This window comes from Pongo abelii, chromosome 9, assembly GCF_028885655.2.
Source record: "Pongo abelii isolate AG06213 chromosome 9, NHGRI_mPonAbe1-v2.0_pri, whole genome shotgun sequence".
NCBI classification, from domain to species: Eukaryota; Metazoa; Chordata; class Mammalia; order Primates; family Hominidae; genus Pongo; species Pongo abelii.
This window is the reverse complement of record NC_071994.2, coordinates 34,053,280-34,197,458: the sequence shown is the minus strand read 5'-3', so window position 1 is coordinate 34,197,458 and position 144,179 is coordinate 34,053,280. Positions and strand designations below refer to the sequence as shown.

The 144,179-nt window shown below is 39.5% G+C and overlaps 3 protein-coding genes, 1 long non-coding RNA gene and 1 pseudogene across 12 annotated transcripts in view; 2 read left to right on the top strand and 3 right to left on the bottom strand.

The window, feature by feature from the left end:
• DEPDC7 (DEP domain containing 7) overlaps positions 1-6,868 on the top strand; it is a 17,700-nt gene extending 10,832 nt beyond the window's left edge. Inside the window, exons 3-9 of one of the 2 annotated variants that reach the window (XM_009246491.3) lie at positions 963-1,090; positions 1,880-2,069; positions 4,660-4,871; positions 5,616-5,758; positions 5,954-6,079; positions 6,175-6,253; positions 6,548-6,868. In XM_009246491.3, the coding sequence (XP_009244766.1) occupies positions 963-1,090; positions 1,880-2,069; positions 4,660-4,871; positions 5,616-5,758; positions 5,954-6,079; positions 6,175-6,253; positions 6,548-6,741 (1,072 nt within the window). In that variant the 3' untranslated portion in view covers positions 6,742-6,868. 2 annotated transcript variants of the gene reach the window in all.
• LOC129048644 (uncharacterized) lies at positions 2,259-22,153 on the bottom strand. The gene is made up of 4 exons (XR_008511161.1): positions 22,103-22,153; positions 16,369-16,491; positions 3,656-3,723; positions 2,259-2,380 (listed from the first exon to the last, which is right to left on the bottom strand). It is a non-coding gene; the product is annotated as an uncharacterized LOC129048644 (long non-coding RNA).
• TCP11L1 (t-complex 11 like 1) lies at positions 12,674-46,838 on the top strand. 8 transcript variants are annotated; one of them, XM_009246492.4, is made up of 10 exons: positions 12,674-13,040; positions 17,013-17,199; positions 27,860-27,992; positions 30,374-30,494; positions 31,175-31,395; positions 32,209-32,345; positions 34,795-34,991; positions 39,094-39,275; positions 41,950-42,122; positions 45,750-46,838. In XM_009246492.4, exons 2-10 carry the CDS (start codon positions 17,037-17,039, stop codon positions 45,950-45,952), a joined length of 1,530 nt encoding a protein of 509 aa, XP_009244767.3. In that variant the 5' UTR covers positions 12,674-13,040; positions 17,013-17,036; the 3' UTR covers positions 45,953-46,838. The 8 variants fall into 8 exon arrangements, with proteins under 8 accessions (XP_009244767.3, XP_063584561.1, XP_009244768.3 ...); XM_063728491.1 differs by having other exon boundaries at positions 12,893-13,040; positions 34,780-34,991; XM_009246493.4 differs by having other exon boundaries at positions 13,028-13,651.
• A 1,891-nt stretch (positions 46,839-48,729) lies between these two features.
• On the bottom strand, positions 48,730-52,369 carry LOC100434311 (phosphatidylinositol N-acetylglucosaminyltransferase subunit C-like; annotated as a pseudogene).
• Positions 52,370-58,193: 5,824 nt separating this feature from the next.
• On the bottom strand, positions 58,194-135,063 carry CSTF3 (cleavage stimulation factor subunit 3). Its single transcript, NM_001133756.1, is given in 21 exon segments — positions 58,194-58,898; positions 59,330-59,390; positions 59,511-59,605; positions 60,609-60,762; positions 64,176-64,371; positions 65,913-65,982; positions 69,631-69,733; positions 70,157-70,300; positions 72,027-72,101; positions 72,371-72,487; positions 72,936-73,045; positions 75,493-75,655; positions 76,422-76,499; positions 78,871-78,997; positions 79,190-79,224; positions 79,305-79,371; positions 81,215-81,312; positions 81,695-81,727; positions 115,138-115,233; positions 115,356-115,457; positions 134,894-135,063. Coding segments are annotated over 21 exon segments (2,154 nt in total). The 5' UTR covers positions 134,921-135,063; the 3' UTR covers positions 58,194-58,695.
• Positions 135,064-144,179: the final 9,116 nt, after the last annotated feature.

Sequence of the window (144,179 nt, the reverse complement as noted above, 5' to 3'; positions counted from 1 at the left end):
CCCAGTAGCTGGGACTACAGGCATGCACCACCATGCCTGGCTAAATTTTTTTATTTTATTTTATTTTATTTTATTTTTTTTCCTGTGGAGACGGAATCCCATTATGGTTCGAGACCAGGCTAGTCTGAAACTCCTGGGCTCAAGTGATCCTCTCGTCTTGGCCTCCTAAAGTGTTGGAATTAGAAGCATAAGCCACTGCACTTGGCCCATTTTTACATGTTTTGACCTAAACTAAAACATGATAAAATTTACCTCTTTGTGTAGAAAGGAAATATGAGGATAAAGTAAGGCACAGTCAAAACTTTCAGATGCAGGTCCACACACTTTATCTGAATGCTTGGGACCGGATGCATTTAGGAATTTGGAACTTTGGAGCATTTAGAAAAGTTATCTTGTACATATATGTGGTTCAACATCCCTGGAGGCATCTGGAACAGCATCTGGTAATCAAGCATAATGATATTTCTGTGGTAAACAAAAGAATATACTACCGGGATAAATTAAAGTTATCATAGTCTCGGGACAGGTTTTGTCATGGTATGAGCTCTAAATAAACCTTTGATTTTCAAAGCTTTTTGGGTTTCAGAATTGCAGGTAAAGAGCTGTAGATCTGTATTTAGAAAACGATAAGTACTGTCCACCAAAGAATGCCCCACAAAGATAACTGATAAACCCAGTACGCATAATGAAGTCCAGTTATGTTTGATCGCATTTTTAAACTGGTGACTAAGATTTTAGTCATTGAATTAGTTAAATCTAAGAAAATGTTCAAAGGAGAACAGAATATGTTTATGCTTGAGAAAGAAGGTAGGTGTTTTTATAATTTATTCTACTCTTAGAATTTGGATTTGTTGTGTTTTTGCTCTGAAATGCATAACTCTGTAGAAAACTCTTAGCTCTCAAATACTAAAATATTTCTGTGGGCTTAGTAAATGTTCATTTCTGAAATAAATTCATTTTAGGTATGCAGATGCATTATTTAAGTCATCCGATATCAAATCAGCCAGTTTAGAGGACCTGTGGGAAAATCTGAGTTTAAAGCCTGCCAACTCCCCTCATGTAAATATCTCTGCAACCTTGTCTCCACAAGGTAAGCTAAGGCTGAAGCAAAGTAAGAAGTAGAAGACTAACTTCAAAGTTATTTAAAATTTTTTAATCTTAATCTTTATTAGATTTTAAATATTCAAAGTACAGAGAAAGAGTGCACTATGTGTTAAAGCTGTGTATGTTCAATTTTAACAGAAGTCTATTATCTTTAACAAATAGATCAGTGTTAGAACTCTTGAACACTGACTTTTGTCCGATCAGCTGGCAAAGGTTCAGATCTGAGATGTTTTGCATGCAGATTTGTATTGAAAATATGCTCTCAGATATTTCTTTTCCCAAGATTTTATTAGGTCAAATAAAATTTGAAAATTACATTAAAACATTAACAGAATTCTTCGGTTCTTCCTTGTCTGTGGCAATGGAATATAGTTTAATGACTTTAATTTCCACCCTTTCCCCCATTCCAGTTGTGGAAACCCTGAGTGGAATAATCTGCAGCCAATAGTTTCAAACAAGTTTTTAGCTTGAATGAATCATTCTTTCTTCCAGAGTCCTTATTAACATGTTACATGACTTGATCTCTTATCTCTGACAGATTGCTTTTTACAGTACAAAGAATGAAAAGAATTCCTGTTGTCCAAAGCCTATTCTCCTACACTCTAAACAAATCTTGGATTGTTTTACTTTGTTATAAGAAAGCACTTCGTAAGGTTGACTTTTTCTTTCTTTTTGGCCACAAATTTACTAGCTTAGACCTGCTTAGAAAAATATTATGGTGAGCATATAGTAACTATTAATTGTTACTTTTCACCTTGTCATTTTTCCTGTGTAGTTATTAATGAAGTGTGGCAAGAAGAAACAATTGGGCGTCTACTACAACTTGTAGACCTTCCACTTCTTGACTCCTTACTGAAACAGCAAGAGGCTGTACCTAAAGTTCCTCAACCTAAGAGGCAGTCCACCATCGTCAACAGCAGTAACTATCTGGATCGAGGGATTCTCAAGGCTTATAGTGACTCTCAGTATGTGGAAATACATATAATAATTTGAGTGTGTTTGTAGGTAGATTGAGATAATGGTTTTAAGGTAATCTGTTCTATTCTTTTTTCTATAGGATCAGATATGCATTGTTAGTTGATATTATCAGTATTTGAGAATGTGAAGAACAAAATTACATTAGTCAAAATTAGAAAAAGATTTGTTTCATTTTTCATATTCATTTTTATTTCACATGTAACTTGCACATTAAGTAAAAAAAAATGATTATGCTTTAGCTTCTTATCTTTGTTAAAATGTAGAGCTGTCTGGACTCTCAGGATTTCCTCAAAGGGACCTGGAAGAATAGAAACAGATTTGACAGATTATTGAGATCCTTTGATTACATATCTAGAATGCCTTTTACATATGTATTTAATTAACTAGTTGTATTAAAGAAATACAGTAAGGCCAGGTGCGGTGGCCCATGCCTGTAATCCTAGCACTTTGGGAGGCCAAGGTGGGCGGATCACTTGAGGTCAGGAGTTCGAGGCCAGCCTGACCAACATGGTAAACCCCAACTCTACTAAAAATACAAAAATTAGCCAGGCATTGTGGCACGTAATCCCAGCTACTTGGGAGGCTGAGGCAGGAAAATCACTTGAACTTGGGAGGCAGAGGTTGCAGTGAGCCGAGATCATGCTGCTGCATTCCAGCCTAGGTGACAGAGTGAGACTCTGTCTCAAAAAAAAAAAAAAAATACAATGAAAGTAACTCTCTCATTCCAGTTACTCCTCTCTTGAATATAAATCCTAAGGTTTGAAGGCTTAACTTTAGGTGCTGAGGGAATTAAGATTTTTTTTTCCTTAAGGAAGAGTTCTGCATTACTCATAACTTTGAGGCTCTTCTATAAAAATTGACAGTTAAAATAAGTTATCAGATTTTTCTAGCTTAATTTTTTATTATTTTGCCTTAGCAGATAGTGTTCCAGTCTAGTTAAGGGGATGAAAATGTTTGAAAGGAATACAATTACATTTTCAGTACTTCACTAATTCTATGTACCAAAGAACTTTTAATACTATAAACAGTTGAGTGCCAAAAGGCAGCTTAAAGCCTTATATGAAAAAGTTAATCACAACATATGTGTTACTGAATTCTGCAGATATAACACATTTCTATAACCTAAAGGAACATGTGAAACATTGTGTAATTACTAAATTTTTTTTTTTCTGAGACGGAGTCTCTGTCGCCCAGGCTGGAGTGCGGTGGCATGATCTCAGCTCCCTGCAACCTCTGCCTCCCGGGTTCAAGCGATTCTTCTGCCTCAGCCTCCCAAGTAGCTGGAACTACAGGCGCGCGCCACCATGCCTGGCTGATTTTTGTATTTTTAGTAGAGATGGGGTTTCATCATATTGGCCAGGGTGGTCTTGAACTCCCGACCTTGTGATCTGCCCACCTTGGCCTCCCAAAGTGCTGGGATTACAGGTGTGAGCCTCTGCACCCAGCCTTGTAATTAGTAATTTTTATATACAAAATCAGAATTTGTGCTAGAAGTGACCTTAAAGATCATCTTATCATATAAAGTTGAAGCTGATGTCAAGAGAGGTGAAATGACCTGCCTGAGATACCTCACCTGACTGAATTAGTTGTCCTGAGTCCATGGCAGTATGGCAGTAGAGGACATGATTGATTGCTTTTTAACTGTAGATAGATAGACAGACAGATAGATAGATAGATATAAAAAATGGAATATTAAAAGTTTGCTACTTTATTTCTTGAAATGTAACATTTTTCTGAAGTTACCCAGCAGGATTTTACTGTAGATGATAATTGATATTTAATTATTTTGTTGGTTTGTTTTTTGAGATGAGGTGTCGCTCTTGCCCAGGCTGGAGTGCAGTGGCGCAATCTCGGCTCACTGCAGCCTCTGCCTCCTGGGTTCAAGCAATTCTCCCACCTCAGCCTCCCAGGTATCTTGGATTACGGGGGCACACCACCACACCCAGCTAATTTTTGCATTTTTAGTAGAGACGGGATTTCACCATGTTGGCCAGGCTGGTCTCGAACTCCTGACCTCATGTGATCCACCTGCCTCGGCCTCCCAAAGTGCTGGGATTACAGGCGTGAGCCACTGCGCCAGGCCTGATGTGTAATTATTTTGAAACGTTTCTTCCTCTATTCTGTCCTAGCTAAAGGGAGAGCTAATAGATCATAGACAGAGCTCTGAAGTAAGCAACATTGTGTTGGAGAAATACTGGCCCAGAACTCAGATCTGGGATCTAGTCCTGCCTGAGGCCTGAGCAAGTAACTTGGAGTTTCTGGGTCTCCATCGTAAATGTGAAGAGCAAAAGTAGAGTTTGAATTTGTATGCTCTTTTCACCTCTGTATTGTGGTGGAGAGTTTGTTTTCATGAAAAAGGAAAAAATAAAGGGAAAACATTAAGCTGAATTTGTAAATGTGATATGTGATCTAGCTATATATTAAAAAGAACTACACATATCTCTTAAGCTCATGTAGAAATTTATCCTGATGGCATGAAATAGCTACTGAATTAGGTACCATGTGTATATTTGTTACTCTTTGCCTTTTAAATAATCTTCCCTTGCCTTTTAAATAACCTTCCCCTCTCCCCTATAGGGAAGATGAGTGGCTCTCTGCAGCAATTGACTGTTTAGAATACCTTCCAGACCAGATGGTGGTGGAAATAAGCAGAAGCTTTCCTGAGCAACCAGACCGAACAGACTTAGTGAAAGAACTTCTGTTTGATGCCATTGGCAGATATTACAGTAGTAGGGAACCTCTGTTAAATCACTTATCTGATGTTCATAATGGAATTGCAGAACTCTTAGGTAAGTAAGATCTAACTGGATACTAGCGTTTATCTTTTGGAGGAAACAAGAAAAAGTTAGTTCTCAAACCGAACCAAAATAGTACTACTACAAGCTGGGAGTGGATCTGGATTAATTCATGGAAAGTATGTTTGTTCAAAAACTTCTAGGGGTCATTTGGAAAGAGGCTTTAACAAGCTCTAAAGTTATGCAGAAACTTCTGGTTACCCAGGAGCATAATGCTGCTCTCATTCACCGGAAGCTAAAGCATAAAGCAGTAATTCTCTTTTTTTAGAAGAGTTATCAGCACCACCATTACTCCCCTTTCAGTCTCTTCAAAATGGCAGACTCTGCTTTGTTTCTCTACCAATGAGCCACATAATTTGTTGGAAACAAATTGGAGGTTTCAGAAAATTTCTCCTATTTTTCTCAAGGAGAGTTGGATACATGAGTATTGTACACATGGTATACTCCCAAATATACTGAATTAATGAAAAGCAGAATGGGATTTTATCCACAAAGCTAAGAGTTAGATTTAATGCCAGAAGATATTATATGACAGGGACTTAGGGTGTTAGTTGCCAATTTGAGAACAAGCTGCCTTTATGGTATTCACCATTCATTGTTAATTCCTAGTCTTGCTTTTGCTTTTGGAAATAATTTTGAATAAGTGCACTTTTTAACTCAAACTGTAACTTGAGTTTTGTTCCCTTTAATATAGTCATATTTGGTCAATTAAAAGCAGTTTTTTTCTTTTGGCTAAAGTGAATGGGAAGACGGAAATAGCTTTAGAAGCTACCCAGCTCCTTCTAAAGCTTTTAGATTTCCAAAATAGAGAAGAATTTAGAAGACTACTGTATTTCATGGCTGTTGCAGCAAATCCTTCTGAGTTTAAATTACAGAAAGAAGTAAGTCTTTTGTTTAACTGTTAGTTGTATTTAATATCCTTAATACTTATAGGTTAAGTATTAGATTATTCCATCTTCAGCATCAAGTATGCTGAAATGTATAATAGCTATTAATATTTAATATTCCCTTTTATATTAAACTTGTCTCTTAAATATATACTATTGGATATATTTGTTTTTGTTTTATTTTTATAGAGTGACAACCGCATGATTGTGAAAAGGATATTCTCAAAAGCTATTGTTGACAATAAAAATTTATCCAAAGGCAAAACAGATCTTCTGGTACTCTTTTTAATGGATCATCAGAAAGATGTTTTTAAGGTAAAATTGTGAAAGTAGTTAAATTGCGCTTATGTAATAGATCACTAGATTAAAATGCATTTGAATAATGTCCCATGTCCCTTCTTTTTCTTAAGATTCCTGGAACTCTACATAAAATTGTAAGTGTTAAGCTTATGGCCATACAGAACGGAAGAGATCCAAATAGAGATGCAGGTAATCTGAGAAATATTATTTTCATGATCTTCCAAAGACAAATTTCAGGTGTTTTTTGAAAATGTTTTGCTATAAGTAGTTGGACTTTAATTTCAACCAAATTTAAAACATTCTCCTCAGAGTTATTCATACTAAGCAACTTTACAAGTGTTAGAAAGTCAGCAGTGCTTACCATCTTCAGTGCATATTACAAAATGGGGAAGAAAAACATAAAGACAAGAATATTGCTTGATTTTTCTGGTTAAATATGAGGAATTGAGTCATTAACTGAACTTTTTACTTTTAAACTTTAAGGATATATTTATTGCCAGAGAATTGAGCAACGTGACTATTCCAACAATACAGAGAAGACAACCAAAGATGAGCTGTTGAATTTACTAAAAACTATTGATGAGGATTCAAAACTTTCTGCCAAAGAGAAGAAAAAATTGCTAGGTCAGTTCTATAAGTGTCACCCAGACATCTTTATTGAGCATTTTGGAGACTGAGTTTTTAATATCTGTATATAAGTTGTGTATTTTAAGAATAAATTATGTATCCTAAATATCCAATCACATTTGTAAGCATTGAAGCTCTAAATTTGAAACTGTACTTAATAAAAATTTTTTTGTATAACTTCGTGTGTCAGAAGCTATTAGTCATATGGTGTATTGCTGTTAAGTACTTAAGTGAGTTGATTTATAATTACTGTGCTCAGTGCTTTATAGAACATAATAGAGATTTAGATGATATGACATTGCAGTATTTATATAAGAAAGCATTAAACAGTAAAGAAAACGATAATTACATGTTAATAGGAGTGGGGTTTGTGTTTTGAAAGGTACTCCTTAAAGATGCAAGATAGAAACTTAGGCTATGATAAAAAGAATTTGCTAATTACCTTAAGTTGTAGCAAATCAGACTGTCCTAATGCTTCCGAAAACAAAATTTTTTAAGCTTATTGTGGAAAATTTCAAACATACATAAAAGTGGAGACAATAGAGTAACGAACTCTTGCTTGTACCCATTAACTAATACTGCCAACTGCCAACTCATGGCCAATCTTGTTTAATCTGTACCCTCCCTCACTCCTCACTCATCCCAGCAAATTTCAGATATCATATCATTTCCTCTGTAAAATGTGGGTGTGTATGACAAAAAGGACGTTAAAAAAAGCAACCATGAAACCATTGTCATTCACATAAACCTACAACTCCTTAATATCAGGTTTGTAGTTAGTGTTGAAATCTTATGATGATCTCAAATGATTTTGACAGTTTATTCAAATAGAGATTCAAATAATGTCCATAAATCGCAATTGGTTAATGTGTTTAGTCTCTCTTTAAAAATCTGTAAGTTCTGTAATCCTAGCACTTTGGGAGGCCGAGGTGGGCAGATCACGAGGTCAGGAGATCGAGACCATACTGGCTAACATGGTGAAACCCCGTCTTTACAAAAAAAAATACAAAAAAATTAGCTGGGCGTGGTAGCAGGCACCTGTAGTCCCAGCTACTCGGGAGGCTGAGGCAGGAGAATGGCGTGAACCCCAGGAGGCAGAGCTTGCAGTGAGCTGAGATGCACCACTGCACTCCAGCCTGGGCGACAGAGTGAGACTCCGTCTCAAAAAAAAAAACTAAGTTTGGCCAGGCGCGGTGGCTCACGCCTGTAATCCCCGCACTTTGGGAGGCTGAGATGGGTGGATCACGAGGTCAAGAGATCAAGACCATCCTGGCCAACATGGTGAAATCCCGTCTCTACTAAAAATACAAAAATTAGTTGGGTGTGGGGGCATGTGCCTGTAGTCCCAGCTACTCAGGAGGCTGAGGCAGGAGAATCCCTTGAACCCAGGAGACAGAGGTTGCAGTGAGCCGAGATCGCACCACTGTACTCCAGCCTGGTGACAGAGCAAGACTCTGTCTCAAAAAAATAAATAAATAAATAAAAATGTAAGTACTCCTTTCTCCTTCCACCTTTCCCCTCTCTGTCTTTTTGTCTGTCTGTGTGTCTGTCTCTATTGTTAAATAAACTTGGTCAGTTGTTCTTGAGTTTTCCTCAGTCTGAATTTTTCTGATGACAAGTCTGGGCTGTCCTTTATCATGTTCCTTTGTATCCTATAGTTCTTGTAAATTGGGCATTAGAGCTAAAGTTTTTAATACCTTTTTAACCAAGTTAATCATTATTTGGAATGAGTGCACTGTGAAGATAGACAAGTGACCTTTAAACACCACAAGTTTGAACTGTGCAGGTCCACTTATACTTGGATTTTTAAAAACAAAAGTTATACAAAGTGTGCTTGCCTGTCCTGCCTCCCCTTCCACCTCCTCCACTTCTGTGATCCCTGAGACAGCAAGACCAGCCTTCCTCCTCCTCTACCTATTCAATGTGAAGATGACAAGGATGAAGACCTTTAGGATGATCCACTTTCACTTTGAATAGTCTATATTCTCTTCCTTGTGACTTTCTTAATAACATTTTCTTTTCTCTAGCTTACTTTAAGGTAGGAATACAGTATTTAGAGCAGACACGGTGGCTCATAACGGTAATCCCAGTACTTTGGGAAGCCGAGAGGATTGCTTGAGACCAGCCTGGGCAATGTAGAGAGACCCTGTCTCTAACACCCTACCCAAAAAAAGAAATTAGCTAGGCATGGTAGCATGCACCTGTGGGACAGCTCCTTGGGAGGTTGAGGTGGGAGGATCCATTTGAGCCTGGGAAGTTGAAACTGCACTGAACCATGATTATGCCACTGCACTTCAGCCTGGGTGAAAGAGAGACCGTGTCTCAAAAAAAAAAACAACACTATATATAATGTAACATACGAAATGTGTGTCAATTGACTGTTATTGGTAAGACTTCTGGCCAACAGTAGGCTAATAAGTTTTAGAGGAGTCCAAACTTATATGTAGAATTTTGATTGTGCAGGGGGATTGATGCCCATAACCCCCACATTGTTCAAGGGTCAACTGTATTTGATAAATAGACAAGCAATATAATACAGTTTGAAGTTGTTCATCGTTACAATAATAAAGCCAAAAGATTAAATACTGAATTTTGTTTTTTAACTGACTTTTAATGAGAGGTAGGGAAAACTGAAATGAGGCACCAATATGTTAGCATGTCAGTAATGTTTTTTTTTCTCCCCTTAGGTATAACTGATAGTGGCTAGTCTAAGTGGATAAAGGTTGAGGACTAATATCTATAAAATACCTATGATACCAGTTCTAATAACTCAGGGAATAACTCAGTTTTTTTGGATAGGTAAGAATGTAAGGGCGGGCGTGGTGGCTCACGCCTGTAATCCCAGCACTTTCAGAGGCCGAGGCAGGTGGATTATCTGAGGTCAGGAGTTTGAGACCAGCCTGACCAACATGGTGAAAACCCGTCTCTACCAAAAATACAAAAATTAGCTGGGCGTGGTAGCGGGTGCCTGTAATCTCAGCTACTCAGGAAGCTGAGGCAGGAGAATTGCTTGAACCTAGGAGGCGGAGGTTGCAGTGAGCTGAGATCGTGCCATTGCACTCCAGCCTGGGCGACAGAGCAAGACTCCCTCTCAAAAAAAAAAAAAAAAAAAAAAAAAAAAATGGAAGGCAGCTCTCTTTACAGTGAGGGGAAAGAGAAGGTAAGTTTATGATTTAAATGTGAGAGGAAGTTTTCAGAAACAAGCTACTAGAACTGTGGTAAGATCAGCATGGTGGGGCAGAGCAACTGTGTGCTATCTGATTTGCAAACTTTATTTTGCACATAATTGAATAGCATATTTATTTGACAACCACAACTAACCTTCAGGGGAAGGCAGAACTGCTTAGTTACATTCATGCTTCTAGAAGAAGCAACATTCTAGTAGAATGATAATTTCAGGGAAAATATACTAGTAAAACCAATTTACCTTAGGCCTTATAAAGAGGATAAAATAAAAAGAAAAATCAATCATGTTTACTGCAACCATAGTCAAGGTTTTAAACTACAGGTCCAGTGCTACCTTGAAAGCCTTGGGCAACCCTCCTCAGTCACTAGAACTGTTGATTATCTTTTGCTGTGTGCTCTCATTCATTCACCCATGACGCCTTCTTGGGGACCCATTCCCACATAGACGCCTAATGCCTAGCTGACCGTAAGTCTTGCCATCATCCTAGCAGAGTAGACCAAGGTTGAGCACCTGATCCAAGGGCAGCTTCCCTGGAGGCTAATGAGACTAACTTTGTTCAAAAATCAGTTTGGCCAATCAAATTCTATATAGGTAAATTTAAATTATGAGGAGCATCAATTAAGAAAGTACAGAAACCTGCCTGTAGCATAAAGAGTGGAATGGACTACAGCAAGCAGAGATGTGACAAGAGGGATCCTGTGTGTACAGGAGCAGTAGCCAATCTCTAGAGTGGCTGCCACCTTTCTTCCTCCAAGTCCTATGTCCTTGCAGTGAACTCCCTTTACCTTAATGTAATTTGAATTTCCAGTTCTTGCAGCCAAAGATCAAAATGGAATGTGTCTATATATATTTTTTGAATATTGAAACAGTACAAAACATTAAGAGATTACAAGTGAAATATCCCAAATTAAATCAGTGATTTTGGTATTGTTGCAGTATCCTCTCCAGGTGAAACTTGAGTATACTCATTCACTTGCTCCTAACCAAGTGAAAATTGGTTATATTAACTTTTTTTTTTTTTTGAGATGTAGTCTCGCTCTGTCTCCCAGGCTGGAGTGCAGGGGTGCAATCTCCGCTCACTGCAACCTCTGCCTCCTGGGTTCAAGGGATTCTCCTGCCTCAGCCTCTCCAGTAGCTGGGATTACAGGCGCCTGCCACCATGCCCAGCTAATTTTTGTATTTTTAGTAGAGACGAGGTTTTGCCATGTTGGCCAGGCTGGTCTTGAACTGCCAACCTCAGGTGATCCGCCCACCTCGACCTCCCAAAGTGCTAGGATTACAGGCGTGAGCCATTGCGCCCAGCCATATTAATCTTTTAAGGAAGGTAAGGGAGGTGGTTCTAGCCTGCTTCCCCAGAGAGCTTTTAAAACTTGTCTGGCATCACCCCCCAGAATTTTGGATAATAGTTTTCCAACCCCTGCCCCTGAGATTCCAAGTTGTAGTCAGGACTGAAAAACACTAGAGACTTTATGGTATGAGTTTAGACTCAGAAGAACTGCATGTTTTCTTTGCAGATCTTTTTTTTTAGACGGAATCTCGCTCTGTCATCCAGGCTGGAGTGCAGTGGCGCGATCCCGGCTCACTGCAAACCTCTGCTTCCCGGATTCAAGCAATTCTCCTGCCTCAGCCTCCCAAGTAGCTGGGATTACAGGCATGTGCCACCATGCCCGGCTAAGTTTTTTGTATTTTTAGTAGAGACGAGGTTTCACCATATTGGCCAGGCTGGTCTCGAACTCCTGACCTCGTGATCCACCCACCTCGACCTCCCAAAGTGCTGGGATTACAGGCGTGAGCCACCGTGCCCAGCCATTCTTTGTAGATCTTAACAGTTCCATTTAGTTGAGCATCTTAAGGGTTTTTGGTGTTTTTTCCTCCAAAAAGTGAATCTTCACCAGAGAACTTCTGTTTTTGTCTTTTTCTTTTTTAAAGCAAATACTTTAATACGCAAGTTAGTAAATGGTTTGAGGGTCTGGTATTGCACTCGGCCTTCAATACGTTAGCAATAACTACCCACATGTGATCTATTAAGAAGCAGTGTTTGAAAGCACCAATGTCACCCCATCTGCTTTGTTGTAGTTTTTTTTTTTTTTTTTTTTTTTTTGAGACGGAGTCTCAGTCTGTCTCCAGGCTGGAATGCAGTGGCGCGATCTCGGCTCACTGCAACCTCCGCCTCCCAGATTCAAGCGATTGTCCTGCCTCAGCCTCCCGAGTAGCTGGGACTACAGGCGCGCGCCACCACGCCCAGCTAATTTTCGTATTTTTAGTAAAGACGGGGTTTCACCATGTTGGCCAGGATGATCTCGATCTCTTGACCTCGTGATCCGCCCTCCTTGGCCTCTCAAAGTGCTGGGATTACAGGCGTGAGCCCCTGCGCCCGGACTAACTTTTTTTAAAGCTGAGAAAATGAGAGAAGGGGAATAAACTTTGTGTAGCTACAAAGAGGATGGCAAAATTAAATTTCAAAGAACGGGCGGGGAAGGTTTCAGATGCGGTTGCTTCTTATTCCTTCTTTTGACTGACCCGCGCCTTCTCCGCCTCCCTTTCTCCTCGCATCACCCCCACCACCGGCTGGGATGTGGCGGCGCCTTCCGCCTTTCCGTATGAAAACATGGCGCCTTAGGGGCGGGCCATCCCCAGCTTCGAGCCACCGGCCCCTGAGACTCATCGGCGGGCACTCGGCCGCGCCTCTCGCGTTTCCGTACGGAAACATGGCGCCTCACTGCGTGGGGCGGGCGACTCTTGGCTGGGAGCCACTGGCCACGGAGCCCCCTGAGCGGTCATCGGCCACGCTTTCCACCTCTCCCTGAGGAAACACGGCGCCGCCCAGCTGCAAGTCACCGCTTACTGAACCCCTTCGGCAAGCAGGGGAAAGACCCTCCCGCCTTTCCGTACGAAGATATGGCGCTGCCCTATATTGGGCTGGCGCCTCACGGCCAAGAGCAGTCTCCTCCTTCCTGATGCTGAGAAGCCGCCGCTGTGACCGCTGCCCACCCGAGTCGGGCTGGGAGGACCGCCCGCCGCGCGGCGAGGGATGCGGCCTCGGAGGGGCAGAGGCTGAACCGCCCCTGCCTGCCGCGCATCCCTCCGGCTTCCGCCGCGGCGCCAGCCCGCGCCTGATTCGCGGCGGGAGCGGCAGGACGGAGAACGCCGACTCCGTGGCAGGTGAGAGCGGGAGCTGGGGCGGAGGCCGGCTGGGCCCGTCTGGGAGGCGCGCGGTCCAAGTCGCAGGCATCTCTTCGCCTCTTCCCGTGGGATCCCATCCCGGGATGTCGGGGGCAGGCGAGGAAGAGGCGGGGTCCGCGGGCGGGTGGAACTCACCCCTGGAGGCTGCCCTCTCGGCGCGCCCGCGTCCTCCGCTACTCCCGGCCCTGCCACTCCCTCGCTGGCCTGAACAGCTGTTTACAACGGAATCCGGACGCCGGGCGCGAGTGGAGCTCAGTGCCAGAGGAAGGGATTCCCGGACCTGGGGGACAGAGCCCCCCCTTTTTTTTTTTTTCGTTTTTTTTTGCTGAAAGACCCTTTCTGCTGGGGAGCCTCTTCTGTCCAGCCTAGGCCCGCGTGCAGCCCCGACGGATGACCGTCTTCTTGGCAAGTGCGAGGATCCTCCTCCCCTCGGCTCTCTTTTTAGACACAGTGGGGGTTGAATGGATGCGCGCGATATAAGCAAATTAAATGGTTCCTGGCCGCATCCTAGAGCCCCTTAATTAGAGTTACCATTTGTAGAAGGCCTGCCGTGCACAATCCCTCGTTTCATCTCCCCACAAACCGAGCAGGTAGGTAGCTGTATTTTACAGAGGAGGAAACTGAAGTTACACAGCTAGTAAAGAGCCAGAATTGGGGCCCAGGTATGTCTGAAACCAACGCCCAGCCCTCCCACATACAGTGACATCACAGAGATGACGTAGGGATTCATCTCTATCAACAGATACTTGTGGGTGTCTATTTGGGGGATATACGAATGGAGCATAAGTGGGGAATATGACTGGTCCTGGCTCTTAAGAAGTTGGAAATCTAGGTGGAGAATTTTAAAATAAAAACTAGCACTTTTACCATCTGGCCCCAACGCATCTTTCCATCATCACTAGCCACTTCCTTTTCTCATTTTCTTATGCCTTGGCTTCTGCCCTCAGTGAAATGCCCTCCTTTTCACCTCCTCTCCCCCTCCAGACATGTTTTAACTAGGTGAAATCCTACTCCTTTTAAAGATCATTTCAAATGTCATCTTTTCTGGGAAGGTTTTCTCAATCTCCTCCCAGGCAGAGTTAGTTTCTTCCTCTGCTATATTCCCTGGGCAATTTCATAATGCCACTAAGACTTAAGTTTCATTATGGCTCCTTGTAAGCCTGTCTGCCTCCCCCTCTAGACTATGTATTTGCATCTTTCTATTTAAATAAGCACACTTTGAATTGAATTTAAGGCAGTGACAAATGCCAAATGTCGACTAGCCAGCCCTGCAGGAGTTGAGAAAGGTGCAATCACTGGTGAGGTCCGGGAAGTGTCCTGGGAAGAGACAGGACTTGAACTCAATCTTAAAAGGATGGGGTTAGTTTACTAAGCTGAGCATTAGAGACCTAGAAATCCGGCCTTTCCTCCTCACTGCACAGAATGAATTACTTCATCCCTCCTGGGCTCCTTCTCAGCATGTGAAGAGGATAAAATTAGAAGCGTTTTGTTTGTCCTTTCTCATAGAATATGCTGGTAATGTTATCCTTTGGATCTCGGAGCATTTCCTGACCCTAATAGGATTTAGGATACAGAGGAGATGGGTGTCTCCAGTGGGGTGTTGGAAGCTAAGATGGGTCTAGAAAGGGGAAATACATGAAAACAACTTTCATATTAATACAGGCCTGGGCCAGGCGCAGTGGCTCACGCCTATAATCCCACCACTTTGGGAGGCTGAGGCGGGCGGATCACTAGAGGTCAGGAGTTCAAGACGAGCCTGGCCAACATAGTGAAACCCCGTCTGTACTGAAAACACAAAAATTGGCGAGGCGTGGTGGTGGGCGCCTGTAATCCCAGCTACTGGGGAGGCTGAGGCAGAAGAATCCCTTGAACCTGGGAGGCAGAGGTTGCAGTGAGCTGAGCCGAGATGGTGCCACTGCACTTCAATCTGGGGAACAGTGCAAGAGTCTGTCTCAAAAAAAAAAAAAAACAGGCCTGAATATTTCAATTCCAGTAACTTCATTCTATTTAATGGAGTTCTCTGAAATTTCACATAATTCTATCAGGTGATTCTTCACCTCTCTCTAATATGCAGAACACAGTCTGCCAAACTCCCTAAATCAGTTGACATTTCTTTTGATCACTTGATTACCTTCCATGTGTGTAGGAAAGTCTAATTAGTGTTTATGAAAATGTTTTGTGATCTTCAAGTGCTGATGTTACAAATGTTAACTATTTTCAGCAAATGCAGAAACATTGTGTCTTCTCTCCCAGAAGCACCCTAGGAAAAGGGAGAGTGGAGGAATTGACTAAAACTTTTACTGTAATTAAAACAGGGTTTTTTTGTTTGTTTGTTTGTTTTTTTAGACACAGTCTCAGTCTGTCGCCCAGGCTGGAGTATAGTGGCGCGATCTCGGCTCACTGCAAGCTCCGCCTCCCGGGTTCATGCCATTCTCCTGCTTCAGCCTCCTGAGTTTCTGGGACTACAGGCGCCACCACCATGCCAGGCTAATTTTTTAATATTTTTAGTGGAGACGGGGTTTCAGCGTGTTAGCCAGGATGGTCTCGATCTCTTGACCTCATGATCCGCCTGTTTTAGGCCTGTTTTAGGCTGGGCACGGTGGCTCATGCCTGTAGTCCCAGCATTTTGGGAGGCCGAGGCAGACCTTTTATTAACTGGCCCAAAGCACAGTGTCAAGTGTTATTGCTATTCTGATCAGCAACTAATAAAAAGCCCACCCAACTGCATGCATTATGGTTGTTTGCAGCTTCTTACTCATGATCTTTTTCCTAATTACTGGCAAGAAGGTAATAAAAATATTCGCCCCACACATTCCTCTTAAACACTTAATAAGATTCTGTTTTCTGTAGGGCGCAGTGGCTCATGGCTGTAATCCCAGCACTTTGGGAGACCGAGGCAGGTGTATCACCTGAGGTCAGGAGTTCGAGACCAGCCTGACCAACATGGTGAAACCCCATCTCTACTAAAAATACAAAATTAGGCCAGGCGCGGTGGCTCACGCCTGTAATCCTAGCACTTTGGGAGGCCAAGGCAGGCGGATCACGAGGTCAGGAGTTCGAAACCAGCCTAGCCAACATGGTGAAGCCCCATCTCTCCTAAAAATACAAAAATTAACCAGGCATGGTGGTGGATGCCTGTAATCCCAGCTACTCAGAAGGCTGAGGCAGGAGAATCACTTGAAACCAGAAGGTGGAAGTTGCAGTAAACTGAGATCGCGCCACTGCATTCCAGCCTGGATGAAAGAGCGAAACTCTGTCTCAAAAAAACAAAACAAAACAAAAATTAGCTAGGCGTGGTGGCACCCACCTGTAATTTTAGCTACTTGGGAGGCTGAGGCAGGAGAATTGCTTAAACCTAGCAGATGGAGGCTGCAGTTAGCTGAGATTGCCCCATTGCACTCCAGCCTGGGCAACAAGAGCAAAACTCCGTCTGAAAAACAAAAAAAAAATTCTAGTTTCTATCATCTCTGGGTATCTTATTCACACGATAATATCAAGGAATCAACCCTTTAGCCCAGTGTATTCACTTGTAAGCCCAATTAAAAGCATTATTTCCAAGGAGTTTACCTATCTGCTGTTAGGAATGAAAGTAAAGAATTTAAGATTGAATCACTGATTAAAACTGTAGCAGCAGGCAGTTTAGAGTGTGTCTTCTAATAGTTTAAGGCCCTGTATTCTTGAAACATGCTACTCAGGAGTAGGACAAAAATATTCCAACTAACTACTAGTTGAGGTCCAGAAATCTGATAAATTACAAATGTCATTTTACAAGTATCTTTTTAGTCATTGAAGTAGAATATTATAGCTGGGTAAGATCTTAGCAAGCCCATTTATTCTACAAACGAGAAAACTGAAACCCAAAGAGATTAAATGATTTGCCCTGAGTCACATTGCTAGTTGGTGACAGAGCTAGAATACTTTTAGTTCTTTTTTTGTTTTTTTCTTTCGTAGGAAAGTAAACAAACTTAATTGAGAATGTCTGAAAACCTTGACAAGTCCAATGTGAATGAAGCAGGAAAATCAAAATCCAATGATTCTGAGGAAGGCCTCGAAGATGCTGTGGAAGGTGCTGATGAAGCCTTACAGAAAGCAATAAAGTCAGACTCCTCCAGCCCCCAAAGAGTGCAGAGACCTCACTGTAAGCAAATTTGACTTTGGTTAGATGCAATATTGTCATTGTTTTCAGGTGACGGTTTTATGAGACCTCCTTGTGCATGTGGCCGTGAGCTAGGTTCTAATAATATAACATTGCCAATGTAGCATTTAGGAATAATAGCAGTTCCTCAGCTGGCAGCCTAGCTACTTGTGGATTTTCAATTGCATGGGAGATTAACATTTTAGAATAATGTCCAGAATGTTCCTGTCTTTCTCCAGCCTCAGTGACACTCCAGTCTCTGAAGTGCTCTGAGAAATAGGAGGGTGGAGTATAAATTGCGGCTTTTATTGAAAGAGTGTTTGAAAAGTCTGAGGCTAATTCCAGCCAGGACTGTGCTTGTGCAGGTTAAAAAAAAATGTCAGTAAGTTCACCACACCCTAATTCTCTGCCTGGGGGCTTAGTTCCCACAAGCTTGAGGGGATTCAGTTTGCTAAATGTGTGTGGTGAAGTCATTTCAGATCCCTGGCAAGGAGCAAGCCTCTTAAATGAAAGGGTGGCAATATCTTCAGGCATTCCCAGCGGTTGCCTCAACTCACGTCTTTTGTGAAGAGTACCTTAAGCATTTTGAAGTGAGTCCAAAAATGCAAGTTTTTAAGAGGGAATGTCATAGTCTAAGAATGTCGGTATTGATGTTATCCCTTTAAATTGTAGATGATCAGTAGTTGTACATATTTGGAAAAAGTACAGACATTTTTGGGTTTTGGGGTGTGTTTCTTCTAAAATGATCAAAGCCCTTCCCAGGCAATTTATTAGTCAACATACTATTCTTCTAGCAAACATTAATGGACCCTATTTTATTCTGATTTATTATCACATAGATTTTAATAAATCAACTATTAGGTCAAATTGTGTCCAGGGAAACATGTTGTTACTAGCACAGTCTATCGTGGATTTGTTAGGCCTGACTCCAATATGTGTAGTTAGAAAGCTTCTGTTTTCCTGTCTTTAAAATGAGGAAAATACAATATTTCTTAGGGTAGCAGTAAAGATTAAATGAATTCCTATAAGGCACTTAGAACAGTGCTTCACAGGTAATAAATGCTTAATAAACATTAGTTGTTGTTACTACTGTTGCTACTAACATTATGTCATGTATTGCATTTAAAGATGCCAGGATTGGCCAGGCATGGTGGCTCATACCTGTAATACCAGCACTTTGGGCGGCTGAGACAGGAAGATCACTTGAGTCCAGGAGTTCAAGACCAGCCTGGGCAACATAATGAGACCCCATCTCTACAAAAATAAAAATTAGCCAGGCATGGTGGTGCATGCCTATAGTCCCAGCTACTTGTGGGGCTAAGGCAGGAGGCTTGTGGGGCTAAGGCAGGAGGATCGCTTGAGCCTGGGAGGTGTAGGCTGCAGTGAGCCGAGATCATGCCACTGCACTCCCATCTGGGTGACAAAGTGAGACCCTGTCTCAAAAAAAAAAAAAATTAGCTGAGCATGGTGGCACATGGTTGTAGTCCCAACTACTTGGGAGGCGGGGACAGGAGGATCACTTGAGCTGGGGAAGTCAAGGCTGCAGTGAGCTGTGATTGTGTCACCACACTCCAGCCTGGATGACAAAGTGAGACAAGCCTCTCTCAAAAAAATAAAAATAAAAAAAATAAAGAGGCCAGGATTGATTGCTGTAATGTAGATGTATATGGCTAACATGATAGCTTTACAACCTATAGTTTATGCTAAAGAAGAACTTTTGGTTTAGGTCTTCAGTCACTCTTTATTGGTTGGTTGGTTGTTGGGATGGCCAGGCCCAATGTGGAGGTGACAAAGTCCAGTGGAGTCAAAGGAATGAGAAAAGACAAGTTTAAGAGTGCATAAAGTGGGTCCGGGGGCCAATGCTAGTATGGAGGCTGCGAAGGCCCCGAGCTCTGGAAGCCCGCACTATTTATTGGTGATCAAACAAAGAAGCAGGTGGTGAGGATGTGGGGGTTGAAAGAAAGCAGTGTAGCAAGCGCGTGATCTACAGCTGTGATGGTTTAGCATTTTCTTTGAAGCATATGGAACATGTTCTGCTACTTGAGATAATGGGAAACATGTTCTAGTTTAAGATACAATAGATCTATGAGCCTAGGAGTGCTAGAAGCAAGGAGCCAGCAAGTCTAGACACATTCCAGAGGCCACGCCCTGAGCCCTGGATTCCATTCAAGCCATGAGGGGTTTTATGCCCTGGGCTTAGATTATGGTGCAGCAGGGCAGGCTTCTGCCCTTTAGCACAGAGCTTGGTGTTCCCAAGGCCATGAGGGGTTTTAGACCCTGGACCCTGGACATGTTCCAAGACTCTTTTACATTATGTCAGACATGCAAGCCCTGCTTCAGCTTCTCCCAACAGTTGGTTGATTGGTTTTAATTTTTTTAAACAATTTTAACTTTTATAGGTTCAGCCATTCTTTGGTTGATGGCTTCACCTTTGGCATCTTGTCAGTCTGATGGCATGATTCCAAATTAATGTCAAACCAGTACTAAGCTACATTATCTGAAATTGTGTGTAGTTATTCCCTTAAGGCAAGAATACTTATCCTGGGACCTATGATCAAGATTTAGGGGATCTAGTAATAACCAAAAAAGTATATCAACATTTGTTTGTAAATGCATGTTTTTAGGAATAAGGTCATGGAAGCTTTCATTAAGTTCTCTTAGTGGTCTGTACCAAAATAAGGTTTGAAATCAATGCCCTAAGGTATTCCTTTTGGCTGCCTTCCTATTTCTCCTGTAGTACTAGGTAGGTACAGGGCTATAAACCCAAAAGATAAAGCTAAGACCCCATTATTTGGGGATCAGGTAAGGAAGCATTATTGAACACATAGAGCATAAATAAGGATTTACAAAATATGGAATTAACAGTTTACAGACATTTCCCCCAAACTGTAAACTTGTAGGTACTGAGTTTAAAGTAACTCTAAAATCACATTTGGAATTCTACAAATTAAAATGTAAGTAGCAAAAAGAGAAAATTTATTGTTTTAAATTATAACACAGAGTAATACTTTAAGAGTGGAATTGCTAGGCCAGGTGCATTGGCTCATGCCTATAAGCACTTTGGGAGGCTGAGGCAGGTGAATCACCTGAGGTGAGGTCAGGAGTTCGAGACCAGCCTGGCCAACATGGCGAAACCCTGTTTCTACTAAAAATACAAAAATTAGCCGGGAGTGGTGGTGCGTGCCTGTAATGGGGAGGCTGAGGCAGGAGAATCACTTGAACCTGGGAAGCAGAGGTTGCAGTGAACTGAGATTGTGCCATTGCACTCCAGCCTGGGGGACAAGAGTGAAACTTCATCTCAAGAAAAAAAAAAAAAGAGTGGAATTCTGATGTAACTGATGCAGAATATTGAAAAAGGAAAAATGGCTGGCTTGTAAAAAATTGATTGGTACTGATTTAAGATGGTGATTTGATTGTAAAAGATTATCTGTTCTTTAAACGGAGATCCTTTAAACAGAGTAAGGATCAGTCAACTGTAACTTAACAATGTTTTCTCTAAAATCTTCTACTGCTTATACTTTAATGCTCATCTCACAAAATACCCTCTGTTCTAACGTTTAATCACCTAGTTGACCAGTAAAAGATGCTATATTCAGATGACAAACATCAATTGTTATTCCAGTTAATATCTCCCACTTAGGACCTTTGTTTATTGGATCAGGTCCTTGTGAATGTAATTAGTAGATCCCAGTCATCTTTAGATGAATAGATGACACGAGAACTTACATTTCTAAAGCTCATGACTAGACTTTGAATTATGGTGTCTCTGTATTCAATCAGTCAAATATTTATTGGGTGCATACTGTATGTCAGGGATCCAGCAATGAACCAGGCACATATTGTCACTGTCCTCATGGAACTTGCAGACTAGCGACCAGGAAGACAAATTAACAAGCAGTTTCCAACAACATAATAAGCACTATGGGTAACCTTTACCCTGGCTTTACTGTACTCATTCTATAGTAGCTGTTTGGGTGACAGTTGCAATCTTGCCCTCCATAAATGTATGTCCACTTATGTGACTAACAGCATCTTTTCAGAGTGTATAGACATCTCAGGACACCTTAGTAAAGATAGAGAGTACAACCATTCTAAATTAGAACTTCATTTTATTTTGGAATCTGTCTGCCAGCCTCTCAAAAGTCGTGTTTAACCTAATATGGTTTTCAGTTTCTATAACAGGGCATCAGTGCGCAAATGCTGTAACAAAATAACAAAATTTAGCAACAACTTTAGCGTTGTATCACATAAGATAAACTCCAGGGTAAGTTACATGTATCTTTACATTTTTTTTTTTTTAAAGACCGGATCACTCTGTTGCCCAGGCTCGCCTTGAACTCCTGGGCTCAAGTGATTCACCCACCTCAGCCTCCCTAGTAGCTGAGACTACAGGTGTGCACCACCATGTCTGAGTTGACCTTACCATTTTTCATGGCTCTTATTACAACCCAGGTTCTCTTCACAAATTGAGGTGAAGACGTGTTGTCCACCAAATTGCATCTTTATGCAATTTTATGCAATCTTTACCAAGTTTTCATTTATGAAATTGGTAAACTTGAGAACTCTCACAAAACAAAATCACCACAACCCTATAATTTGTATGCAATGAATAATTCCTCTATATGTACATCGGTAACATGTCCTGATCATATCTTAGAACTGTAGCTTTTCTCTATCATGATCAGATACCTGTCATTGATAAGTTTGATTTTAAGTAGTCTCTAACTTAGACAGTTCCTGAAAATTTTCTTCTTCCTGATGGTGAGGTTCTTAGTACTTGGTGCAAGCTGTTTTTTTCCAAGTATGCCCAAAACACTGAGAATGCACTTGTTTAAAACTTGGAGGATTCTTATATTTCATAGCACACCCTTAAGTCTCTTCTTTTTGCATATGGAGAAACACTGACCTTGCAAGATTGAAGTGACTTGTTCAAGGTCGTACTCAACAGAGTCCAGAGGAAGTGAAATTCCTTCCTGATTTGCTCCAGCCACTGTGTTTCATGACTAGGCAGCATAGTAACAATGCCTATTATTACCTAGATGACTAAAATTATTGGGAAATAACAAATCCGGCCAGGCTCGGTGGCTCATGCCTGTAATCCCAGCACATTGGGAGGCCAGGGCAGGTGGATCATGAGGTCAAGAGATCGAGACCATCCTGGCCAACGTGGTGAAACCCTGTCTCTACTAAGAATACAAAAATTAGTTGGGTGTGGTGGCACACACCTGTAGTCCCAGCTACTTGGGAGGCTGAGGCAGGAGAATCACTTGAACCCGGGAGGCGGAGGTTGCAGTGAGCCGAGATCACGCCACTGCACTCCAGCCTGGTGACAGAGCAAGACTCCGTCTCAAAAAAAAAAAATTCACCGAGAGGACTTGATGTGATGTGTTTCTGTTATTTTCATAAATTTCAGATGGTAAGACATTGATTATTTTTGAAGAGTTGGCCTGCGCCTCCACAACCTGTGGGTGTTTCTCGTCATGTGGGACGAGAGACTGAGAAAAGAAATAAGACATAGAGACAAAGTATAGAGAAAGAAAAGTGGGCCCAGGGGACCGGCATGCTCAGCATACGGAGGACCCGCACCCTGTCTCTGAGTTCCCTCAGTATTTATTGATCATTATCTCTACCGTCTGGGAGAGGGGGATGTGGCAGGACAATAGGGTAATAGTGGGGAGAGGGTCAACAGGAAACCTGTGAACAAAGGTCTCTGTGTCATAAATAAGTTTAAGGAAAGGTACTGTGCCTTGATGTGCACTTATACAAACATCTGGGTGCATTAAAGAGCAGTATTGCCGCTAGCACCTCACCTCCAGCCCTAAGGCAGTTTTCTCCTATCTCAGTAAATAGAATATACAATTGGGTTTTACACCGAGACATTCTATTGCCCAGGGATGAGCAGGAGACAGATGCCTTCCTCTTATCTCAACTGCAAAGAGGCCTTCTTCTTTTACTAATCCTCCTCAGCACAGACCCTTTAGGGGTGTTAGGCTGGGGGATGATCAGGTCTTTCCCTTCCCAGGAGGCCATATCTCAGGCTATCACATGGGGAGAAACCTTGGACAATACCTGGCTTTCCTAGGCAGAGGCCCCTGCTGGAGGGCCTTCCGCAGTGTATTGTGTCCCTGGGTACTTGAGATTAGAGAATGGTGATGACTTTTAACAAGCATACTGCCTTCAAGCACTTTTTTAACAGCACATCCTGCATAGCCCTAAATCCATTAAACCTTGAGTCAACACAGCACAAGTCTCTGCTGTGAGCACAGGGTTGGGACAAGGGTTACAGATTAACAACATCTCGAGGCAGAAGAATTTTTCTTACTACAGAACAAAATGGAGTCTCTTATGTCTACTTCTTTCTACATAGACACAGTAGCAGTCCGATCTCTCTTTTCCCCACAATTTTTTGCAAAAGCAAGGTTAAAAAACTTGGGAGCCCTAATAATCTCTGAGTTTCTTCTTAAGGGGTAAGAATTTGGTGGAGTTTAATAACACCTGATGCTTGATAATAACACCTGATGCTTGATATTGACGTACCCACAGTGGAAGTTTCATTTTCTGATAACTGGTAACAGAAATAATTTAAAAATAAGCATATATTTATACATATGTATATATACAGGAAATCCCTAATGAGCTGGGTGTACATCTATAGTCCCGGCTACTTGGGAGGTTGAGGCCACAGTGAGCTGTGATCACCAGTCTCCAGTTTGGGCAACAGAATAAGACCCTGTTTCAAAAAACAAATAACAAAAAAACCTTTTTATTTTCTTAATAGAGTCTATCATGGAGTGTACATTTTAAATTTTGATAAAATCCAAATTATCCATTTTTTATTTTGTAGTTTGAGCTTTTTGTATCCTATCTAAGAAATCTTTGCCTAATCCAAGATCACAAAGATTTCTGTGATTCTTTTTTTTTTTTTTTTTTAAGACAAGGTCTCTGTCTGTCACCTATGCTGGAGTGCTGCGGCGGGGTCATGGCTCACTGCAACTTCTGCCTCCTGGGCTTAAGCCATCTTCCCGCCTCTGCCTCCTGAGTAGCTGAGACTACAGGCGCATGCCACCACACCTGGCTAATTGTTGTATTTTTTGTAGAGATGGGGTTTCGCCATGTTGCCCAGGCTGTTCTCAAACTCCTGGCCTCAAGCAGTTTTTGCGCCTTGGCCTCCCAAAGGGCTGGGATTACAGGCATGAGCCACCATGCCCCGCTCTGCAATCCATTTTGAGTTCATTTTTGTTTATCATGTGAGAGAAGGATCTAGAGTAATTAATTAATTTTTTTTTGAGACGGAGTCTCACTTTGTCGCCCAGGCTGGAATGCAGTGGTGCGATCTCAGCTCACTGCAAGGTTGGCCTCCTGGGTTCACGCCATTCTCTTGCCTCAGCCTCCCAAGTAGCTGGGACTACAGGCGCCTGCCATCACTCCCGGCTAATTTTTTGTATTTTTAGTAGAGATGGGGTTTCACCGTGTTAGCCAGGATGGTCTTGATCTCCCGACCTTGTGATCCGCCCGCCTCAGCCTCCCAAAGTGCTGGGATTACAGGCATGATAGAGTAATTCTTTTACATATAGATACTTAATTGTTGTAGCACCATTTGATTTAAAACAAACAAAAAAAACTATCCTTACTTTTTTTTTTTTGAGACAGAGTATTGCTCTGTCGCCCAGACTGGAGGGCAGTGGCACAATCTCGGCTCACTGCAACCTCTGTCTCCTGGGCTTAAATGATTTTCAGTAGAGACAGGATTTCGCCGTGTTGTCCAAGCTGGTCTCGAACTCCTGGCCTCAAGCAATCCACCTGCTTCAGCCTCCCAAAGTACGTGAGCCACCGTGCCCGGCCTATCCTTGTCTGTTGACCACATATATACGTGTGTGTCTATTTCTGGATTTTCTACCCTGAATTTCTGTATATCCTTATGCTAAAAATACACTGTCTTGTTATAGCTTTATGTTAAGTCTTGAAATCAGTGTCAGTTCTCCAACTTTATTTTTCTTTTTCAAAATAGTTTTGGCTTTTCGAGTTCTTTTGTGTTTCCCTATAAATTTTAGAATTAGTTTGTCAGTTTCAACAAAAAAGCCTTCTGATTGAGATTGCATTTAACCAATAGATTGATTTGGGGAAAATTGACATCTTAATAATATACCCATAGAGGGGAACAAGAGACACTGGGGTCTTCTGGAGAGTGGGAGGAGGGAGAGAATCAAGAAAAATAATGAGTACTAGACTTAATAACTGGGTGACAAAATAATCTCTACAACAAGCCTCTGTGACACGAGATTACCTGTGTAACAAACCTGCACATGTACGCCTGAACTTAAAAGTTAAAAAAATTTTTTTTAATTGAAAAGATATATTGGGCTTTGATTTTGGATATTATATTTTAGCAATATCCACAAAGCCAGATTTATTTATTCTGTATTCTTATTCATATTCTTTGGAAATGCTGAGAATGTTATGAGGAAGAATTTTGAGTTTTCCCAACTTCCCCTTGTGACCAAATAAAGTTTTTTACCAGACAGGATATGACCAGCTCTTCGATTTGGTTCCTTTTTTTTTTTTTCTTTTTTTTGGTGAGCAAAAGAAAAAAGAAGGAAAATAACTTTTCACCAATGTAAGAAGATCTTTTAAACCTGGGCAAACCAATGACATTACTTATCTAATTTTAAGGCCAGATCTTATCACTATCACATACAATTAATATATTCATCTTCTAGGCCAGTACTTCTCAAACTGTGGTGTTTGGAGCCATCAGCATCAACTGGAGACTTGTTAGAAATACAGATTCTGGGCCGGCTGCTGTGGCTCACGATGTAATCCCAGCATTTTGGGAGGCCGAGGCAGGTGGATCACTTAATTAAGCTCAGGAGTTCGAGACCAGCCTGGGCAACATGGCGAAACTTGTCTTTAAAAAAATAGAAAAAATAACCAGATGTGGTGGCATGTGCCTGTAGTCCCGGCTACTCGGGAGGCTAAGGTGGGAAGATGACTTGAGCCTGAGAGGTTGAGGCTGGGGTGAGCCATGATTGTGCGACTGTACTCCTATTGGTGACAGAGTAAGACCCTATCTCAAAAAAAAAAAAAAGAAAAATAAAAAATGCAGATTCTTTGGCCCTGCTCCAGAGCTGCTAAATCAGAAACCCTGAGAGGTGGGCCCAGCAATCTGTTTTCACAAGTCCTCCCTCTGACTCCATGATAGGCTAAAGTTTGAGAATTGCTATCAGAGACTTTTTTTTTTGTTTTTGAGGCAATCTTGCTCTGTCGCCCAGGCTGGAGTGCAATGGTGTGATCTTCGCTCACTGCAACCTCCACCTCCCAGGTTCAAGCAATCCTTTCTCCTCAGCCTCCCAAGGAGCTGGGATTACAGGCGTGCACCACCACGCCCTGCTAATTTTTGTATTTTTAGTACAGACGAGGTTTCACCATGTTGGCCAGGTAGGTCTCCAACTCCTGACCTCAGGTGGTCCACCTGCCTCCATCTCCCAAAGTGCTGGGATTACAGGTGTGAGCCTGGCCTTATCATAGGCTTTTAAGAGAGAATTCCCCTTTGTTCCTTGGTTTAGAACCTTCTTTCTGAATGATCAGTCTCAAGCTTTATCAAAAGAGAAGTATGGACACAAATTTTGAGGCCGTTGCAGCAGTCAATACAGAAGTAAAATCTACAGGACTGGGATAACAGAGCAGGGGAAAGAGAGAAATCAGAGATGACTCTTTTTCAAAGTTTTTGATTCACTGGATCAGCATTCTAGAAAATTCTTGTGTCACACATCTTTTGATCTGTCCATTGACCACTGCAGAGCTATCATATTCTGTCACAGTATCCTGTACGAGATAGTGGTTTTAGGATTGTTTAAACAGCACCATCGGCACCCTAAAGGACTTGATGGTATTTTAATTTTTTACAACTTTTTATTTTGATTTTTTTGAGACAGAGTCTTGCTCTGTTACCCAGGCTTGAGTGCAGTGATATGATCATAGCTCACTGCAGGTTCAAGCGATCCTCCAGCCTCAACCTCCTGAGTAGCTGGGACTACAGGCATGCACCACCATGCCCGGTTAGTTTTTACATTTTTTTGTAGAGACAGGGTCTCACTATGGTGCCCAGGCTGGTCTCCAACTCCTGGCCTCAAATGATCCTCTCGCCTTGGCCTCCCAAAGTGCTAGAATTACAGGTGTGAACCACTATGCCTAGCCTTAATGCTATTTTAATTTGGGGAGATTCATTTGTGGCAGTGTTAGTGGTAGTGCAAAAGTAAACTGCTAATGGGAGCAAAAGAGAAGATCTTAAATCTGGTGTCTTCTTTTTTTTTTTTTTTTCTTTTAGGGTAGACAGGAGGCAGAAAGATTAGAAAATAAACCCTCAGCTTATGGGACAGATGATCATCTGTAACTTAAGTTTTAATTTACTGTAATTATTTTTCTTTGACCAGTCTTAGTAAAAACCAGATGTTTTGAGTATTAATAAATGATCTCTGCTTTTAGGATTCAAGGGTGAAAAATGAATATGAAGTAACATTCTGTTGCTGTTTGAAAATGCCAGAACAAACATTTTAATAGAGGCAATAACTGCAATTATTGTCTGGTACCAGAACCACTGTCTTCTTATTTTAATAGAAATTCGAATCCAGAGATGCAAATCTCTTACAGTGAGTTTCTGTTACAGCTAGTCCTCCTCGCTTTGTGACAGTAGAAGAACTTCTAGAGACAGCGAGAGGCGTCACCAACATGGCTCTAGCTCATGAAATTGTAGTAAATGGAGACTTTCAGATTAAACCAGTTGAATTACCAGAAAACAGGTAAGGTGGTTGCTAAATTATCTTGCTTAGTAGAACACTGCCATTTCCCAGTTTTGGAAATGTTTCCTTCAGTTGATACCAATATATTCAAACGTATTTTTCCTTTTGTACATTACTGCTAAAAAATATTTCTAAACAAGGAACACCAATTCTTCAAAAATCAAATAAAAGGTCTAAAAATCTTTTGTGAAAGTCTGCCTACTCAGTAGGATCTAGCTGCCTCATCTTGTGTTTTCATTGCCTTGTTTCATTCACTTCTTTGAAACTATCACACTGCACTATAGTCGTTGGTTTCATCGCAAAGGCGAAGACTGTGGGTTATTCTCTGTGTCCCTAGTGCCTGGCACTTAACCATTTTTTTATTGAATCAAAAACGCTATTGGTTGTAAGGTGCACCTTTTAAAAATGTGCTGTCATAAGAAAGAGGAAACACTGCCCATTATAATTGTAAAAATGCCACTGATTTTAAGAAAGATCCAAGTTTCTGAGAGATTAAAATATTGGGGGGGGGGTGGAGTTTGTTTTAGAATCAAGGAAATATGCGTGCAAGTGCCTTTCTGTCAGCAGCTCACCAAAGTCAGGATTCTGGATGGTGCCTGAGAGTCTCTTAGCCTGTCCTCATGGTTGCGGGATGAATGCGGCAGCTCCAAGCATCCCATAATACATCAGCCTTCCCAGCAAGAGCGAAAAGTTTGGGAGGACTAGGGTTCTCCTTTTGTTGGAGAGGAACATCTTCCCCTGGAGTCATGAAACAGACATCTGCTAATATTTTGTTAATCAGAATTTAGTCACATGCTACCCTTGCTGTAAGTGAGCCTGGAGAGCTTAAGTCAGTAAAAGGGAATGAACTGCTGTGATGGGCTTATTAGATTAGTCATGATTTATTGTCACAGGCAGAGTATATTGTTGCCCTGAAAAACACTGGGATTCTGTTAACAAGAGGAGGAGGAATGGCTGCTGTGCTGGCAAGTGTCTCCCATAGGAAGCTTCTAAATATGACTTCACAGAGATTTCTTATATCTGCAAAGATGGTACTTTTTTGCATTTAATAATGAAGAATTGCTTGTTTTGTGCTCAAGACAGAAAGACGTTGTTGTTGTTGTTTTTTGAGACGGAGTGTCGCTCTGTCACCCAGGCTGGAGTGCAGTGGCATGATCTTGGCTCACTGCAACCCCTGCCTCCCGGGTTCAAGCGATTCTCTTGTCTCAGCCTCCTGAGTAGCTGGGATTACAGGCATGCGCCACCATGCCCAGCTAATTTTTGTATTTGTAGTAGAGACAGGGTTTCACCTTGTTGGTCAGGCTGGTCTCAAACTCCTGACCTTGTTATCCATCCGCCTCAGCCTCCCAAAGTGCTGGGACTACAGGTGTGAGCTGCTGCACCAGCCATTGTTGTTGTTTTTTGAGACGGAATCTTGCTCAGTTGCCCAGGCTGGAGTGCAGTGCTGCAATCTCATCTCACTGCAGCCTCCGTCTCCTAGGTTCAAGCAATTCTCCTGCCTCAGCCTCCTGAGTAGCTGGGACTATAAAGCATGCGCCACCACACCCAGCTAATTTTTGTATTTTTGGTAGAGATAGTATTTCACCATGTTGGTCTTGAACTCCTGACCTCAGGTGATCCTCCCGCCTTGGCCTCCCAAAATGCTGGGATTACAGGCATGAGCCACCACACCTGGCCAATACTGGTTTTAATGAAATGTTATGTTGTATATATAAGTTGTTACAGTTTGGTACCTAGTTAAGCAGTTGTCCCATGTATCACATGGAAATATGATATTTTTAGGAAATAAAGTCCTTCAACCTACTACATACTGAATTGTTATCTTATTATTATTATTTTATTTTTTTGAGACAGAGTCTCGCTCTGTTGTCCAGGCTGGAGTGTAGTGGCACTATCTCAGCTCACTGCAACCTCTGGCCAGGCTGATCTCGAACTTCTCACCTCAGGTGATCTGCCTGCCTCGGCCTCCAAAAGTGCTGGGATTACAGGCGTAAGTCACAACGCCCAGCCTAAATTGTTATCTTAGGCTACCTAATTATAAACATCTTAGGAAACTTACTAGTAACAGGGAACTAAAATTAACAGCTTTGAACTTTCCAATATTCTTATTATATGGCACTGTCATATGCTGTTTCTTGGATTAATGTTGGCTATCCAGTTAGTTGAGAGTGATTCTTTCCAATGAGATGCTTATTGCAAAAAATCACTAACTTTTAAAATAAAGTATGCCATCAGTTGAAGTATGCCTGGGAAATCTTTCCTTGGTCCAAATCACTGGGATTGATCTTACCCTAAACCCATAGTATTTGTGCTTTTGAAAGTGATTAGAAACTCAAATATTTTGGTTTTTGCTCCCCTCCTTTTTTTTTCCACTGCCCCAGCTTGAAGAAGAGAGTAAAGGAGATTGTACATAAAGCGTTTTGGGATTGCTTGAGTGCGCAGCTAAGTGAAGACCCCCCAGCATATGACCATGCTATCAAACTTGTAGGAGAAATCAAAGAGGTGAGGCAAAGAGTGAATTGTGATGCTTTTCTGGTGTGTTAGGAGTGTTTATTCAACTTCTTGTGTCACCACCAGAAGTCTTTAAAGAAATTGAAGGATCAAGAAATTAAATTACTTGCCAGAAGGTGGATCAAGAGTGTTTTTGGCTTAATGCCCTTTTTAAAAAAAAAGTTTTAAGCAAACCATGATAACCTGAAGGCATTTAAGACAATAAAGTTATTTCACAAAGTCTAGTTTATTTATAAATTTTAATAGGTGTGGACACATTCCATTTATAATGGCCAAAAAGTGACTCAGCCTTTGGGACAGAGAAAGCTTTAGGTGGAGGGACAGTTTTTGCAGCGCCTTTAGCAGTAGCATCAAAGAAGAAATGTATGCATGGAAATTGTCATCTGTGGTTGGCTCACAGGCTCACATTAATAAACATGCTTTTCTTTTTTCACCATTAACAGTTTTTTCTTCTATCCATTTAATTGCTACCTAGGGCTTAAATGGAAGCTTAAGTAGCTATTGTAAATGATTTGTAAACATGTTTTTCTGTATGTTTGTTGAATAAGAAGTAAAATATGTGCAATATTACATAGCAATTGATAAGCCCTTATTTGGATAGTTATAAATTACATATAATTAGAAATGGCATCTAAGGAATTTTGATTAAACGTAGCTGTGTTCTCTTGTAGACTCTCTTATCTTTCTTGCTGCCTGGTCATACTAGACTGAGAAACCAGATAACAGAAGTTTTGGATCTGGATCTGATAAAGCAGGAAGCAGAGAATGGGGCCCTAGACATTTCCAAGCTGGCAGAGTTCATTATTGGCATGATGGGGACACTGTGTGCACCTGCTCGAGATGAGGAAGTTAAGAAACTAAAGGACATTAAGGAAATAGTGCCCCTTTTCAGGTATGGAAATATGTTAATCATACTCTGTGCAACTATAATTCAGAGGCATTTTCTTTTTTTTCTTTTTTTTTTTGAGACAGAGTCTCACTCTGTTGCCAAGGCTGGAGTGCAATGGCGTGATCTCAGCTCACTGCAACCCCCACCTCCTGGATTCAAGCAATTCTCGTGCCTCACCCTCCTGAGTAGCTGGGATTATAGGCATGCACCACCATGCCCAGCTAATTTTTGTATTTTTAGTAGAGATGGTGTTTCACTACGTTGGCCAGGCTGGTCTCGAACTCCTGACCTCAGGTGATTGGCTGCCTTGGCCTCCCAAAGTGCTGGGATTACAGGCGTGAGCCACTGTGCCCAGACCAGAACTATTTTCAATTTAAACTTCCTGAAGTCTTGGTACTCATGGATTAAAAAAAAAAAAAATTTTGTAAAATGCAGAAAAGTAAAAAGAAGACATTTACTCATAATTTTACCTCTCAGAGGCACAATCACTCTTATCATTTTGATACATAGATATATTTTTTAAACATTAATTTCCTTCAACATTTTAGTTTGAAAAATTCCAAACCTACAGAAAAGTTACAAAAACAGTACGATCAACACTCACCAGCCCTTCATGTGGATCCATCAGTTTTTATCATGTTATCACATTTGCTATGCTGCCCAGGCTGGTCTGGAACTCCTGGGCTCAAGCAGTCCTCCCGCCTTGGCCTCCCAAAGTGTTGGGATTACAGGTGTGAGCCATGCGTCTGGTCCTCTTTTCCTTTAATGCTATGTTTACTTTACAAGTGCTTGGTTCTAAATCCTTTTTTCTTTCAGAGAAATATTTTCTGTGTTGGACCTAATGAAAGTGGACATGGCCAACTTTGCTATCAGTAGCATCAGGCCTCATCTCATGCAGCAGTCAGTCGAGTACGAAAGGAAGAAGTTTCAAGAGATTTTGGAGAGGCAACCAAGTATGTTGAATATTTTGTGGTACTTTTTTTGTTGTCTGTGGTTTTTCATTTTAGCTGCCATAGCTGGTTGCGTAATATTATTTTCAGAACAAAACTAAAATTTAGTAGGAGGATAGTCTAATTTGAAGAAGGAAAAGCACAAAATGTTGGGACTACATCTAGAGTTGTTAAGCATTGAAAAGAAAACTTAATTGACAAGCAAAAGGAATGTGAGTAGGCTATGAGAATAGAAATTAAAAACAATGAATTCCTAAATTATAAATGGTTTTTTGATGAAAACACCAGTTTGAAGTAAAATACATTCTTGGTCTTGATTTTTGAAAACATGACAGACATCCTGTGAATGTTAATTCACTTTTCTTCTCCCTGTGTGGCATAGCAGGAAATTTAACTTTGCTTTTGTTCTGAATGCATAAATCTTCTTGTTTCATACCCAGGAAGAGTCTCATTTTTATGAACCTCTCTGATGACTGCAGAGAACAGACGACTCTCAGAATCTAAAACTACATTGTATTTCTAGGGTGCTTTTTATGGTCTCTGCATTGCTAATGGACATTCTGGGTAAATTTCAGTCTTCAGATTCAATGTATGATGAATTCCATTTGGCCTCTGACTTTGCTGACGAGGAGATGAAAACAGCAGTCTCTGGGTTGGTTGGGTTGCCTGACCAGATTAGTTAAGTGAATGCCCCATGCAGTTGATTCATCCAGCCCCAGGCAGAGGAGTCTGAGGTGGGGCTGGGGCCGGGGCAGGTTGGGAAGGGACAGGGTAGAGGTAGAAGTAGAAGAAGTTCAGTAATGTTTACTAAGTGCCAGGCTTGTGCCAGGCTTGTGCCAAGGGCTGGATGTACATGATCCTATGTAGTCCTCACACAGTAAGCTGATGAGCCAGGCACCTTTTTTTTAATCCCATTTTACAGATGTTGGAAACAGGTTTTGGGAGATTTTTGACCAGAATGGATTGACCACAAGCTCACACTCTCACCAGTGTTGTGAGAGTACTGGGAAGAGTTTGTTGTTGTTGTTGTTGTTGTTTTCTTTGAGATAGAGTCTCCTCGCTCTGTCACCCAGGCTGGAGTGCAGTGGCACGATCTCTGCTCACTGCAACCTCCGCTAGGCAGAGTTTTGTAGCCTGAAGAGCTGTAATATTAAGGCCTGGACCTGGAAGCTGGGGCATAATGGAGGACTCACTGGTAGGGTGGAAGCAGCTGCAGTGCCTGCATCTAGCACTTAAGTCACAACATGAAAGCCCGGGTTTCCCAAAGCTGGGGGGTTACGGAGAATACTATCAGCAGAAGAGAGGGTGAAGCCAGATGGCCCAGCAGTCATGACCGAGAGCTCAGGGTGAACTGGAGCTGCATCCCCCTGCCCCAGTGAAGAGCAAACCACAGCTGTGACCTTGGCCGCCCACTCGGTTTTAAGGAAGCAGGAAGCCTCCACTGACAGAGCTGCAACACCTCCTGGGACCTGACAGGCGCAGTTTTTATCAGATGATGTGTGAGATCCTCCAGCTCTCTCTCTGTATCCCTCAGAGTGCCCCCTGCATTACCGAGCTTAGAAAAGCAGGGGTGCAGGAGGGCTGCTGAAAGCCAGATGGGGCTTCCCCGACAGAGTTCACTTTCCCCCAGGTCGAAAGGAAGCCAGATTGATACAAGGTTAAGATCTAAACAAGGAAAAGCCTCATCATCAGTGTAGAGGATACTTTACACAGGGAAACTCTAGCCGGTGTCTCATCCTATCTGTCTCTAGAGCTGGAGTTGCCAGGGCTTTGGGGTCCATCTCATGCAGTAGTCAGGATGGGAGAGAAGGGAAGGAAGGTTTGTTAAATACCAGGTGGGTGGCAAGGCCTGGCTAGGTGTCATGTATTTGTTACTATTATTATTATTATTTTAGACAGGGTCTAGCTCTGTCCCCCAGGCTGGAATACAGTGGTGTGATCACCACTCACTGCAACTTCAACCTCCGGGACTCAAGTGATTCTCCTGCCTCAGCCTCCAAACTAGCTGGGGCTACAGGCATGTGCCACCATGCCCAGCTAATTTTTGTATCTTTTGTAGAGACAGAGCCTTGCCACATTGCCCAGGCTGGTCTCGAACTCCTGGGCTCAAGCAGTCTTCCCACCTCAGCCTCCCAAAGTGCTGGGATTACAGGCATGAGCCGCCATGCCTGGCTTATTCATTATCTTGTTTAATCCTCACAACAGCCTGTGAGGTGGGTGTTGTAAATTTCCCTACATCAGGCATCTGAAACTCAGACACATTATGACTTGCCTGAGATCCCTCAGTTAGTCAGTCATTGGCATTACTATGATTTGATCCAAGTTTTATTTGATTCCAAAGTTCATACTTTCTACTTTATCACTCCTCCAGGACATCGATTGTCCCTTAAGTAATTCCGAGAAGCATCCCGTCTTGGTGTCAAGGTAATGTGTGCAGCTTTGTTTTTCACAGATTCCCTGGACTTTGTCACCCAGTGGCTGGAAGAAGCCTCAGAAGACCTTATGACTCAGAAGTATAAACACGCCCTGCCAGTGGAGGGAACGGCTGCTGGCTCTGGGGACATGCCCAGGCTGAGCCCTGTTGCTGTCCAGAATTACGCTTACCTGAAGCTTCTGAAGTGGGACCACCTCCAGAGGCCGTTCCCCGAAGTAGGTCTCCTGAACCATCTCACTACTCATATTTGTTTTTGTGCTGCTGAACTTTTTAAAAAGAATAGCTTTGGCCAGGCACGGTGGCTCACTCCTGTAATCCCAGCACTTTGGGAGGCAGAGGCAGGCAGATTGCTCGAGGTCAGGAGTTCGAGACCTGCCTGGGCAACATGGCAAAACACCCTCTGTACTAAAAATACAAAAAATTAGCTGGGCGCGGTAGCAGGGGCCTGTAGCCCCAGCTACTTGGGAGGCTGAGGCAGAGAATTGCTTGAACCTGGGAGGCGGAGCTTGCAGTGAGCCGAGATTGCACCACTGCACTCCAGCCTGGGCGACAGAGCGAGACTCTGTCTCAAAAAATAAAAATAAATAAGTAAATAAAATAAAAAATAAAAAGAATAGCTTTATTCTGATATAATTCATGTACCAGAAGATTCTCCCTTTTAAAGTGTACAACTCAGTGTTTTCTAGTATAGTCACAGAGTTATGCATCCATTGCCACGGTTTAATTGAGAACATTTTCATCACCTCCAGTAGAAACGCTGCACCCATCAGCGGTCACTGCCCTTTCCCCCTCCCTCCAACCCCTGAAGCCACAAATCTGCTTTCTGTCTCTTGGATTTGCCTATCCTGGACATTTTATTTAAATGAAATCATACACTACCAGCCTTTTGTGCCTGGCTTCTTTCACCAGTGTTTTTTCATGTTGTAGCATATATAGCAGTGGTTTAGTCCTCTTTTCCACTGTGTTTTTTGTTGTTGTTGTGGTAAAATACACATAACATAAAATTTACCATTTTAACCATTTCTAGTTGTCCAGTTCAGTGGCATTAAGTGCATCCACATTGTTGTGCAACCATTGCCACCAGCCACCTCCAAAACATTTTCATTTTTCCTTCTGTGAAACTGTCTTCCCACCAAACACACCAAACAGTAATTCCCATCGCCCCCGCCCTCTGGCCCCTGACAGCCACCATTCTACTTTGAGTCTCTATGAATTGGACTAATCCGGATACTTAATATGAGTGGAATTATACAATCTTTGTCCTTTTGGGTCTGGCTTATTTTACTTAGCATAATGTCTTCAAGGTTCATTTATGTTGTAGTATGTGTCAGTGTTCCCTTTCTGGGTTTTTTGTTAATTTTTTTAAATTTTAGAGACAGAGTCTCATTGAATTGCTCAGGCTAGGTGGTACAACAGCTCACTGTAACTTTGAACTTCAGGGCCCAAGTGATCCTCCTGCCTCAGCCTCCTGGGTAGCTAGGACTACAAGAGTGTACCACCACACCCAGCTAATTTTTAAGTGTGTTTTTTGTGGAGACAGGGGTCTCTCTATGTTACTCAGGCTAATCTTAAACTCCTGGCCTCAAGTGATCCTCCCTCCTTGGCCTCCCAGTGTTGGAATTACAGGCATGAGCTACCACGCCCAGCCCTCCTTTCTTTTTTAGGCTGAATAATATATTTTACTGTATGCGTCTACCACATTTTGTTTATTCATTCATCAGTTGACAAACATTTGGGTTGTTATTATAAATTATGCTTCTGTGAATATTCCAGTACAAGTTTTTGCATGGACATATGTTTTTACCTCTCTTGGTTACGTACCTAGGATTAGAATTGCTGGGTTACATGGTGACTCTTAAGTTTAACATTTTGAGGAACTGCCAAACTTGATTTCCAAAGCAGCTGCATCATTTTACAATCCCACCAGCAATGTACGAGGCTCCAGTCTGTGCTGCTGAATTTTTCTCCTGTTTTTACTCATCTTGATGGAAACCACAACAGAGGTGTGGTTGTTCACAGCTTTATCTAAAGAAACTTCTTCCCCTTCCATGCTGAGCAATATTTTTTCTTTTTATGTTTTTCACAATACATACTTCTAACTGCAAGACCTCTTTAAGAAGATGACTAAGAAGGGATTCCCCCAGTGTTTCTCTAAATAGCTGTTTTGTTATGTAGACTCCCCCCCTCTTTTTGGGGGGTACGTGAGCTTCTTATCACTAGCCTCAGATCCAGATACTTCTCTAAATATCTTTCTTATAAGTTCCTTGTTTTTCCTTTCAAGAAGTTGTGAGCTTAAGGTTTCACCTCTTGCCTCTGAGTTCCCCGTTTTGTGCTGGAGGAAGCTCTAAAGAGAATGTCAAATTGGAGATGGGAAAATGTTCCCTTTGAACTGTGGCATGTTCTCTTCTGGAGGGAAGTTCTCAGCCTGACATTTCTATTTAAAAATAGCTGTGGGAGACCATCCAATACCTCCCTTTTCCCCACCGCTGATCATCTTCCCCAGGCCTTAGATACCCCTGCTTCTTCATCCCATAAATATCCCTAAGCCCTCTCTATGGAGAGGGGGATGTGAGACCTGTTCTCCAGCCTCCTCACTTGGCAGTCTTATGAATAAATCCTCTCTTGTAAAAAAAATAAATAAAAAAAGAAAAGAAACGCTGTAGGGAAGATGGTGATGGTCCCTGGGGACAGCTGTCTACTCCAGGAATTGATCCTTGGCAATCTGCATCCTAAAGTCACGTCCTGCTGTTGGGAAGCCACAAAGCCATGTGAAGTCAGAAAACAGGCCGACGATGAGTCCTTGGGATTGTATTTGTATCAGCAGAGGGTTCTCAGTCCTCAAGGTTTTTACTTCTTGGCTGTGACCCCACATTGTTCATGTCTTGATTTGGCAAATCTCAGTTTCTGACAGCAAGAAAGGTCCTTAGAGTCCATTCGATGAGCCTGTAAACTCTCAGATCAGATGCCCATCTGTGCTGCCTTTCCCTTCTCCTTCCCTCACCCACACGGGTGGGGGTGCTGGCATGGTAGGACCCAGGACTGTCTTTAACATGGGGGAGGCAGTCATGGGAATGTGCTTGCTTTCTGGGAGGCTTTAGGTTGTTCTCTGTCACTTCTGCTCTCTGTGCTTCCTGTTTCTTTCTCTTCCTCTTTATTTACTCGCCAGTTCTTACGAGCTTCCTTTGTGCTGGGTACTGAGCGGGTACCAAGATGATAAGTGTAGGCTCTGCCTGTAAGGCAGTCCTCCCTTCCACTGCTCTGGGATTTTTGTTGTTGTTGTTTTAAGATGGAGGCTCACTATGTTGTCCAAGCTGCAGTGTAGTGGCTATTCACAGGCATAATCATAGTGCACTGCAGCCTCGAACTTCTGGCCTCAGTGATCCTCCTGCCTGAGCCTCCCAGTAGCTGGGACTGCAGGCACCCACCATCGCACCTGGCCTTCCATTGCTCTGTACAGGGTGACTGGCTGTCCTAGTTTGCTAGGGACTGAGTGAGGGTTCACAGGACTTGGGAATTTCCATTTGAAAACTGGGACAGTCCCAGACAAACTGGGAGGAGTTGGTGACCCTAGGTCTGTGCCTCATTATACTTTTCTTCCTAACAATAGGTATAACTTTTATTTATCGAGTGCTGGCTGTGCCAGCCACTTTATATGTAGCATCTTTCTTCAGCTTTAAAACAGCCCTGTGATGTGGGAGTCCCCATTCTGCAGAGGTCTGACAAAGTTGGGGATGCTTGCCATGAGGTCATGCAATTTTTTTCTTTTTTGAGAAGGAGTTTCACTCTTGTTACCCAGGCTGAAGTACAAAGGTGCAGTCTCAGCTCACTGCAACCTCTGCTTCCTGGGTTCAAGAGATTCTCCTGCCTCATCCTCCCGAGTAGCTGGGATTATAGGCATGCGCCACCACACCCGGCTAGTTTTGTATTTTTAGTAGAGATGGGGTTTCACCATGTTGGTCAGGCTGGTCTTGAACTCCTGACCTCAGGTGATCTGCCCGCCTCGGCCTCCCAAAGCGCTGGGATTACAGGCATGAGCCACCGTGGCCAGCCGGGGAGGTCATGGTATTAAGCACAGAGCCTGGCTTTACACCCAAGCCTGTCTGTGTTCTTAGTGAGGGCGCTATACTGCATCCTTGCTCAGGAGGAGTGGCTCTGAGATAGAGGGGTTATTTCACACCAGACTCCCTCAAAGCTCTGAGACACCAGCGCAAACCCTGAGGGAAGCTGCAGAGGCAGGTGTAGGGGCTGTGGCGCTCCCGCCCTCTGCTGGCCAGCCTGGACCTGCAGCTCAGCGATGGCCTCTTCTGTTCATTACAGACAGTTTTAATGGACCAGTCTCGCTTCCATGAGCTCCAGTTGCAGCTGGAACAACTGACCATCCTGGGGGCTGTGTTGCTGGTCACCTTCAGCATGGCAGCCCCAGGAATTTCCAGCCAGGCCGACTTTGCTGAGAAACTCAAGATGATTGTGAAGATTTTGCTAACAGATATGCACCTGCCGTAAGTGGAACTTTCATGCGTGGATGGGAGGCAGTGGATGTCAGAGAGCCGACTGGAGTCTCCCAGAGGGGTCTCCCACTGTAAGGCAGAACCCAGGGCCACTCGCTAGGAACTGAGAAGAAACCTTGCTGTCTCAGTTGGTTCACTTGGCGAAGACCCCAGCAGAGTTTATTTAGGGTCATAGGGTCAAAGTTAGAATCTGCTGCAGGGTTAGCAAAGCTCTAGAATAGTGGCTTTAAAATGTGTGTGACTAGCCAAGTAGCCTATCGGGCCTTAGAGGCCACACCGGGGAGTTGGGTTATTGTCCTAAGAGCAGTAGGGAGCCATTGAAGGGTTTGAAGCGAGAGGAGGAGCGTAATTAGATTTATGCCCTTAAGTTTAAATTTTGGCATGGGGCACATAGTAGATGTGCGGGAGCATTTAGGAGGTGAGAGAAGAAGTGGCTCGGGCTGGGGGGTAAGCCATGGGCAGGGTGGGGAGTGCTGGTATCAATGGTTGCTTGCCTTGAGGAATTGGAGATCCTGGGCTTTTAGAGATCCCGCGGCCCTCCATTCCCTGTTAGCATGCTCCTCCCGGGGCCTGGCTCGGTGTTGAGTGCCATCAACTCATTTATTCTCCCTATGCAGGGAGCAGAATGCTGTCTGACCCCTTCCTTCTTTAATGGGGTTGTCTTTGTCTCCTGACCTCCAAGTTTCTTGTGTTTGATGTTTGTTGAGTGCTTTATTCCTCTCCCAAAGCCATTCACATGTATTAAACTCTTACTGGAGCTTATGAAGAAACTGAAACCCAGAGACATTAATTGGGACAAAAATGTTTGTGACTAGGACCCGCAGTAAGAAATGCATTTTCCATTGTGACCTAGTACACACTTAACACAGAAACGAAAACCTCTTACAATGGAACTGACCCTGTGTTTAATGCGGCCTGATACTTTCTACTCTATTCTTATTCCATTAAAAAAAATATTGGTTGCTACCCACTGAATTGCTTTCATAACCAACTAACAGTGAAAAGCAGAGCCCTAGAGGAAGGTCATGAGAGAAACCAACTATATTCCTGCAGAGCTGCATGTATGCGGTTGAAGTGTTCTGCCCTTGCATGTTCCCTGTAGGCGTTCTATGCTCAGTGTAATGCATCATTTTCTTACCCAGCACGAGTCTGCATCTGCACGCCTGCAGGCTTCAGTGACCGCTCCTACCATGGAGTCATGTTGGGTGACTTCTATGGTTTCCAGCCTATAGAACATCTTTTGAGTGGTTCTAAGTAAATGCTCTATCTGACAAGGTCCAATTCAGAGACTCCTTCAAGGGAAGTACCCCCTAAACATTCTTATCCTTACAAAATGGAGGAACTTTACTGCTGAATTTTCACAAAGCAAGGGTGTGTTCAGTGCAGTGTGGGGCGTGTCCATAAGTTGTGACTAGGGGCTCAACAGTTTTGACAGTCAAACTAGTTTGGTGAGAGGCCAGGAAACTGTTTGCTCAGCTGAGGGCCTAGCCTGAGGCCTTTGCACAGGTGCAGCTCTGGGCTGTCACCTAGGTCCCCTGCCTGGAGAACTACTCGGTCAAAGCTCCCGCTGAGGGGGGTACCCAGGTCAGCACTTTCTTGGGAGCCCAGCCTTGCACTCCCATATCTTCCCTGGCCCTCCAGGGGTGGGCACAGAGCTGGTGCCAATGGTGAGTGCCAGGGCTTGCTCCCGTGCCCCCCAGTAATTCTACATACAAAGGATCTAGACCCAGAACAGAGGCAGTTACCTTCTCACAGCATGCCTGCCAGCATGGGGGCTCCCCACAGGCACCCTGGGAGAGCCTGGGGCACCCAGAGTATCCAGGTACTTTTTTTTTAACTTTAGGATTTCACTTTTCGTTATTCTTTTATTTTTAAAAAAATTTTTAATTTTCAAATTTTTTTTTATTTTTTTGAGATGGAGTTTCACTCTTGTTGCCCAGGCTGGAGTGCAGTGACGTGATCTCGGCTCACTGCAACCTCCGTTTCCTGCGTTCAAGTGATTCTCCTACCACAGTCTCCCGAGTAGCTGGGATTACAGGCACCTGCCACCATGCCCAGCTAATCTTTTTGTAGTTTTAGTAGAGATGGGGTTTCACCATGTTGGCCAGGCTGGTCTTGAACTCCTGACCTCGAACTCCTGATCCATCTGCCTTGGCCTCCCAAAGTTCTGGGATTATAGGCGTGAGCCACCGAGCCCGGCCTCTTTATTCTTTATTAGTTAATACATGTGCATGTTTCAAAAATCAAAAGGTACAAAAGGGCATCCAGTGAAGAGTTTCTCTCTCCCTCTTGTCCCACAGCTACCAAATGCCTGCTTTCTTGTGTATTCCTCCAGAGGTATATCGAGATATTCTGAGGTCATTCCAGGCTGATTTTATCACACAGAGGCTAGCAGGAAGTTGTGCTTTGGGTCGTTGGTCCTGGTATATATACTCTGAGCCCCTGCCCTTCCCACTGTCCTTTCTAGCAGAGGGAGAGAAAGAAAGTCCCCCTGGTCAGGTATGCACAGCCTGAGAGGTAAAGTGGCAGGGAAAAGTGTCTCAAATTGTCCCTTGAACACACAAATCCAGTTATTGGTGCTGTCATTCTCACCCGGGTGTGGGCGGTTGGAGCCGGTTAGAGGTGTGTTTTACTTATAGGCCCTTTCTCCCCTCCTCTGCCCCAGCTCCTTCCATCTGAAGGACGTCCTCACTACCATCGGGGAGAAGGTGTGCCTGGAGGTGAGCAGCTGCCTGTCCCTGTGTGGGTCCTCCCCCTTCACCATGGACAAGGAGACCGTGCTCAAGGGCCAGATCCAGGCCGTGGCCAGCCCTGATGACCCCATTCGCAGGATCATGGGTACGTTTGGGGAAGGCAGGCAGCAGGGATGTGCCCTCCGAGGGGCTGGAGGACGGGTCCCTCTGAAGAAACCTGAGGGCTTAGCTGGAGTTAAGGTGCTGATGGGTGAGGAGATGGTGTAATGAAGCACCACAGAGAGACCAGGGCCACCCAACAGACGGGTACAGGACCAGGCAGCCATCATTGTTCTAAGGGCTGCGACCTTGGAATCACTCTCCTGGGTTCACAAGCAGTGTCCCAGGGCTTCCGTGCAGCTTGGGCGTGTAACTTGACACTCGAGTTTCCTCATTTCTAAAGCAGGAATAAGGGCAGCAACCTCACAAGGTCACTGCAGGGACTCCCTGGGATGAGAAGGTGAAGCACTTTCTGTAGTGCCTGGCAGCGCATAGTAAGTGCTCAGTAAATAGGAGCTGTTACGAAAAGAGCTGAATAGTAAAATGAAGATGTTATTTAAAAATACTATTAAAATATTATTAAATATTAGTATGTAATGCTATTAACATGTCAAATATAATAAAACTGTTAAAATGGTAATATTAATATATTGCTATTTAAAATTTATAATAAACTTGTATTAAAATATTTTAATGCATATTGTATAAAGTATTTAAAATATTCTACAATATTAGCTATTAGTTATCACAGCAATGGCTTTATGAAAAATTCTGTTAATTAGCTTGATTTAATCATTTTGTAGTATATACATATATTTGAAACATCATGCTGTATACTGTGAATACATAGTTTTGTTTGTTTGTTTGTTTTTGAGACAGGGTTTCACTCTGTCTTCCAGACTGGAGTGCAATGGTGCGATCTCGGCTCACTGTACTCCACCTCTGCGCTCCACCTCCCAGGCTCAAGCAGTCCTCTCACCTCAGACTCCCAAGTAGCTGGGACTACAGGCATGCACCACCACACTCAGCTAATTTTTTGTATATTTTGTAAAGATGGGGTTTTGCCAGGTTGGCCAGGCTGGTCTCAAATTCCTGGACTTAAGTGATCCACCTGCCTCAGCCTCCCAAATTGCGGGGGTTAACAGGCACGAACCACTGCACCCAGCCAAGATTTATACTCACAACCTTGGTAGGGAGGCAGGAAAGTGCCTGTAAGTAGACCTGTGGCCATGAAGTTGCTACTCATCCTGCTGCCTGGGTTGTTTCGTAATAGCCAGTTATCGACAGATTGAAAACCAGCCCTTAAGGGGAGGATCACTTAAAACCAGGAGTTCGAGACTATCTGGGCAGCATAGTGAGACCCCATCTCTACAAAAAATTAAAAAAAAAAATAAAGTTAGCCAGGTTAGTGACATGCATCTGTAGTCCTTGCTACTCGGGAGGCTGAGGCAGGAGGATCACTTGAGCCCAGGAGTTTGAGGCTGCAGTGAGCTATGATTTCACCACTGCACTCTAGCCTGGGTTACAGAGCAAGACCCTGTTTCTAAAAGAAAGAAAGAAAAGAAAAACCAGTCTTTGGGTAGGAACAATACAAAGATTTCTACTTCGGTGAGGCTGCCAGCCCTGGGAACCTTAGAGAACCAAACTAAAGAATAAGGGTGCTGAGCACAGTGGCTCATGCCTATAATTCCAACATTTTGGAAGGGCGAGCCGGGCAGATCACCTGAGATTGGGAGTTCGAGACCAGCCTGACCAACATGTAGAAACTCTGCCTTTTCTAAAAATACAAAATTAGCCAGGCATGGTGGTGCATGCCTGTGATCCTAGCTACTTGGGAGGCTGAGGCAGGAGAATCGCTTGAACCTGAGAGGTGGAGATTGCGGTGAGCCGAGATTGCGCCATTGCACTCCAGCCTGGGCAATAAGAGCAAAAGTCTGTCTGAAAAAAAAAAAAAAAAAAGAATAAGAGTGACAGGGCCAGGTGTGATGACTCATGCCTGTAATCCCAGCATTTGGGAGGCCAAGGTGGGCAAATTACCTGAGGTCAGGAGTTTGAGACCAGCCTGGCCAACATGGTGAAACCCCATCTCTACGAAAAATACAAAAGTTTCCTGGGCATGGTGGCATGTGCCTGTAGTCCCAGCTACTTGGAAGGCTGAGGCAGGAGAATCACTTGAACCCGGGAGTTGGGGGTTGCAGTGAGCCTAGATCACGCCACTGCACTCCAGCCTGGGAGACAAGAGGGAGACTCCATCTCAAAAAAGAAAAAAAAAAAAAAAAAAAGAAGAAGGGTGATAGGGCCGGGTGCAGTGGCTCACGCCTGTAGTTCAGCACTTTGGGAGGCCGGGGTGGACAGATCATTTGAGGTCAGGAGTTCAAGACCAGCCTGGGCAACATGGTGAAACCCTGCATCTACTAATAATACAAAAATTAGCTGGGCATGGTAGCATGCACCTGTAATCCCAGCTACTCAGGAGGCAGAGGGAGGAGAATTGCTTGAACTTGGGAGGCAGAGGTTGTAGTGAGCTGAGATTGTGCCACTGCACTGCAGCGTGGGCGACAGAGTGAAACTGTGTCTCGAAAAAAAAAAAAAAAAAAAAGAGTAAGGGTGATAGGCCCTGTCCTGTCAGCAGTTCTGTCTGTGTTGTGAGGCTCAGAAGGGTATAAGTTATTTGCACCTGAGAGGATTCCCCAGGCAGGAGGCAAGGCATGTAGTTTGAAAAAGTCTATTCCATATAAATGTCTATTGTTTTTGTGATAAAATCTGCAAGAAGTGTGGCTTGATCAAATCTTTTTTCATGAGGATACACAGGAGTACAAAAGCATTGTGAAGGGGAATGGACTGGAAAAGCATCAACCTCAATTATTCCTCCAAGTAGGACAAGTTTACAAATGCCCATGACTTCCATGCAGGCATCAGAGAAGGAAGCACGAGCCACTTTCATGGAGGCTTAGTAGGAAAAAAGTCTTTTTTGAACCTGTAATTCCTGCTTTATTCTTCCACCTTTTTATGTGATCGTCAGCGATGGCTAACAATGGTCTCAGCATGTGTTGCTCCTCTGAGAGCAGAGCATGTCTCCAGTCTTCTTTCACTCACTCATGCATTCATTCGTTTTTTTTTTTTTTTTGAGACAGAGTCTGGCTCTGTCGCCCAGGCTGGAGTGCGATGGCATGATCTCAGCTCACTGTAACCTCCACCTCCTGGGTTCAAGTGATTCTCGTGCCTCAGGCTCCCAAGTAGCTGGGACAACAGGTGCGTGCCACCACACCTGGCTAATTTTTGTATTTTTAGTAGAGACAGGGCTTCACCACATTGGCCAGGCTGGTCTCGAACTCTTGACCTCAGGTGACCCGCCCACCTCAGCCTCCCAAAGTGCTGGGATTACAGGCGTGAGCCACCGCACCCGGCCACTCATGCATTCATTCTTGCATTCCAAGTGTGTTTGAGCTTCTGGGAGGTGGGTCTCATGCCAGGCACTGTGCTGAGTGCTGAGGAGACATGAACAAGATGAGCATGGCTCCTGCCTTCATGAAACTAACCATCTAGAGAGGAGAGAAAACATTATAAATGGGATGAATGTGCAGAAGTGCAAGGTGCTGTGGGTATCTGGTCTGGGAGTATTGATTGGGGACAACTTCCCCTAAGAGGTGATGGTTAAGCTAAGAACTGAGGCACAGTCAGATTTGTAAGGTGAAGGACAAGAAACAACTGACCACTTTCTTTTTTGTCACAGAATCTCGAATCCTGACCTTCTTAGAAACCTACCTTGCCTCGGGTCATCAGAAGCCATTGCCCACAGTCCCTGGGGGACTCAGTCCAGTTCAGAGAGAGCTGGAGGAAGTTGCTATTAAATTTGCTCGCCTGGTCAACTATAACAAGATGGTTTTCTGTCCCTACTACGATGCAATCCTCAGTAAGATCCTCGTCCGATCCTAACGTGTATGCACCCTACAGCAGCAGTATTACTCACTAGCCGCAGAATACCTGTTCTCAACTCTAATGTTGCATTGGAAAATGGCTATATAGTACATGTCTGTTTAACAGCACCGATTCCAAAGGGAAGAATATTGTGTATCACTGTTGAAAAGACTTGTTGAAAAATCCACTGAATTCTATTTTGAGAGATTGTATTTATGAGTGCAAGTTTACAAATCAAAGAAGCATTTTGTTCTCGAGTTTTACAGGTAACACTCAGCTGTGTCTCCACTCCTCCCCCATCATGTCCTTCCAAGGAGGCTGGGACCTGTCTCTTCTGCAATCTGGGTAGTTCTTTCAGATGCCCTGTGCTGAACTGACAGCCATCCAAGTGCAAAAGAGACCAAGCCATGGCCTCACCTCCTGCCCTCCCTCAGACAGCCTTGTCCCTCACCCCTCCCTTCCAATATTTTTGTTAGAAGGGCTATATAACGTCTTATTGCCATTTTCTTCCCCTATTTATTGCTTCCTCCCTGCCTGGCCTAGCCAGGCTCCCAAGCCCTTTTTTCTAGAAGAGGAGAGTTATTTGTCTCTCTCTCTTTTTTTTTTACTTTCTTTTTTATATTTGAACATTCTTTCTTTTAACCTTCCCCCAAAGATACAGTTATTGGACTTTAAGAAGATTGTTCTTTTATACAAAATTACTCCTGCATCTGGGTGAGAGCAGTTATGACTTATGAGATCTAGTGAAAGGAAAGTCTCTGACTTTCAAGCCTGGAAAGTCAAGGAGGAAATGTTTTGAAAAATAGTTTAATGTGAACGAAGAGAAATGTCTGGAATTCTTACTGAAAAATTGACTCTGAGACAATACACAGATGTGTTGATTGAATTAAATTCTGGAATTAGATTTAACTGTTTTCAGATAAAATAGTTTGAGTTCACGAATCTCCTAGATAAGGAAGTCATAGAAAATCCCTGGTGTTTGAGCATTATTTTTCAAGGAACCTCAGTGACCAGAATTCCTGACATGTCCTCTGAGTGTGAGTGATTTGGGTCTCATAGCCGATCTGTTCTGTTTTTTTTTAAGTGTACACGTGTATGTCTGCATTTTAGGGACATTATGTTAGAAGCAGAGCCATGAAGTTGGAATGACCAACTGCCACAACAGCAAGGGGTAAGACTCTATTACTGTGCGAGTAATGCAGTAATATCGGCACCTAAAGCCTTACGGACAGGAAGCTAAGAGAAACTTAGAAGCTGGCCGGGCGCGGTGGCTCACGCCTATAATCCCAGCACTTTGGGAGGCCGAGGCAGGTGTGGATCACCTGAGGTCAGGAGTTTGAGACCAGCCTGGGCAACATAGTGAAACCCCATCTCTACTAAAAATACAAAAATTAGCTGGGTGTGGTGGTACGCGCCTGTAATCCCAGCTACTTGGGAGGCTGAGGCAGGAGAAACGCTTGAACCTGGGAGGCAGAGGCTGCATTGAGCTGAGATAGCACCGCTGCATTCCAGCCTGGGCAACAGAGTGAGACTCTGTCTCAAAAAGAAAAGAAAAGAAAAGAAACTTGGAAGCCATTTCAGAAAGACTCCAGGAAGGCCAGCAGCTACTCCTGCACAACCAGGGGGAAGGGCTACATTTTACTGCAAGCAGCTGTTTTCTCTGATCCTTCTTTGTAAGGAAGTGCAGTGATTTTGTGTTTTCAAGGAAGACTTGAAGAAGCAGTTGGGTAGGTATTCCAATAGGACTGATGGGGAGGAAATCAGATACTCCATGAGAAGGATATCAGACCCGGTAGAGTCAGAAATACCTTCTGCTTTCAGGATTTTTGAGATTGCTGATGGTCCCAGGGTTTATACAAGGACTTGGATCTGGCTATAGAAACTCAGGTAGAAATTACATGTATGCAGATCAGCACTGATGTTGGTTCTAATCTATAATGATGTGATAAATTAAAAAAACAAAAGAAAACAAAAAACAGGGCTGGGCATGGTGGCTTACACTATAATCCTAGTACTTTGGGATGCCAAGGCGGGAGGATCATCTGAACCCAGGATTTCAAGTCCAGCCTGGGCAACATAGTGAGATCACGTCTCTACAAAAAAATACAAAAAAAATTAGCCTGTCGTGGTGGCACACAGTCGTACTCCCAGCTACAAGCTGAGGCTGAGGCAAAAGGATCACTTGCACCCAGGAGTTCAAGGCTGCAGTGAACTATGATCGTGCCACTGTGTTCCAGCCTGGGTGACAGAGCCAGACCCTGTCTCTCCTCAACAAAAAAAGTAGAGCCAGATGTATGTTTTTGGGTCCCAGGCAGGAGACTGGAGAATCTGGGTCACTGTAATCTGGCAGACTGGCCGCATTTTGTGAGGGTACTTTTATTCATATTTATTTATTTTTGTTTGTTTGAATGTATTATTATTTTTTAATAGAAACCACATCACTTCATTTGTTACAGCGAATAATTCAAGAGGGCCCCAGAAAGCTTTTTCATCCACAGAATTACAGAAAGGATAAGCACCCTCACCACCCAAGCCTTTGGTTCATTTTTTATTTTTTCAAGACGGAGTCTTGCTCTGTCACCCAGGCTGGAGTGCAGTGGCGCGATCTCAGCTTACTGCAACCTCCGTCTCCCGGGTTCAAGCGATTCTCCTGCCTCAGCCTCCTGAATAGCTGGGATTACAGGCACGCGCCACCACGCCTGGCTAATTTTTGGATTCTTAGTAGAGACGGGGTTTCACCATGTTGGCCAGGCTGGTCTCGAACTCTTGACCTCGTGATCCATCCGCCTCGGGCCTCCCAGAGTGCTGTGATTACAGTCGTGAGCCACCGCACCTGGCCTGTCTTTAAGTTTTATACTAGTCAGGAGGCTAGTGTATCAGAATGTCCCTAATTTAGCTGAGGAACCTGGATAAGTCTTCCTTGATTTCAGCTTCATCCCAAGGCCCGTAAATGTTTTCTTTAAAAAGCTGCAGGCGAATGAGGTAAAATGGACAGAGACATGAGATAGAAATCAACAGAAGGGCAAAGAGTACGGCTCCCACAGCACTAATAGGCAGTAGGCCTTCCAAGGCTGAAAAGGCAAAAAGCAGTGTGACCACCACATAGCCCTTGGGAGTCCATGCCTTTAGTTTCTTCTGTAGCATGAGCCACAGGACAAAAATCTGGATGGCAAGTGTTACCATGATGAAGACGTGCAGGGACTGGGGAAGGCGGAAGCCAAGCATCCAGAAGCAAAGATGGCCATGTTCAAGGATAGTGTGCTGGATACAATGGATACAAAGGCATCATTGGCACCATAGTTAAAAAAGATGAGGTGGCCTACCAGCATGAAGACTGACATGGCATAGATGGTGTCAGTGCTGACAGACTCTGTCAGGGTCTTAGCACTGGTGAAAAGCCATAAGTGAAAGTAATGAAGACTAGGGCACTCTTCAGGTCAGCCCACCGGGTCCACCCACTCTTCTGCCCTTCACCTCCATCAGTGAGATCAAACAAAACATACCCAATCAGTGAAGAAGCCAGGCCAGTCCCAAAAAGCCAATGGGGGGCCAGAAGACCCTCATCCATATACCACCAGATAACCAGAAATACACAAACACTGCACAGCTGCGGGATCACCACACTGGACTCAAATACCATAGCCCAATATTGGTATTTCCGAGCATTGATGTTTTTCCAGAGCTCTTCCAGGAACCGCTGATCCACATAGTTACCAGGAAAGGGCTGTTGCTCATACAAGACCCTCTGCCACTTGGCCGGGCGCAGTGGCTCACGCCTGTAATCCCAACACTTTGGGAGGCCGAGGCAGGCGGATCACGAGGTCAGGAGATCGAGACCATCCTGGCTAACACGGTGAAACCCCGTCTCTACTAAAAATACAAAAAATTAGCCGGGCGAGGTGGCGGGTGCCTGTAGTCCCAGCTACTCGGGAGGCTGAGGCAGGAGAATGGCGTGAACCCCGGGGGGCGGAGCCTGCAATGAGCCGAGATCGCGCCACCGCACTCCAGCCTGGGCAACAGCAAGACTCCGTCTCAAAAAAAAAAAAAAAAAAAAAGGACCCTCTGCCACTTTACCTCCTTGGTGTTAGTTACAGGTTGGGTACACATTATCCTTTCATTCAAACTCAGGCCAGTTTAATTATCCCTGTCACAGAGGTCCATATGGTTCTTGTTGATGACATTTTGAAATGAGACCTCCCTGGAAATTCCATGCCTTGGTTGATATTCTACCGACCTTTCCTTGTTTTCAAAGACAGCAATCCAGGCCAGGCCTACAATAGATGAGTTTGTCTCTGGGGCAGGATATAATACAGCCAAGTTCCTGTCTGAGAGTTCCTGGGGATGTGTGGCTGGGGGATGGTGGTTGCCTGCCTTTTTCCTTGTAAGGGAATTTTTTTTTTTTTTTTTTTTTTTTGAGATGGAGTCTCGCTCTGTCGCCCAGGCTGGAGTGCAGTGGCGCAATCTCGGCTCACTGCAACCTCTGCCTCCCAGGTCACGCCATTCTCCTGCCTCAGCCTCCCAAGTAGCTGGGACTGCAGGCACCCGCCACCATGCCTGGCTAATTTTTTTGTATTTTTAGTAGAGACGGGGTTTCACCGTGTTAGCCAGGATGGTCTCGATCTCCTGACCTCGTGATCCACCCGCCTTGGCCTCCCAAAGTGCTGGGATTGTAGGCGTGAGCCACTGTGCCCTGCCATGAGGGTACTTTTAAAGAAGGTAACATCTTCCATGGTGTATTCAATGAGGTCATGTCTGGAATTGTTCCCTTGAGGTGGAGGCTGCTTTGTGGCCACTGTGCCTGGCGGTTGTATGATCCTGGGTTCCTGGGCTGAGAAGCCACAGCCTCAGAGTGTTTGGGGCCTTTTCCTCCCGCTCCAAGGCTGAAGGAGAGGAGCTTACCTCCAACTGCACAGCGCTGATCACCACTTCCTGCAGTCATTCTTCTGAATCTCAAAAACTCTTCTTTTGTAAGAGTAGATTCTTGCAAGATATTTTTCCCCTCCTGAGTTCTTACATTGCCAGAGTTCCATTTGGACAGTTTGAAATCTTGATGCATGAATAACTGGCTTCACAGACCCTTGGCCCCCCACTACCTCGGTGTCCACTGGTGGAGTTCTGCAACTGGCAAAAGTCAAGAATGAAGGAAGCAAACTTCAGAACCACAATATTCATATTGAATCATTTTGTTGTTGCTCTATGAAGATAAGCTAATTTTCTTCCTGGAATCTCATAGGATTATTACTAAGGGCCAGGGAGATCCACTTCGTTCATTTAGTCACTCAGGAAGCATTGCTAAGCATCCCCCTGTACCTTCCCCTACAGTTCTCCTTCCAAAACGAAACATCCTTTGGAGTGTGTTGTCCTCCAGAGTCGAATGGATTCTATATGCTGCATTCAGTAACAGGTTGTGGAGACAAGTGTCTTTTCCTGAAATTGCTAAGTGTATTTGGCAGTACTTTACTACTTGTGGATAGAACTGAGAGTGAGGTCAGTATCACCAAGCCTTTTGGATTTCTTCAATAGTCTCATGGATGAGTGAATGTTTAGAGTAACTGCTACTTTGTTGGCTCTTGGTTGGGATTCTCAGTCCCGGTGTTTTTAAAAATCTCATTCCGGCCGGGCGCGGTGGCTCACGCCTGTAATCCCAGCACTTCGGGAGGCTGAGGCGGGCAGATCACCTGAGGTCAGGAGTTCGAAACCAGCCTGACCAACATGGCAAAACCCGTCTCTATTAAAAATACAAAAATTAGCCGGGTGTGGTGGCACATGCCTGTAATCCCAGCTACTCGGGAGGCTGAGGCAGGAGAATCACATGAACCCTGGAGGTGGAGGTTGCAATGAGCCAAGATCACACCATTGCACTCCAGCCTGGGTGACAGAGTGAGACTCCGTCTCAAAAAAAAAAAAAAAAAAAAAATCTCATTCCGTCTAAAGCAAGCTACAAAATGTGATTATTTATGTCACGATATGATCCAGCCATAAATGTACTTCAGGTAAGAAGGACACTGACATGATATCTTACTGATCAAATGCAGTCGGTAGGTATATATGAACATTTTTCTCTGTGAAGAAAAGCTATTAATAAGTTTGACTTCATAGGCCTGTAGTATGCACATACTGGCCAAGATTCTAAATGGATTATTCAGCAGTTCTGTTTTTGTGGAGGTGCTTATTCTCATTTCTCCAAAGCCTTAAGATTCCTGGGAATAGAGGAAATGTTGCTGCCACCAACTTTGCTGGTGAATTTCAAAGAGAATAGGTGTTTGCTGTTTGATTTCCAGTGACCTTTTGGCGAGCTCTGATTTATATGTAGAACATTTGTGTTTCTTTTCATTTTGAGGCCAGGTGGTAGAGTGGAAAGACTGGGAGCTGTCAGGAAACCAAGGCTTGGATCTCCACTCTGTTACGTACCAGCTGGGGCAAATCAGGGCCCATTCCCAACTCCTTTAAAATGAAAGGACTAGACTTGGTCTTTAAGCTCCCTTCCGATTCTAACATTTGGTGGTAGCAGGATTGTGCACAAAGCTCCTGATTTAGAGAAAGATCTGGGTTTTAGTCTTTTTTCCTCTATAGCCGCCTTACCGGTTGTACAACATTGGGCCAGCCATTCTCCCCAAGGCCTCGGTATTTTCATTGTTAAATGGGAACAATCCTAATTCACACTGTTGCTGTGAGGATTACATTTGGTAATGAATGATAGAATGCTTTGTACATGGAAAAGGACTATACCTTTCTTTTTTAACTACAAAGGCAAACATGTAACCCTCTACCTGTGGACGCACATTTGCTATGGTGTTACATTCCACTGGTAGCTCCCAACCTCCGTTCATTCAAGCACATTTTACAGGCCTACAGGGAAGGTTTTCTTCCTGTCCTCTCCTAAGACTTGTTCACGTTCGTCATCTCTTCTATACTAGAGCTGCAGTCTTACATTTGCTTACTTCTTGACATCCACCCCCACCCCGGTGATTTCTCCCCATCTCCACCTCTATATTATTTGAACTAAATGAATTCATGAATGAACAAATGAGTGGATGAATGAATGGTAATGGATCATGGGCTATGAAGTCATATTTAAAGGCACTATCTCATTTAAAAACAATCTAAATAAATAACTACAATGATATTTGCAAGTGTGTATTTATATTGGATTTTGCATTATATAATTATTTTAATGGAAAGCCTTTTTAGTCATAGTATTCAAAGCAACTTCAATGGGTGGGGAAGGGGATAACCTTTAAGCCCAGGTAAGCTCTGTTTATTAAACTATCAAGTGTTCACTGGTACTTTCAGAAATAGCCAGAGTTCTACAAAATATGTGTTAAAAGTCTAAACATATAATTCTACTTAAAACTGTCCCTCATGTGGGTTTCTGTCACACCTGACTTACATTTATTGCCTACCGAACTTAAGAACCAGAACTAAGCTATAGGCCTGGTTCGATGGAGTGTCACTTTTCTTGACTTAAAAGTAACCTTAAAACAAGAGGGGCTGGGCGAGGTGGCTCATGCCTGTAATCTCAGAACTTTGGGAGGCCGAGGCAGGCAGATCATTTGAGGCCAGGAACTCTAGACCAGCCTGGGCAACACGGTGAAACCTTGTCTCTACTAAAAGTACAAAAATTAGCCAGGCGTGGTGGCATAGGCCTGTGCTCCCATCTCAGCAGGCTGAAGTGGGAGGATTGCTTGAGCCCAGGAGGCGGAGGTTGCATTCAGCCAAGATCACGCCACTGCATTCCAGCCTGGGTGACAAAGTGAGACCCTATCTCAAAAAAAAAAAAAAAAAAAAAAGAAGGGCTTCACATGGTGGCTAATCCCAGCAGTTTGGGAGGCTGACATGGGAGGACTGCTTGAGCCCAGGAGGTCAAGACCAGGCTGGACAACACAGGGAGATCCTGTTTCTACATAAAATTTAAAAAATTAGCTGGGCATGGTGGATGGTGGTGCATGCCTGTGGTCCCAGCTACTTGGGAGGCTGAGGTGGGAGGATTATGCTGTGATCATGTCTCAAAACAAACAAAAAGACTTCTGAAAATTTTTGTTTTGTTTTGTTTGTTTGTTTTTGAGATGGAGTCTCACTCCTGTCCAGGCTGGAGTGCAGTGGCACAATCTTGGCTCCCAAGCTCAAGCAATTCTCCTGCTTCAGCCTCCCCAAGTGGCTGGGATTACAGGTGTGCGCCACCATGCCCGGCTAATTTTTGTATTTTTAGTAGAGATAGGATTTCACCATGCTGCCCAGGCTGGTCTTGAACTCCTGACCTCAGGTGATTTGCTCGCCTTGGCCTCCCAAAGTGCTGGGATTATATATGTGAGCCACCGTGCCTGGCTGAAATTTTTATTAAGTAAAACATAAGTTCACTTGCTCATTGTCACAGTCAAAGAACTACCATGTTAAAAAAAAAAAGCAGAATTTATGAACATGATGACTATGGTTTAATAAAATTGAACTCAACATTTATTTATTAACTATAGGCCAATACAGGGTTGTAATATCAAATAAATTCATAATTATTGACCAAGGTCAATATACTAACAGAAATGATGTGTTTTTCATTCTTTTTCATTGGTACAGTTTGGTTGTTCAGAAAGTTTACTAGTAGTTTCTATTAACCTTTTACTGTACTAGGTGTGGCCACATAGGTGCAACCTCTTGCTTGAAGTTTAGTGGTAAAGGCCAGAGTTTGACTAATTTTTGTTTAGGAAGGACATACATAGAGTCCTTGAAACTTTTGTCTAGTTCTAGAATCTTGAGGAGATGCTGTCATTGCTTTTATAAACAGGAAAAAGATGGATATCTTTTGGCAATTTCTTTGGGTCCAGCAATACTGATATGAGTCCTTGGAACTGTAGGACTGACTATACCGTGAGTCTGGCACATTAGATTTCCAAAGGTAAGTTCAGATGTCTAACATCATGCTGCTTGTTGAACTGTTTAACGAAAGGAATTATCAAATATCAGGCAGAATCACCTTAAAAACTAAAAATTCATACATATCTGTAGCAGTTAGAACATTCAAAAATGTTTTCTTCCAATGTTTTCTTCCTTTTTATGCTCAAAGAGCTGATCATTTCTAGGGGGAAAAAATCTTATAAATAAATGCAATAGGAACAATTATAATATACCATAGTAGCCTTAACAATAATTGATATGGTTTGAATCTGTGTCCCCACCAAATCTCATGTCAAATTGTAATCCCCAGTGTTGGAGGTAGGGCTTGGTGGGAGGTGATTGGTCCAGGGGGGTGAAGTTCCCATGAATGGGTTAGCACCATCCCCTCGGTGCTGTTCTTGTGACAGTGAGTTCTCATGAAATCTGGTTGTTTAAAAGTGTGTGGCACCTCCCACCTTTCTTCATCCTGCCCTGGCCATGTAAAACGTCCCTCTTCCCCTTCACCTTCTGCCATGATTATACATTTCCTGAAGCTTCTCCAGAAGCAAATGCCACTATTCTATCTGTACAGCCTACAGAACCATGAGCCAGTTAAGCCTCTTTTCTTTAAAAATTACCCAGTCACAAGTATTTCTTTATAGCATTGTGGGAATGGACTAATAAAGTGATTAAAGACACTTTTCACCAAGTGTGTATGTACGTGTGTGCACACGCGCACATGCTAAAAAATGGTTTTTCACACATGTTCGCATGGCTTTGTTTTATTGTCTATGGGAACACTTTTGCAGATCACTTACAGGTATTTGAAACTGTTTTGTCTTCTTTTTTTTTGAGACGGAGTTTCGCTCTTGATGCCCAGGCTGGAGTGCAATGGTGCGATCTCAGCTCACTGCAACATCTGCTTCCCAGGTTCAAGCAATTCTCCTGCCTCAGCCTCCCAAGTAGCTGGGATTGCAGGCATGTGCCACCACGCCCGGCTAATTTTGTATTTTTAGTAGAGACAGGGTTTCACCATGTTGGTCAGGCTGGTCTTGAACTCCTGACCTCAGGTGATCCGCCTACCTTGGCCTCCCAAAGTGCTGTGATTATAGGCGTGCGCCACCTTGCCTGGCCTGTTTGTCTTAAAACACTAACTGTGGAGTCCTAATTAGGGAAAGGGAGTCAGGCTGGTGGGAGCAGGGAAAAGCAGATAAATTATGAGTCTGCCTTTCTTCGTGGTCCAGGACATGTAGCCGTACTGCACTCAACTTATCACCAGACACCTGCAAGTTAGCTCACTGCAACATTGGCATTCTCAGTAGTACATAAAACCCTCTTCAGCACATAGCACCGTCCTATAAAATCCCCAGCAAGCCTTTGTCTCTTTGCAGACAAGCCCCTTCTCTGCCTGTTCCAACCTTGCAATGCATTTTCATACCTTCTCTAACCTACCTTTCTCTACCTACAATTGTCTTGGTAAATTCTTCTTATCCCCACACCACCAGCCCCAGATAGTCGCTGCTTACCTCCGACACTAACCACCAAAAATAGCACTTCAGGAACAAGTCTACACCTGTATATATTTTTTGAAGCAGGGTCTCACTCTTTCACCCAGGCTGGAGTACAGTGGTGCAATCATGGCTCACTGCAGCCTTGGCCTCCTGGGCTCAGGTGATCCTCCCACCACAGCCTCCAGAGTAGCTGGGGCTACAAGCTTGTGCTACCATGCCCAGCTAACTTTTTTTTTTTTTTTTTTTTTTTTTTTGGTATTTTTAGTAGAGATAGGGTTTCACTATGTTGGCCAGCTGGCCTCGAACTCCTGGCCTCAAGTAATCTTCAGCCTCTCAAAGTGCTGGGATTACAGGCAAGAGCCACCGCGCCCAGCCTACACCTCTGTATTTTAAAGTCTATGCCATATGGTATTACTTGTGTCTTTTTTTGGGAGAGAGTCTTGCTCTGTCACCCAGGCTGGAGTGCAGTGGTGCTACCTCGGCTCACTGAAACTTCTGCCTCACTGGTTCAAGCAATTCTTCTGCCTTCGCCTCCCAAGTAGCTGGGATTACAGGCTTGGGCTACCACGCCCAGCTAATTTTTTTGGTATTTTTAGTAGAGACGGGGTTTCACTTTGTTGGCCAGGCTGGTCTTGAACTCCTGGCCTCAAATAATCCGCCCACCTCGGCCTTCCAAAGTGTTGGAATTTACAGGAGTGAGCCACCGCACCTGGCCTACTTGAGTCTTAAGTTTTGATGGAAACTGTGATATTTTTAAAAAACTCACAACTTGAAAGTGATGCTTGAAAGGATAAGAAAGTCTGAATTAGAGGCAGCTGACTTTGTTTTGAGAGGCGATTTTAGCTTTAATGGGAAAATACTGGAAACTAAACACACTTTTGACCAATTTATATAATCTTGCTACATACAAATTTTTATGAGTAAATGATTCAGCATAACCTTTTTTTTACAAGTAAGACTTTTATGAGACATTTGAAGCTGATTTTAAATGTCAGATTATTTAATCACATCTGAATTCAAATTCTAAACTGTCTAAATTGTTTCTAATATGTAAGATCATTTCTTTATAATCATAATACTTGTCCTCCCCTCCTTTTTGTTTCCTTCCTGCTTTTAGTTTTTAACTAGTAATGAGAAGAGGAGGTAATGTTGTTACCAAAGAGCAAAGTCTAGTTCTTTGGACTTAATTTGCATGACAAGTTTTTGCTCACTGTAATTAGAATTTAGTTAAATAGATGTCATTTTCCTTAATGTTATCTATGTTTAGCTCATGGAAAAAAAAGTGTTCTTGAGCACTGGGCCCCTGTGAAAATATACAAGTTGAGTATCCCTAATCTGAAAATCTGAAATCCAATGTGTTCCAAAATCCAAAATCTTTTGGGTACCAACATGATGCACAAAAAAAATGCTTAGTGGAGTATTTTGGAATTTGTACTCTTGGATTAGGGATGGTGAACTGGTAAGTATGATGCAAATATTCTGAAATATGAACAAATCCAAAATCCTGAACACTTCTGGTCCCAAGTATTTTAGATAAGAGATACTCTATGTGAGAACAAGACAGCAGGTGGTTAAAGGAATTTCCATACTTAGGTTGCTTTCAAGAGAGACAGAGTATTAACAGGATCTCAATCTGCCTCAGATTTACTGGGGAGCAAATGCATTCATATTTGAGGATTTCTAAAATGTTTAATTTGCCTCTTAAAAATGTTTTTAGTTAGCACTAAAAAAGACCAGGGAAGAGTATGTGATTAATACATTTAGTAAATACAAGATGACTTTTCCTTGTACTGACATTTATTTTTAAATGGTATTGGATAAATAACATAAAATAAGTAGTTATTGTAAATAAAATCTGAAAGAAGCAGAGGAAGCATGATGTTTCTGAATCCTTTTATTTTTTAAAGGACTTTTAAAATTTGAAACTACAAAAACGGATTTCATACATTCTGCCATAAATAAAAACAAACAATAAGGCAGGACTCTACATAAGCAAACCAAGAACAATTGTTTTCAGAAAATGTGATAAAATGCTTTACAATCATAAGCCATCCAGTTTTTAAAATAAAACTGTTGAAAAACTCACAAATCTTCAAGCGGCACATACAAGACACCCTTGAAGAGGGAACAAAATGTGGTTCTGCCATTTTGTACTGTTCTCACATTTTTGAAAACCTAATTTTGCTTAGCTCATAGGTCTGTTCCATATTCTAAAATTCACACAGGTTGGTTTGTTTTTTCTCAAGAACCATGTGATAGAGGCACCAATGACAATACAACTTTGTTTCCAAGAACCTTGTAACAAAGCGTTGTCTCTTTTAAACATACGACTTGAGGCAAAAGGAATCCTGGACAGGAGTTTTCTGCAGAGGTGTTTAAGCCCTACCGAATCCGCTTCTGCTGCCGTGCTCTGTAAATGTCATGAACAGGAGGGACAACGGCTCCCTTTTCTTCATCTTCATCTGAATCCTCATTGGGCCTTTTGACGGCCTTGGTGAGTACTGCATTACTTTCCACGGGGCCGTTGCCTTCTACAGCTAGCTCTGGGGCCCCACCAGTAATGATCCTCACAGCTTCCTCAACAGCTGTTAAAACAAAAACAACAAAACGTAAAAACATATTCCACTATGAAAGGGTATGTATGTTCAACTGTGGATACTTTACAGTTCATTTCATAGCCTACTACTTTAGCAAAACATGGGATAGTACTACTGATACTAAATAATTAAAGAAAAAGACAAAAGCTGCTGTTAAAACTAATAATTTTCATAAGCCAAGCCTGATAGTGCATGTTCACATGAATAGAAAAGATAAACTTTTATGACATTTTACTTAGTGGAATTCAATGTGAATAAGCCTCTCTCTGCCAAAGAGGCTTTGGGTAACTGCTGGGTTTCACTGCACTTCAAATTGGCTGGCTGGTTTCGAAAACTTCAGTGGCAGAGAATAATAATCTCTACTGCCTATGAGACAACAATGTGGAATGACACTCTGAAATGGAGCTTCTGTTACTTACTATTTGGTATCTTGCATCTTCGGAAAATTTCCATCAGTTCATCCACTTGTACAAAAGGACCCTATTTTGACATGAATAAATTTTAATCCCAGTAATCTGACAAGTTAAAGTAGTAGTAACTTTATACACAATTACTATGACCCACAGAGCCAGTATCTACCATGAAAATAAGTGAACAAACCTGGAAACAGATAGGAGGAGGGAGAAGTTTCATTAAAACAACAGCTGCAGGAGGGACTGGGAACACTCCACCAGGTACAGGGTGTAAACCTGGAGCTGTGAGAAAAATAAAAGTATGAATCAAGTGGAATGGAAGAATTTCTACACAGAGCTAAAATCAAGTGACTTGCACATAAAGATCTTCCATGTCTGCTGCTTTGTTCTGGACACTGAAAATACTTCTAGGGCTTTACCAAACCAAAGTGGGTGAGACAGAGCAGTCTCAATGCCATGGCCACTGGGAGGCAGAGAAGTAGACAAGTGACTTTGCGTAAGACAACCAGGGACTGAACTAAAGTCAGTTTTTGTCAAAGAGCGTTTCTGAGTTACACAAGTCATTTGTTTAGCAATCCTGTTTCAAGTCAATTATTCAACAGCGTATTTAATCAGAAGGGCCTTGTTCAAAAAGAATCTAGAGAGGCTACTAACCATTAGTAAGTAAAGAAACCAAATCATATCAGTGAAGAAAGTTTCCACCAGCTGTTCAGGTAATCTGCACATAGCAGCATTCTTTTTTTTTTTTTTTGATACAGAGTGTCGCTCTTGTTGCCCAGGCTGTAGTGCAATGGCACGATCTTGGCTCACTGCAACCTCCGCCTCCCGGGTTCAAGTGATTCTCCTGCCTCAGCCTCCCAAGTAGCTGGGATTCCACGTGTGTGCCACCATGCCCAGAAATTTTTTTGTATTTTTAGTAAAGACAAGGTTTCACCATGTTAGTCAGGCTGGTCTCAAACTCCTGACCTTAGGTGATCCACCTGCCTTGGCCTCCCAAAATGCCAGGATTATAAGCGTAAACCACTGCGCCTGGCCATAGCAGCATTTCTGAAAACCAAGTATTACTGCCAAAATGGGTTCCTGGAATCTGGATCATTGAAGTTTTGTTTTTAGGACATTCTTAGTTAATCTGGTTCAAAGATTAAAGCTAAATCACTTGTCATAGTGATCCTAAGTCTAATAATTAACCCACAATTGAGAGGCCATGTCACTTTACCCCCACACTTTGGATTTAAATCAACAAACAAACCAACGTCTCAGTACTGGATCTAAAGTCATGGCTTACGTGCTAAATGTCGTGGCTGAAATGGAATCATCTGCTGAGTGTCTGGTTTAGGGTATTCTGGTTTTCTATCCACTTCGTCTTTCAGAACAGGCACTATAGAAGGAGCTACAACTGGGTCTGGAATTATAGCTGCTAGCTTAGCACGGGAGACATCCTGAAAATGCAGAACAGAAGAATCCTAAACCTGAAAAAGGGACTACTAGAGAATAATCATGCAATTCATAACCTTGAGGATACGGTGTGAATATCTGGGTTAAAACCACAGAAAGAAAATGGAGATGGATAAGCAAGGACTCTAATGATGGTAAAGATTGTTAACAAGGAAAGCTATTTGGTTCTAAGACTCAGTGTATTCTAGCTTTACCCCACACAAGTTAAAAGTCATTAAACTTAGTGTTGCCAGGTAGGACATCTGTGGGACAGATACAAGCTTTTCTGGATAGTCATAAGACTGGGAACCAAGTAGAGGCCAGGATAATTTGGAGGAAAATTCAAGATTTTAGATATTCTGACACCTCCCTTCCGTTAGAATTGAACAGCAGTTTCATTAAATGAAGAAGCTGGATTAAGTGACGTCCTGGTTTGTGAAGGCATCACACTGGTTAAGATTTTGCTAATGCAATGAAAAATTATTTCCAATGTACTATTTATTACAGGGGACAAGGAATATTTACTGAGCAGACACTATTCATCAAGCAATTTTAGCAATTCTGTTTTTAATGAGGGAAATAGTAACATCTCCATTTTATAGAAGGGACTGAAGCTCACAAAGGTTTTGATACTTCCCAGGTCACACAGCTAATAAGAAGTAGAGAGAGGAGGATTGGGAGGGCAGGCCTCTCTGACCTCAAATCCATCCACAGTCTTCTTTTCAGTACACTAGCATTGCCCTGCCAGGGCTGAGACAAGATATGCCAAAGGGAGCAATACAGTCACCTATGAACAGAGGCCCTATCTCAGAGGAGCTCCTCTGCTCCAGGCAACCCAGTGTTACTACTCTGTCTGTCTAGAAACAAAAGAACCCCTTTTTGCTGCCATCAAGGGATATAAAAGCATTCCACTTTCTCAAAATTTGTTGAAATGCAGTTGGCAACATCTGGTATTAATTATATAAGCAAATCTAAATGGTAGACACATTGGGTATCGCTTTTTAAAAATCTTTCTCACACAGATACATATATACCATACCACCTACCGTTACACACAGAAGCACATTAATCCTTCCCCAAAAAACAAAAGAGTAGAAATAGAAATATAAGATGGAAAACATCATATTCAGGAAGTAGTTCTACTCCTGAATACTTACTCTTTTTTTTTTTTTTTTGAGACAGAGTCTCACTCTTGTCACCCAGGCTGGAGTACAGTGGTGCTATCTTGGCTCACTACAACCTCCCGGGTTCAAGCAATTCTCCTGCCTCAGCCTCCTGAGTAGCTGGGATTACAGATGCCCGCCACCAAGCCCAGCTAATTTTTGTATTTTAGTAGAGACAGGGTTTCACCATGTTGGCCAGGCTGGTCTCAAACTCCTGACCTCAGATGATCCACCCGCCTTGGCCTCCCAAAGTGCTGGGATTACAGGTGTGAGCCACCACACCTGGCCACTATAAGATCTATCTTTCTGTTTATTTGTATTTTTTATTTTTTATTTTATTTTTTTAAGACAGGGTCTCACTGTGTCACCCAGTCAGGAGTGCAATGGCTTGATCACGGCTCACTAAAGTAGCCTCAGCTTCCCTCCTGGGCTCACCTTGGCCTCCAGAATAGCTGGGACCACAGGCAGGCACCACCACACCTGGCTAATTTTTGTATTTTTCTCTCTTTTTTTGGTAGAGATGGGATTTCATCATGTTTCCCAGGCTGGTCTTGAACTCCTGGGCTCAAGTGATCGCCTGCCTCAGCCTCCCAAAGTGCTGGGATTATAGGCGTGAGCCACTGTGCCTGGCAGATCTTTATTTCAATTAACTGCCTTCATTTTCATTTTCATCTTAGAAAAGTTGAAATAGCTTTTTCTAGCAATTGCACAAAGTACAGTAAGTCCCTCACTTAACATTGTATAGGTTCTAGGAAACTGCAACTTTTAGAGAAATGATGGGCTAGGCGTGTTGGCTGCTGCCTGTAATCCCAGCACTTTGGGAAGCCAAGGCAAGTGGATCCCTTGAGCCTAGGACTTTGAGGCCAGCCCGGGCAACATGGTGAAACCCCATCTCCACAAAAAAATACAAAAATTAGCCAGGTGTGGTAGCATTTGCCTGTAATCCCAACTACTTGGGAGGTTGAACAGGAGATCACCTGAGCCCAGGGAGATTGAGGCTGCAGTGAGCCATGATCTCACCATTGCACTCCAGCCTGGGCGACAGAGTGAGACCATCTCAAAAAAAAAAAAAAAAAAGAGAAACGATGTATAGCAAAACCAATTTTTTTCTTATCAAGGTTATAACAAAACCATGTTAAACACAAAAACGTTATTTGAGGACCAGCTGTGTATCATTTAGCTTAAAGTCAAAGTTTCAAAGTTTCTAAGAACCTATGATGTTAAATGAGGATTTACTGTAGTCTTAAAATATCTTTGACTTTTCATTGAGAAGTAGTTAAAACTAGAAGCAGAAACTACTTATCCCTGAGCAGTAATCCTATGGTTCATACCAGGAATCTGCATCTGGCACAGAAATGGGGCTTCCATTAACACAAATGTCTGAATATCAATTATGGGTAGTTTTTTCTCAAAATATTTTATCTGGATCAGACAGAGCAAGACCCAGGCTAAAAGAGGGCAGTGAGAAAAAGGAGAATGATGGTCAGGAACATCCTAATGGTGGCTGGCTTAAAGAGATCAACCAAGGACTTCTCTGTGAATTTCCATTTTAGTCTTTGTTCACATGTCACAGAAAGATTAAGAGATGATATAACAGTGGTTTTCTCAGCAAGGGCTGTTACTGGGGCTTTGTAAATATTAATCTCTCCCTGTGGCCTGAACAGGTTCAGGTGCCAGATTTGTTTTCTTATGAGTCAGTAGTCTCTATAGAAGAGTTCTATTCATAGATGAGCTAATTCCCCCAAAGGCCACTGAAGGAGCGCTGTTTTAAGAATACAAATCCCTCAAGGAACTTTATGGATTTCACAAGCTGTAATATTTCTTCATTATATCTTACAAAATATGCAACAGGAAGTACATTTGGTTTAAGATCTGTCAAAACATATTTATCAATTTGATAAGAACTATTAGGAAAAAAAAGTAATACCTAAGATGATATTCAGATTTTCTTTTGTTTTTCTTCCCTCCACACCCCCTCCATCTTGCCCACCAGATATAAGATATAAGGCACTGACAATTTCAGGGACAGAATGAAACTATTAAATCCCATTTCAATTCTCATTTTGTTCAGCTACTTTGACACTCAGCATTTCCTAAACCCAAGGAAAATCTCTGAAGTTTTTTCTTGCTTCCTGCAAATCTATTCTAAAACTAGATTAATTCACATTTCAGAATTTAGAGTGCAGGTTATCAATGAACTCTTCTAAAACACTGGAAAAGTGAGGACACTCCACATCTTGATCCTAAGTACATACCTTATAACCAAGTGCTTTTAATTCACTTGCAGAGCAAGGATATAAATCCATGAACTTGTATCTATCTACTAGTAAAGCCGTTTCTTTCCCTTCATACTCTTCTTTGAATGCTGTAAACCGTCTTTTCTCCACTTTGAGTATACTAGCTAGATCACCAATATTACTTTCAAATGCTAGAAATCGGGCCCAGATTTCTCTGCAAGAAAAGAAATACAATCAATACTTTAATTATTCTGGGTTTAGGGCAGGGAGTTCATTTACAAAAACACCTTAAGTTCTCTCTTTTTCCCTTAAGTTATAAAAAGTGACTTTTTATTATAAAGATTTTTAAACTATAGAAAAATAGAATAGCATAATGAATACCTATATACCACTACCTATATTGCTAATATTTTGCCATATTTCCTTCATCTTATTTTTGCTTAAGTATTTCAAAGTAAATTATAAACCTATCACTTCAGTATTTAAGCCCATTTTTGAGTTTTTACTTATTTAATATAGCTGCTGCTGCTTTGTGGTCAACATGAGAGACTTACCTTAGAGAGGATAAACTCTAGGTGGAGAAGTTGGAAAAGCAACCTAGACAGATTCCTAATTTCTCCTGAATAATGTGGCTTCATTTTAAGTGGCAGGAATTATAATGTAGAATACATTCTTCATCTAATATATGAATAGAAATACACTCCAAAATCTCATATGATTACTCTATTGTTTCCCATTAATGTGGATCACTGGGGAAAAACTGGTGCCTCATCATTGTTCTAACAGCTAAAATTAATGCTCTGAGACTACTTAAATGTCACTGTGCACCTTTGTACTAAAGTAATATATTAAGTGCTTCTTATATACCAGATATGTGGCTATCACAAAAAATCCTACACTGGTAGACATTATTGTTAGTAAGAAAGTGAAGATTGGTATAGCTATGAAATTTGCCATCTAGCTGGATATTGAACCCAAGACTCCAAAGCCTTACTATAATATTTCCACTGTACCACTTGACAGTGTTGTTCCTCTGTATGGTAAAACTAAGAGACAAAACCGTAAGTCAGAGACATAATATGTAAAACAAACTTTGAATTTACAAGAGTCTTTGCTTTTGAGTAAGGGAGGTGAAAATTTCAGAATGCCTCTCTTAACATGTTAATATCAATTTCTAGGGAGAGAGAGAGAGAGATTTTTTTGTTGTTGTTGAGACAGAGTCTCACTCTGTCACCCAGGCTGGAGTGCAGAGGTGTGATCACAGCTCACTGGAGCCTCAACCTCCTGGGCTCAAGTAGTCCTCCAGCTCCCACCTCCGCCTCCCAGTATCTGGGACTACCGGCATGCACCACCACACCCAGCTAATTTTTAACATTTTTTGTATAGATCGGGTCTCACTATGTTGCCCAGGCTGGTCTCAAACTCCTGGGCTAAAGTCATCTTTCCACCTTGGCCTCCCAAAATGCTGGGATTACAGGCATGAGCCACAGTTTCTGGTTAGGGATATATAGTAAACAGGAAAGATGATAATAAATTGCTATGGCATCTCTTAAAAACAATTCTAATCACTGTGCAGAAATTTAAAAATAATCTTAAACAGGTATAAAAGTACTGCTGATAGGTAAAATAAATCTTGAGAAGGAAAGGAAATTTCTCTTGAAACTCATACTCAAGCAAACATTCACCCCATAGACCACAATTCAGGTAAGAAAGCTGTCTTTAGAACCTGATCAACAAGTTTTCACAATGGCTTACCCAGACTTCTCAGGAGGAAGGCTTCCAGATGTTAAAACCCGTTCAAACAAAACTCGGGTATTATTGTCCTCTAGGATATTAAAAAAGATTTTAAATTTTTTTTTAATTCACTTTTACAATGCAACAATATTTTCATATGCATGATCTCACTTCATCCTTACAAAAATCCTATGCAGAAAGGTTTAACTATTACCACACTTGATTTTTATAGATGAGGAAACTTGAGCTTCAGAAAAATTAAGAGATTTGATCTGGCTCTTGGTGATTGAGTAGCAGAGCAGTAACTGCAAGCCATGTTTTTTTCCCTTCTAGTTCAGCCCTCCTCTGCTGTACTGCAGTTCTAATGCAAAACCATTTATAACAGTGCCGTCTGAACCAGGTATCCCATTTGCCTTTTAAAAATAATGACAAGTACATATCTGCTGACATTAGTCAGACTACTGCTATTTTTTAAATACATTGAACATGGAAGGATGGCAAACTCAAACTTAGAAATAATTGAGTGTCTTATTTTGAGGCACCAGGACTATGCTATATTTAGCTACTTTAACTCTTGCAGAGGTACAATATCTAGGTTGGCAGGTAAATATGGAAATGTAAATGAATTAAGAATTGTTGACAGAGGTGTATTAAATTTTAAGAGTCTCAGGAGGTCCTCTATATCTGGAAGTGGGAAAATGACACTTCTTGCTAAACTCTAAGTTATCTTTTAAAACTTAAGAATCTAACAGTAACAACCATTGAATCTACTACTAACAACCACTGAATTGTACACCTAATGGATGGACTTATAGTATACAAATTATACTTCAATAAAGCTGTTCAAAAGAAAAATTAACCCAGCAGAGGAGTTGTTTTTTATTGCCTGAGAGTAGTTATTCAGTTTATTACATGTCCATATGCAAAATAAAACCAAGAAATTAAATATATTAGACCAAAGAAGATGGCGCTATTTTTTTGGCTTCTATCCTCAATTTAACATATTATACTTTAAAAAATGTTAAACAAATCTTACATTTTATCTTTTTCTGTTTTATCCCAAGCTTTGCTCCAGACACACTTTTTACCATTCCACAGAACTTTCACACTGCCTACCTACGTGTTGTGCTCTCTGCCCGGAATAATGCATTTATCTTTCTTTACCTGGCTAACTACCACTCATCTCTCAAAATCCAACTCATGTGCCCTTCTCTATGACACCCTCTAGAACACTGCTGTCCATCAGCAATATAATACAAGCCACATATGGAATTTAATAAAATGGGTAAAAACAGGTGAAATTAATATATTTAATCAACCTAATATAGCCAAATCTTATTTCCACATGTAATCAATATGAAAAATTGTTAAGATAGTTTACATTTTTTTTTTTGTACTAAGTCTTTGAAATCTGGTATGTATTTACACACTTACACCACAACTCATTTTGGCCTAGCCACATTTCTTTTTTCTTTTTTGAGATGGAGTCTCGCTCTGTCACCCAGGCTGGAGTGCAGTGGTGCAATATCAGCTCACTGCAACGTCTGTCTCTCAGGTTTAAGCGATTCTTCTGCCTCAGCCTCCCAAGTAGCTGGGACTACAGGTGCACGCCACCATGCCCGGCTAGTTTTTATATGTTTAGTAGAGACGGGGTTTTACCATATTGTCTAGGCTGGTCTGGAACTCCTCACCTCGTGATCTGCCTGCCTCAGCCTCCCAAAGTGCTGGGATTACAGGTGTGAGCCACCACACCCAGTCCAGGCTAGGCACATTTAAAGTGCTCAATACCTAATAGTCTAGTGACTACCATAATTGTGCAGCATAGCTCTATAACTTAAAATATACCCTCTTCTCTGTGCTTCCACAGTACTTCATTCAGGAATCTATTACAGTATTTAGCAGATTTTTAATGATCACCACCCTCATCATAAATAGTTAACATTTATGGAATAATCACAACATTCTATATATAAGTGAAACACATGCAAAAACTCATTTACCCTCTCAACAGTCCTATGAAAGGTATACTTATTATGACCATTCTGCAGATGAGAAAACTGAAGTTTAAGATTATACAACTAACCTCAGAACTATGCTACAATGAAACATCAAATGATGATGCAATTATATTTACACATTGGATTCCCCCACAAAAACATTCTTCTGGATCCTATTCATCTTTGTATTCCCAGACCCTAGTAACCAGAAGGTAATGAATAAATGTTTCGTGGATGGATAGATGAATGAAAGAATCATCTAAGACACTGATTTTGAAAGACAATAATGCTAACACCAGATATCCTCCTTTTAAAAAAATAAAAGTACACATACTAGTAACTATTCTAAAAAAAATCAGGCAAAACAATTTTAAGATTTATGAGGAATATTAAATGCCCCACTATCTCATTTTTTGGAGTTAAGTCTTTTTCCCAGAACGTAGACTCATTAAGCTGAAATACAAAATCATATTTAAGTTTTATTCTTTTATATTATTTAGGTAAATAGAATGCTCTATTTTTCTGAAATATTAAAATTATTGATTTATACCTATGATATCTAATTCTATAATCATTTACATGACACATAATTGCATATTTCTTTCTTAAGCCAACTTTTAGTGATGTATTTATTTATTTTTATTTATTTATTTACTTTGTTATTATTATTTTTTTGAGGCAGAGTTTAGCTCTTGTTGCCCAGGCTGGAGTATAACAGCGCGATCTCGGCTCACTGCAGCCTCCGTCTCCAGGGTTCAAGCGATTCTCCTGCCTCAGCCTCCCCAGTAGCTGGGATTACAGGCGCCTGCCACCACGCCCAGCTAATTTTTTATATTTTTAGTAGAGACAGGGTTTCGCCATGTTGGCCAGGCTGGTCTCAAACTCCTGGCCTCAGGTTATCTGCCTGCCTCGGCTTCCCAAAGTGCTGGGATTACAGGCGTAAGCCACCACGCCCGGCCTATTCATTTATTTTTAAATGTTTTTTAGAGACAGGGTCTTGCTCTGTCATCCAGGCTAGATGGAGTACAGTGGCGTGATCACAGCTCACTATGACCTCCAATTCCTGGGCTCAAGTGATCCTTCCAAGTATCTGAGACTACAGGCATACGCCACCACACCTAGCTAAAAAACCAACTTTTATACTACATCTTTTTTTGTTAAGAAATTACATGTTGTGGACTGTTGTTAACTAGACTAAATGGTATACATATATGAATTATCTAGCACAGTGCCTGGTAGGAACTCAATAAAGGATGGCCAGTGTTATTCGTACAACAGAATAGGGAAATAAATACTAAAAACCAAAATGTTTCTTTTTGAATCTTTTCCCCAGTATCCTCAAAGTGTTTTACTTTACTATTTGGGCATCTTTTGAGTTTGAGTTTTGGTGGCTAGAGGGTTTTTTGTTTGTTTTCCTTCCAGGAAACAGGAGATGATTTGCCCAGAGTCATCAGAGATGAATACAAACAACTCTGTGTCTCCTGACTCTGACTTTGAAGCTTTATCCCACTACTGATGGTACTTTACTGAATAACTCTGACAGTTCTGCAGAGTCAAAAAACATCTACCATTGCTCAGTAAATATATTCATGGTTGATATGCCACAAGTATTTCTTGAGTGCCTAACAACCGCCTGTCTGCTATGTCAAAATTATAATACATTCAAGAAGGAAGAAATCTAGCAACATAATTTCACATGGTTTAATATTAAGTAACCATTATAGATTCTAGAATCAACCTACCATTGAGGTGAGAAAGATAGTCAATATAGGCCAGGACATACTCTGGAATGTCTCCATATTTTTTTAGCCCCAGCTCAAAAATCTTAAAGGCAACAGATTTGTCCTATAGGTAAGGAAAGTAAAGTACAGATTTCCATGAAATGTCAGATAAAACACTTAAAAGAATATTAAAATTATACCTAAATATGACAAAATACATAAGAATGAAAACAAATTAAAATCATGTTAAGTAAAAATTGCTGAGCTAGAAACTATTCAAAGGAGTTTAGTGATTAGAAATCACTAAATAGTGATTAATATAGTGATTAATAAAGCACAATTAGAAATACAGTGATTAATGAAGCATAAATTAGCAAGTAGTTGGGGATTTGGATGATGCTCCATATAATTTTACACAGATACACTTAGACTGCCTTTACAAAATGGAGCAATAAAAGCTTGATGACAGAAGCTAAAATCACCTTTCTTTTACGAACCTCAGATGAAGGAAGTTGTTTTACCTTTACACTTGTATTTCAGTATTTACCTTACTACAGTAATATTCCATGAGTGCTGCAGTAACATAGACATGGTGGCGGGTTCTGGTATCTTCTCTTGCTTTTTTAAATATCATTCTTCCAGATTTGATGCCTTCTGCTCTCCGTGCAAATTTCATATATTGGATATATACCTATGCAAAAGAAAGTATTTGTGTTCTACAAATTAGGCAGTATGTTTCCTGCATAAGAAAGCAATCCTCAATACCCAATAAATTAGAAAGTAGGAATTTAGATAATATTCTATTTAAATCCACAAGCTAATTTTTTTCTGGTATTACAGATGCATGCAAATTAATTTGTTTTTTATTGAGATATAATTCACATACCACAAAATTCACCCTTTACAATTCAGTGGTTTTAAATATATTCACAAGGTTGTGCAATCATCACCATAATCTAATTCTAGAATATGTAAATTAAAGTTTAAGAGTGAAAAGTGTGACACTACTAGGACATACTCCATTAATGAATGCCAATATCTAAAAAACTCAAGGGTTGGTTTAATACAAGCACGTTTTACAATACATGTTTTTTGTTTTTTGAGACGGAGTCTTGCTCCGTTGCCCAGGCTGGAGTGCAGTGGTGCGATCTTGGCTCACTGCAACCTCTGCCTCCCAGGGTCAAGCCATTCTCCTGCCTCAGGCTCCCGAGTAGCTGGGACTACAGGCACACGCCACTACACCCGGCTAATTTTTGTTTTTTAGTAGAGATGGGGTTTCACCATTTTAGCCAGGCTGGTCTCAATCTCCTGACCTCATGATCTGCCTGCCTCAGCCTCCCAAAGTGCTGGGATTACAGGTGTGAGCTACCGCGCCCAGCCTGCAATACATGTTTAACTTCACATTTTCTTGGTTTCTTTTTAAAAGCCCACTACTCTATTTTCCAAACAACATATAATAGAACTTCACGGATAAACTATGAGCCATTTTATACCCAGCACTTACAGAGTGTCCAGCACATCATGAGTATGCAGTTTTGTTTAGTGAACAAATGACTAATTAGTAGGGTCCTGGTTTGCCCAGTATTGATAATGTCTAGCTATATTACCCAGTTTTGATGGATGGATGGATGGACGGATGGATGGACTATGAGTTCCTCAAGAAAAGGAATTTTATCTAGTTTGTCATTAATGTTGCTGGAGTCTAGCACAATGCATAGACTCCAGCAATATATTTGCCAGATATGTTTGTGGAATGAATTATAAGATGATGAATAAATGCAGGAATTATAGCAGTGGAATCCCAATATAAATCATTAACAAGAAAAAGTAGTGTAGCTATAATTGACTTGAAGCAGAGGTTCTAGAGACACACCCACAAGCCTGTCCCCTTCCTCTCCCAATGGGAGAGCATCACTGCACTTTTGCACTTGGGGCTTTGAAAACCACTATGATAGAGCAGGATTTAGCATAAAGTGAGTTTCAGTCTAATTTCTTTCCAGGATGTCGGTTTCTCCTGCCTCATTTAAAAAGAAATATTTATTAAGCAACAATTCTGTGGCATAAAGTGGCTTCAAACCATGATCACAAAGAAAGTGTTAGAGAAAGTGCCTCTGTATCTATTTTATACTGCTGCATTAAAAAGAAAAAATTCTAGCAGAAAACAGATCAGTAATTGTCAGAGGTAAGGGCAGAGGGAAGGGTTATGTCTATAAAGGGGTCACATGGGGGAATTTTTGGAGGATGGTGGAGGTGTTTTCTATCTTAATTGTGGTGGGGATCCCATGAAGTCAATGTTATTTGTCAAGATTAATAGAACTATACAACAAAAACAGTGAATTTTATTGTATATAAATTTAAATTATTTTTTGTCAGATAAGACTGTAAAGGTGGAAAAAAAGATTTGTAAAGTCACTCACCAAGGTGGGGTCAATATCCTCAATTGCCAGAAGTCTGTTATATATACTGTGAACCTTTTCATACTTCATGCGACTCTAAGGTGGTACAGAAGAAGTGAATATCAACATATGGTCATAAATAAGCAGGATTTGAGCTCTAAGGAATCCAAAGGCTATAATCTCCCACCCCCAATGGCATCTCCATTGAGCATAAATATAGTATAAGCTGACAACTAATAACTGTTCATTTGGCAACATCTCTGTCTACCAAAAGCAATATGCCTGGCAAACAAGCAGCCAGAAAAAAAGTTCAGTCCTGCACTAAAAAATTGAATTATAAGAAGGCTCTAAACATTTTTACTTACCTCTTCGTAATCTGCATATGCAAAATAAAGAAGCATATTCTTCTTCAATAAAGTGCTTATGGCTCTTTCATATATATTAGCAGCTTCATCACTAAATAATTTGGCATTATTCATATCCTAGGAGAAAAAAAAGAAAGCTCATCTTCAATAATTTTAATATAGTTGTGAGAGAATAAAATTAATAAAGTTACATCTACTTTATGTGTCTAAGAAAGCATACATGTACGTACACACACATATATGTATCCACACACATACATACATAAACACATATGCATTTCTGGATTCTAAAAAAATTCCAAAAACTCCTTTCATTATTTTAACTTACAAAATAACCATGCAAGTTCTCTAAATGATTCATCACTTTGATACGTTAAAAAACTGCCAGTTTATTTTAATTCTAAGGAGGTCTAATTATATGAGTGTCACTAAGATTCATATGAACGTAAACTTAAATTTTCAATACTTATGCTTTATTACCAAAATTCAGTTATATTTTTCAGTAAATCATTGCTATATCAAAACCACAAAAATATCAAAGTGGGGATAGGGAAGGAACACTTACTCCCTTTTCTGCGAGCAGTTTACTTGACTGCTCAAGATACTGGGCAGCTTCATACCAAATATCAGGGTGATGGCCCAGCACAAGCAGGCACTGTTCATAAGCAAACATAACTAAGGGAAGAAATTAACAAACAACATTCAATTAAAATAATTATTATTTGTAAAACTATCAATATAAATATCATAACAAAATTAGGCTCCTCAAAAATTAATGATAATTAGAAATAAAAAGCTTTAGTGATTTCTGGCACCATCATTCATCCAAGTTCCCTCCATCTATCCATCACTTATTAATTTTTTTTATTTTTGGAAGCAGGGTCTCTGTCACGTAGGCTGGAGTGCAGTGGCACAAATATGGTTCACTGTAGCCTTGACCTCCTGGGCTCAAGTGGTTTTCCTGCCTCAGCCTCCCAAGTAGCTGAGACCAGGTGTGTGCCACCACACCTGGCTTATTTTTAAGAATCTTGTGGCCAGGTGCGGTGGCTCACATCTGTAATCCCAGCACTCTGGGAGGCCAAGGCGGGCGGATCATGAGGTCAGGAGATCGAGACCATCCTGGCTAACATGGTGAAACCCTGTCTCTACTGAAATACAAAAAATTAGCCGGGCGTGGTGGCAGGTGCCTGTAGTCCCAGCTACTCTGGAGGCTGAGGCAGGAGAATGGCATGAATCCGGGAGGCACAGCTTGCAGTGAGTGGAGATCGCGCCACTGCACTCCAGCCTGGGTGACAGAGCAAGACTCTGTCTCAAAAAAAAAAAAAAAAATCTTGTATAGAGATGGGGTTTCACCATGTTGCCAAGGCTTGTCTTGAACCCCTGGGCTCAAGCAATCTTCCCGCCTCAGCCTCCCAAAGTGCTGGGATTACAGATGTGAGCCACTGCACCCAGCCTAAGTTAATACTTATTGAGCACCAACTATATGCCAGGGAATGTGGAAGGCACGGTGAATATACCAGTGAATAAGACTTCCTATATTCAAGAAGTCTGCAGTATATGGGGAGGATAGACAGAAAGCAAAGATCAAAAGTATTATGATGATGAAAGTACAGTATACTCTGAAAACTTACAGCAGCAGGACTTAACATAGTTTAGGGACTCAAGAAAGGCTTCACTAAGGAACTGACATGTAACACAACACCTGAAGAAGGGATGAAGCTGGTCAGAGGCAAATAAGTGAAGTGGAGTAAGGATGGGGTAGATACAAAAATGGAGTGGGCAAAGGAAACAATATTTGCAAAGACCTGCAAGTAAGACAGCAAGGCAAGATTGAGGAATTCAATAAAGCTCCAAATTAAGAGTCTGGCACTGGCAGAGTAGTTTGTATCAGACCAACCCTCAGCAAGTAAAAATTATAAACAAACAAACACAAATACAAAAGCAACTATCTAAATGTACTGGAAATGACCAAAAGAAGCAGAAATCAGGAGATTGAGCCCTTAAAAAGACAGAACAACACTAGGTGAGATCCATATTTAAATATGGCTTTTCCCTTCAAACGCATGCCCATGTTGTGCACTTCTGGGATGGCTAGAACTCAAGTCAAATGCTGCAGTCTTACTGTCTTGAAGTAACATGCAGTTCTGGCCTATGAGAGCAGCTGGAAATTGAGGAGACATCCCCAAAAGGAGAAAGCCAGAGCCTGAAAATCTAGGCATAAATGTTCTCAAATCCTCAGCTGATCCCTAAAATGTACATACACAGGGAAGAATACAAACAGACCAGCAGAAAACAAAGCTGGAAGGCGGAAGGAGTTGAATAGATGCCTCAGCAACTAAGGGAGATGAAGTTTAGAATTTGAGTCCCATCCAGTTAGATGGTTGGGGTAAACACCTTAGACTTTTCATTGTCTTAGGAGTAAAGACTATGTCCCAAGAATAAGGTATTTAATCTGAGATTAACGGTAAAACTAAAACAGACCTGTCTTCCTAGTATAAAACCAAGCCTCCACAAAGTCCAAGTAATCTGACAGTAATATTTAACTTCCTGCTAAAATAAAACAACATTCTTCAGAGGAAGATGACAGAATCTACAGTCTTTACAATGTTTCATTTGTACATTTGTACAATATCTAAAAGAAAAAATTTAAACAGGAAACAGGAAAATGTAAACCACAGTCAAGAGAAAAAGCAATCAAAGAAAATAAACTCCATGGTGGTTGAAGGCCCAGATGTTGGAATTGGCAGATGAGGACTTTATAACTATTATAAATATGTTCAAAGAAACAAAGAAAAAGATGGTAATGAACACACAAGGAATCTCAACTAAGAAATGGACACCATAAAAAAGAAATATAAAAAATAAAAAATATCTAAAATGGAAATTTATAGAATTGAAAAATATAGTATCTGAAATAAAGCGTTCACTGGATGGGCTTAATTGCAGACTGCATATGATGAAAACAAAGGTTCAGTGAATATGGAGATAGATCTATAGGAATTATTGAATCTGAAGAACAAAAGAAAAAAAGATTAGGGGTAAAAAAATTTTAGTAACCTATGGGGATACCAAGTGGCCTAACATACATGTAACTGAAGTCCCATGAGGGTTAATCTTGTTACCTCTTTTTGTTATAAGGGTCTGATCCTCTGTACGAAGAGGGTTGCTCTTTTCCCACTGTATATATTTCTTCCACATATCTACTTGTTGAGCTTCTTGAGGAGTATTCTGAGGAGGCACCGAGGGAGCATTACGGTCCAAGCCTTTCATTACTGTCTCATATTCCTAGACAAGGATTTAGAATTCTTTGGTGAGCCAGGAACAACTCAGATATATGGGGGATGGGGTAGATCAGTTTGGAAGACTGTTCAAAATGCCTACTTTTTCCAAATACCACTTTGTTAATATAATCTAAAAACTATTTAAGAGTAGAAAGAAAGATAAGAGTATTACCCACTCAAGAACAGGTTCCCAGGAGTGGGTGAACAAAACACCCATGGGCCCTCTCTATAAGTGATCTAGGAGGTTACTTTCCAGGATGTAAGAGTTGACAGATCAATAGGATTGAAGATCTGGTGGCATTATTATTGCCATCTTTGGAGAAACTGTCTGTCTTTTAAAATTTCAATAGTTTGTATTAATAGGCTATTTTTCCTAACTTCCAAGAGTGTCAATGAATGGAAAGGTATGCACACAATCAAAATGTGTCCCTGAGAGCTATGTTATTAGACCACAGAGTAATACAATATTCAGATGAACCCAAATAACAGAGGGAAAAGAATTACTTCATCAATTCTAAGTAGAGCCTTGTCTCACTCTATGTCCTCTGTTTCCATATTTTAAAAAACAATTTCTTCTAAACCCAATTTATTATATTTTGTTCTTACAAAGAGATATTTCATTTCAAATATGTCATCTCCTCAGACTTTGCAATTAATTGCTGTTAAGATTGCTAATGATTGAAAATATCAAGAGTAATACCAGACAAGGAAAGCTCTGCTGTAAACAACACTCATAATAATCATTAAAATAGCCTGATGGAATTCCATACCTTTGCTACACGTCTAGCATTCATATAATCTCTACTCCGATCTTCAATCATTTTTTTAGCTAAATGAATATTGATACCCTAGAAAAAAACAAAAATATTTTAAAATTAAGAATAGTTTCTTAAAAATTAGCACAATACAGTTAATTTATTCATTTACTAAATAACTTCAAATTTTTATTTTAAAAGACTTCTTGTTTAATAAAGGTTCACACAGCTCATGAAAAGCAGGGAAAAAAGGTTCAATCACATTATACATTTCAAAGATCAAGGAGGATGTGCTTATGTCTTATGAGCTGGCAGTAAGTTTCCATTTATCAGGAACTTTTAAAGATAGAATCATTTGAAAAGGGTCAATAATTTCATATAAGATTCTACTGAAAAAAAAAATGACATGGCTCATGCCTGTAATCTTAGCACTTTGGGAGGCCGAGTTGGGTGGATCACTTGAGGTCAGGAGTTCATGACCAGCCTGGCCAACATGGTGAAACCCCGTTTCTACTAAAAATACAAAAAAATGAGCTGGGTGTGGTGGTGTGCGCCTGTAATCCCAGCTACTTGGGAGCCTGAGGCAGGAGAATTGCTTGAAATGGCGAGACAGAGGTTGCAGTGAGCTGAGATCGTGCTATTGCACTCCAGCCTGGGCGACAGAGTGAGACTCCGTCTCAAAGAAAAAAAAAAATGTACAGATTCATCTGGGTGAATAGCCATGGCTTCACTTTGATAGCCCTTTTCTTTTTCTTTTTTATAGATAGAGTCTTCCTCTGTCACACAGGCTAGAGTGCAGTGGTGCCATCCTAACTCACTGGAACCTTGAACTTCTGGGCTCAAGTAATCCTCCTGCCTCAGACATAGGACTACAGGTGTGCCCTGCCAGGTCTGGCTAATTAACAAATTTTTTTTTGTTGAGACGTTGTCTTGCTATGTTGCCTGGGCTGGCCTCAAACTCCTGGCCTCAGGCAATCCTCCCACTTCAGCCTCCCAAAGTGCTGGGATTACAGGCATTAGCCATCACACCTGGCTAATAGCCCTTTTCTAACTAGTTCTGTTGTATAACACTTTTTAAAAAGACAAACAGAAGTGGCAAGGAAAGATAAACATTACCACTCAGTGAGTACTCCAAGGATTCTAAGACCCTTTCAGGGAGTCCATGAGATCAAAATAGTTGTCATTATAATACTAAGACATTATTTGCCTCTCTCATAAAATACAGGAGTTTTACAGAGGCTACGTGACATTTAGTATTATAACACACTAAATGGAAGCAGATATGAAAATCCAGCTGTTTTCTATTAAACTAGATATGAAAGAGATTTGTGAAAATATAAAACAATGCCACTCTTCCCACTACATTTTTTGTTTTGGAAAATACAGTTTTTGGCCAGGCATGGTGGTTCGTGCCTGTAATCCCAACATTTTGGGAGGCCGAGGAGAATTGCTTGAGCTCAGGAGTTCAAGGCCAGCCTGAGCAACATGGAGAAACCCCATCTCTACAAAAAATTAGCTTGAGAGTGGTGGTGCATGCGTGTAGTCTTAGCTACCTGGGAGGCTGAGGTGGGAGAATCACCTGAGCCCAGGAAGTTGAGACTGCAATGAGCTGTGATTGTGCCACTGCATTCCAGCCTCAGTGACAGAGTAAGACCCTGTCTTAAAAAAATAAAAAGAAAAAATTCTTTTTGATCTTCAATAACTGTTAAAATCCAAAAACCATAAAGTTTGAAAGCCACAGCTGATGCCTGTGAGGGAACAATTTCACTACCCTATATAGTTCTTCCAAATCACAATATACATACGAAGAACTTTCTTTTTTCCTCTTTAGAGATGGGCTCTCACCATCTTGCCCAGGCTGGTCTCAAACTACTGGGCTCAGGCAATCCTTCCATCTCGGCCTCCCAAAGTGCTGGGATTACAAGTGTAAGCCACCATGCCCAGCCAAGGAACTTCCTTTTAATGCTAGAGCTTATTTAGCGTGTGTATTTATGTATTCAGATTGATTAGCTGAGTTATTAAAAGTAGATACCAATAACACAAAGATCTTGGATTGTAGCCACACACTTCACAAATTCAAACCAATAATCACATCACTGTAATCAGGTGAAAGAGGTACACAGCAACTAAAAATAATTCCCAAAAGGTACTATTGGAAACATAATTCCCAAAAGGTACTGTTTTATAGGTCAATGACAATGTGTATGTGTGTGTATGAATGTGTGGATATGGCTTAGCAAAGAATAAAAATAGTTTTATAAGAACTACTGTTCTTCAGAGTATCCTCTAAAAAATAACACTAATATGGAGACTCTCAAACCTTGCAAAAACATTATAGTGCTTTCATTACAATCAATAAAAAAAGTGTAACACTGATACAGAAAGGCTATAATCTACAAATCCACAACGCATAAAAATTAAAATGGCTTGGTTTATAATAAACAACTACTCTGACCTAATTTACCTCTTCATACTTGTTATAGTCTCTCCAGAGCTGTTCAATGTTGATCATCGGATTAACACAACCTCGTTGATAAACTCTTCGGACAGCTGTTATTCTTTGATTTTCTGCGTAAGATCCTACAGCTTCCCTGAGATTGGATAAGAAATGCCATCAATTATATTATAACTAAATCTCATTCAACCCAGCAATCTCACTACTGGATATCTACCCAAAGAACAATTCTATGGAAAACAGTATGGAGATTTCTCAAAGAACTAAAAATCATATTTTAGCTAAATCAACTGTTTATATATAAAAAAAAAACTATACAAATACTTACACGCCTTTTAGGAAATTGATGTAATCCACCCAAATCTAAGAAATAAAATAAAATGTTAATATCTTTCTTGGTATTTTTACATTTAAGTGCATATATTAAAAAGTTTTAACTCTACCTGATAGGACATAATTTCCATTCCAATTTTATCCAGTGCAAAGTCATATGCTTGAGCCATTTTTTCTCTGAAATGAACATGAAAGACGTGGTTTTTAAATTTTTTTGTTATTAAAATTTATCTACAATTAGGCCAGACATGGTGGCTCATGCCTATAATCCCATTGCTTTGGGAGGCCGAGGCAGAAGGATCACTTGAGACCAGGAATTCAAGACCTGCCTGTGCAACATAGCAAAACCCAGTCTCTAAAAAAATAAAAATTAAAAAAATTAGCTGGGCACGGTGGCGTGCACCTGTAATCCTAGCTACTCGGAAGGCTGAGGTGGGAGGAGTGCTTAAGCCCAGGATTTCAAGGTTACAGTGAGTTATGAATGCACCATTACACTTCAGCCTGGGTGACAGAGCAAGACCCTGTCTCTAAAAAAAATTAAAAATAAATTATTATTTGAAGATAGACATGGTGGTTCATTCCTGTAATCCCAATGCTTTCGGAGCCTGAGGCAGGAGGATCATCTGAGGCCAGGAGTCGGAGACAAGCCTGGGCAGCACAGTGAGACCTCGTCTCTATAAATAAATAAATAATAAATGTATATATAACTAAAACGTAGCTTCTGATCACAGGATCAGAACAACATTTGAACATTCTCTACAAACAAAAATTAAAGACATCTTTGTAAGTATATAAAGTCGTTCTTTGATGTTAAGCTTGTCAATATCATAAATTGTTTCCTTTACTGCTTGTGAGCTTATCAAAAATAAGGCTAATGTCTTACTTATCTTTATATCATTTAAGTTGCATAATTCTATACATAGCAGATTCAAATGTGGAAATTTGTGGTTCTCTCATTAATGAGACATTAAGATCTATTAGCTCTAAAGTAAAATGTAGAAATCTGGAAAGTATAGTTTTATTAAAATGCAACTTATGTTAAAATGTAAAGAGTACATTAGGGAAAAAGAACTTCCACTTCAATATAAGACAATAAAGTATAAACAGACCAGGTGTGGTGGTTTATGCCTGTAATTCCAGCATTTTGGGAGGCTGAGGCAGGAGAATTGCTTGAGCTCAGTAGTTAGAGACCAGCCTAGGGACATTAGCTTACGCCTGAGACCCTGCTATGTTTGGAGTCTCAAACATAAGGAGACTCCGTCTCTACAAAAAAATAGAAAAAAAATCAGACAGGTGTGGTGGCTCTTGCCTGTAGTCCCATCTACTTGGAAGGCTGAGGTGGGAGGATTGCTTGAGCCCAAGAGGTTGAGGCTACAGTGAACCCGTGATTGTGCCACTGCACTCCAGCCTGTACGACAGAGCTGAAACTCTGTCTCAAAACACAAAAATCATAACAAAAAGTATAATCAGGAAAAGACAATAAAGACAGAATTTTAGTAACAGATATAACTTGCCTGTTAGTTACATAGAAAAATGGCACCTCAGAAGAAGGTCCATTATTTAGATTTGGCAAAGATGGGGAGGTGGGTATAATTCGGAGTGGGGATGGCAACTTTACAATACAATTGTCAGAGATCCCTTATATCACTATAATTGTCAGAGACCCCTTAGATCACTTAAGTAGCACATTGCATTGTGACCTGACAAAAGTGGTACTACCACAAGTATGAAGATAGTTTTTGAAAAAATTTGACAAGTCTGTCAACAAAGTGGTTTGGTGTTGCAATTATACAGTGTTTCAGTATAGGAAGGGCTTGGGCGATTCAATTCTCCAGAGTAAGACTCATGCCAGTGACTTTCTTTGAAGCACTTTTTTCAAGGTTACTAATTCTTAGGAAATCCTGACTTTTCAAATCCTGATACTTCTTCCCACTTGGAGCTAACAGAAGGTGTGAGTTTATGTGGGATTAACTGTGTGCCTGGAGATGACTTGCATTCTTAAGATCCTGGTTTCACTTACTTGTAACTTGGTAGTTTACCCTTGGTTTCTCGGACATATGAAAGATAACACTTCCATAAATCAATGTGCAAAACCTTCATAAGGCATCTCTGAAATAGCTTTAAATACAAGAATATATTATCAGAATCCAGTTAAATAAATTTCACATGGACATAGATGAAATAGAACATTAAAAACACAAATTCAGCTCCCTTTATGAATTTATCTCTTGTAAATAAAAGGCAAATAATTTCCCCATTTTCAGTTTAGATAATTAAAATGCTTCTCATGATTTGTCAGGGGAGTATAATTATTTTCTTTTCCTTTTCCAAAATTTTTATGAACATTTTCAAGCATATAAAAAAGTTGAATAAGTACAATTAACTTGTAAAAAATCACTATCTAGATTCGATTATTATTAACATTTTACTATATCTGTCTTATACATACTAGGTTTTAAGTTAAACTTCAATATAAAATTCAAAGTATTTGAGGACTCACCTTTTCAACCTTGTCATAATTTTTAGCTTTAATCTGAAGAGAAACAGAAAAATATAGAATTAATACTATTTTTTAGAGCATCAATCTGAATTTTTGACCAATTTTTAACCAAGTTTGCGAATTCATCCCTATACTTTCTTATTAATTTTTCTGTTATTTTCAAAAATAACAGAAGTGTGAAGCAAACATGGATAAAATGCATTATAAATATACCTGTGTAAATTGAATCTATATGGATTTTCATACATTTACATAGAAATTTTGTGAATTTAATAAAATTCTGTAAAATAGTCATGAGATGAATACAGAAATATATACATACCCGATAGGTCTACCTGAATAAGATGTATCCACTGAAGAAAAACTTAAGGCTTTCCTTTCCCTGTATAGCTACCAGAACAATCTAAGCGGCAAAAAAGATTTGCAAATTTGGGCTACATATAATCATTCAGTCACACCATCAACCTACTATATTGCAGATATTGTGCTAGGCGTGGGGGCTACCACTGTGAACAAGACAGGTCTGCCCCTGCCCTCATAGAGCTTACAATCTTATGGGGAAAATAAGACAACGAAGTGGAAGGTCATTGTAAGATATTATGGTTAAGTGCTAAAATGAAGAAAGTACTGGGTGCTACAGCATTTTGGAAGAGCAAAAGATTTCCAGGAAAAAGATAACTTTTTCTAGGAGAATCTGAGCTATTTGGTGAAGAAAGGGAAGAGTTATTCCAGGCAGGAGAAATAGCATGTGCAAAGATCAAGATTAAATACTATTAGATTTCTCTTTTGAGTATTTTCATCACAGAGTGGGTGGGGTTAGGTGCCCAACTGTGTTAATCAGCAAATCTGTTTCACCCAGATAGGTAAATAAATATTTTGGCTGATTAGAGAAGTTTTGGTCCTTTTATCTCAAGTAGTACAGTAATAGAGTAGTATTCCCAGTTTTATGGCTTAAACTGCTGCAGGTGAGTATGCTGATGACAGTCTCTTTTGCTTTTGCTGATAACTTGTTCTCTTCTGGACTTTTTTATCTTGATCTTTAGAGTTCATAAATTTTAGCACACACTTAAACACAGGTCTTTGTACTTTGAAGCAGTTCAATCAAGGCTCTGGAGTCAGACCTCTTAGGTTCACAATCTGGCTATCTACTTAACCTCTTTTTCCCTCTGCTGATTAAGGGGGATAATAATATCTACTTTGTCAGGGCTATTCTGAGGACTCAATGAGTTAATAAATGTGAAGCCTTTAGAATACTGCCTAGCAGGTTGAGCACTGAGTAACTATCATTTACTTTTATTACCACAAAATCTGCTTAGAACTCAGCATGCCCTTTGAACCCATATACTCAGGGCTTTTTTTAGGTCAAAAATAAGTGTCTCTCTTCTATTTGTTCCTTTTTCTCCTTCTAGAACTATATACGTTACATCTCCTGGTTCCATCCTTGAAATCTGTTATCTTTACCCTTCCTTTGAATTTTTGCTCAAGGTGTTAAAATAATTTGTCCAGTAGATTCTCCAGGCAATTCATTTAGGGCTCCATGTGACTGTTCTCTTCCACTTAGCCTATTACTGTATTTGGTTCATACATAATGGTTTTTGACTCCAGAGTTTTTAATACAGCACTTTGAATCCTGTGTTCATATTACTTTGTTCCAGTTGTATTTCTCCTCTAGCAGCTCCATTTTGTTAAGGACCTGATAGTTTTAGTTTATATTCCTTTCTGGTTGGTGGATCCTTCAGATGTGCTATTACTTTTTCCTGCCTATTCACTGAAGCTGTGTTGGCAGTCCTAAAGTAATAGAAATTGACCCTTCTCTACCATGACAGCTGTGTAGCAGGTGTAGGCAGCAAACAAGCTGCTGCTAGCCCTCTGCCAAGAAACCAGAAAGAAATCTCTACTCAAGAGTAGGGAGGACTCAGCCAAGAGGCCAGGCTGATGTCAACATTCGTCTGGGGTAAAGACATTTGAGGGGTTCCAAATTTTCTATGGGTCAGCTTCTTAGTCCTTTCCCTAGGCCCTCTACTGGGCCTCTTCTTTGAGATTCCCATAGAACCTGAAGCTTCCTTGCATTTGGCTGCTTGGCTTAGTAGAGGTAAACAGAGTGGGAATAAAGTAGGATGAATTTAAATCACCAGCTTCCTAGGTGCAGTTGAGATTACATACAGTTCACACACCTGGTCAGGAAAACCAAAGCTACCTACTGGGAAAATAGGCATAGAATATTAATAGTTAATTCCCAGAAGAGAAAATGTAAATGGTTAAAAGCTATATGACAATGTGTAAACTTCCAATGTGGGAAAGACAAATTAAAATAATAGATATTACTTAAAAACCATTAGAATGGTAAAAACTTACAAAGGTATTAACACTACTGAAGCCATGTAATGAAAAGGCACTTCATACACATCTGGAGGAAATATGAATTGTTACAGCATTTTTGAAAAGCCATTAGTAACAGCTATTCTAATAAAAAATATTGTATCTTTTGATGCAGGAATTCCACTCCTAGGATCTATCCTATAAAAATAAAAGCAGGCCGGGCATGGTGGCTCACGCCTGTAATCCCAGCACTTTGGGAGGCCGAGGTGGGCAAGTCACAAGTTCAGGAGTTCGAGACCAGCCTGGCCAACATGGTGAAACCCCGTGTCTACTAAAAACACAAAAAATTAGCTGGACATAGCGGCCGGCGCCTGTAATCCCAGCTACTCAGGAGGCTGAGGCAGGAGAATCACTTGAACCCGGGAGGCGGAGGTGGCAGTGAGCTGATATCGTGCCACTGCACTCCAGCCCAGGCAAGAGACTCCATCTAAAAAAATAAAATAAAAATAAAAGCAACAGAATAGAGAGGTAATTGTACAAGGTTACTTATTGTAAACTTTGTAGTAGCAAAAACAGTTTAAACATCAAATGTCCACCAGTGGGGAAATAGTTTAATAAATTATGATGCATTCACATCATGGAATATTATGTATTCAGCTTTAACAGGTAATTGGGAGGGATTGCCACAAGATCTTATTGAATGAAAAGATAGTAAAATTTATATAATCTATCTTTATAAAATAAATAAAAATAAATCCTATATATGTTTATGTATATTAGCATAGAGAAAAATAAGGAATACCCACAAGGTTGTTAAACATAATTATGCTTGGCAGGGTGATAAGGGTGGATGCAAAAATAGAGACAAGAAAAAAGACTTTACTATCATCTATGCATTTCAGTAAAAATTATGTCTATTATGTGTATCTATGAAATAACCAAATTTTACATACCCCTCCCCAACAAAGTTGTCCTGTATCTTGGATTCATCAATTATTTCTTTAATTGGTAAATTGGTATCAGCCCAATTATGTAGAAAGACACTTTTGACTAATACAGAAAAACTCTCTGATCTCTAGTACGTGGCCACTGATTGTCATTCATTAATGCAACCAGTAAATATTATTTGAGAGACCTTCTACAGAGCTGGTACTGGTGGCCTTACCACAATAGCTATAATCTCATTATTTTTTTAAACATCATTCATTAAAAAAATACTTTTAAAAATCATTGGCCAGGCACAGTGGCTCTTGCCTGTAATCCCAGCACTTTGGCAGGCCGAGGTGGGCAGATCACCTGAAGTCAGGAATTCGAGACCAGCCTGGCCAATGTGATGAAACCCCGTCTCTACTAAAAATACAAAAATTAGCTGGGCATGGTGGCGCACACTTGTAATCCCAGCTACTCGGGAGGCTGAGGCAGGAGAATCATTTGAACCTAGGAGGCAGAGGTTGCAGTGAGCTGAGATTGTGCCATTTCACTGCAGCCTGGGTGACAAGAGCGAAACTCTGTGTGGGGAAAAAAAAAAAAAAATCATCAATGTGCTTTGGAGATTAAATCTGCAGTGTGACAAAATGAAAAGAATTTGATCACATTGCATTAATTACTTCCTCTCTTACAGTATCAGCTTTTCCACCTATAAAATGGGAATAATAACATCCACTTCAAAATGTTATCAAGAATTAAAAAGAATATAAAGCATCTAGATGTTCCAGGTGCCCATAAATCATACTAGTCAACAAAGCTATGAACTAAAGGAGTAATTATATCTTCTCTAAACAGAACTAGGTAAACCAAGTAGCCAGAAAGAGCAATGGTGTTACTATAATTGGCCCATTTGATGCAGAGGAAAAGTGCAGGCCATATTCAAATGGCATTATTGGTGAGACTAGCACAACAATACCCTGTCTTTAGCCATCCCACCACTAGTCCATTTTCCTTCTTTAAAAGATCATTATCCTATGTATTACTTACCAATATTTACATGAAAACATCTTAGCTATAAGTATTCTTAAATATATTTTTCATAGTTATGTGTATTTGTACAGGAATCCGTTCTACCTGATAATGAAAGCCTGGTTTAAATTCTAAAAATAAGAAAAAAAATTCTTGATACTTAAGATTACTTTGTTTTGACATCTGGGATTCTCAGAACTTCCTGCCATTAATCAATAGAAAATGTCTCCATTTAAAGACCATTATAGGCCAGGTGCTGTGGCTCACACCTATAATCCCAGCACTTTGGGAGGCCTCAGCAGGCGGACTGCTTGAGGCCAGGAATTCAAGACCAGCCTGGCCAACATAGTGAAACCCCGTCTCTACTAAAAATATAAAATTAGCTGGGCATGGTGGCGCATGCCTGTAGTCCCAGCTACTCGGGAGGCTGAGGCAGGAGAATCACTTGAACCCAGGAGGTGGATGCAGTGAGCAGAGATCGCACCACCGCACTCCAGCTTGGGCAGCAGAGTGAGACTTTGTCTCAAAATAAATAAATAAATAAATAAATAAATAAATAAATAAGACCATTATATGCATATAAATAATTTTGCAAAACTTACTAAGACTTGCTTATATTTAATCTATTAAAAGTAGTGTATCATTTTCAATGGCAGAGGCTCTTAATAAAATTAACTTTAAGCCAGGTGTGGTGGCATATGCCTGTAATCCCAGCTGCTTGGGAGGCTGAGGTGGGAGGATTGCCTGAGCCCAGAAGTTTAAGGCTGCAGTGTACTATGATCACACCATTACATTTTCAGCCTGGGTGACAGAGCAAGACCCTGTCTAAACAAACAAACAAACAAGCAAAAAACAAATAAATACTTATTTGGTACACATATTGTTTATCATAAAAATTTGTCATACAATTACATTACCTTTTAATGAATTATCCAAATTTTACAAAGATATGAAATGTCTATTGAGAAAAAATAATAAATTTTTTAAATTGCCAACTTCCTTTTTAATAGAAGAGTATGATAATTAGAATGGCAATATCAAGATCAATTAACCTTTAAGTTTAATTACATTCAAATCAGTGGTTATTGGCCAGGTGCAGTGGCTCATGCCTATAATCCCAGCACTTTGGAAGGCTGAGGTGAATGGATCTCTTGAGCCCAGGAGTTTGAGACCAGCCTGGGCAACATAGCAAGACCCCATCTCTGTTTAAAAAAAAAATCAGTGGTTATCTTAGGGAGAGTAAAACAAGTATAACATGATGAGGAAACACAGATCTTTTCCCAATACTTTTGAATACTTCATATTTCCAGGCCTTTGTTAACTTTCACAATTATTTCTCAAGCATTAATTGGTCATCACGTATCTTTTGGAACTAAAACTATCCTCAGATAAATTATTGGAACTAATGATCACCTATTACTTAATAGGTTAAAACAAAATTAATTACTTAATTTTGTAAAGTGTTAACTTTGCCAGAAAAGGGCTAATGACCCTTTGACTAACATCTATTTTTAACAGTTTAGACTAGCCATGTCCTTTCCCTGGAATATATTTATATTGAGATCTAAAGAAAGCATGATATTCAGTTGTTCAAAAATAAATGAGTTTTTCCTAATGTTAAGAACAGATTTCATGCTTCATTGGATGTTTTATGAAATGCTGATGTAAGTGCCGACAAAATTCACATTTTTCTGACCAGAGAAATAAAACTCTATGTCAACAGCATTTTGACAGGTTTCCTCAAATTCAATTTTTTCCCTTATCCCGTGGGGAAAAAAAAAATCCCATAACGTCAAAAGTTTTAAAAAGTATGCTGTTTTTAAAATCACCAGTTATAAGAATCATTATACAATTAACTTGAAATGGTTTAAAAACATATTTGAGGCTGGGTGCAGTGGCTTACACCTGTAATCCCAGCACTTTGGGAGGCCGAGGCGGGTGGATCACCTGAGGTCAGGAGTTCGAGACCAGCCTGGACAACATGGTGAAACCCCATCTCTACTAAAAATACAAAAATTAGCTGGGCGTGGTGGCAAGCGCCTGTAATCCCAGCTACTTGGGAGGCTGAGTAAGGAGAACTGCTTGAACCCGGGAGGTGGAGGTTGCAGTGAACTGAGACTGCACCATTGCACTCCAGCCTGGACGAATGCGACTCTCTCAAAAAAAAAAATTGATAAATAAATGAACCTGTAATAACTCTATAGAGGAACACCAAGAAGCTATATAATCTAAAGGAAAAAGTAAGTCTCTATATACTTTGTGTAGGTTTTCACACAATAACCATTTGGGACAAGTCAACACTTAGGTTTTCAGACAGTACTGGGCACATAGCAGAGGCAGGGCTAGGATCCATCTAAAGTGAGTTCTTATGGTAGTTGTTCACAATGTGATGAACAAACGAATAAATGAATTGCAGTCGCATTCCTAATTTGTTCCCTGCATCTTTTCTACTCTAAAGTATAGCACATAAACTTTTCTAGCACTTAAGACAATCATCTTAAACTGAATTTGAGATGCAGAGAAGCTGTCTGATTCTACTTGTATTAAGTATCCAAAAAGCTTAGCCCAAATCCTGAAATCTGAAAGCAAATGGAATCCTAAATATAAATTCATCTCCTGTTCATTTACTTTTTCACTACTCTTTTCAGCTATTCTCTAATCCCCTGCAACCTGAAAAATGTCTTGGAAGATTACAGAATACAAGTCGTTTTAAGGAATTTGGAAATATTGAAGAATGACATTTTAAGATCTACAAACAGGCTTTTAAGTTAGCTGCTGGAGTGGTTGCAGAATATTCTCCTTTCCACCACCCACTCCCAATTTTAAGGTAAAGAAATCAGGAAAGTAGTGTCTGCAAATAAATTCATTTTTATTTGACAAATAATTAAGTGCCTACTATGTGGCAGCCCCTTTTCTAGCACTGGAGATAAAGTGGTGGATTAAACTAAGTCATAACTCATGGAATTATATTTTGGTTTTATTTTGGGAGGCAGCCACTACCTAAAGAACAATTTTCTTTATCTGTACTTCCTAATTTTCCTGTGACAAATTGTATTGTTTCTGCAATTTGTATTTTCATATTAAATATAGATATAAATGCCAGGTGTAGTAGTTCACACCTATAATCTCAGCATTTTGGGAGGCCGAAGGGAGAGAGGCCAGGAATTTGAGACCAGTCTGGGCAACATGGTGAGATTCTGTCTATAAAATTAAAAATATAAATAAATATGTACATATAAATGTATACCTAGAATATATACTGATTTAGATATAACAGGTTGGCCACAACCTCTACATGTCCTATAAACTTTCAATTATCCAGGCCCTTAAATATATCACAGAACTACTTGTCAAAAATGAGTGTAAATTATAGACCACTGTGAAGTATAGTTTAATTATGATTAAAATTGAAATGTGCTAAACACAACTATGATTATCTTTGAGTCTAGATTAAATTTACTTTCATTTTAATTCCTTGTACTAACCATTAGGTATTAATTAGTCTTCCACTTTCCCAAGCCAACTAAAAAGTATTTGTCATGTGTCCCTTAGGATTTACCAAGTGGAAGTGGGGATGTGGACCTGAACTATTAAAGAGTTTATGACCCAGTTGAAAACATAAAACTAATGATGGAAACAATAAAGGACTAAATTTAAGTTTAAATTATTTTGTGTATGCTCTATGTCCTATAAGATTCAGAGGAAAAGTTGTTCCATGCAAACTAGAGTTAACAAGGAAAGCTTCACTGAGCAGATGGTATCCGGGCCATTAATGAAAAAAAGGAGTCTGTACAAGTCAATGAAACAACATGAGTTTCTTTAGTTTTCGGTGGAATAATGAGGACATCCATGCAAGAAAAAAAGAATATGCATAGGAAAAATAATTTGGCTGATTATGGTGAAGGTCCATTACAGAGGGCATAAAAAGGCAGAGTTAAATCTGACACACAGAAAACCTTACTGAATGCCACTGAGGTTTTCCTGACAGGTAAACAATGAGGAAAGTTGAAAAAAGATGGCTCATAAGTAGGTTAGGGAATACAGGTTGGGGAGAATACAGAGGTGGCTTTTAGTGCTGTGGGATGAGACAAGCAGGTACTAGCTACAATAGGTAAGATGCTATTGCTGTCATCCTTAAGTGGGGTAATACTGGCTTTGGCTCAGAGAAGGTAGAACAGGGAGAGAAAACCAGTAATGTAGAGGGAAGAACAGCAGACTTTTTTTTTTTTATGGGAACAAGAATGAAAAGTGTTATGAGAGTTGCTGTAAAGTTTACTTTTTATTAGGTTTATTATGAGGTGACATAACTCAGGTATAAATTGTCTGATTAAAGTTAGCAGATAGGGGGTTGGTTTCATCCCTAAGACAGTGGAATTAAAGATGCATATTTGTCATTTGTAAAAAAAACTTTTCTTATAAATATGTAGGGCATACAATACCTAAGGCATGAAGTATATTCTCTGAAGTAGAGAATATTCAGACAAGCAAAGACTCATTTCTCCAAACTATCCATTCCCAGGCAACAAAAAGGAAGAGAACCCCAGAGTACTTGACATAAGAAAAACAGGATAAAATAATATCTATGAAGTCAAAGATGAATATTATAAGAAAAAGGGATCTGGTGGAATATGCCACAGGTCAAAAATAAGGGTATACGAAGGATCTGGCAATAAGAAACTCATTGCTTATTACACACTTAAAAGTTGAAGCAATTCAGCTTCTTATAATTTAAAATGACTAAATACTGCTAATACTAGCAGCATTTATTAAATATTTAATGTTTGTAAGCACTACTCCAAGATTTTATATGTATTAACTCATTTAATCCATAAACAGCACTCAGGTGAAGTACTATTATTCTCTACTTAAAGATGAGAAAACTGAGGCACAAGGAGGAGATTTAATAACTTCCCCCAGATCACAAAACTGAGCTCCTAACCGCTATACTATACTGCTGTCAGCACTATATATATATTATATATATTATATATTATATATATTATATATATATTATATATTATATATATTATATATTAAATATATATTATATATATTATATATTATATATATTATATATTAAATATATAATATATATTATATATATATTTTATATATATTATATAATATATATCTTATATATATAATATATATAATATATATTATATATTATATATATTTTATATATATATATGAGGATGTTCGTTGAAAGAGTACACAGAAAATTTGAGAACCTATATTACCAAAAGGTAGAATGATTAAACTGTGCTTTGTCTAAGTAATTGTTTTGTCTGAACAATGGGATGAGATATAGATATATACACACACACAGGCACTTTAAAAGCAATGATGTATAATACTGAATGGAAATATATCCATAGTACATTTAAAAAGTGAAATCCAAAAAATATATACTGAGTAGGAAGAAATGCACACAATAACTGTTGACCAAAACTATTTTCACTGGAAGGGTTGAGACAATTTTTCTGTCTCAGTTACATTTTATTTTCATAACAATTTCACAAAGGAGAGAGTTGGGATTTTTAAAAAATAACTCAACATTTTCTTTTTTAACTCTAATCTCATGACAGATTAGGGATTTTTTTTTTTTTTTTTTTTTAATAAGAGAAAGAAAATTACAGCTGATTTTGAACAGTAAGTTTCTCTTCGGAGTAATTCATTGGTATTTTTCTCTGAACATAAACATCCCCACTTTAAAATCTACTTTTAAATGCTCTCAAATTCTCAGCCAGGCCTATGAGGATTTAAAAAGTTAAATAAATGCTAGATAAATTAGGCAATACTAATTTCAGTCAAGAATCTCAAAGATGAAACCTTGGCTCAGATTTGATTTTGTCCCAATATATAGGGCATCTATCAACAACCATCACTTAACATTTATAGACTCAGCCTACTTTACTTAATAAACATCTAAACTCTGTAAATAACTTGTCAACAGCATGCCAAACATTACCTTTCAAAGAATAATCTGTAATTTTTGAGTAAGAAAAACAGAGCAGGGTATTTGCTTTTTGAGAAAAGTGAGTAATTTGGTCAGAAGTATCAAAATCACTAGTCAACATTGATGGCTCAATTGGTTTTGCTACTCTACCTCCCACTAGGTCATCTCCCCTGTCACTCCTCAAAATTGCTGAGTGGCACAGATCTTCTTTCTAAAGGTTAATTAAAATTGAGATTAAGAAATGTGTACAATCATTTGAGATGTTCCAGCTATCAGGAAAGTCAAGAAATCAAGTAAGCCTCTGATCTAAACAAAACAAAACAAAAAATGACATTAATTCCATACTGCACAGCCAGAATGGTAATCAAGTAGATTGCTAATTTGCTTCCCTCAAATGTCTAATATTAGTTTATTGCACATCAACTTATAGTCTTTTCTACCTTAATTTACAGCTTTTATGAACTGTCATCTTAATAAAAGTCCTTCCAGGCAAACTTAAAATATTAAACAATATAACTTCTCTAGTATTACTACAGGAACTTTATATATTGCTTTAGAAAATATTATAATATCTAATCTCACTTTTGTTTGCTGAGTTAATCTTCCATTAGTCACATGACTTTTTTTTAATGTGCAGAGGGGAAATTGTTCAGAAAACCATTTACTTAAAACTGTTTATAATTCATTCATCTCTTACTATACTTCTCACCACATACAAATTGAAAACTGTTTAAAAATATTAGCAATTGTATTATCACTGGACAAAAGCCTTTAATCATTTCCTCTACTTGAGATATTCTAGTTCACTAATCAAGACAATCTTTCCTATTTTGATGGAGATTCCTATCAGAATACTATTTCTCTTACTTAATTTTCAGTGTCATCCAATGAGTTCACGTATTTTTTTCTATGTAACTTTCTTGTTGGCAATTTAATTCTAACTACACTTTTATTTATTCTATGAAATCAAGTATAACATTTATACTAGATATCCAGTATCATGAGTAATGCTTCATTTAACCTTTCTTAAAAATCACTTTCCAAAAACAGGATTAAGCTTCCACAATGAAGTAGATACAAATTCAATGGATTGCTTTTCTGTATTTTTTTAAGCAACTTGCCCACTCCTCTAGTTTTTACCTATCAGTAGAGAAGCATAATTCTAGAAATAGCCCATTTCCTCATTCTATAAAACTCACAGTATATTCCTCAGACTATTTTAGTTTTTATCAATACTGCTACTCCAATACTTTTAACTTTACATCAGAAATTATATTCTAATTCTATTCTGCAACTGTTTTTGATACCCTATCACTTTTTCCAAGAACATACAATCAACATTTGTATTATGACCCAATTCTAGCCTTCTCAATCCTATATGCATAGTTTATTTCTATTTTGTTGTTGAAGTGACCTAATTCCAAGTTCTTTTTTAGAAAATGCTTATCAAATAATCATCGTTTTCCCCAAAATTGTATATTTATTCAACCCTGTTTCTCTATTCTTGAACAAACTACACATTGGTCATATTTACTTAAATTCTGAAAGATTAAAAAACCATTACCCAGCTCAATTCAAAAGATCACACCAGCAACAGCAACCTTTGATAGTAAAATATGAATTCTAAAAGGTCAATCTAAAGAAACAATTATGACTATGTAAAAATATTGAAATAAAATTGTATTCATGCAAGAGATTCTTATAAAACAAAAACTGGAAACACTGTAAATGATAATTAGGACTGGTTAAACAGCATGTATCTAGGATGTACTACTGTGCCACCATTAAAAGCGATTTTATAGACTAAATAACACAAAAATATGCTACCATGTGGAAAAAACAAGCTACAAAAAGTTAAGGTTTTATAGACAGATCTGGAAAAGTTAACTGTGATTAAGTTATAGTTCAAAGGTAGTGGGAATATGGTTTTTTCCTCCATTAGAGTCTTTTTCTTATAATAAACACATATATTATCCTTTTAAATAAGAAAAATGTTTTCCTTTTTGTAACAATCTTGACAAACTCCACTTTCCCTCCCATCTCTCGGGTTTCAATCACTTGATATTACTTCATTATGCTTGCCTTTTAAAATTCAACCACTTAATTCCAAAAATATTATTTGTGCATGTATTTAGGTTAACTGTATTTTCTCAGTAGTCCATATAGGTATTATTCTGCTTACTCAGAAAAAAAGCGAGTCAACATAATTTTAAAAATTCCACAAAGGCATAATGTTTTTTATTTCACAGCACCTAGAACAAAGCCTAACATATAGCAGACATTCAATAATAATTGCTAAATAAATGTGGATAAAAATCTACCAGTTACTGTTTGCATATTCATTCAAAAATAGATTTTAGATTATACTGTCTTAAATATCAAGGGAAATGAAAAATGTAATTGTATAACTTTTACAGAAAAGTCTTTATGAGTCCTATAATCCTTGTTAAAATATTAACTTAAAACCTCACTTCAATAAAAAGGTAAAGAAAGGGTGCTAAGTATAATACTATCAGTAAATTCAGACTAAAATGGAGGAATAATTAAAGCTCTAATATGGATTTTGAAAGTTAGATTTTTCACAGGATTTCGATCTTTCCGTGAGCACACCCAAATCAATTCCATTTTCCATTACTTTTCTTGAATGAAAACATTTCCATTTGAAGCAAAAATGCTGCTTCAAATAGCCATGTAAAAGACGGGAAATTAGGAACTTTGGAGGTTTGAAAAGTAGACATAGCTAACCAATTAAGAAAAACAAAGAAAAAATTCAGGTAAATATTAAGTTCCAGGAGAATCAAAAAGATGTAGACGTGAATTTCTTTTTTCTAATGGGCATGTTCCAAAATTGAAATTTTGGCTCTATTTTAATGGCTTCAGTCTATGTACTTATCTCCAGAATATTTATAAAATTACTTCATAAAATCTACTAGATTTTAAAACTTTTTCCTAACTTTATGAATTCCTGAGTGCATTTCTCCAAACACGGCCACATTTAAAGAAAACATATCCTATTTTCTCTGGAATTTTATTTTATATAGTTTGAAATGTTTGTATTTCATTTTACCTCCTCTAAATATATTTGTGATATTTTCCAAAGTGATGCCACCAAAGGTAAAGTATTAAGTTCAAATACTATATGGAAAGCTGCCATGAAGGCTTTAGTAGGCAAGAATGAAATGAAGATTATATTGATATTCCTGCTCTAAGAACAGACCCTTATCGTGCTGTCATTAAAATGTAAAGACAGTTGAAGGGAAAAAAACCCGAATGGCAAGCTCTGGGTTAAGGTGGTGATACTTTCACCAGCAAATGAAGTCTGCAGTGGAAGGCTCCCCAAATCTAATAAACACATATGGCCATTCTTCCTAGTTGATTCTACTATACAGGTCTAATTTTGTCCATGACTACTGTAACAGGTCAGTAGAGATATCAGATTATCAAAAGCTGCGACATGTAAGAAATAAAAAAATTAAATTAAAACAACAACAACAACAAAAAGTTTCCTAATGCTGTTTCTCAAAGAAACTGAGCTCCTGGCAGCCCTTTCCCAATCAATACCTAAACCTGAGGAAGGAAAGGAGAACAGGCATAAAACCACTTTCTGTTCTCCCCATATCCCATCATCCTACTGCAAAATGCACAGAAACAAGATATAAAATAATCTATGGATTAGCTTTCAAATTACTACAATTGAGATACATTGTTGGATAGCAAAGTGTGCATGTTGAAAACCAAATTCTATAAAGTATTTAATTAGCTCACCAATGGGAAAGAAAACTGGTTTTGAAATGTTTACTGTTAATAGAATATAATCCTTATATATAAACTCACTTCAAAAGGATCTCTGATTGTTGAAAGATGCCTTCATGATTTTGATATCTCTATATACATAACCTTATTATTCTCTATATACATGACCTTACTGAAAATCTGTAATGTGAGCCAAGATTTTTCTTCATAACTATTTCATAAGCAAATCAGTTTCAGGAAAAAAATATATATGTACAAAACTATTTTCATTATATAACAGTATGTGAGTCTCCTCATGTCTAATGTTGAGATGCAACAAAAAAAGCTTAAAAAGCTGAAAAATATAATTTCCAAACATTAAGACTTAATTTAAATGGGAAATCAGAGGTTTGGCCAACAAAAGAAATACTTAAGCACAAAACATACATTTGAAAGAAAAATATAAGCCGAGCATGGTGGCTCAAGCCTGTAATCCTAGCACTTTGAGAGGCCAAGGCTGGTGGTTAGATTGAGTCCAGGAGTTCAAGACCAGCCTGAGCAACAGAGAAAGACCCTGTCTCTACAAAAAAATACAAAAATTAGCTGGGCATGGTGGTGTGCACCTGTAGTCTCAGCTACTTGAGGGGCTGAAGTGGGGGGATTGCTGGAGCCTAGGAGGTGGAGGCTGCACTGAGCCGTGATCACATCACTGCACTCCAGCCTTGGCAACATAGTGATATCCTGTCTCAAAAAAAAAAAAAAGAAAAGAAAAAAGAAAAGGAAAGAAAAGTATGTAAAACAGGTCAGTAAGAACATCAAAACAACAAAGGAAAGTATGTTCTTTTATCTCAGAACATATTTATCATTCCTTCCATTCTGACAATGAGAAAAACAGGTAAAGCAATAAATATAACACATTATTTAAATGTTTTATCAAAATTATTTCAACTTCTAAACAGGAAATTGTGCTAACATTAAAAGTTTCCCTTAACTTCCCTAATGTGCTCTTGTAAAGAAGAAAAAAAAAAAAAACAGAAAAACGGACTAGAGAGATTAGTTCTCAGAAAAAGAAATCCAAAGGGCTCTTAAAAATGAAAATATGCTCACTCAATCTCATTCATAAGGGAAATGCAAATGAAAACCACACTGAGATGACCATTTTTTACTTATAAGTACTGGTAAAAATTAAAAGTATAAAACATTGTATAAAGAGGATTTAGGAAAATGGGCCCTTTACAGGATTATCAATGGGATTTAAAACTATGACAACCTCTGTGGAAGAACATTAGGAAACAGAAAATTCAAATAAACCCCATATACTCTTTGATCCAGCAATTCCATTTCTAGGAATTTAATCTACAAGAATATTTACACAAATGGAAATGATATGTACACAATTACTGCAGTACCGTCTGTAATAATATATGACAGGGAAAAAACTTAAATGTCCTTCAGTAAGAGACAAGTTAAAAGAAATACAGAATATTATGTACTTGTAGAAAAAAAGATTTCCAAAACTTACTTTCTTAATAAAAAAAAAGGTGCAAAACAAAATGTAATAGATATTTATTAATGTAAAGGACAGAACACATGAATGTATGTGCATTAAAACATCTCTAGATTCTGAGATTGTCTCTGAGGGGAACTGGTGCCTCAAGAACAGGGGTAGGTGACTTTTCACTGTAGGTTCCTTTTGTTATCTTCTGATTTTTGAACCTTATTTTAATATATATACACATATACATATGTGTATACATATATGAATATAAACACACATATATATGGAATGTCTAGGTGACATATAACTTTTGAGTTCTTTTACATTTAAACACATATCTATATTTTCATTAATTCTCAAAACAGTATTCCAAAAACCCCCAAAATGTTAAAATTTGCAAAAAATGTACAAATAAAACATAATATGCATTATGCATACAGAAATTAGATGTATAATATTGTCAAAACTATTTAACATTTTTTAATGTAAAGGATTACCTTTGCAGCCTCTAAACACATAGTATAATTTAAGCATTTAAAAAAGAAAACTATCAACCTTAACACAAACTGATAAAGTCCAGAGGCACTACCATAAAAATTTAGTTCATTTAGTTTGATAATTTCCAAACCTAAAAAATGAATACTAATTAATGGAATTTGACACTGGCGTAACATTATTAAAAATACTCATTTCCAACCAAGTCAAAGGGTTATTATAAACATTTAACAATAAAATTGAAGTGATATATTTGGGTAAAAATTTAACTGAAATTCAGCATTTAAGAAACTACTTATTTAATGCCCAAACTATAAACTTGTGGCACTAAACCAATCAAGTGAGATTTATAATTCTACTTATAAGAAACATAAAAATAAAACTCATAAGCATTTTTCCCCTGAAAAAAGTGAAGCTAAAAACAGACCACCAATTCAAATTCCAATAAGAGTCCTTTCACTTATGAAAACTTTCATTGGAACAGTGACTTTAGGCTAGGAAGCAAATATGAAAAGAAACCTGGATACTTAATAAATGAGCTTTTAATTTAATATATATATTTAAGTTATACCTACAATTGGACATGTTCAAAAATGCATGTGTAACTTCCACAATGGTATTTTATTAACATGACTCTGGGTACAGCACTTTCAAGTTGACAGCTATTTTCTTTCAGCAAACTGAAGAGTCAATTCCACCGTCTTCTAGCTTCCCTTGTTGCTGTGAAGTTACCAACCTTACTGCCATTCCTTTGAAGGTCATTTATCTTGTTTCCAACCATTTATGTGATTTAAGAAAAAAATCTTTAGTTTTCTATAGTTTCATCCTCACGTGTCCAGTTGTGGATTTTTAAAATTACTGCTTGGGATTCAATGAGCATCTTCAATCTGTGGAAGCCTTCGATCATTCTGGAAAATTCTCAGTATTTCTCTCTTCAAATTGTGCTTCCGCCCCATGTCCTTCCTCTACTTCTAGAACTTCAAGTAGACACATTTTCACGCTATCAATTTGTGTCTCAGACATCCCTTTCATATTTTCCATCTAATTGGCTCTTTAAGCTCCATTCTGGATTCCTTCAGTTCTCCAATTCTCTCTTCACCTGTGTTATTAAGCTAATCTTACCTAAATTCTAGTTTCTGAAGTCTTTGGAGGTCTGTTTCTGATGTATGTGGTTTCCTTATATGCTTATTTTTAACAACTGATCTGTTCCTTTCCCTTCAAAGATTATTTGTGGAAACTCTTTGAGGCCTAGGAAGAAGGTGCACTCCTCCAGAAAGGGTATGAATAAGCTATTACCACCTATTAGGGATATAATTCAGGCTGAGTCTACTTTTTACATACATGGCTTCAGTTTTTCTGAATCATTCTCAGGTGATGTTTATTCACACAAATCCACATAAAGAACATCTCAGGATTCCCCCATTCTGCTCTACTCAGATGGATGCAACTTTTCTCAGTCCCTTACAGGTAGGCAGGTGGCATGGATTTACTTCTAGATCACTGTCATCCTGAGTGTAGCTTTTGGAGCACATAGTTTAAGGGGAAAGGATATCCCATTGGACACTGTACCTTGGGCAGGCCTTGGGTTTTGACTTTTGCTGCCTGAGGTCCTGAAGTGTTCAAAATTGAAGCTCAAGTCTTCCCAGTTTGGCAGTTGCTTTCAGGGCCAAAAGAGTTTAGGCATTCTGCTTATCTCCTCGCGTTCCTTTTTTCTCCCTCCCCAGTCCATTAGGCTTTGATCTGGTAATTCCTTAGTGCTGTAAGTTCAATGTTAATAAGACATTCTTAAAATTCTATCTAGCAGCCTTAGCTGTTTTCAGTGAGAGAGCTAATGTGAGTAACCTAACTCACCATATTACCTGCTAGTCTCCTTCATAGTATTTTATTAATATCAAGCTTTCAAAAAGATTAGAAAAAAAATGTGTGCAAACTACCTTGAAAAGTAACTAAAAACTCTAAAATCCAATGTTCACCGAGGCACTAAATTCCAAAAGTAATCTATTAAAGAAGCCAGATCTGGTAAAAATCTGGTCAGGCACAGTGGCTCATGCCTGTAATCTCAACACTTTGGGAGGTTGAGGCGGGAGGATTGCTTGAGCCCAAGAGTTCAAGACTAGGCTGGGCAACTTAAGACCTTGTCTCTACAATTAATCAGGCGTGGTGGCCTGCAACTGTGGTCTTGGCTACTCAGGAGGCTGAAGTGGGAGGAACACTTGAGTCTACGCAGTGTAGGTTACAGGTTACAGTGAGCTGAGTTCAAGCCACCGCACTCCAGCCTGGGTGACAGAGTAAGAACCTTACTCCAAAAAAAAAAAGTATAAATCTTTCTCTTATGTTATACATCAACATAATTCTAAATAATGTGAAAGCAGCTTACTCTGAAATACTTAAATATTTAGAGGTATTGGACAATTCAAAAGAACAGTTTCTTTTTAGTGTTCTAAAAATAAAGACATATTTTTTAACCTGTCACAGTAAAGGTATCAGCCGATCACAATTTTATATTCATGAAAATACATCTTGTTATAAACTGAAATAACTCATTTTACTTTTTTTGAAACCTTTGAATTTTTAGAAGTTCAACTTGTAAAATACAATTATTTCCCACTGTGGATTTTTAATTCAACAAGTATTCATAGTGCTATTACATGCCAAGCATTATTGTAGCTTCCTGGAATACAGCAACGTACAAAAGAGACAAACTATGAGTAAATTGTTCAGTACATTAGGTGATGAGTATTACAGGGGAAAAGGAGAACTTGGTAAAGGATAAGGAGTTCTGCAGGGGATAGAAGTGGCAATTTTAAATAGAGTGGTCACAGTAGATCTCAATGAGAAGTTAACATTTTTGTAGATTTGAAGAAAGCAAAGCAGCTAGCAAAGCAGCTAGCAAAGCAGCTATCTGGAAAAATATCTTTAGAACAGATAAAAGAGCTAATGTAGACAAAAGCCCTAAGGGAGGAATGTCTGGAATAAATTTAAGGAACATCAAGGAGGCCAGTGTGACTAGAGAAAAGACTTTACTATTAATATGTGGATTATCTATCATGCAGATATTACACACAAATTTTTATACTTTGGGTATCCTAGCATTCAATAATTTTCTACTAATTATTAAATCAGCCTACCTGAATGTACCAAAAAAAACCTGATTCTTAAACATACAAATGTTAGGCTTTTCACATAATTACTAAGAATACAGATATCAATTCATTTAAAATTCATCAACTTAAAAAATTGTATCAGAATTCTAATTCAGTGATCAAAGTTCCATTATAATCCTCATTTACTCTTAACACCCATAAAAACATTTTATTTCATGTAATACCACTGACTTTTAAAAAATGTTATTACTATTATATCAACACATTCTTATTAATATTTCTCTCCTCATATCACCTAGGTAGGCAATTCTCCCTAATTTTTGGATATTACAAATCAATAAAATTAGAAAAGAAAATTTAGAAACTGACATGATCTGCCAACGTTTTTGGGTTTTATTTTCTTTTTCTGAGACAGAGTCTTGCTCTGTCGCCCAGGCTAGAGTGCAATGGCGTTTTGGGTTTTGAGAGATGTTTGGAAACTACTATTCTTGTGCTTTCGCTTTTCTCAATTTTAACCAGTCTTTAGGTATTCCAAAAGTATCCAGAAGACATCAAAACATTTTACAGGGTTCTGTTTAAAACTAAGTTTCAAACTTTGATACCAGAATCAGTAAAATAAGTAGTATCTCTTAATGTTGGTTATTAAATATTTGTCCCTTTGGTAAAATTATTCCTTTTAGTAAACACATGCAAATTAACTTAAATATTTATCCAAAAGGGGGGAAAACTTTCAGTTTTTTTCATTTAAAAAATTCATATAAAATAAGCAATCTTTTTTCTGTACAAAATAATTTAGAAACTGTATGTCATTGGATAAGCTAGACACTGACAATGTGGTATCTTAGGATTCCCATTTAGTAAAAACAAATTTTACTCATGGTAAAAACACTTCTAGGAATCAAACTCATGCAACTTCTCAGGTTTTACCTGCTATGGAAAATAACCAATTTTTTATCTTAGGAAATGTTTTTCCCCCTCTCAAAAAGTGAAAACTCTGGCCAATTACTGTCATATTTTCCTCAATCGCTATGAAGACTATTAAAGGGAAAATTTTATGGCTTCTTAATTGTATTAGTTTCTCAATACTCAAATAGAAACTAAAAATAAAGAAAAAGAAACCAAAAGAGAATTTATAAATCAACATGTAATTTTTTTTTTTGAGAATTGAACAGGAAGCTTCCACAGTCATTTAATTTATAAATTTATACAGGCATTTGAGTAAAATAAGGGCCCAGAATTATAAATGATATCTCAACTTAAGCTCTTCCTAGAGCAAAATTACAGCCAACTTATTTACCTAGCAATTATTTCAGATGTTCATGCTTATTCTCCAATTATTCTCCCTCATTGCTTAGCTACAATTCTAGATGAGCTAATGACCATTAAGCTCATATTTCTATAATAAAGAAAACATTCATGTAAGCCACAAGTCATCTGCTTTAATATACTGTGAATGACTAGAAGCAAAATTCAGCTTAAAAATTAAAAAAACACACTATTCATCTATTTCTAAAATGTAAAAAATTATAAATCATCAAGCTAAAATTGTTTCAACTCATCAAATAAAGCATGTTTTCTCCCTTTCCTTTAAGGCCTCTGCACTGGCAGTCTCTTTGCCAGGTATTCTCTGCTTAACTCATACATGTACTTCAAGCCTCGGTTCACAAGTCCTGTTCTTCCAGAAGATTTCCTTGACTCACCATCCCCCATCTTCCCATGCAGTGTCTGGCATGCATTTACACAACAGATACTGGAAAAGTTAATAAATTTTAGAAGCAATTTAGGAAGATAATGTCCTCATCTTCCCTGAAAAATAACGTGGATGGAAGAACCTGAAAAAAGACATTTTCAAAGTCTAACTCTGTTGCCCAGGCTGGAGTGCAGTGGCATGATCTTGGCTCACTGCAACCTCCGCCTCCAGGGCTCAAGTAATTCTCCTGCCTCAGCTTCCCAAGCAGTTGGGATTACAGGTGCACGCCACCACACCTGGCTAATTTTTGTATTTTTAGTAGAGACGGGGTGCAACCAGGTTGGGCAGGCTGGTCTTGAAGTCCTGACCGAGTGATCCGCCCGCCTCAGCCTCCCAAAGTGCTGGGATTACAGGCATGAGCCACCAAGCCTGGCCTACTTTTTTTACCTATATCCACATAAAAACCTATAAAAATATACAGATGGTGGTGGGGGGGGGGTCTACAAAGTTACTACCAGATGCCTTTTTTTGAGAATCTCTAAATTCAACAGCCAGCTATACTACTGAAAAAAAGGTGTTAACACTTTGGACAATTTTACATGACTACAACCCAGGCAAATACGTCAGTAGGCATCAGTAAATTTCATTCTACTAAAAGGCCACAATTTTTGAGAACTTTTAAGGACTAGTCCTCCACATACAAAATTACTTTCCAAGGTTTGCTAACAATGCAATTCTGCATTTTTAGTTTGCGTAGTCTCCTAAAAATGACAAACTGCAGCTTGTAAAGTTTTCTTCTTATCCATAAAAGTATCTTACAAGCATAACTGAATACACTAAAGTAAAATTCCAAAACATTTCAATTGTGGGATGCTTAGAATTGCAAACTGTTTTATAGGTAAATAATACAAATTCTGATGCAACATCATAGTGGCTTACTTACAATCAACTGAGGAATATCAGGTAGCTACACGAAGATACTCGAGTTTTCAGTGGCATAGACTGGAGATGTGCTCAAAAAGTTTATCTTGAATCCCTAAGCCTGATGCACCACAAATTACAAATAACTGGAAATAAAGATTTAGTTTCAATAAATCAGATTTTCCCATTAACTAGAAAAGTCAAGATCCTTTTAATATTTTTAAATACAGAGCTAGATATTGTGCCCCTCTTTCATTTTTATTTTTGATAAAATTTCATCATCTCAATTAGTAAAAATCTCCTTTTAGATCAGGCTGGGCATGGTGGCTCATGCCTGTAATCCCAGCATTTTGGGAGGCCTAGGCGGGTGGATCACCTGAGGTCAGGAGTTCGAGACCAGCCTGGCCAACATGGTGAAAGCCTGTCTCTACTAAAGATACAAAAATTAGCCAGGTGTGGTGATGGGCGCCTGTAATCCCAGCTACTTGGGAGGCTGAGCCAGGAGAATCGCTTGAACGCGGGAGGCAGAGGCTGTGGTGAGCCAAGATTGCGCCACTGCACTCCAGCCTGGGCAAGAGTGAGACTCTGTCTCAAAACAATGATAAATAAATAACAGATCATAGGGAATATAGTTTATCCTATCAGAAAACTTATTTACAAAACTTCTACACATCTTTGAAAAGTATGAAAACCACTGTTTAATAAGCAGGTATTGAAAGGCTAATATACTCTACCTAAATCCTTAGTTTTGGCCTTGATTTAAGTAAACGCCATTTTAATAACACTCGTAATTCCTAACCCAGAAACAGATGTAAAAATTACTGCTCTCTCTATAATGTGGAATGTAAAAAAATATTCAAAGTGGTAAAGAATATATGTTCTTTGATTGAGTCCAGAAGTTCAAGACCAGCCTGGGCAACATGGCAAAACAAAAAAATACAAAATTTTGTATTTTTGTCTCTACCAAAAACAACAAACCAACCCGAAAACACCACAAAAATTAGCTGGGTGTGGTGGTGTGCACCTGTATTCCCAGCTACTCTGGAGGCTGAGGTGGGAGGATCACCTGAGCCTGTGCGGGTCAAGGCTGCAGTAGGCCATGATTACATTACTGCATTCCAGCCTGGGCAACAGAGTGAGACCCTGTCTCAAAAAGGTAAGAAAATACATGCTCTTATAAATTTCTTATAAATTACAAATATTTGCCCCTTTTGTGTACAGGATTCCTTTGTACTCTCTGAAATTAAGTCCAAGTATCTACAGCTAAAAATTAAAAACCTATGGAAGTATGGAGAATAGCAACTAGAATTTTAGAGATAAAATTTTATACAAAGGATAACCTGGCTACACAGAAGTTATTGTACCATAAAATCTTCTAAAAGGTTTGCTTAAATTCTCTGAAGCAATTTTATGTCGTTGTGAGTAGCTATACATAATCCATTTTTTCAAATGCCCACCAAAATACTGATAGACCTAATACTGAGATAGCTAATGAAGAATGCAAAAAACTCCTGAGCAAAGAAAAACAAGAGTCAGTTATAAACCTACTATATATTAATAGCTATTTCCACAACTATACTGTATTTTAGATTTCTTAGGTCAGTTCGTATAATGGCTAGTGACTAGAAGCCCATATGGAGGAAAAATCTAAGCATCAACTGAATATTAAATTAGATTTGAACAGGCCGGGCGCAGTGGTTCACGCCTGTAATCCCCGCACTTTGGGAGGCCGAGGCAGGCGGATCACGAGGTCAGATCGAGACCATCCTGGCTAACACGGTGAAACCCCGTCTCTACTAAAAATACAAAAAAAAAAAATTAGCCAGGCGTGGTGGTAGGTGCCTGTAGTCCCAGCTACTCGGGAGGCTGAGGCAGGAGAATGGTGTGAACCCGGGAGGTGGAGCCTGCAGTGAGCAGAGATCGTGCCACTGCACTCTAGCCTGGGCTACAGAGACTCCGTCTCAAAAAAAAAAAAAAAAAAAAGATTTGAACATTATTGTTCCTTTTAAGTGTGATAATGGTATTGTGGTTTTATAGGGTACTATTCTTTATATAAGGAGAGGAATATAAAGCATTTATTGAGCCTATGTAGAGGTGCACAGGTATTGACTATATATTATTCTTTCAAATTTGTTTGAAAATTTTTATAATAAAAAGTTGGAAAGAAAAAAGATTAAATTGTTTGGCTAAGGTCCTAGTAATAAGGAAGCTGCAAGCAGAATATCCTAGAGTCCCCAGATTTCAAATTCTTTCATTCCTATTTCTGCATATATCCTTTATAGAGTTATCTACAGATTCCTTGCACTGCATTTCTTTAAATAAATGAAGACATTTTTAAACATACCTTTTCCATACTACCAAATATGATCAGACCACTGTTACAGTAACCCAGTAAGAAAAATTCTGACCCTGCAGTTGAGGCACAGGACAGAGTAGTTCCCCTCCCCCATAATAAAAAATTGAACTTGAATAATAATTTTCTCTGTTGTTGAAGAAAAAAAAAAAAAGGTATTTTAGAGACGGGGTGATTACTACGTTGCCCAGGCTGGTCTCAACTCCTGGGGCTCAAGCAATCTGCCCACCTTGGCCTCCCAAATGCTAGGATTACAGGCATGAACAACTGCGCCCAGCCAGATAAAACACTTTTTTTTCAAAGTTATTTTGACTTGGAATACTTGTTATTTAAATGCGAATCTCCTAACTATTCTGTGAACTCAGGAAATTCAAATTTACAAAGGAATCTTTTTGGCAAATATTCCCATGGATAAGCAATCTGACATCTTTAATTGCTAATAGAAACTATTTCCTTTAAAGTGCTAAGAATTTCATCATTTGTGTTGCTCACACCCAAAAACTTTTAACAAGTTAAATAATGTAGCATTTGCAAATGATCAAGTATTTGTCTAGATGATCTTTTTGACTCACTAATTTGTTTACAAAGTGAAAGATGGCATTATTTTTAAAATATCTAAACTCTTATTTAAAATAATTTGCCATTTGGTCAAGTAAATCAATATAGATATCCATTTCCTATATCATACAGTTTATATATAATATATACGTAACATACAATATATATAACCTAATGCTTGAAGTAACAATTTTTAAGTTTTCTTCCCCATATGATTTATGACAGAATTGACAGGCATCATTTACAGTAAATGATTTTATATTTGACAAAACCCTGAAAATTATCTTTACTAACTATACTCACTAGTAAGCTTCTTAAATGAAAAAAATCATGGTAGGGAGGGGAAAGCTAGGACTTTCCAATAGTTTTCAAACACAATAAAGTTTGAGTCATGAACAGAATACCTGTTTCCACTCAATAAACATACTGAAAAACATCAGATAATTCCATGGAAAAGTATCACTGATTCAACCAAGAATCAATAGGGTTTAAATGGAGTGGACAGTTGTTAGATTAGAATACAATATTTAGCCTCAAATTATCTCCCCATTATTTTTTCTATTAATTATCAAAGGAATAATATTAACTACACAGTGGACAAGCTGGTCAATACCTGAACCACATCATGAAAACTGACATCACCAATATGGGACAAATGAACATTACTACGCCCCTGGATGAGATACACTAAAGACACATGACCATTTTGGTGGCTTTTCAGCTAAAACCTATAACCTAAATCTAATGATGAAGCATCAAACAAATTCAAATTAAGGCCGAGGGCTGGGTGCAGTGGCTTACGCCTGTAATCCAGCACTTTGGAAGGCTTGAGGTCAGGAGTTTGAGACCAGCCTGGCCAAAATGGTGAAACCCCATCTCTACTAAAAATACAAATATTAGTTGGGTGTGGTGGAGCACACTTGTCCCAGCTACTCAGGAGCCGAGATCACGCCACTGCACTCAAGGCTGGGTGACAGAGCAAGACTCAAAAACAAAACAAATTAAGGCTGAGGGGCTGTTCCACATTGAAGGGGACTAAGAGGAATGACAATTATATAATGGCCTTGGATTAGATAATGAATCAGAAGAAATTTAAGAGTTACCATGACAAAAGTAGAACACAGACTGCAGATGTCTACTAATGCTACATTTCCTGAACTGCATCACTCAACTGTGTGTATGTATAAGAATCTTTGTTATTAGGAAACACATCAAAGTATTAAAGTTCATAATATATGCAATGCAATCTCCTATAGTTCGGAAAAAAATAAAGATTCAGTAAAGCACTTATGTCAAGATGTTAAAAAGCAGTGCAAAATATATATGGGAGTTCTTTGCATTGTTCTTGCAACTTTTTTGTAAGTTCAAAGTAATTTCAAAATAAAATTACAAATGCATTACAAAAATTGCTTAAATGACTGTCAGTTTGTAATCCCTAAAAGCAATGCTCTTGTTATTCAACCAATACAAAGCAGATTAAACCATGTGATCTCCCATGATTGGATCTTCAACTCTGATAACCTAAATAATCTAAGTTTTAAGCATTTTTTCACCTAATACCCAATACCATACCCCGAATATGGGAAGCACAAAACCTTCAAAAATTCTCTTCATACACGATAGCCAAAACCAAAGGAAATGGTGGATGAGGGAACTAAAAGAAATGTACAAACACAGGAAACAGTTATTTTGCTGACAATCTTCCCTCCAATGACACTGCACTTCTGTAATACTGAGTAGTGTTGTCATTTTGGACATTTAAGTTTTATAAAATTTAGTCTAATGTAATTCTAAATATCATTAGTACTTAGATTCTTAATTACAGCTGAAAAGACCATTCTAAAATTACCACTGGTGGACTTTTTAGTCATCAAATTTGACTTTAAAACTGTCAAAAGCCATTAAGGAAGCATTTGAGTTTTCATTTTTTATAAGGATATGAGTTTAAAATGGTTGAGAAACACTACAGATCTTTCTAGTGAAAAGCTCAGAAATGGACTGAACCTGACTATAGTAAGTTAGAAATAACTGGTTATTTGTGAGAAAACATCCCATTCCCCACCACCCAGAAGAATGAGAAGTACCAGTACAACACTCAAGTTGCACTGAAAGAAAAGGATGTTAGCTAAACAAACCAAAAATAAATACCAAGATGTGGCACTCTTGTTCAAACTCTACACAGGGTACAAGTTAGCTGCAGTTAATTCTTTTAAGCCACATTCTTCAGCTTAGATGATTCTCCCATAACACTTGAAGTGTCCTTAATGGTTATCTGATTTAGTTTGGCACTCATGTGACTGTCTTTTTTAAAAAAGTTTATGCAACCAGAAAATCAGTTTTCAAACCCAGGAATAAATTCAGTTAGTAAAAAAACGGTTACAGTTAAAACGGCGTAACCCTAACCCTGACTGTGAATCTAACAGTCACAATATACTAAGCACATAGTAGATGCTTCAAAGATCACTTGATTATATACAAAAAGCAAGCCAGGAGACTAATCACTTTATTGTCCAGGCAAGTATAGGGAATATTCTGCAAACTATAAAATTTACTGACAGCAGTAAGATTCAATTACTGCCCTGCAAAGCCTCAATTCCCAAAACTAGCTGCCAGAAACACATACCATATGTCCATCCTCTAGAGATTGAGTCAGCAGTGCTGGTATGCTAACTGGGAAGCTTGTATGCTTTAAAAGCTTTCCAAGTGATTCTAAAGCAGTGAAGTTTGTAAACTTTGGCTCCAGGGATAACAATGTCTTGATTTATTTTGCTCACATATAAAATGAGGGGGCTAAACTAATTCATCTTCCAGCTCTAAAAATTTCTGACTTAAAACATTATGTCTACTTCAACTTTATGTAAAATGTACAGTAGTCATAGTCTGGTGAATGAAAAAATTTCCAAGGAAACCATCATCACAAAATGGCCAACCTTCTTTTTTCTTCAAATCCAGTATGAAAAGTTGCAGAATATGAATCTTAGGACAAAGGGGACTTAAAATGTCAACAGTACATGCTAGAGCTGAAATGTTGCATTTAAATAAAAGGTTGTAATTGAACATGTTCTGTCACATGAATAGAAGTATTTAGATTTCGTTTTACAAAGACTAAAAACAGCTCTGGGATCTTGTTATCTTTGACCCTTACTACCGTGCAATGTACTATTTCAAAACTACATTTGAATCCTATCACTGATGTCAACTTGTCTTTAGAACTATTGCTTAATTAACACTTGCACATAGAAAATTTTTCTTTGGAGGTCTAGCATACAAAATGGTAAAACTTACCCACATTATGCTTTCCTGAGTCTTAGAAAAGCAGCTGAGTTTCTCAAGAAGTTGTATTCAAAGCAAATATTCACAATTTTTTTTCAAACTGTTGTGGATTCTGGTATGTGGGAGAAAAAAATCTAGATGCAGACTTCAACCTATTATGCCATTATACAAACCAACTATTTGCTTTCTGCTACCAAGTTGCTAGGAGCAAACTAGTTTAATAATAAAATTTAAAGTTTAAAAATTCAGTAAAATTAAAGTAATAAAATTGAAAGTAATAAATTAGTTACAACTAATAAATGCATTGTCCACATTTATTTAGAGGTGCAGCTTTTTACAGATGTCACTGGTAATATTTTAGACATCTTCATTTCCTGGAAGTGCCTTGAACCAGACTCATTCCAAAGGAATAGCTGTTTTAAAGCTGATGTGTTAAAGAAAATACAAACAATCCATTAGAAAATATTTGAGCTTTTGACTTAAACTGGTCCTTTTGTTTTATAAAGGAAAGTCAATTGCCACCTGATTCCCCTGAGCTCAAGTTATAACCAAAAATGCTCAGCACTGTAAAAAGTCTCATGTGTTAGAATTAGTTTTATTTCCAAATATGGAGGTTTCTAGCTCTGTGATATTATGAAGGGCTTACATGTTTGTGTTGATTCATGGATGCTACGTTGCAGCGTATCTTTAATACCTTTTGGGATAGGGATAGAGTTCTGAACCAAAATTATCCCCTATGATCCTAATGACTATAATACCCAATATTTTTAACAACTAAGTATTAGGTATTATATATTATTATGTTATTCCATGAATGTCTAGGAAATTTAGGTAAAACATTACTACCTCCCCCAAAAACTTCAAATTGTATGATCCAATAGTCCTTTTTGTTTCACCATTAATTTTAGAATGTATATGCACTTTTTATCATAAACCTTTTTCCACAATTTCAGAATATATCATGACTCTTATTACACCAAAGAATAGAATATAAAGAAGCTGGGTTTAAAACGTAAGAGTCTTTGCAGGGTAAAGAAAATGACCATATATTTTCAATGTGTTTACTAATAACTGCAGAGATTAGTTTTGCTTTATAAAGCTGAGAAATATATAGGCAATCAGGTTGATTAGCACAAGATTTTGCTTGAAAATAAATGGCTACATTTCACATAGAAGAATTATCTAGAAATTATAAAGATTAGAAAACATACAGTTTTATTTAAAGAAATGTCGTTATCTAAGTGACTACATCCTTTTGCAAGTAGTTGCTTTGGCTGAGAAAAAAAGTCCCAAGGGAAAAAATGTATAGATCATGTTAGTAGAAGTGACAGCATCTAAACATCTCTGTTATAGTAATGGATAGGGAAAAGGGATGGAATCAGATAATTCAATAAAACCTAAAATAGTTTACTACTTATTAGTCAACATGCAAATATTTCCTTTGCTTATCAAACAGCACTTTATTCAAAGCACTTTCAGATTATCACTCAGTTCCGTGTTTACAAGTACTTTTTTCTTTTACATCTCTATTCTACATTTATATATGCATCTAAGCAACTAGATAAAAAAGCATATTGAGTTTTAAAGTAAAAATCTGAATAATCACACAGACATGGACCAACATTTATTACAAACAGGAAAAGTGTAGATCTATAAGAGTACAGATTTTTTTTGGTAAAAAGGCTGCAAGCTGAAGTATAGAAATCACCATAATCTATATAATGCAGTAATTGTATCTGCATTTTAAAATCACATTGCTCAACAGAAAGAAAACATTATAATACAGTAATTTAAATTGCTATGTAAAGGTATTAAAACAGTATCAACAGTGGAAAAGTTTATTTCGATTTAGGTCACTCATGTTGCATCCTGAGTTCACTTCCATTTTCCAAGAAGAAAGGTCATTTTGAAAAACTGAAATGTACGCTACACAACCCATTATTTATAAGGAAGGAAAAACCAAGTATAGAGAAAAGAATTCATCGTTTGTAAAAATTTTAAATAAAACAATCAATTCTCTATATGCTTTTATTAAAGAAATACAGCTTTCACAGACAGCAAGATACATTGTTGCTATTACCAGCAGCATTACCTTCTTCATTTCTCCTTCAGCCACCAATAAAAAACATGCTTCAGTAAAAAAATTCCTTATGAATGTGGCCCGATTCAAAACAAATTACTTCTCTAACAATAAGATATTGTAGCTTACATGTTGTCACTCATCACCTAATTACATGAAAAGCTACAGAAACCACAGGCTGGGTGGGGGAGAACAATTTAAAAGAATATGTCAAAATTCTGTAGGTTTTCTCAATTTTGTGATTATTCAGTGACCTTTTTGATCATTGTAAAAAGTAGTTCTTTGAAGAGCACTGAGGCTCTCTGACTGGGGCATTCCACTTAACTCAAGTGTTTAAAACCTGTCATTTATTAAATCCAAAAATATACTAAACTGCATTTAAAATATCCTTATCCGATTAAATAGCTGGAGACATATTTAAATGTTTCCTTTATTTGAAACTAAGAAGTCACAAAAGTACTTTCATATCATAGTGATATTTAAACTTTATACTTGATAACTATCACTTTAAGAACAGTCATATAATTAATGACTTGCTCATCTTATAATAATACTGTTAAATCATGTAACATAGCAGTTTTGGAACAAAGAGTAGAACAATATATTTCAGGGAGTGGAGGCAAAATGTTATCTCCTATGTATTATATATAACACCCAAGTAATTTGGCCTAGTTTTTGAAATTATATATTAAGAATACACAGAAGTTTGTTGTCCTAAATGCCATTCACAGAGCAAGATAATTTTACCTCCAACAATTTCCACGCTACAGCAAAAAAAATGAAAGCATGTGACAAATTAAGAATGACATTTTAAATCCAAATTTTACATAGCTAAATAGATACTGCTCAACTCTCAGTTATGAGCAAATCTGATGCACTGGCTCATATAGCAGCATCATTAACTTTGTTTTTAAGTAATTAATATGCTCTCATTTCCAACTGATGTTTCAAATTTTTTTAAAAAGTTTAATACTTTTTTCCTTTGACATTTTGTACTTAAAAATAGGATTTGCAAGGAGTTTCTCTGGGGAAGCAAATTATCTTCTGTTACTAAAGATGTATGTATTTTCTATTAAAAAAAGGTATTTGGAGTCACACAAGTTGGTTTAGCTGAATATAAAGAAACGAACATTACAATTTTCCCACCATGAAGTACTGAGTTACAACAAATGTATTAACAAAACTTTATTTTCTTGAGTGCATACAGAATGTTATGTAAACACTTAAGTATTACTTTCAACGTAAAAACATTCTTATTATCACTTCAGATTTTTAAAAAGTATTATAAATAGGTTATGTGTCTTCTCCAGAAATATTAATGGCCACATTGAGTGATATGATCAAAGAAAACTTTAGCCTCTCACAGGCTAAAAAATATAAAATGTGAAAATAAAAAATAAAGAGCAAACCAGGAAAGAGAAAAACACAGCTCAGGATATGCATTTCTAAAACCAGCATTCAATTTAAAACCTTAATTCCTAAACCAAAAATATAAATTTTAAAAAATATACATATATATTATTTACCATTTGTTCTTAATACATGTTAGATATACCTATTTGTGCACGTGTGTATGTTTGTGTGTGTGTGAAATAACTGCAAATATTACCAACTAAATAAATCAGGCAACTGCTAGCAGCTCTTCATTTCATTATATGAATTGAGCCTGTTATGTAGACAACTTTCAGCCCCTTGGAATAACATCTGGTCTTCCTGAAATTTTTTTTTAGGATGCAGTTTGTAACTTACAGCTAGGAAATTGGAGAAACAAACCCATTGTGTTCAGAGTTACAGAATGGAGTATCTAACTGCCTATTTCAGTTTAACTTACGCTAAAATAAAATGCATGAATAATGCCTGAATAATTGAGAAACAAGGAAATTTCAAAAACTCAGAAAGTTCTACTTCATTATACAAAAACAATTATATATCAATTATTTTCATTTCTGGTGTGTGTGAATTTAAGTCTAATGTGTTTCTAAAGCCAGACTAGAATGCAGATCAGGTGCAGGTGATCCAGGTTCCTTGTTTTAATGAGTTAATACAAAGCAGCACAGGCTTCAGCATATTTCAGACAGGCCTCACCTGTTTTGTGCCAAGCTACTTTGGTGATTTAAATATATTAAGGAAAGAAATGGTCCCAGAGGATAGGTGATGAAACTTTAAGGATATGGTCATGGGCCAAAACTATCAGACTCCACATAAGGCACAATCTCTCTCATACATACAAACACACAAACATACATACCACATACACAACCACACACACAAAAATAAAACACACACAATGTTCCTGCTATTATCCAGTAATTTCCCTCCCCACCAAGTAATACAATCTAAACTATAGCACAAATACAATGAGTACACTGTAGCCTCTATTTAAATCTGCTATTGGTTGGGTCCATTCTGAGGACACATCACAGATGACACTGTGTTGTGCTGAAGTATATTCAGTACTGCTGATAACCAAAGCCCTTTGAACAGGTCCAAAACAGACCTAAATATTATCAAATTTCAGGTACAGCAGAAAATGTTATGTTGAGGCTGCAGTGTACTTGATTATGCTGAAAATCTGTATCACAAAATTAATATTAAAAATAAGAGTACTGCGTAAGTTACAAAAAGAAATGCATATAATTTTCAGCTTAATGTGGATATCAGTTATTTACACCTTAGCCCTTCCGTATCATTAATTTATATTAATAACCTGAAAATGATTACTTGGTGCCAATTGTTATTGACACATTAAAACTTTTATTGTCATTTTTACTACTAATTCCAGTCTTCAAAAATTAACATTTTCCTCCTAACCATAATCATGAATGGGGTCCTTACTCTTTAAAATATACATGCCTGGGTTCAAATTTCAAGATATAAAAAGCAAGAAAAAAATATCAAAGTATCATTGGGTAAAATTAGGATTAAGTAGGATTAAATAGGTTTGAATCACATTAGCTTATTCTTGCATAATATAAACTATCTTACAGAAAAATCGTTAAATTATTGAAGTGCTTACATTGATAAACCATGCATTTTCACAAAATTAAAATGTGAAGTAATTCTTCTCTTAAAATGTTTCATTTCACCAGACACTCAAAATACTCTATGAAAAACTAAGTTAACATTTCTGTATTTTCATATACTCCCATTCATATTAGTTTGTAAGTAGGAATAAAAAGAAAAATGAGTTCTAAATAAATGACACAGGAGGCAATAAATTGACACATGACAAGTAAATAAAAGGCTAAAGCACTCCAATACCATTGAAACTGTTTTAATGTTGTTGCAACTCCAAAATGCAACAATCATCAGCTTGTAAAAGACCCAAATTTCAAAAATTCATTTTAATTACTCCTTTATACCTATTTTACAAAATAAAGGTAAGACACATTTAAATCCTCCTTGTCCTAACTGGCTATGTTCCTAACTTGTTTTCTATCACTACAGTGAATGCTGCAATTCCCATCAGATGCTGATATAAGAAAAAATAAAATAAAATAGTAACCTCTGCTTCAATGTACAGTTTCCAGAATCTGCCAGAACTGGGGAACTGGGCAACAAGGCGTTCATAAGTCTTCCGTGCTTTGTCTATAGGTTGATTCTAAAATTGAAAACCAATAAACAGCATTTACAATGTTAGGATTATGAAAATATTATTCACTGCAGAACCAAGTAGTGTGATTGGACCCATAGAGAAGGAAATGTAATCCTATATCACTAAACCTGTGCCTCTCGAATGAGAATGCTCCAAGCATCAAGGTCATATGGATTCTCTTCTAATTTCTTTTCCGCTTTCTTCACCTTCTCTGGGACATACTCAGCTGCCTGGGGAAAAAAAACAACAATGAACTAAAGTTACTGTTTTAAAAATCTCATGCCTAACTTAATTCATGAACAATAAAGTCCTCAGATGCAATGCCACATTACAAAGCATAAAAATATCCTCTTATAAAAGAGAAGTGTGTTTCCTAGAACCTATGTGTACAATCATCCTTCCTTATCTGTGGGCTCCGCATCCTTAGATTCAACCAAGGGTGGATTGAAAATACTCGGAGAAAAAAAAAAAAGACAGCAGTGTCTATACTAAACATGTACAGCCTTTTTATTTATCATTATTTCCTAAACAACACAGTATAACAACTATTTACATGACATTTGTATTATATGACGTTATTATAATCTAGATATGAGTTAAGTATTTGGGAGGACATATGTAAGCTATATGCAAATACATTATTTTATATAAGAGATACGAGCACACATGGACTCAGGTATCTAAGGGGGTGTACTGGCAACAATCCCCCACAGATACTGAGGGACGATTGTATTTGTAATCAGAAGTAACTTGCATAAAGATAATAAAACCAAGTGATCAAGTATTTTTTATTCAAATAAACTTATTTTTGTATTAAATACTATAAAACAGCAGTTCTCAAACTTTATGGTCTCAGGACCCCTCTACACTCTCAAAATTTAAGAACCACAAAGAGCTTTTATGTGGGTTTTATCAACATTTACCATATTAGAATTTAAAACAAATTTAAATATTGATTTACAAATAAAACTTTTTACATGTTTTTTCTTTATAAAAAATAACTTAAAATTCAGTAATGTCACTTTTTACATATTTATAAATCCATTCAATGTTTGACTTTTTAAAAGGCAGCTGAATTTTCACATCTGCTTCTGCATTCAATCTGCTGCCCTATCGGATCATAAAGATGCTGAAAAATTCCACTGTATGCCTGTGAGAGATTAGGAGTGAAAAAGGGCAAATAATGTCTTAGATTTATTATGAGACAGGTTGAACTCACAGATCCTCTGAAAGTCCTTAGGAACCCTTGGAGTTCCTGGACCAACTTTGAGAAACACTGCTGTTAAAGCACTCATCCTGCACCACAAAGAAAATGCATGAAATGACATGGAACTCTTATTTAGATGTAAAGAAATTTTAAAAACACAATTCACAATTGTATATACAATACAATGAAAACTATAAAATAAATCTGCAATTAAAGAGATTTTTAAAATATATTCAAATGCTTAGACTGGTCACGCTTGGAAGATAAGTAGTAGAATTAGAGGCTGATTTTTTTTTCCCCTTTTCTTTCAATATTCCCCAAATCCTTTAGTAAGATAGTTTTACTTTTATTATAGAAATTTAATCTTTAAAAAAAAATGCCTAAAATAGTAGCCAGCACTTGAAGCAAAAATAAAAGTATTAATTCTCAAATTGTTGTTCAGAATACTACTGTGTACCACAAAAAGGGATGGTCAAATAAGCCAGATAAATGTTAATTTATACAGGCCAGGTGTGGTGGCTCACATCTACAATCCCAGCACTTTGGGAGGCCGAGGCAGGCAGATTACTTGCGGCCAGGAGTTCAAGACCAGCCTGGCTAACATGGTGAAACCCAGTCTCTACTAAAAACAGAAAAATTAGCTGGGCGTGGTGGTGTGTGCCTGTAATCCCTGCTACCTGGAAGGCTGAGGCACAAGAATTGCTTGAATCCAGGAGGCAGAGGTTACTGTGAATGAGATTACGCCACTGCACTCCAGCCTGGGTGACAGAGCCACATAGCACTTTGGGAGGCCGAGATGGGTAGATTACGAGGTCAGGAGATTGGGACCATCCTGGGACCATCCTGGCTAACATGGTGAAACCCCATCTCTACTAAAAACACAAAAAATTAGCCGGGCATGGTGGCGGGAGCCTGTAGTCCCAGCTACTCGGGAGGCTGAGGCAGGAGAATGGCGTGAACCCAGGAGGCGGAGCTTACAGTTAGCCAAGATCGCACCACTGCACTTCAGCCTGGGTAACAGAGACTATGTCTCAAAAAAAAAAAAAAGTTAATTTATATGAAGTTTTGTTTTGCCTTTTTTCTAGGACATCCTGACATCTATAAATGGCAATACATATTGATGATATCCAAGCATAAAGAGGGAAGCACTGTCCCTATCACTTTTCTCCCCCACAACTCCCCCTTTTTTTTAGTGGAATTAGTATTTCATGGAACAATTCAGTCAAAACACCAGTTTGGAAAAGTTTAAAAAAAGCATCTGTTCAGATTTTTTTAACTACCTAGGAGAAATAAACTCTTTTCTTTGGAATAAATTAGCTTGCACCACTGGTAAGCATTTACTTATTTAGAAAAAAGACATGTTGACTACTGTAATTCAAAATTAAAATTACGATGTTTTCCTAACATATAAGAACTTTATCAATAGCTTGCTCAAGGAACTAAAGCTGGAAAGTTTATAAGGGACTATTGGCTCTACCCATATATGAAACTACAGGCCCAGAAAGAACAGCAAATGGAAAATCAGCAATTAATAAAGGTGGCATGTTCAAATCAGAATGGTGAATTATTCAATAAATGGTTTCAGAATAACTATATAATCATCTGTTAGAATAACTGTGAAGTCAATTTTATCAAAATAAAGTTGAATTCCTACTTTACTCTTTCTGCCCAAATAAACTTAAGAGAGATCAAAGATTTAAATGTTAAAAACAAAACACAAGACAGAACTAGAGCAGAATATGGCGAAATGTATTTCTGCATTGGAAAAGCTCTTCAGAAGCCTTTTGGGAGGCCGAGGCGGGAGGATTCCTTGAGCTCAGGAGTTCTTCAGGACCAGCCTGGGCAACACGGCAGAATCCCGTTTCTACCCAAATACAAAAATTAGCCAGGCATGTGCCACACACCTGTAGTCCCACGTACTTGAGAAGCTGCGGTGGGTGGATCGCTTGAGCCCGGGAGGGAGAAGTTGCAGTGAACTGAGATTGCCGCCACTGCACTCGGGCCTGGGTGACAGAGCCAGACCCTGTCTTAAAAAAAAAAAAAAAAAAAAAAAAAAAAAGCCTTTAAAGAGTAAACTTACATGGTAAGTTAAAATTTGCGCATGAGAAAAGTACCAAAATAAAAAAGACAAACGTAAAAAAAACCTCCAACACATGACAAAAATACTAAATTTATTAAAGTACAATCAATAAACCACCAGTGGTTCAAAAAGAAAACGCAGCCGGATGCAGCAGCTCACACCTGCAATCTCAGCACTTTGGGGTTCGGGGGAGGGCAGGAGGATTGCTTGAGCCCAGGAGTCTGAGACTAACCTCAGCAATATGGCGAAACCCCGTCTCTACAAAAAATACAAAGAATTAGTGGGGCATGGTGGCATGCACCTATGGTCCCACCTACTTGGGAGGCTGAGGTGGCAGGATCACCTGAGCCCAGGAGGTTGAGCCATGATGGCACCAGTGCACTCCAAACTGGGTGACAGGGCGAGACTCTGTGTCAAAAAAACATTTTTTAAATAAAAATTTAAAAATAAAAAGGGCAAAGCATATGAACAGTTTATAATTAACTTTTTAAAGACTCAAAAGAAATGCAAATATTGGCCGGGCACGGTGGCTCATGCCTGTAATCCCAGCACTTTGGGAGGCCGAGGCAGGCAGATCACTAGGTCAGGAGAACAGAGACCATCCTGGCTAACACGGTGAAACCCCATCTCCACTAAAAACCAAAAAATTAGCCAGGCATGGTGGCGGGCGCCTGTAGTCCCAGCTACTCAGGAGGCTGAGGCAAGAGAATAGCATGAACCTGGGAGGCAGAGCTTGCAGTGAGCAGAGATGGCGCCACTGCACTCCAGCCTGCATGACAGAGCGAGACTCCGTCTCAAAAACAAACAAAAAAAAGAAATGCAAATATAAACCAGAAAACAGAGAGCCAACATTTTATAATTAAATTGCAGTGGTGAGGGTAAGCAGAAAAAGATATTCTCATATTGTTAGCAAGGGCAAGTAGAAACTGATCAATGTGGCCAGGGGCGATGGCTCACGCCTGTAATCCCAGCACTTTGGGAGGCTGAGGCAGGTGGATCACCTGAGGTCAGGAGTTTGAGACCAGCCCAACCAATATGGTGAAACTCCCGTCTCTACTAAAAATACAAAAATTAGCCAGGAGTGGTGGTGCACACCTGTAGTCCCAGTTACTCGGGAGGCTGAGACAGGAAAGCTGCTTGAACCCAGGCAGCAGAGGTTGCAGTGAGCCAAGATCACACCACTGCACTCCACTCCAGCCTGGGCAACAGAGCAAGACTCCGTCTCAAAAAAAAAAAAAAAAAAAAAAAAAAAAAAAAAAAAAAAAAAGAAACTGATCAATGCTTAATATAAATGTCTGATTCTGAATTCCACTTCTATTAACACCCTACTGCACATGTACACAAAGATATATAATGAGTCAGCTACTATAGTTACATAAGACTGAAAATAAATTAAATAACTATGTATAGCCAGATGTGGTGGTGCATGCCTATAGTCACAGCTACTCAAGAGGCTAAGGTGGAAAGATCGCTTGACCCCAGGAGTTCAAGGCTGCGGTAAGCTATAATCACACCACTGCACTCTACCCCGGGTAAGAGAACAAAACCCTGTCTCTATCTGTTAAAATTAAATAAATAAATATATATACAAAAGGACCAATTAAATAAATTATGGAATTTGTAGTCACTTAAAAAAAAAAAAACAAGGCATGGCAGGTAGCCACATGGAAAATAAAAAGTGATGGTGAGCAGGGAGACATGCAAACAACACATACACTTACTCTGCCATATACCCTTCTGGTTTGTTTGAATTTTTCTTATTCATCTGAGAAATATTCACTCAGTGCCTAGTATGTGTCAGACACTGTAGTGGCCCTTGGGATACATAACAAAATAAAGAATTCTATCAGTGGGTTTACTTCTTGAAAAAAAAAAAAAAAAGAAATTTTAGGCTAGGCATGGTAGCTCATGCCTGTAATCAAAGCACTTTGAGAGGCCAAGGCATGAGGACCGCTTGAGGCCAGAAGTTCAAGAGCAGCTGAGCAACATAGTGAGACCCTCGTCTCTACAAAAAACTTAAAATTAGCCAGGCATGGTGGTGTGTGCCTGCAGCCCTAGCTACTAGGCAGGCTGAGGCAGGAGGACTGCTTGAGGCCAGAAGTTCAAGACCAGCCTGGGCAACACAGTGAGACTCTTGTCTCTACCAAAAAACAAAACAAAAACAACTTAGCCAGGCGTGGTGGCAGGCACCTGTAGTCCTAGCTACCTGGGACGCTGAGGCAGGAAGATCTCTTGAGCCCAGGAGTTCAAGGTTGCAGTGAGCTAAGGCTACGCCACTGCACTCCAGCCTGGGTGACAGCGAGACACTGTCTCTAAAAAAAAAAAAAGAAAGAAAGAAGCCAGGCTTAGTGGCTCACACCTGTAATCCCAGCACTTTGGGAGCCCGAGGTGGGCAGATAACAAGGTTAGGAGTTCGAGACCAGCCTGGCCAACATAGTAAAACCCCATCTCTATTAAAAATACAAAAATTAGCCAGGCATGGTGGTGCATGCCTATATGCCTATATGCCAGATACTTGGGAGGCTGAAGCAAGAGAATCGCTTGAGAACGGAAGGCAGAGGCTGCAGTGAGCTGAGATCACGCCGCTGCACTCCAGCCTGGGCAACAGAGCGAGACTTAGTCTCAAAAAAAAAAAAAAGGGAAATTTTACGTAAACTAGAATTTCAGTCCTGAGATACTGACTATAAAATGGTAACGATTAACTAAGAAATAAAACTGACATGGGAACCAAAAAACAGTTCATCTATACTTGAACTGCTTTAGGTAATCAGTGATAACAAACACCCAAAACCACTCTGAATCATGGATTTGCTTTGGAAAAATGCCAGGAGATGGGGTAGACAAAGAATCCTACAAGGTATGAGCTGTCGATTTCTTTTAGCCTTTCAGTATCACTGAAGAATAAACCTGATATAATCTCAAATTTGTTACTAAAATATATGGTCGTTTTTCTCTTGGTATTAAGATTAGTGATTTTTGCCCTCTGAAAGAGGGAAAGGATTGTAGACAAGCAGAATCACTGCCAAGGTTTATTGCTATACTTGTTTTTACTCTTGTTACAAGGTCAATTTTGCATTTAGAGAGCTATTTAAATTACTTTAGTGTTCACAGGTATTCTGGAGCTCAAGACCCACTTGCTGAAATTAACCTACCAAATCAGGTAAGGTATGCCATATAATCTGTAAAAGAGAGAAACTCAGAGCATAGAATCTGATATCCAACCAAGCATAATCACAGTAAGACGTATACATGTCTCCTTAATACATCAAATGAGCCACCCCTTTAGTGATTCTCAATCCTGGCTCTGCATTAGAATCACCTAAGGGAAGGAGATTTTAAAAGATGTCCAAGCCTCACCCTCAATCAACTAAACCTGAATCTCTAGGAACATACATACTATCAATATTTTTAAAAAACTTTTCAAGTAATTCTAACATATAGCACTCCTAGTTGAAAACCATGGCTCATCAGGCGCAGTGGCTCACGCCTGTAATCCCAGCATTTTGGGAGGCCAAGGCAGGTGGATCACTTCAGGTCAGGAGTTCAACACCAGCCTGACCAACACAGTGACACCCCGTCTCTACTAAAAATACAAAAATTAGCAGGGTGTGGTGGTATGTGCCTGTAGTCTCACACACTCAGGAGGCTGAGGTGGGAGAAACGCTTGAACCTGGGAGGCAGAGATTGCAGTGAGCCGAGATTACGCCACAGCACTCCAGCCTGGGTGACAGAGTGAGACTCCGTCTCAAAAAAAAAAAAAAAAAAAAAACCAAACAAACAAAACACACACACACACAAAAACTATGCTCTCTAGTTGGTTGCTCCTTTGGTGCCACAGAATCTTTTTGCAGTCTAGTGAAACCTATGAGCCTTTTCTCAGAATAATATTCTTAAACACATAAATTCTGAGGGATTTCCAAGGAAAAAGCGTGTGTGTGTATGTGTATTGTTGCTGTTTTTTTTTTTTTTTTTCTTTAAGAGACAGGCTCTCTCTACATGGCTGATCTAGAGCTCCTGGGCTCCAGTGATCCTCCTGCCTCAGCCTCCCACGTAGCTGGGACTACAGGCGTGTACCACCGCTCCTTGCTCCAACGTTTTTTTATAGTAATATATACTTAATACATCAAATAAAAAGCTTTAGGGGCCAATTCACTACATGAGTGATGAGTGCTGCTGCTAACACTATTACCTCTGTAAATTCTGGCCTACATTAATAATAAAAGGGAATGCTCAATTTCAGTTAGCGATTAGTGAAAGTCTTTTCCCCCATCCAATTTCATAGAATCCCTAAAATGCTATCCAGATACCTGGGGAATTAGCAGAAGTATCAGTTACATCACTAAATGTTTTTTTCTGGCCTAGCTCCTCAGTAGTTAAATGTTTGTAACACAATCTATACATGTAATTCTCAATCAACCGCATTAATTAACAATGGAAGTTAACCAGAATGCTCAAGAGTATATCCTGCTAGTTATGGTCAAATTTAATTCTCACAATAAAAAGCCTTTTAACATAACAGCTATGAACCACTTGGGTAGCCAATGCTGAGAGGGAAGCATTTTTGTTTTCTGGCCTGGTTACCATAATGCTACTGGGCAAAGAAAAACTGAACAGTTTTGTAGTACCCAAAAGAAGAGACTGGGCCTTCATAAGGAATGAAGTTGTATTATTACCTGAATCTGTTGCCAGAACACATCATTTTAAGAAAACAGGCTGGGCACAGTGGCTCCCAGTACTTTGGAAGGCCGAGGCGGGCAGATCACTCGAGGTCAGAAGTTCAAGACCAGCCTGGCCAAAATGGTGAAACCCCATCTCTACTAAAAATACAAAAATTGGCCAGGCATGGTGGCTCACGCCTGTAACCACAGCACTTTGGGAGGCCGAGGCAGGTGGATCACCTGAGGTCAGGAGTTCAAGACCAGCCTGGCCAACATGGTAAAACCCTGTCTCTACTAAAAATACAAAAATTAGCTGGGTGTGGTGGTGCATGCCTGTAATCCCAGCTACGTGGGAGGCTGAGGCAGAATTGCTTGAATCCAGGAGGCAAAGGTTGCAGTGAGCCAAGATCATGCCATTGCACTGCAGCCTGGGCGACAGAGCCAGACTCCGTCTTGAAAACAAAACAAACAGCAACAAAAAAAAACAAACAAAAATTAGCCGGGCGTGGTGGCAGGCCCCTGTAATCCCAGCTACTTGGGAGGCCGAGGCCGGAGAATTGCTTGAACCTGGGAGGCGGAGGTTGCAGTGAGCCAAGATCATATCACTGCACTCCAGCCTGGGCAACAGATGGAGACTCTGTCTCAAACTTAAAAAAAAAAGAAAAGAAAAGAAAACAGGGCAAGTTTCCAATGCCCTTCTGTAACAAACTGCTTAGTGTAGCAAGAACAGCTGTCCCATGCTTATGCATCCCAAACACTTATTACTATAAAAAACTATCAAAATCCAGTTTGGCTTCTGAAATAATAATCTATAATCCCAATATCATTCTTCAGGCGATGTTAATGGGGAACAGGCGGGGACCCCAAATCAAAGGAGTAGAGCAAAAACTGGACTAGTTATCAAGGCATACATATTACCAATGACTTAATTTTATCTTCTCTGTGAATAACACAACCATGTACAACGGCTAAAAGAAAGAAGGCAGGGGGGCCAGGCACAGTAGCTCACGCCTATAATCCCAGCACTTTGGGAGGCTGAGGCAGGTGGATCACTTGAGCTCAGGAGTTGGAGACCAGCCTGGCAAAACTGCGAAACCCCATCTCTACAAAAAACACAAAAATTAGCTGGGTGTGGTGGCAGGTATCTGTAATCCTAGCTACTTGGGAGGATGAGGTGGGAGGATGGCTTGAGCCCAGGAGGTGTTGGCTGCAGTGAACCAAGATCACACCACTGCATTCCAGCCTGGGCAACAGAGCCAGATGCTGTCCCCCCCACCAAAAAAAAAAAAAAAAAAAAAAGTTTGAAAGTAGAATAAGCATATTATGTATTTAACCTTTTATAATTTCTTTTTTAGTACTGGCTTGAGATATGATTCACATACATACAATTCACCCGTCTGAAGTGTATAACTTAATAGTTTTTATTTATGAATATATTCAAGTTTACAGAACCATCACAAATTTAAAACAGTTTATCACCCCAAAGAGAAATCTGTACCTGTTAGCAGTCACTCCCATTTCCCTCCAATCCCTAAGCCCTGGGCAACTACTAATTTGCTTTGTCTCTAGGGATGTGCCCATATTTAATGTAATCATACAATATGTGTTCTTTTTGTTTCTAGTTTTCTTTTTTCTTTGAGACAGGATCTCACTCTGTCACCCAGGCTCGAATGCAGTGGCACAATCATGGCCCACTGCAGCCTCAACCTCCCGAGGTCAATCAATCCTCCCACCTAGACCTCCCGATAATGGACTACAGGCATGTGCCACCATGCCCAGCTAAATTTTATAATTTATAGAGATGGGGTTTTGCCATATTGTCCAGGCTGGTCTTGAACTCCTGGGCTCAAGCAATCCACCTGCCTCGGCCTCTCAAAGTGTTGGGATTACCACCGTGAGCCACCATGACTGGCCTTGTTTTGGCTTTCAGTTAGCATGTTTTCAAAGTTCATATTTTTGCATATATTAAGTACTTTTCTTTTGACAATATTCCATTATGTGCATATCCTACATTTATTTATGTATCAGCCGATGGACTTTGGATTGTTTCCAGTTTTGGCTATTATGAATAATGTTACTATGAACATTAGTGTATAAGATTTCTTCGTGGAGTTCATTTTGTGTGTTTTCCTTTTTCTTGGATATATACCTAGAAATGGAATGGCTAAGTAATGTGGCAACTCTTATGTTTTACCTTCTGAAAAACTACCAGACTTTAAAGGGGCTGTACTATTTTACATTTCCAGTGTATAAGGGGTTCTAATTTCTCCATATCCTTACCAACATTTGATATTATCTTTATTACAGCCATCCTTGTGGGTCTGAAGTGATATCTCATTGTGGTTTTGATTTACATTTCTCTGATGGCTATCAAAGTAGAGGGTCTTTTCATTTTCTTATTGGCCATTTGTACATCTTCTTTGGAGAAATGTCTGTTCAAATATTTTGCCCATTTAAAAACTGGACTTATCAGGAGTTTGAGACCAGCCTGGCCAACGTGGTGAAACCTTGTCTCTACTAAAAATACAAAAAATTAGCCAGGCATGGTGACAGGCACCTGTAATCCCACCTACTCAGGAGGCTAAGGTGGGAGGATCCCTTGAGCCGGGGGGGAGGGGCAGAGGTTCCACTGAGCCAAGATTGTGCCACTGCACTCCAGCCTGGGTGACAGAGCGAGACTATGTCTTGAAAAAATAAGAATAAATAAAATAAAAACTGGACGTATTATTATTACTTTTTAGAGGTATAGTTTTGCTATGTTGCTCAGGTTGGACTCCTGGGTTCAATCAATCCTCCTGCCTCAGCCTCCCAAATAGCTGGGACTACAGGCGTGCACCACCACACGTGGCTGGGTTTTTTCATTAATGAATTTTTACGTTAGAGTTACAAATCCCTTATCAGACATGATTTACAAAAATTTTATCCTATTCTGTGGGATGCCTTGCCACTTTCCATGTTTAACCGTCTGTTATGTGAAGCTAACTAACTCAGAGAAATAGAGCTTACGATCTTGGCTTCACAGACACGATGTACTATTCCAACTATTCTCAAACATTTTGTAAAGGATTGCTTTACACTCTTAAAAACTGAGGAGCCCGGGCCGGGCGCGGTGACTCATGCCTGTAATCTCAGCACTTTGGGAGGCCGAGGCGGGCGGATCACAAGGTCAGGAGTTCGAGACCAGCCTGGCCAATTTGGTGAAACCCTGTCTCTACTAAAAATACAAAAAATTAGCCAGGTGTGGTGGCACATGCCTGTAGTCCTAGCTACTCAGGAAGCTGAGACAGGAGAATCGCTTGAACCCAGGAGGCAGAGGTTGCAGTGAGCTGAGATCGCACCACTGCACTCCAGCCTGAGCAAGAGTGAGACTCCGTCTCCAAAAAAAATAATAATAACAATAATAATTGAGGAGCCCAAAGGGATTCTATCGTTACTTACATTAGAAATTAAAACAAAAAATTAAAGTATTTAATTCATTTAAAAATAATAAATTCCTTAAATATCAATATAAATATTTTACCAAAGGAAATTTTCCAAAATAAAAAGAAAAGTCAAAAGAATGGCACCATTTTACATTTTCATGATCTTTTAAATGTCTGGCTGAATAGAAGACATTATCTGCTTCTTTCAATCTGTTACAATATATTGTTTTAGATGAAAAATATGAAAAAATTTTAGCCTTGCAGTTACGTAGTTGGAAAAGGGAGGAAAGACCATTTTTAATAGCCTTTACATATAATTGTGGATAGGTGATGTAGCCTCTGGAAAGCCCTATGAGTTATGCTTTACTGAAACTCCTAACCACTTTCTTTCTATATGAGCTCATAACTTTTATTAGGAGGTTGTTAATGGGAAGGTGGGATGTGCAGAGGTGACAGACACTATCATGCTAATGACTGAAATAATATAATTTAAGGCTGAGCACAGTGGGTCACACCTGTAATCCCAGCACTTTGGGAGGCTGAGGTGGGAGGAGTCCTTGAGGCCAGGAGGTTGAGGCTGTGGTGAGCTATGACCATGCCAATGCACTGCAGCCTGGGCAACAGAGTGAGACCTCGTCTCTAAAAAAAATAGTAATGATAACAATAATAATAAAAATCTAATTTCTTCCATTTCGACCATGCAGGTAAAACAGACAAAAAAAAAAAAAAAAGATAATTCTCTTTCTCCAAATAGCTACTTTCATGATAAATTATAAGGGTGTTATATTAGGAGCCATATTGAAGTTAAGTTAAAGTAGGGATCAGGTAAAGTGATAACACAAAAGTATGAATAGAGGGGGAGAAAGATGGTAGATTGAAAGATTTAAGACAATGTAAGCTTTTTACTATGACCAACAGAAAAAGCAGAGTTGAGCCTCAACCCTGGTTTTATAATGAGTATTTCTCACTATTCAGGGTAATAACTAAATATATGGGGATGGGGAGCAGGTGGGCAGGAAATATCAGTAAAATACCATCCTCAAATATCTGCCATTTTTTCATCCACTTATTTATCAAGAATGTATTTTAAAACAACCAGCTATCATCTAACTCTGCGGTCTGCAAGCTTTTATTGACATAAAAACCACTGTGGTACTGTTTCAAATGAAGCTTCTCAGCCCCACTTAACAGTTAGGTTTGAAATCAGAGTTTACGTATCTATACTTTTATAAAGCACCTAATTATGACATAAATGGGCCATGGGCTCCACTTTAAGAAATATGTACCACCTCATCTATCTGTTCCACAAATGTTTTCCAAATGTCATGTTTCATTAAAAATAAGGTGGCAACAAACTTGTCATTCCAAGTGAATTTTTTGCTAAAATATTAAGAAAACTGAATATACTATATATTTGAAGTCTTAAGTCTCTCTCTGTGGTTAACTTTTTTTCAAAATTAAAAGTAGACCTGAGTAGCACTCTGTAAGATTTTCTCTTTTTTTTTTTTGAGATGAAGTCTCGCTCTGTCGCCTAGGCTGGAGTGCAGTGGCTCTACCTTGGCTCACTGTAACCTCCAACTCCTGGGTTTAAGTGATTCTCCTGCCTCAGACTCCCAAGTAGCTGGGATTACAGGTATGCACCACCACACTCAGCTAATTTTTGTATTTTTAGTAGCGACGGAGTTTCACCATGCTGGCCAGGCTGGTCTCGAACTCCTGACCAAGTAATCCGCCAGCCTCAGCCTCCCAAAGTGCTGGGATTACAGACAGGTGTGAGCCACAGTGCCCTGCTGAGACTTTCACAGAGGAGTAACCTAACTGATTCCATTCATGTGCCCAGATAATAAAGAACTATATGTGACAGGTGTCACACTGAGACCGGATATTAGGACCAGATGTCAGCTTGGTTCTGTGTTCCTTTACCAATGCAACCAAACCCTACTTCATGTTTGTTGTGAATGAAACTGAACATGTATCCTACAATACAAAGCTAATCCCTCCAAATCATCCATAGATTAAAAATCTAAACATACAAACAACTCAAAAACTTTAAAAAAAAAAGATCTTGGGCCGGGCATGGTGGCTCACACCTGCAATCCCAGCGTTTTGGAAGGCCAAGGCGGGCGGATCATGAGGTCAGGAGATCAAGACCATCCTGGCTAACACAGTGAAACCCCATCTCTACTAAAAATACAAGAAATTAGCCGGGCGTGAGGGCGTGGTGGCGGGCGCCTATAGTCCCAGCTACTAGGGAGGCTGAGGCAGGAGAATAGCATGAACCCAGGAGGCGGAGCTTGCAGCGAGCCGTGATCGTGCTACTCTGTCTCGAAAAAATAAAAACAAAAAAAATTAAAAATAAAAAAAAAGATCTTGGCTTAACATACTGGTTCAAATAATTATATTTACCATTATCTGCTTAGTAAACTTGCATATTCATCCCCTAGGAAACAAATAGCTACAAAATATAAATTAAAATCTTAACCGTTTGGAACTTAAAAGACGAGACTTCTTTCAAATATGAATAATCCAGACTTAATACACTAAATAAACTAAGTCAAACATTAGAAAAACATTAATTAGGACACACAGAAGCTTTGCCCTTCTGATTTTATTCAATATTTACTATTATTCAGTATTTACTATGTATCCTAAGTTGTCCATTAATCTAAAGATAGTTTAAACAACTGCCAACTCAAATCCCTTTTTTAGCCCAATTCTCACACCACTACCAACTGTCCAACAAAACAAAACAAAAAGACTCAAATTCACAGGTAGGTCCTATCTAAAGAGAAAGATTCAGAGACATGGTAGAAAAGCTTAAAATCACTGTCACCAAATTGAAGGTTTATTTAAAAAAAAAAAAAAAAAAGCTTAAAATCATGAATTGGTATGAGCAATTGTCCGATTAATAGGTAAAAACACCCAAATACAGATTTTGCCCTTCTGAAGGTCTATCTGGGATGTAAATGCCTACATTCCCTGAAATAATGTTGAAGGAATGCAATATCACCTAACACAGAACCTTTCTGTTGTATCTCTAAGAAAAACCCAATTCTCATTCTTTAAGCACAGAGCAATTTCTCTTAGGAACAACTGTCCCCAAACAGAATATCTGATAATGCTCCAGTTTCCTAAGAAATATCAACAATAAAAATCAAATCAATTTGCCTGCCCAAAACTGTTACACCAAACAAGCATCACTAAAAATAGGAGGGAGAAAACTAGGAAAGGCTGTTACAGAAGGATTTTGGAAAAAATAAATCCAAAAAAACAAATTGTCCAACACACATAGTTGGCTTTTTCTCTGCCTCTTCTAACCCCTATACATATGCACCTTGACTAAAATTGGCGATACTGTTACTTCTAAACAGCTTAAGTACTAACGGTTACCTAATGAAATAAACCAGGTTTCAGGTTTCAACGCTGTGGGTGTTTCAACTTTTTCTTTCCTTATTAATAAGTATATAATAGGACACATACTCTTCATATTTTCTAAATCTTCCCAAAATTATTTTTCACTAAAAACACATATTTATGAGCCTAAATGCTCCTTTAAGAACTACCAGCAATTAATTTGTGCTTCTTAGAGTCATGTAGCTTTTCCAAGCTGAGGATCATTTGGCTTGTATTTTAGGCCTTCCAAATTCCAGGATAGGTTATATATTGTTTAAAAGGTGAAATGTGGCTGGACTCACACCTGTAATCCAACAGTTTGGAAGGCTGAGGCGGGAGGATCACTTAAGTCCAGGAGTTCAAGACCAGCCTGGGAAACACAGTGAGACCTTGTCTCTACCTAAATAGTAAATAAATAAAATTTTTTAAAAGATGCAAACTTAATCCATTCATTTACTGAATACCTTTAAGCATCAAAATATTATTTCTTAGGTCTTTAAGACATAAATATGAATAACGTCATCTCTTCAACTCAAGAAGCTCAAAACCCAATGGAAGATGTCTAAATAACAGCATATTAAATGCCTTAAGAGTAGTGCACAAGGTTAAATGGACCTAAGAATGAGATCAAAAGTTGAATCAGGCATTTAAAAAAACAAACACCACGGGCTGGGCGCAGTGGCTCACGCCTGTAATCCCAGCACTTTGGGAGGCCGAGGCAGGCAGATCACTTGAGGTCAGGAGTTCAAGACCAGCCTGGTCAACATGGTGAAACCCCATTTCTACTAAAAATACAAAAAAATTAGCCGGGCATTGTGGCATGTGCTTGTAATCCCAGCTACTCAAGAGGCTGAGGCAGGAGAATTGCTTGAACCTGGGAAGCGGAGGTTGCAGTGAGCCGAGATCGCACCACTGCACTCCAGCTTGGGCAACAGAGCAAGATTCCATCTCAAAAAAACAAAAAACAAACACAAAAAAACAAAACCATGAAATAAATAATACAGCCATAATTCCACACAGAAGTCATATGTTTGTTAGGGGGGTAAACCTATAGGCAAGTAGTTTTTTCACCATTAAAGTGGCAAAAACAATAAGCAAGGAGCTTCAGAAGAGTACCCTTGAACACTATAAGGTAATTCCAATAGCTCTCTACATGCAAAATTGAACTTCCTTACTAGAGTTGAAAAAAAAAAAAAGTCACAGCAATAAACTTTTAGCAGTGATTTTGCTTGTCTGCAATAATTTTCCTCTGTTAGGGGGCACAAATCACAAATCTTAGCACCAAGAGAAAAATGACTATCCATATATTTTAGTAACAAATTTAAGATAGTATCAGGTTTATTCTACAAACTTGAACTTCAATGCTACTAAAAGGCTAAATCTACATCTGCATCTTGTAGGACTCTTTGTCCACCCCATCCCTTGGCATTTTTCCAAAGCAAATCCATGATTCAGTGGTTTTAATTTTTTCTTACTATTCTTTAGTTTCATTGAGTTTATTTTTCTCATCCATGATTTCAGGTTATTTTGGATACTCTCTTTTCCTCCAGATTTTCAATAGTCTTAAACATCAAGCAAGGTACAGCTCATTCATATTTTCCATCCTTAAGGTGTTATTTAATGGCTATTTTAGTTGAAGCTGAATACAGTATCTAGGATTTGCTTCGAAGTAATGGCGGTGAGAGAAACAAATGAAGTCATGGAGGAAACAAGATTAGCCATAAATTGAAGCTCTATGACAGGTACTTCATATATTATACTATTTTTCTTACATGTTTGAAATGTATTATTAAAAAGTTAAAAGGCTATATGAAAATGACTTCCTTGTTGACAATCAGATGTCTAAATTGCCTTTCAGACTGAAGGAAAAGATGTAAGAGCCACCAAAAAGGTGTGGACAAGTTGAGCGTGCAAAATAAAAATGGCTATCACTGATACTAACACACTAAGAGAAATCCATGAATCCATAGCGATACTTAACCTTTCGGAAGAAAAAAAGTCTTTTTTGCAGAAAGTATAAGCCAGTAAACAGACACAGACCAACAGAGTTGTGGGTTTTAAAAACAAAACCAAACCACCATTTGCTACTTCCAATGTAAGAGCTGATTTAGTCAAGATTTATCAATTGATAACTAGGTATAAGGTGATTTTAAAGAAAACGGTATCAATTCAGATTATTAACTGCAAAGGGGAACATGACCCTTAACAATGAGAAGATCACCCTAAACCAAGTGATCAAACTTAACCATCCTCACAGAACCCAGCGGAAGTGCCTGCTAATGTAATGATATAATGTTAAGTATTCTATCCAAAAACACTTAACCCAAATATCAAGGCTGAGTATAGACCTAACTGTAAAGTTTTCAGGAAATACAGATGAAGGGACAAGTTAAATGACATCATCAACCCCCAAACCAAAAGCAAGCAAGCAAACAAACAACAAAAAACAAATACACCCAGAAAAGCAGTGTTAAGTGCTCCCGACACTTCAAATAGACAATAGCCCCAAGGGAGAAGAATGGTGAGACTACCTAAGAGACATAAGTAAATGATTGAATATGTAAATCTAGATTGATTCTGGTTAAAAAAAAAAAATCACATTCTTGGGACAAGTGGGGAAATTTAAAGAAGGACTAGATTTTAGAAATATTATTTTCTTGGGTGGGGAAATGGTATGATGGTTATGTAACAACATTTTGCTCTTATATATAAGAGAATGCTGAAATACGTGGGGCTGCAATGTGTCAAAATAATTTCAAATAAACATGCATGGACCAGGCGTGGTGGCTCGTGCCTGTCTGTAATCCCAACACTTGGGGACACTGAGGTGGGTGAATCGCCTGACCCCAGGAGTTCGAGACCAGGCTGGGCAACATGGTGAATTCCTGTCTCTACAAAGAAAACACACAAAAATTAGGCCAGGTACGGTGGCTCACGCCTGTAATTCCAGCACTTTGGAAGGCAGAGGCAGGCGGATCACTTAAGGTCAGGAGTTCGAGACCAGCCTGGGCAACGTGGCGAAATCCCCGTCTCTACTTAAAATACAAAAATCAGCGGGGCATGGTGGCGGGCGCCTGTAATCCCAGCTACTCGGGTGGCTGAGGCAGGAGAATCGCTTGAACCGGGAGGCGGAGGCTGCAGTAAGGCGAAATCGCGCCACTGCACTCCAGTCTGGGCGACAGAGCAAGGCTCCATCTCAAAAAAAAAAAAAAAAAAAAAAAAAATTAGCTGGGCATGGTGGCGCGCGCCTGTACTCCCAGCTACTCAGGAGGCTGAGGTGGCAGGATCACAGAGCGCAGGGAGGTAGAAGCTATGGTGAGCTGTGATAGCATCACGGCACTCTAGAGTGAGTGACAAAGACCCTGTTCTCAATCTATCAGCATGGGGAGATAAAGCAAATATGGCAAGGCTTTCAACTGTTGATTCCAGGTGAAGAGTTGTCCTACAGGTGTTCACTGCACTTTTCTTTCAACTTTTCTCTATGTCCTAAACTTTGCACAATAAAGCCTTTGGGGGAAATTATTTTTCTATAAATTTTCACCACCATCTGTCCCATTGAAACACCACAGTTCTAAAACATTCAAGAGGTCATGGTAACATTTCCGTGTCTTTGTAATTTTAGATAAATTCTAAGAATTAACAATGAATTTCGGAAACTTTCAATGAAATCTCAGTTCATTAGTCCTTCACTTTCAGATGACAAATACTAGATCAGAAAAGGGGTAAACAGTTTTGATACAGTCATTTTAAGACTTTGCATGCTTGGGCATGCTAACACTATGTAAAATGTAAATAGTGCGAAGATTTCTGGACTGAAACCAGTCCTCGGGCAAACACAAAACAATTTAATCAAACTGCCGACATAATGAAATCTACAGTCTTACAGACTATACAATAGAACGCTCCTATTTTGCCTCATCTCTGTCAACCTCCAATAACATCTTCCACGTTATAAGCTAGGGAACCTGAAAAATGAAAACCTAAGTGCATGTCGTTGCTATGGCAATGGGAAATTTCAGGAAATTGAGACTGCAGGCTACCTAGCCTCCATTTTAGAAACTGTATTTATCTAAACACATCAGGACTTACATCGAAAAACATATTTAATGGCATCTTTCATAACTATTTAGCTTCCTCTTTCACACTAAAAGGTAAATACTATCCTACAAAATTCTGAATACAAAGAGCAAAAGAAACAAATCACACTGATCTAACCTAAAAGTGTGAATTTTTAAATATTTAGTTGTCACTCATATTTACTATTAAAACAGATGCTTTTATTTACAGTGGCCAAAACAGACTTCTCGTTTTCAACTTATCATATACCTGCAATGTTTATGTAGCTGGAAAAATAAAAATGAAATGTGACTAAAAGAGAGAAAAGAAAACGAAAGAAAGCCACAAAATTCCCAAAACCTCAGCATAACTTGCTTCTTTCTTCACTCGCTCTCATTAAGTCTTAATTCTCCAGATTAGCTTCGTCTCAAATATTTCTCAAACTAGTAACCTATTTCTGGGTACAGTATATTTGGCGGGGTAAAAGAAACACTGTCAAGTTTTTCTAAAACGGCGGGTGCGCGTTAAAATAATTCCTATCCACTCTAATACCAAAACGATATCAAACGAAAGCATCCCATCTGGAGTAGTCCCATGAATCTAAATAGGACGAAGCAGCCTACCACTATTGTCTAAATCAAGTATTTACTCGTATTCATGCCTGAGAGAGAAGTAAAAAAAAAAAAATTAAATCTTAGATCTTGCTCCTCATTCCCACCACTCTTCTATATACCCTGTCCCTCGGGTTCACTAGACCCAATTCCTTCCTCAGGCGAACAAGTCTGGAGCAGTCGGAGGAACAGACGTGGAGAAGAGGTCGCCACGAGGCCCCACCACTCTCCTTCCTCACCTGCTCCGTGGCTCCGTCTCCTGACATGGCCTCAGCTGATTACAACGTGCGCACTGACCGTCGACGGGAAGCTAGAAAAGAAAAATTAAACTAAAAACCACCCCCAAATCAGTAAAGTTACCCCCTGCCCAGCTGAGCCAGACCGCCAACACCAATCGCCACCGCCCACTCAGATATGAATTAAAATGGCTGCGCCCCTGCCGGCCGAGGAGGAGGTGTGTGGCTTCCGCATTAACTTCCGGGGCAGTGGGCGGGGCTAATTTCGCGACTCTGGTTATTCCGAGCGTGCAGAAAGCAACGAGATCCCGGGGCGGCCCCAATTCCTGGGCTGACGTCACTACCCTGGCCTGGAGAGGCTGTTGCTGAGCCGGCTCCAACCGGCTGGAAGGCGGGAAGCTGTTTCGCTCGGAGGCTCGCGCGCTTTTTGGAATTCAGTTATCAAGCTTTAGAGCCTGGCTACTCACAGTTGAAGCCTGATTGCTAGTCAGCAATGCTAAGCGTTAAATGCCTCCTATATTTAGGGGATGAGGACTCCGTGGAGATTTTCTCTGGTCCCAGCTCCTGCTTTTTACTTTTCTTGGGGGTGGGAGGGGATAGATCAAGGCCCCATTAATTTTTACTGCCACCGTCGACTCTTGTGTAGAAAGCTTTTAAGGCTGTGAGACCTGGGTTTTCAGCTCAACATCTCAGCATGGTTCCTTGACTGCAAAGTAGGTATAATTGTTTGGAGCCTAGACTGCTTGGATTTTAACGACGATAAGTAACTCTGGGAATTAAACTTCGCACCTCAGCTTTCTGGCCTATAGATGGGAATAATAATAGTACCTGCAACTGAAATAAATTACACATAGAAAAGTGTTAGAACAGTACCTGGCATTAAGATTAAATGAGATTGACCGGGCGCGGTGGCCCACGCCTGTAATCCCAGCAGTTTTGGGAGGCCAAAACGGATGGATCATTTAAAGTCAGGAGTTCTAGGCCAGGCGCGGTGGCTCACGCCTGTAATCGCAGCACTTTGGGAGGCCAAGGCGGGCGGATCACGAGGTCAGGAGAACAGAGACCATCCTGGCTAACACGATAAAACCCCATCTCTACTAAAAATACAAAAATAAAATTAGCCGGGTGTGGTGGCGGGCGCCTGTAGTCCCAGCTACTCGGGACGCTGAGGCAGGAGAATGGCGTGAACCCGGGAGGCGGAGCTTGCAGTGAGCCGAGATCGTTCCACTGCACTCCAGCCTGGGCGACAAAGCGAGACTCCATCTCAGAAAATAAATAAAGTCAGGAATTCAGGACCAATCTGGCCAACTTGGTGAAATCTCGTCTCTACCAAAAGTACAAAAAAAGTAGCCGGGCGTGGTGGTTTGCGCCTGCAGTCCCTGTTACTCGGGAAGCTGAAGCAGGAGAATCGCTTGAACCCGCGAGGTGGAGGTTGCAGTGAGCCGAGATTCCAGCCTGGGCTACACAGCGAGACTCTGTCTCAAAAAAAAAAAAAAAAAAAAAAAAAAAAAATTTAAATGAGATTAAATTTTCTCAAACTGCTCTTCCATTTAAGCGTCATCGTAAGATGTCTGCAAGCATTTCTCGCCTACGGGGGTCCGATGCCCTAAAATAACCTAGTGAACTGTTCGCAGACTTGCCTTATTCTTTTAGGTCTCCTTTCCTCTGCTCAAACTTACACTTACTCCCTTTCCACAGGCTGAAATCTTACCCTTAAAATAATCAGACACATGAGCAAAAGATATGTATTATCAGATGTTCATTGCACCATCCAGCAATGGAGGACTGGTTAAAAATATCACAAGATTTATCTCTGCAATGGAATGTCACGCAGCAAACTGATGCTAATGTACGATGACTGACAGAAAGGCAACCACCGTATTAAATGAAGAAAAGCAGAATATGAAAGTGTTTTACGTATATATACTTACCACTTTAGCATCCTAATCCGAAAATCCAAAATCTGAAATACTCCAATGAGCATTTCCTTTGAGAGTCATGTCAGTGCTTAAAAAGTTAGATTTTGGAGCATTTTGAGTTTTGGAACATTTAGGTTTTTTTTTTTTTTTCTCTTGAGGCAGAGTCTTGCTCTGTCGCCCAGGCCAGAGTGCAGTGGTGCGATCTCGGCTCACTGCACCCTACACCTCCCAGGTTCAAGCGATTCTCCTGCCTCAGCCTCCCGGGTAGCTGGGATTACCGGCGCGCACCACCACGCCCAGCTAATTTTTGTATTTTTTCTTTTTCTTTTTCTTTTTTTTTTTTTGAGACGGAGTCTCACTCTGTCGCCCAGGCTGGAGTGCAATGGCACAATCTCGGCTCACTGCAAGCTCCCAAGCTCCGCCTCCCGGGTTCACTCCATTCTCCTGCCTCAGCCTCCCAAGTAACTGGGACTACAGGCGCCCACTACCGCACCTGGCTAATTTTTTTGTATTTTTAGTAGAGAAGGGGTTTCACCATGTTGGCCAAGCTGGTCTGAACTCCTGACCTCAAGTGAGCCACCCAACTCGGCCTCCCCAAGGGCTGGGATTACAGGCGTGAGCCAACGCACCTGGCCCAGATTTTTGAATTAGGGATACTCAACCTGCTATATATATATATATATTTTTTTTTTTTTTTTTTTTTTTTTTTTTTTGACACTGAGTCTCGCCCTTTGACCCAGGCTGGAGTGCAGTGGTGTGATCTCGGCTCACTGCAACCTCTGCCTCCTGGGTTCAAGTGATTCTCGTGCCTCAGCCTCCTTAGTAGCTGGGATTACAGGCTCCCGCCACCACGCCGGGCTAATTTTTGTATTTTTAGTCAAGACAGGATTTCATCATATTGGTCAGGCTGGTCTCGAACTCCTGACCTCAGGTGATCCACCGGCCTTGGCCTCCCAAAGTGCTGGGATTACAGGCGTTAGCCACCACACCCGGCCTCAACCTGTATATAGCTTAAAAGAATTAAAAGTGGTTATATCTACATTGTGTGTCACATAAATTTACTCTTTTTATCTGTTTTCTGATTTTTATTGAACTGATGTAAGAACAACAAAGTCTTAAAACAGTATTCATACTCCATCTTTCAAAGTTTGTCTCAAATGCCATTTTTTCCAGTTTGTTGTTTTGTTTTGACAGGGTCCCCCTCTGTCGCCCAGGCTGGAGTGCAGTGGCACGATCTTGGCTCACTGCAACCTCCGCCTCTCAGGTTCAAGTGATTCTCCTACCTCAGCCTTCTGAGTAGTTAGGATTATGGGCACCTGCCACCATGCCTGGCTGATTTTTGTATTTTTAGTAGAGACAGGGTTTCACCATGTTGCCCAGGCTGGTCTTGAGCTCCTAGACTCAAGCAATCTGTCTGCCTTGGCCTCCCAAAGTGTTGGGATTACAGGCGTAAGCTATGGCGCCTGGCCCTCATTTTTTCCAGTGTTTTTAACAAATATGGAGATAAAAGTTTAAATAATAATGCAATGAATACCTGTATACCTACCACCTTGATTAACATTTTAGTGTGTTTGCTTTATATGTATGTATTTACGTACATAGTTTTTTTTGGCAGGGGGAGCCAGATTGTTTTTTATTTTTATTTTTCTGCCTAGAGTCTTTTAGTATTACAGTTTGAGGTTTTGTTCACAGAATAATATGAAAATAAATTACAGACATTGTGACAATCCCAAAATGGTCAATTTGTGTTTTCTGTGAATAATGACATTCTCTTCCATATTCACATAAGATATAAAGGGGCTGAGTGTGGTAGCTCACGCTTGTAATCCCAGCACTTTGGGAGGCCAAGGAGAGAAGATCACTTGAGCACAAAAGTTTGAGACCAACCTGGGCAACATCGCATGACCCCTCTACAAAAAATTTAAAAAATTAGCTGATTTTGGTGTCACATGCCTGTGGTCCCAGCTGCTTGGGAAATGGGAGGATTGCTTGAGCCCAGGAGTTAAAAGTTGCAGTGAGCTATGATCACACCACTGCACTCCAGCCTGGGCAACAGAGAGAGACCCTGTTTCAAAAAATGTAAATTGATGATTAGAAAAAAATCATAAATAGGCCGGGCACGGTGGCTCACGCCTGTAATCCCAGCACTTTGGGAGGTTGAGGTGGGTGGATCACACGGTCAGGAAATCGAGACCATCCTGGCTAACATGGTGAAACCCCATCTCTACTAAAAAATACAAAAAAAAAAAAATTAGCTGGGTGTGATGGGGGACACCTGTAGTCCCAGCTATTGGGGAGGCTGAGGCAGGAGAATGGTGTGAACCTGGGAGGTGGAGCTTGCAGTGAGCTGAGATCTCGCCACTGCACTCCAGCCTGGGAGACTGAGTAAGACTCCATCTCAAAAAAAAAAAAAAAAAGAAAAAAAATCATAAATAGAAAGATTTGGTCACAATAGCAATAACAACTATAAAACATCCAGGAACAGCTCTTTTCCTGGTCACCTATGACTTCCCAATTGCCAAATGCAGTGGTCAGTTTTAGTCCTCTTTATCTTATGGGATTCTACCAGCAGTATTTGATGAAGTTGATCACTCCCTTCTTTTGGAACCTTTTTTTAAAAACACACACACACACACAACAAAGTCTTAACAATGAAAATAAAAATAAATAAATAAAACAAGGTCTTGCTTTCACTCAGGTTGGAGTGCAGTGGCACAAACCATGCCTCCCTGTGGCCTCAAGCTCAAGCAATCCCCCTGCCTCAGCCTCCCAAGTGACTAGGACTACAGCATGCCCCGCCGTGCCCAGCTAATTTTTAAGTTTTTTGTAGAGATGAGGGTCTCGCTTTGTTGCCCAGGCTGATCTCGAACCCCTGGCCTCAAGTGATCCTGTTGCCTCGGCCTTCCAAAGTGCTGGGATTATAGCTATGAGCCACTGTGTCCAGCCTGGAAACATTTTCTTCACTCGACATCCAGAACACAAGTCTATTGGTTTTGCAACTACTTTTTTGCCCACAATTATGTAAGTGTGTGTGTGTGTGTGTGTGTGTGTGTGTTTCAGCCAACATCATTCATAAAACAAATACAACACTATTAGCACACATATTGCAATATTTTTGTGACTATGAATTTTGCCAATTGCAATGGTTCCATGAATCCCCCAGGTGGCAGACAAATACAATTTCCATCTAACAATTAAACAAACTTGGTAAGAACATTGCTTCCTTATCATGAATCCTTCAGAAGTATTAATCAGAATTTTAGAATACGGTCCATTTATCATATGATTAAGAAACTGACTACTTATAATTTACCTGAGAGTTTTATTAGAAACATAAATGGAAATTATTTAATTGGTGAACAATCATTGTAATTAAACACTCTCAAAAATACATATTTTATGTGATTCATCATCCCAAGCACTTAGAAATGTATCTGCTGGCTATGAAAACTAGTTTTGGAATTTTCTTTGGAATCTGAAAACAAAAATCAATTAAACATCACTTATAATAAAGCAAAAAGCTCTTAACCAACTGATGGGATTTTTATTTTTATTTTTATTTTATTATTTTTTTGAGACAGAGTCTCACTCTGTCGCCCAGCCTGGAGTGCAGTGGTGTGATCTTGTCTCACTGCCACCTCCACCTCCCGGGTTCAAGCGATTCTCCTGCCTCAGCCTACTGAGCAGCTGGGACTACAGGCTCATGCCACCACGCCCAGCTAATTTTTGTATTTTTAGTACAGACGGGATTTCACCATATTGGCCAGGCTGGTCTCGAACTCCTGACCTCATGATCCACCCGCCTCGGCCTCCCAAAGTGCTGGGATGACAGGCGTGAGCCACCATGCCCAGCCTGGGATTTTTAAAATTCTTTGGAGATTTCTACGGTTATTTCTTATTTAAAACTCATGCATGTCATAGTTAAAACTGGTCATAAAAGGCTGGGTGTCTGTTCTACTTGATATACTATATACACTTGCTATAAATACGTTGTGTACTCTCCCCTCCTCATTCTAACAGCTGTATTTTCCTAATGTTTCTTTATATTTTGATCTATTTTACAGAAAACGTTAACATGCCTGTGACTACAGCTATGTAGAGGGACGGGCAAATATTTTAACAGCTTGTGTGAGAGGGACACAAATATATCTGGGATTGTATTTTTAAAGTATGTATAGCACTTCCAAATAATGAATTCCCTCTGTAACATGAGGAAACTGACTGGAATGACTATTGACTCATCTTCAATTAGAATGTTGGTTAAACACATCTTACACATATTTCCTAAATTTAATTGACTCTATTGCTTGAGTTTAAAATTATTTGAAAAATAAAATAACTGGAGATAATCGGTTGAAAAGCATGAGCATTGCTAAATTATCTTCATTATTCTAAGTGTTTTTAAAACTTTCTTAAATCATCAAAATACTAAAACAACATTGGAAAAAACTGAGAGAAAAAAGCTAATCATAATCTCACCACTTTGAAAAACTATTTTTATTTCTCATAGTCCCTTTTTGTCTTCAATTACATGCATACACTTTTGTCCATTGTAGTAAATGTTAGGCATATATAATTTTTATTAATGTGGAGGGCTATTTGGGGTTTTATTTTATTTATTTAGAGGCAGGAGTCTCACTCTGTTGCCCAGGGTGGAATGCAGTGGCACAATCATAGCTCACTGCAGTTTCGAACTCCTGAGCTCTATCAAGGGATCCTCCTGCCTTGGCCTCCCAAAGTGCTTGGATTACAGGCGTAAGCCAACCTACCCCGGCCTATTTTTGCTTTTAAAAGATGTGGGACCTATGCTAACTAGTATGACATAGACTCTTCTACCTCCTATTGTCCTCCTAAGAGAAGAAGCTAAATACCTCTGTCTAGGGTGGACACTTGAGTCAGAATCTACCCAGTAGATGCACTCCACACTGATTAATTAAACAGTCTAACGTACTTAAAAGATTAATGCTCAAAGGAGAGAGAGAGAATATGTGGACACTGGTGTAGTCAGTCCTAGAATTGCCTTGGCTGTGAAATGGCTTGTAATTTTAAACCATATATGTCCTTACGGTCGAACCCTTTTTCCCTAAGACTGAATGAACGTTTGTTCTTTGGAACCCAAAGTGTCACACAACCACGTTTTGACAAATTATCAATTCATGTCCTCTTTTCTCTTCTTTTTCTGTGTTCACTCACCTTTTATGTGGGCCTATTCACCTAATGATTCATTTGAAATAGAAGTAATTTTTAAAACCAGGAGTAATTTTTAAAAACAGAAATTTTTACCAACTCTGAAAACAACTTGGTGTTGTTTAAAAGTAATGAATATGTTAGAACTTTCCTTCCACAAGTTTCATTATTATTCTTTATCCTGGGACTTATATAAAGGATTTATTCATTTTCTAAGAGAAAAATCTATAATTCCATAAATTTACATGATTTAAAATGCCATGTCTGTTTTCAGTACATGAACTTGACCCACAAAGGCCTCTCAGTAAAGTGTGTGTGCCTTACAATCTTTGGTGTGATAATACTCTGCACAGTAATACAATACTACTTCTATACTCTATGGTGACTTTCACCCAAAGACTCTTCTAAATTCCTTTTATGAGGCAAAAAACACTTAGACTCTATGATGGTCATTTTATTGTTTACTACTAATAGTACACAGAAGATGGAATGTGCTGTCTCTGGCATGAAGAGTTCTGCTGGAAGTTTAGAGAGAATAAAATGTCTTCATACTTCAGCGACCAAAGAGAAAACACTTGTGGAAAGAGAGCAAGCAAAATTCCAAGAAGTATATATTTATTATCTCTGGGCTGGTTAGTTGGAACTCTTTGTCAATGAGGTCATAGTTTTCAATCTCAGTGTGGCTCATTTATCTCTACTAGTTTCCTTCATCATAACATGCACCCCTGACCCCAGCCAACTGCTTGACAAGGGTCTTTTCTTGAGCAAAATGGGGCTTAAAAAGAGAATAAAATAATCTGTGCAAATCCACCACTGTAATTGGAAAAATAATTTAAAATGTTCAATTAACAATGAATTTATAGACTCATATTTTCATCTATACCTAGTTAGCAGTCATATACAGTAGTCTGTATACATAGGCACTGCCTATGTATACAGAAATAAAACAATTTGGGCGGACACAGTGGCTCACGCCTGTAATCCCAGCACTTTGGGAGGCCGAGATGGGTGGATCATGAGGTCAAGAGATGGAGACCAGCCTGGCCAACATGGCAAAACCCCGTCTCTACTAAAAATACAAAATTTAGCCGGGCACGGTGTCGGGTGCCTGTAATCCTAGCTACTCGGGAGGCTGAGGCAGGAGAATGGTTTGAACCCGGGAGGCGGAGGTTGCAGTGAGCCCAGATCGCGCCACTGCACTCCAGCCTGGGTGACAAGAGCGAGACTCTGTCTCAAAAAAAAAAAAAAGAAAAAAGAAAAAAAATTGTTTGAAGCACGTCAAATCCTATAGCAGTGAAGAAAAAATAATAATTTTTATTCCTTTGGCTACCTTGGTCACATAATCACTAGTAAAATAATTTGATGCCATCTATGTGTTGGAAAGGATGTAATATATTCCTTAGCATCTAACTTGGAAATACAGCTATGTGAAAATTGGTTGATGATGATTGCTGTAGTACTATTCAACAATAAACCTGCTGGGCACAGTGGCTCACGCCTGTGATCCCAGCACTTTGGGAGGTCGAGGCGGGAGGATCACCTGAGGTCAGGAGTTCGAGACCAGCCTAACCAATATGGCAAAAACCCGTCTCTACTAAAAATACAAAAATTAGCTGGGCATGGTGGTGGGCGCCTGTAATCCCAACTACTCGGGAGGCTGAGGCAGGAGAATCACTTGAACCCAGGAGGCGGAGTTTGCACTGAGCCGAGATCGTGCCATTGCACTCCAGCTGGGATGACATAGTGAGACTCTGTCTCAAAAAATAAATGAATAAAACAATAAACCAAAATGTAGGCTTTTCAGCAAACTAATTGAGTAATGATTTTTCTCTTAAAGGGAAATCCTAAAAAGAAATTCACTAAGGAAGTTAAACAAAAGAATGTACAATTTTTATACATGACAAAAACCAACAAACATAACCTGCTGTATTAGAAGTTTTTTGTTTTAGGTTCAAATTTTTGTGTAGGTATATATTGACATACAAGAAATTAGTCACATTGTGTCACTGTATGATCCTCACCTATAAAATAATTTGTCTTCACATTTTGGGAATCTAAGTCTTGTGAGTGACAAGTTTGGGGACAGTTTCTACTGTCTTCTTACTCCTACCTGCACCAGGGACCATTACCATAGCTCTTTTTAGAAAGGAAAAGTAGTTGTTTCTTCTTCTTGCCTCACGAAA

Coding starts and splice junctions, on each gene's coding strand:
- TCP11L1 (XM_063728491.1), top strand. CDS start 17,037: ATGTCTGAAAACCTTGACAAGTCCAATGTGAATGAAGCAGGAAAATCA. Junction 32,346..34,779: donor GATTTTGGAGAGGCAACCAA/GTATGTTGAATA, acceptor TAATGTGTGCAG/CTTTGTTTTTCACAGATTCC. Junction 39,276..41,949: donor CTAACAGATATGCACCTGCC/GTAAGTGGAACT, acceptor CCTCTGCCCCAG/CTCCTTCCATCTGAAGGACG.